The 104972-nt window shown below is 48.1% G+C and overlaps 1 protein-coding gene across 4 annotated transcripts; it reads left to right on the top strand.

Moving 5' to 3' along the window:
• Window positions 1-13404: 13404 nt before the first annotated feature.
• LOC101945758 (myosin-M heavy chain-like) lies at window positions 13405-104771 on the top strand. Of its 4 annotated transcripts, none has more exons than XM_008167800.4 (8): window positions 13405-13655; window positions 77985-78140; window positions 83332-85138; window positions 92195-92372; window positions 93377-93581; window positions 95168-95790; window positions 101398-101543; window positions 102969-104771. In XM_008167800.4, exons 3-8 carry the CDS (start codon window positions 83517-83519, stop codon window positions 103762-103764), a joined length of 3570 nt encoding a protein of 1189 aa, XP_008166022.2. In that variant the 5' UTR covers window positions 13405-13655; window positions 77985-78140; window positions 83332-83516; the 3' UTR covers window positions 103765-104771. The 4 variants fall into 4 exon arrangements, with proteins under 4 accessions (XP_008166022.2, XP_023960566.2, XP_008166025.2 ...); XM_024104798.3 differs by having other exon boundaries at window positions 13480-13655; window positions 83332-83389; XM_008167803.4 differs by lacking the exon at window positions 13405-13655 and adding an exon at window positions 13815-14300.
• Window positions 104772-104972: the final 201 nt, after the last annotated feature.

Below are 104972 nucleotides of genomic sequence, written 5' to 3'. Positions count from 1 at the left end.
TGAAAAATCATCCCATTTAGAAATTAGCATTGAAATCCCATTTAGAAACAAGGCACATAGATAAGGCTACGTAATAGTAACAGGTATTTTTAGTAAAAGTCATGGACAGGTCACGGGCAGTAAACAAAAATTCATGGCCCATGACCCGTCCATGACTTGTACTATATACCCCTGACTAAATTTTGGGAGTGCCGCAAGTGCTCATGGGGGGGCTGTGAGTGCTGCGGGGGGGATGGCCCAGGGGGCTCTGGGGGTGCCATGGGGGACAAGTGCTCAGGGGGGTGGCCCAGAGGGCACCATGGGTGCTAGGGGGAGCTGCAGGTGCTGAGTGGGCGGTCTGAGGGGCATCGCGAGTGCTCGGGTGGGAGCAGCCCGGGACCCCCACTGGTGCTGGGCAGGGTGGGGGAGTTGGCAGGGCTGGCAGGCTCCCTACCCAGCTTCTCAGAAGTGGCAACATCCCTCCCTAAGCTCCTAGCTCCACACGCTGCCAGCACCGCAGCTCCCGTTGGCTGGGAACCGTGGCCAATGGGAGCTGCGAGGGCAGTGCCTGCGGGCAGAGGCAGCGCACGGAGCTAGGAGCTGAGGGAGGGAGGGACATGTTGCTGCTTCCAGGGAGCCTCCCCCTCAAGTTAAGCACTGCCCAGAGCCCTCACCTCCTCCTCTACCCCAACCCCCAGGCCTGAGCCCCCACACACACCCCCAAACTCCTCCTGCTGCTATTGGGGGGCGAGGGCAGTGGCCTGCGATTGTCCCAGCAGATGCATTGACCGCTGCAAAAATCACAAGAGGTCACAGAAAGTCATGGAATCCATGACCTCTCTGACAGACTCGCAGCTTTACACATAATGCCCTCTCTGCTGTGAAGGCTATGAGAGTTCCTAGGGGAGAGAGTTCATTGCCTCTAGATACTAGGGTGTTGGGAGCTCTAGAAATACCTTCAATAGTGTAACTATACCCAGGTAAAAGACACTCAGAAGGGGAGAAGCATTTCCTGGTCCTGAACCCTTTTAAGGCACTAAACAAACTCTGCAGCCTTGGAGTCAAATACCTGCATCGTCTGTCCCAAGGGACACTCTAGCACCATTAAGTGATTCTTCAACTCCTTCACAGAGCTTGATGCAGTCCGTTTTCTTGAGGCAGGAACCTGTCCTGCATGCACACTAGGCCTTACGTCAAAGATACTTCGAAGCCTAAATCTAACACACAGCATGGGGTGGGCTTTGTAAGTGCTAGCCAGCCAGAGTGTCATGCTAGCAAAGGGGGCTGCTCAGGGCAACTAAAACTCTCCGCTTGTCCCAGAACCCGGGCACAACAATGCTAAAGCCTGCAGAGCTGCTGCAGGGAAGTCACCCCAGTTTAGAGAGAACCTCCGGAGCCATAAAGCAGGTGTAGCAGTTTCTCCCTCTCCCTGCTGCTAGTGGAGGGAGCATGGCTGATGAAGAGAGAGAATGGTCAAGGCTTCCCTGAGCCCCTTGTAGCTGTTGGAAGCTGGCACAAGTTCGAGCAGTCGTCAGGGGATGATCCTGGGATAGCAGCGGGGTTGGAAGTGGGTGAAGAGAGATTGTACGCGGAGGCTGGTGACAATAGAATGAGGGTAGGCAAAACTGCCACAGAGCTAAGCTGATTGACAGCAGGGAGCAGAGATCCTACTGGATCAGCCTCCAGTCAGCACAGGCAAAGGCTAACATGAGCTGCCTTAACCAGCCTCTTGTGCAGATGCAGATTAAAAACCCTTTTAAGTGACTGCTCACAGTTCAGCTCCAGGGCAGGTAAATGGGAGAGAACGCGTGACTTAGGTGTATCAACCCCTGGATGCTACTCTGCTGATCACTTCGGCCTTGTGGGATGGAAGCCCATTAAATTGTGGATGCTGCTTAGCAGAGCTCAGTCTGCCTTTTGACACTTCAAAGCCCTTTGCAATGCTGAAGAACAAGCTATATATTGAAAAAAAGTTGCATTTATGGAAAGCAGATTTTAAACAACAAACCCCAGACGTACGGCTCCTAATAAAGGCAACAAATCCTATTCACTCTAATGGGAGCAGGAATGTGCCCTTTTTATGAGCAAGGGAAAGGATCTTTAAAAAGTTTTGGATCAAATGTTACTTTAAAAGAAAAAAAAGATTAGTCTTATCCCATCCAGTATGAGGCAGCATTACACAGTAGGTACCAGTCAAAAAAACAATTCCATGGGAAACAACATCAATTCAGCATGGTCCCCCCCCACACACACACACACAATTCAGAAGGTTCTCATTAAGTTTTAATGTTGGTAGAAATGAGCAGAAACAAAATGGTGCAGAAACCCAAGACACAATCCAGTTAGCGATGCAAAAATCGCCAGCAGCACACTAATATTCATTCTTAGCCAATACTCAACTTGAAGCTGGAATTGATTTTTAACAATAATTCTGGTTTGGAGGCCAATAAGCGGGCTGGTTTAGTCCCATCCTTACTAGATGCAATCTATTAAAACATTCACCAATGCACTGATTCATTCCTCTTGAATAACATTAGTTCTGAACAGCATTGTTATTACTTTAACGTAGTGCCTACAGCGTGCTGGGTGATCTCGAAACAGCCATAAGGAAAAGAGAGAAATCAGCAGTAGCTCCCAGAATGGGAAATCCACTCACAGCTACTGTTCCTCCCACCCCCAGCCATGCTTCCCCAGACCTACAGAGCTCTGAGAGAGGGGGTGTCCCTGTGGTCTGGAGTTGAAATGCAGTGGACCAGCTGTTTTCTCCCCCCAAAATAGAAATTTAGAGGCTTCCTGAGTACGTTGTTGAACCTTCTGCACTGTGCAGCCCGTGACCCAAGGCGTAGTGAGTTGCTGCTGCAGTGCAGTAATTTCTGCTGTATGTTTAACTCCTCCTAATTATCCTCATTATAACAGCCCTTTATCACAGATATGGGCAGGAAGGTGCTCCATCTAATGTATTTTATGTACAGAGATGAGCTCCCTGGCCAGTGTTAAACACCAAGTGAATTATAGAGCTGTCTCACCAAAAAGCCATTTATTGTAATGCTAATGGTCTCTGCCACTCACTGCCATTGAAGTGGATCATGCGGCCCTCCTTTGGAATATGCAATTTGCTGGATAATGGATTTTTTTCAGAGTGTTTAGTGCCTGGGGGAAGGTGCTGCATTGTCAGAGGAATTCAGCCTGCGGGGTTATATAGCAACAGGCCCCGTACAGCAATGCAAACCTCCCCACCCCACCAGTGCAATAAGTAACGTTAAAACCTAATGCTTATTATCTCAAAGCACTTTACAAAGGAAGGTTGGTGTCATTATTCCTGATTTACAGATAGGCAAACTGAGGCATAGAGAGCTGAAACAACTTGCCCAAGGTCTCCCACCAAGCCAATGACAGAACCAGGAACGGAACCCAAGTCTTCTAAATCCCAGTGCAGTGGTCTATCCGCTGGCCACATTGCCTTCCAGCATAATGTAATCTCCAAGGCCTATTCAGCCTCTTCACAGAGACAGCCAACCAGGAGCCCAGGTGGCAGTAACCATTACAATGTTTTGGAAGGTATCATAGACTATCAGGGTTGGAAGGCACCTCAGGAGGTCATCTAGTCCAACCCCCTGCTCAAAGCAGGACCAATCCCCAACTACATCATCCCAGCCAGGGCTTTGTCAAGCCGGGCCTTAAAAACCTCTAAGGAAGGAGATTCCACCACCTCCCTAGGTAACCCATTCCAGTGCTTCACCACCCTCCTAGAGAAAAAGTTTTTCCTAATATCCAACCTAAACCTCCCCCACTGCAACTTGAGACCAACTTGAGGAGAGGTATGGACACTTGTCTACTAGTTACTAGACTAACACCAACAATTCATTTTCCATACAACACTGACCAGCTGCTAAGTGTTAACTGCTGGCTACTACTGGCCTGAACTAGCTTTGACCCTGTGACCTAGAGGGGAAAAGCCACCTAGCCCCAGTATTAGTATGGGGAGCAACCTAGCCCTATTCCCCCAGTGCTGGCTGGAATGGCTTTGGAAGCTCCTGGCTCAATCTCATTTCTTTCAGGGTCTCCTGCTGCCTGCACCATGTTTTGATAAAAGCAAGACTAAGTCAGAATGAAACTCAGCAGAAAGCAACCAGGAAAATCCAGTCCAACCAACAGCTAGAGACTTTTGGGGGTTGCAACAGCCAAGATATGGGCTGGAAACTAGAACTGGTTTCACTCCAAGCCTCCGGATGCCTCAGGGCTGAATTTAGGCAAGTACCTGCAGCTCACACGGACTTCAAATCATTGTGGGTGCTCAGCCGTCCTCAAAAACCAACCCAAAGTGTCTCAAGTGAGCCCCTAAACGGAGTCGCCATTTTGAAAACCAGAGGAGTAAGTCACTTAGAAACAGCCAAGTTGCCCAACTATTTGGACCTATAGTAGATTCTGCGCGTTGCTGAGCTGTCTTCTGGACTGTTTGGAGAGGGAGGAATTCTAATGGCAGTATTACATTTACAGTTTTTAGAATACATTTGTACAAGGCCTGTTGGCTCTTACTTTATGGGGTTTCTTGGTCACGACTCTGGCAAGGGTTGAGGAGAGGAAAGAAAAGAGGGGGACACAGGTCATCTGAATGCTGCATGGATTCTAGACACTAGTTCGGTGGCTTTTGGGAAACTGGAGCTGAGGTGAAGTGATGTGCCCACCTACCTCTTGAGCATGACTAAGGAGTTAACATTTGTAACACACTTTAAGGATGTAACAGGCAGTGTATGCAACAGGCAAGGCATGTTATGAGGTAAGAAAGGGAGAGGACGCTGTGAAGGAGTCAGAGATCTGGTCATCATTAAATATTGACGTGGGCTAAGCTGGCCTGTGGGGGCATTTTAGCTGACTTGCAGGTTTCCGTTGCTGTGATAAATTGGAACAATTCGTCATGTGGGTTTGTTTTCCTCCTATTAAGTAAAGCATTATGGGTGCATTATTGTTACGGCTTAGACAGCAACAAAAATACTTTACCTCTGAAGAATACAAATTAGTGGGATAATAAACAGTGCCCATTCATCTGCGGAAGGTGCCTCAGGTGAGCAACAGAGCAGGGATATAGTCACAAAAGTAGACAGAGATGCACATGGATCTCTTCACCAGCCAAGGCAAAGAGACACACGCCACGGGCTCCTGTAATGGAGAAGGATCACTGTTTACACAAACAGCTGAATTCTTGTTTGGCTGCAGCTTGTGCTATAATTGAACTTTGCAAACAACAGGAGGCTTGGCTCCAAGGGAGACATGGGCAATGGCTCAAGGTGTTTCCATTCAGTCGAGCGGAGTCTCCTGGCCTTTTCAGTCCTGCTGTAATTGGAGCACGGTACTGATAAAGGGCTCCCAAGAGAGGAGGTAACCAATGTACTCAGCTATTTTGCCTCTTTGTGGTTTGATCCTTCTCATGCCGATTTCTGTAAGAGTAGGATCTGGCTCAAATATCCAATCTTGGCTCACACAGTATCAAATACACCAGCCTCAAGGAGGAAGAAATGTTTGTTCCAGATAGCGGAATCAGGGTTATTTATAAATAATCATGAATGAGACAGAGAGGCAATCCAGTAGTTAAAGAACATGACAGTTCTCTGTACTGAGAACTGTTTAGACCAGGGTGCTGAAAGGACATTTGTAATAGCTTTTCGAGTTCTCTTACAATTATTATTAATACCACAATATCTCTGGGTCAACCAGGCATAATTATGAGTACAATAGAACACTCTTAATGAAGAATTTTAGTGGGTATCAGAGCAGGGCTGTATAGCAACTTCCAGTGAAGGATCTCAAAGCGCTCTACCAACACTAATGAATTGTCATAGATCTGCACAACTTCATTCTAAGAGAGGGAGGATGGTCTTCTGGTTAAAGATCTAGGGGAAGGGAGTCAGGACCCTTGGGTTCTTTCCCTAGCTCTGCTAGAGAATTTATATATCAAGTCACTTAACCTTTCTCTGCCTCAGTTTCCTCATCTATAAAATGGGACTAATACCGCGTATCTCACAGGAGGTTATGAAAAGTGACGGTATCTCCCAAACATCACCCCATTTGTGGCACCAGAATGCGACTCCATAAATTGTGTAGGTCTGTGACAATTCATTAGTGTGTTTGTAAAGTGTTTTGAGATCCTTCATTGGAAGTTGTATACAGGCCTGATCCCAGTCCCATTGAAAAAATCACTGGCAGTCTTTCCATTGACTTCAAATAAGAGTTGGACAGACCATTAAGAGCAAAGAATTACTAAAATCAGATTTGCAATGCACTGAAACAACTCAAGACTGTCACTACATACTGTAAGTGCAGCTTTGCTGTACTGGAGTTCCACTTTATTCAGTTAACTCTATAGACAGATGTAGTTTCTTTACAGGTCCTTGATGGTTTAAAACCCATAAGAGAAAGCAACTCTGATTAGGGAAACTGGACTTCATTTCTGGGACCACACATGGAGCTTGCATTTTCATACCAGGATGGACATATGGTAAGACTGGGTCTAAATGGATATCAAAGTTTTAGAGCCAGTGAATTGCATCACTCTATCCTAGAAACAACTGAAGTAATAATTAAACTCTCCAAATGCTTGGTGTCTAATTGGAGAATCTCATTCTGGCAATATTAGCCCTAAAATTAGTCGTGATTTCTTAACAAACCCAGTGGGGGACAAATACCAAGTGCTGCTCAGATGATATCTCCAGGGACAGGATGAGATTCAGGAAGAACATTCAGAATCTTAGTTTCGATCATGTAAAGACAACCTACACGTATGTGTAAGTCTTTGCAGGATCAGGACTTTAGACAGTAAGGTACTTATTGGCATTAATCACCAGAGCCATTCTTGGACCAGTTAACAACCATGCTGTGATCAAATAAAATTAAGATGTAAAGAACTTCAAACCTACTGTAGAGAACCTGCTTCAGCACGGAAATAAACCCCCCCTCAAACTGCAACCCCCTAGTTGTCACCTACCATCCCACATTATGACCCGCATCGGGTATCATTAAGTAATTACAACCCATGCTCAATGGGGATCACATACTGAAAGAAATCTGTTCTGAACCCCTTCTTCAGGCCTTCAAACAACAACCACCCCAACCTCTCCAAGCTCATCATCAGAAGTAAGCTCCTCACAGACCAGGGCACACCAACCCAAAGCTGCACCAGACCTTGCCAGATCAGCAGATGCAAAAACTGCAGACATATCTCCACTGCTATGATGATCAACACCCCACAACACATCTTTCAAGATCCATGGGCCCTACACATGCCTGTCACAATGTGTGGTGTACATCCAGTGAGTCAAATGCCTCAACAACAGCTATGTGGGTGAAACCAGACAATCACTACACTGAACTCACAAAGGAAAATGATAAAAAGACAAAAACATCCTGTCACCTGTGGGTGAACACTTTTCACAAAGCGATCATTCCCTGTCTGACCTCTCAGTCCTCATCCTCAAAGGAAACCTGCACAACACCTTCAAAAGACAAACCTGGGAGCTTAAATTCATAACTTTGCTAGACTCTAAAAATCATGGACTGAATAGAGACATTGGATTGATGGCTTATTACAGCCATCTGTAACCCACTAACAGGCCACTTCACCTCAAATGACCCTTTGAAATAGGGGTTAATTACTTATGCTAAACAAACTGTTCTTTATATATAAACAATCTTATATTTAGCTGTGGCATTCTGAGTGTATTTCCCAGACCTGAAGAAGCATTCTATGTAAGCTCATAAGCTTGTCTCTTTCACCAACAGAAGCTGGTCCAATAAAAGATATTACCTTGCCAAACTTGTCTCTCTAATATCCTGGGACAAAGACAGCTACAATAACACTGCGTGCTACCTAATAAAGACACCTCAGAAAGGATCACCATTGAAGGATCCCATCAATTGAGAGAGAAAAGTGAGGACTACCCAACAACGTTGGCTCTCTTATTTAATGTTACAGATTTTCCAAAGATCAGGGGTTGGATTGGGATCTGGGAAAGGTGGTGGTCAGTCTACTTAAATTGACAAAATGAGACACTCTGTCCATAGTGTATTGCACAGAAATTCAAAGCGTGATCATGCGGCCCGATGAGCTCTACTTGGCTCCCCTTCATTGGGTCTTGACTGCCCATGGGCTCTGCTAGGCTCCTGGGGCTTGTCTCCTTCTTGACTGGGGTGAGAGCGGTGGTGCATCCTCAGATGCCACCCATTTGTAGCACAAGAATGACGTTCATTCCAGCAATGCAAGTAAGTTGGTACGGTCAGGTGTGCTGTAACGGAAAGACATTTTCAAGAATGAATTGTAGAGTCCTGTGCGGATTGTATACCCACGGATGTGGATACCCGCGGATAGAAATCAGTATCCGCTGAACCGCAGGGCTCTCCTGGGAACCGCAGTGGCGAAAGGCGCAGAACATGGGGCCACTGCTCCCAGGAGCCAGTGCCCTGCGCTGTCAGCTCCTCCAGCACTGCTGTACCACTCTCAGCCCTTCCATGCAGCTGTGTCTCCTGTCTGGGATCTGTACAGCCCCGACGGAGGACAGAGTTGGGAGCGATACAGCCACACCGGAGGAGCTGCCTGGGAGCGGCAGCCCCACATCCTGCTCCTTTCGCCGCTGTGGTTCCCAGGAGAGCCCTGTGGTTCAGCAGATACTGATTTCTATCCGCGGGTATCCACATCCGTGGGTATACATTTGTATCCGCACAGGGCTCTAGTCACAGAACATTTTTTGTGAGAGGAGGCAGGGTCAGGGGGTCGATACCGTACTGGTAAGACTTAAAATCTACTTGCACCACTGGTTCACTCACAGTAAATGGTGTAGATCTGTGATGACCCTCCCTCTATTTCCGAGCACGAGGAAGGAAGTAGTTAACAATGTTGACATTCAAATGATCTTTCCTGGGCATTTGGGGTCGCACCTCCCTGAAGTGACTGAGTCAGTTCCTTCCCACTTGGAGCTATTGGTCCAGGCTCTTTGTAGATCCAGGGAAACATAAGACCACATGAACAGCCAAAATGGGTCAGACCAATGGGTTCATCTAGCCTAGTATCCTTTCTTCTGACAGTTGGTCACATGCTTCAGAGGGAACGTAAAGAACAGGGCAATTCTAGACACTCATTTGGTGGTTTTGGGGAAAGTGGAGCTCAGATGAAGTGATGTGCCCATCTAGTTCTCAAGAGTGACTAAGGATTTAATGTTCATACTACAAGGTGGGTGCATAACTGGTTGTAAAACTGTTCCCAAACAGTAGTTATCAGTGGTTCACATCAAGCTGGAAGGGCATATCGAGTTGAGTCCCACAGAGATTGGTCCAGGTCTGGTTTTGTTCAATAATCTTCATACATGATTTGAATAATGGCATAGAGAGCACACTTATAAAGTTTGAGGACAATACCAAGCTGGGAGGGGTTGCAAGTGCTTTGGAGGATAGGATTAAAATTCACAGTGATCTGGACACACTGGAGAAATAGCCTGAAGTAAACAGGATGAAATTCAATAAGGACACATGCAAAATACTCCACTTAGGAAGGAAAAATTAATTGCACACATAGAAAATGGGAAATGACTGCCTAGGGAGGAGTACTGCAGAAAGGGATCTGGTGGTCATAGTGGATCATAAGCCAAACATGAATCAGTGTTACACTGTTGCAAAAAAAAAAAAAAGCAAACATCAAGAGTTGTAAGCAAGACACAAGAAGTAATTCTTCCATTCTACTCCACACTAATAAGGCCTGAGCTGGAGTATTGTGTCCTGTTATAGGCACCGCATTTCAGAAAAGATGTGGACACATTGGAGAAAGACCAGAGGAGGGCAAACAAAAATGATTAAAAGGTCTAGAAAACATGACCTATGAGAGAAGATTGAAAAAATTGGGTTTGTTTAGTTTGGAGAAGAGAAGACTGAAGGGGGGCATGATAACAGTTTTCAAATACATAAAAGGCTGTTACAAGGAGGAGAATAAAAATTGTTCTCCTTAACCTCTGACTCAGGATAGGACAAGAAGCAATGGGCTTAAATTGCAGCCAGGGAAGTTTAGGTTGGACATTAGGAAAAACTTCCTAACTGTCAGGGTGGTTAAGCACTGGAACAAATTGCCTAGAGAGGTTCTGGAATCTTCATCCTTGGAGATTTTTAAGAACAGGTTAGATAAACACCCATCAGGGATGGTCTAGTTATTACATAATCCTGCCTTCAGGGGACTGGGCTAGATTAACTCTGGAGGTCCCTTCCAGTCCTACAATTCTATGATTATCTGCAGCAAAGACCAGTGCAAAGAATTTATCTAGCTTTTCAGAAACAGCCTTGTCTTCCTTGAGTGTTTGGCAAATTTCCGGCTTCAAATGTACTTAAAAACTAACAGCAATTTTGTTGTTGTGTCTATTGCTAATCGGTCTTCAAATTCTTTTTTGGCCTGCCTAATTGTACTTTTACACTTGACTTGCCAGAGTTTATATTCCTATTTTCCTCAGTAGGACTTGACTTCCAATTTTTTTAAAAGATGTCTTTTTGTCTCCAACTACCTCTTTTACTCTATTGTTTAGCCATGGTGGCATATTTTTGGTCCTCTTCCTGTTTTTTATTAATTAATTTTTATTATTATTTGGGGTATACATAGAGTTTGAGCCTCCACTATGTGTTTTTTTAAAGTTTCCATGCAGTTTGCAGGCATTTCACTCTTGTGACTGTTCCTTTTAATTTCCACTTAACTAGCTTCCTCATTTTTGTGTAGTTCCTCTTTTTGAAGTTAAATGCTACTATGGTGTGTTTCTTGGGTATTTTCCCTCCTATAAGGAAGAGTTAGCATATCCTGACACTCAAAATAAATGAGGTTGGGAATTGTCCTGCAGTTCTGGGAGTATGAAACAGACCTATGAAAATTGGGAGTTGCCTGGCAAATGTGGAGTGAGTGTCCACATTACCCAATATATTGGGACTGGGGAGTTCTGTGGTGTTTTTCTCGCTAAGGAAAGGAGAACTTGAATTATTCAACAATTAATTTCTTCTGTTCACACATACATAACTCTAGCAAAAGAAACCAGGGCTGCCTGTTCTACCCTGCAGTCCAAAACCCTGACTTCTAGTATGGAGGGTAGAACAGGCATGAGAGTGTGACAAGAATGAAATCACTTGGTTACTCGGTAACATGGGAGGGAAGGAACCCCCCTGCTGTGTTTTTCCGTACCATTAATAGGCTTCTGAATGAAAGGAGAGTAGCTGAGGGGTAGTTTTACTCCTTTACATAATGACCTTTACTGGGGCTCAGACTGTGTCACAAGAGAACAGCATCTCTCTCGAGGAGCTATGTTCTTCTCCACGATCTCTGCTTTCATTTAAAAACAAAAAAAATCTTTCTAGCCATTATGGTTGGAAGTGGGAGGGGACACTACAAATGTGAACTGAGCATAACAATTACAGAGATGTCTACAAAGTGATGGGGTCTAAATGAGATGTTACCACTCAAGAAAGAGATTTTGGAGTCATCATGGACAGCTCCCTGAAAACATCTGCGCAGCGTGCAGCAGCAGTAAAAAATGCTAACAGAATGTTAGGCACCATTAGACAAAGGAGAGATAAGAAGACAGAAAATAGCATAATGTCACTATATAAAATCCATGGTATGCCCATCTCTTGAATACTGTGTGCAGTTCTGGTTGCCCCATCTCAAAAAAAGATGTATTAGAATTGGAAAATGTACAAGAAGGGTAATAAAAATGATTTTGGGCATGCCACGGCTTCCATCTGAGGAGAGATTAAAAAGACTGGCACTTCTCAGCTAAGAAAAGAGACAACTAACGGAGGATGCGATGGAGTCTACAAAAGCATGAATGGTGTGGAGAAAAAGTGTTATTTACCCCATCACATAACACAAGAATCAGGAGTCAACCAATGAAATTAATAGGCAGCAGGTTTAGAAGAAACAAGTACTTCTTCACGAAATGCACAGTCAACCTGTGGAACTGGTTGCCATGGGAAGTTGTGAAGGCCAAATGTATAACTGGGTTTAAAAAAGATGTGTGCTAGAATGGCCACGTTATATTCTTAACATTGCATCACCTTCTATTGAAGACAATGCCATGACATGAAAATGTACATGGGTAGGAGTGGATTTGGGAGCAAGTACCGAGCTTAACTTCAAAGTCTCCTTCCACTCAAATAACTCAACATGATTCAAGAGTATCTCGGTTAGGATGTAATGTCCTGGCTTTGTGTGGATGAGCATGTGATATTGTCCTCTTGTGGCTGGATACACAAAGAACATATGGGACCGGCTGCTAAAGGACCAGGGTTCTAATTAGAGTTTCCAGTGTACATGCGCTTATGGCAATAACTGTAGCTTGTGTGCAGCCCATTACTTCATTACAAAGACATAAGAAATCCTTGTCCATTTTTATATTCATGTGATCTGCTCAGTCTACTTATCCCAGGCCCCAAATTTCCCTGCTCCAGCCAATACAACCCCATTTCCTCTCTTAATGCCCCACCACCAAAGAACCTGCAAGTTCCTTGTTGAGATGTTAGCTTGCAAATGCATCTGGCCAATTGCTAGTCTGGGAATTGTATGCTTATCCCATTATGATACACCCAGGGTGACCAGATGTCCCGGTTTTATAGGGACAGTCCCGATTTGGGGGTCTTTTTCTTATATAGGCTCCTATTACACCACACCCCCATCCCGATTTTTCACACTTGCTGTCTGGTCACCCTAGATACACCCAACTGTTGCCAAGGAAATGCCCAGCATTTGATACATAAGTCAACTAGATAAACCTCAGGGAAACCACATGCTCCAAACAGCCAACCCCACCTTTGTTGTCTCCTTCCCTTTCTGAGGACGCATGCAGGAGACTCCCGTGGCATCAGGATTAAGCTTCTTATCACTTTCCTGGCCCTCCACAGCTCTGCTCCTCTTATCTGCCCATCCCTCTTACCTCACCTGCCACCCTGCCTGTGCTGCCAGCCTCAATGTCCCATTCCCCCACAGCCATCTCCTGTCCATCCCCTCCATGTGGAGCCTGGCTGGGGGTCACAACCCTTTCCACCATCAAATCCTGCCCTCACTCAGCTCTGCCATAGTCCTATAAGGGGGCATCTAGGTAACGCCAGGCAGAAAGCAGTGGGCGACAGGTCCACACACACACACACAAGCCATGGCACGGATAAGCCACATGCCTCGCATCCCCCGGGTCACTTGCCCCCATCCCGGCCCTTTAGGCTGCAAGCTCTGTGCCTCCGCCTGGGGGCTACGGGGACATAGGCAGCAGCAAAGCTTTAACTCTGCCCGGTATCTCCGCGGGAACCGGCCTCCCATCGGCTCGCGGAGCGGCTGCCTGGCCCAGCGGTACCCCGCGCCGTGCTGCAGCCGGAGGCCGCTCCGCTCTGCCCATGAAAGGGCCGCCCCCCCTCCCCCCCCAGCCTGACAGAGGCTCCTGCTACCCAATCAGCTCCGCACGCGCCGCTCTCGCGCCCCCCTTCCCCGGGGTTGCCGTGGAGACGCACTAAACCAGGGGCTGACAACCGCTTGCAAAAGCCCAGTGGGGGTGGGGGATGCATCAGGCTTATTCTCCAGGCCAGGCAAGGTGCCGCTGCTGCTGCTGCTGGAGCCGGGGCAGAGCGCGCACAACAAAGGCACAAGGCGAAGCATCCCAGGGAGACACTGCAGCCGCCAGGTAAATAAAGCCCGCGCGCCGCAGGAGGGGAGGGGACCAAAGCCGCATGTACAAAGGAGGGAGGAAAAGCGGATTTGCAAAAGCTGACGGGGTCTTGCAGGGGTTGCAGGCGGTGGAGGGGGGTGTCACTCCGGTTTCCTTTCTGTGTTCAGTGAGAAAAGCAGCTGCTTTGTGCGCCAGCCACGCCAGTGATGTATCCCCCACCCCGGCTCCCGCCCGACCTGCCGATTGTGCGGTAGCCGCCCCCTGAGCCGGGCTGGGGGCCGGGAGCGTGCAGAGAAGCGATCAAAGGCACAAAGTTGGGATTTGAGTTTCTCCCGAGCGTGGCGGGGAAAGGGGAGAAGGGGGCTGGGTTGGAAGGAAAAGCGCAGCTGGGCTGTTTGGGAGTGAAAATGCCCCAGAGGCTGAACGCCTCTCCTGGGTTTCCCCGAAATTGGCTGGGGGGCTTTGCCAAGGCGGAAGGACTGGATGTGCCTTTCCCGGACTCCTTGATTACGAAGTTGCGATGCTAGTTTCCGTTAAATGCGTGAGCTCATCAAGCTATAAGCGAGGGGAGAAAACTGACAGCTGCCCACAGCAATTAGTGACCAAGCCATGAATCTACTTGCAAGTCTGTCACTTGCAAGTCTCTTTCCTCCCTGCTGGGTAAGTCCTCCTCCTCCCACGGTATTTTCTCCTTGCCTGCCTGACAGGACTTGCAGGGGGTTCTGGGGGCGGATGGGTTAATGCCTTGTAACCTCCCTTCCTTTTCTGGGGTCTCTTCTCCTCAACCCCAGTGGGGCTGATCTAGAAAGGATTGTTAAAAAGAGCCTCTAGATTTGTACAGATTCTGGTTTAAAATGGTCTGATTTTGAAAGACACCCAGCATTTCATAGACAATCCATCTTCCCCATTCAGTGCTGTTTTATTGACCATGCCCTGCTTGATGGTTGAGGCAGAAAAATGCACCTTGCTAGGAGAAGATCTGCAACAAAGGCGAATGGCTGCATGGGGGTGATATAGAGAGCTACAAGACAGGAGCATCCTTCACTGCCCTAGTCATTTGTCTGGCTTGAAATAGCAAATGGTAGGAGAGGTGGTGGCTTTTTTTTTAATTAATTTACATTTCTGCTTTCCATTGCCACTAGCTGTGCTTCCCCCTCCTCCGTTTTGGTCTCTCTCAGTTGCTCTTGGGTGAAATAGCCATTACCAGCTACTTCTGCATCCAGCTCCTGGATTGTTTCACTGGGGGGGGGGGGGCGGGTACCTCTTCCAAAACACATTCACCTCTTTGCTGGCAAGCATCTGATGCGCCAATAGCTGTCTCCTACCTGGGGAACCTGCATGCCAATTATGTACTTACTAGCTCTTTGTGACTGACAGTTAATATCCGTTCCCATTGATGAATTCAAATGCATTGGTCTGGGAAGACTTTTCTCACGCCACTCCTTTTCTGAAAGCTGATGCTGCATAACGATTTAAATGAACCCTCATCACCGTTTTCTGATTGTATTGGTTGTTTAATAGCAATAGTGGAGACAACTTTAAGAATTCACACATCAGCGGGGTAGAGAACACGTCCAATTATAGAGGAATTGGTTCTGTATGGACTAGATTATTTCTGCCATATATGTGTAGTAGTTTTATTGTTAAAAAAGAAGGCTGAATAGCTGCCATCTAGCTCTTTAAATCTGCAGGATGCAAGTGAGTCATTTTTAATTAAATTTGCCATTCTGATTCATAATAGCCTCATCTTCAGAATGCTTTATTTCTGTGTAATGATGTCATACCCAAGCACCATTGACAAGGTTGTGCGTTTGAGTCCATTCAGGTTGAAGTTCCAGTGGATTATTGAAAAATGTCAGGTGCAACAAAATTCCCAAGAGGTTCTGTCAACAAAACAGGCAAAACCAGTCCTCCCACTGTTAGTTACACTGCAGCAATTCACAGCTCTTCCTGAGGACTTGCTCCATTTCTCAGTTATACTTTCTCCCAAAAGCGTTACAAATAACAGCACAAAATATTCTTTAGTTGTATTAGAATAGTGTCTGCAGGCCCGTATAGTGATTTCTTCCACTGAATGCTTTCAGCCTGCTTTACAAACACTAAAGCTCAGAGTACCCATGTGCACCAGGAAAGTATTATTGTTCCCATTCTACAGATAGAAAAACTGAAGTACAGGCAGCTTAAATGACTTGCAGAGAAAGAGGCAGACCAGAAATAGAGCCCAGAGGGCTAGGCTCCCTAATTCGGTGGTTTAGCCACTTGCCCCACTCCCTGCCATTGCTTCCTAAAGTAACTAGCCACAGTGATATCGGTGGTTGCTATCAGTGCTGTATGCTTGGAGCATTTTGGGGAAATGTTGCCACACACGTAGAGGACAGGGTTTTTTTTTTGTTTTAGTGTGATAAGTGAGAAGGGTGGTTTTGCAATTAAGACAGGACTGGGGCTCAAGAGATTAGTATTGAGGTGGGAGCTAGGAAGGAGCCCCCCTCATGGAAGAGGCACTGTACAGCCACCAAATAAATCAGGGGTCCCTGCACTGGAGGCTTAACAGCGCAGGTAGCAATAAGGTGGGTCCCAAACCCAGCTCTACCCCAAACTTCCTGGGTGACATGAATTGCCAAAGGTGCTCAGCTCCCATTTTAAAAGGCTAGATTTTGCCAAGTGCTCGGCCCCCAATAACTCCTACCGCGACACTTGCGGCTAGCTACTCTCAAGAGCGTCCCCCACCGCCTCTTGGGAACTTTCAAGAGTCCGACCCTTTGTTTTGCAGCTCAAGTGGGAGCTTAGCTTGTTTGAAAAATCTGGTCCCGGATTGCAGGTGCTGAACTTCTTTTATATATGTCCCCAAGTTACTCTGCGACTCAGTGCCCTCTCCGTAAAAATAAGGATGCAGAACTGCTTCTTTTCTCTGGTGGGGTGTTTATCTTGTCCACTTAGACTCAAATGAGTCTATTTGATCAGCATTCCTTCCACCATTTGTCTTGCACACACTCCTTCCTCTCCCCCTCCCCCTTGTATTCAGCTGTCATTGTCTCATCATGAGAAACACTCTTTGGGCCAGCCCTGGCTTTTAGTGTGTGCGTACAGCACCGAGCACCATGGAGTCCTGCTCCCTCATTAGGGCTTGTAGGCAGTAGCATAATATAAAATAAAGTATTCTTGCTCTGTGAACATAGAGTGCCGAGCACCATGAGGTGCCAATTGAGATCACAGCCTCTAGATTCTTCTGTTATACGGCAATAACTTCTAACAAGTGATACGTTTCATCTTATCTCTCTTATTTAGAGCATAGGAGCCTGGCCCAGCTCGCACTCACGCTGGTGTAAAACTGGAGTAGGCATAGGTCTACTCTATGCTGCAATCAGGGGGTAGGTGCAACAGGCGGTATATCTGAGCTAGCTTTCCTAGAACTAGTTCAGGTACCAATCACAATGAAATCACAGCAGCACACGCTTCAGCATGAACTGTACAAGCCCATCTGGAGCCCTGGGTACTCAGCATAGGCCCAGGGTAAAGTCTGTGCCGCTTCACTGCTAAGGGCACCTGTGCTAGCTAGATTTACAGCTAGCTCAGGTATGTATGTCCACATGTGCTGCAATCACACCTCTCATTGTGATGTAGACATACCCTAAGTCAGGGGTAATCAATTATTTTTTGCCAAGGTCCAGATTTCTTCATCAAGGAATAGTCAAGGTCCAGATGCCAGAGAAAATACAAACAATAACAACAACACTAATAATAAGTAAATAAAAAAGATGTTGTGGTTTGTTCAAATGTAATTAGCAGTCTGGATTTGGCCCTTGGACCACCTATTGACTACGCCTGCCCTAAGTCATCTGAAGTCAATGGAATTGCACTGGAGTAAGACTGGTGTAAAATGGGGGGTGGGTGGGAGGGAAATCAAGCCCCAGACCTAGAAGACAAAGTTTCTAGGTTCTGCGCTGGCTCGGTCACCAACTTGTTGTCTGATCTTGGACAAGGCTCTAAACTTCTTGGCGTCAGTTTCCCCAGCTCTAAAACGGTGATAGCAAATCTCCACTTGCCTGTGTAGCCTGCTTGGAGATCAATGGTTACGTGCAAATGAGCACGATACACGTGTTTGCCGGCAGTGGAATGCTATTTTATTAGTAGCAGTATCGCAGTAGCACCCGAGTGCCAGTTGTGGGCCACAGCCCCATTGTGCTAGGTGCTGGACAAACAAAACAAGGGGATGTTTGCCCAAAGGGCTTGCAGTCCAGAAGACAAGAAACAACAGGTGGAGACAGATGAGGGAGCCCAACAAAGAAATGAGACAGAATTGGTCAGGCAGTATTGGAACACGGACCAAATTCTCTCCTTGACTTAGGGAGAAAATCCAGAGTAACTTCATTGACTACAGCTGAATTGCACCACTATAACTGAGGAGAGAATTGGCCCCTACCTGAGATGAAAGGAATGTGTTCCCTTGCTTCCCTTCCCTAGGAAGTACTGTACGACATTTGGCACTTAGGGAAAGGTTTCCTGCTCACTAGTCTCTCTGCATGATCAGGCTGGTGCTTTCCCTTACGAGTCTCGTTTTCCTAATAGGTGGAGGGGCTCTGCAGCTAGTTTGACAGAAAGTTCATATTTTGCAGCTAACTGGAACAACCCACTGTCCCCTGCATGACTAATGGGGCCCCAGTTCTGCCACGTGACCCTCCCAAGCTTCTGCACAAAGAGAAAACAAGGGGCTGACCACACAGTCTTACACCAGCAGAGCACCATTGAGGACCTGACTTAGCTGGGTGAGGATAAGATTGCTATGAGCTGCTAAAGTGTAACTTGGGAGAAAAATGTTTGGCAGTCCTGTGATCATGTGTTGCCTGAGCTAGCGGGCAAGCAGGGGGGAGAGAGAGTGGGTTGGCCAATGGTGGGTGTATTGGGAAAACTGACCACTGTACAGAGAGCGGCATAAAGTACCACTTCAGTAGTGTATAGCTCTTGTTCCAAACCTTTGCATGGGGAGTGAGGGGTGAATTTCACCCATTTTGCATTAAACCAGCATAAGTGACCCCTGACAGATGCACCAGCATCTCTCACTTTGTCAAACACTCCACTGTTAGCAGGATAACTATGTAACACTAGGGAGATACCACTGAGCTAGAGATCACCGGGATCCTGCAGGAGTACTAGCAAGAGTGGTGTGTACCGCAAGCAGCTTTTAAGAGGATAGTTTAGAGATGCCCAACACATAGAAGGGACGGACATGTGGTTTAATCAATTTACATTTGGAAAATTACACCTTGTGAATTACAGTATGTGGTAGGATCAGGAATAAGTCTATTGTTTTAATTTCTGCATCATTGCACAAGTCATGAGATTGTGTCCCTGCTTTGGAGTATGGGTTAGTTGCCAAGTGGCTTGGGGCTACCCAGAATTCACATGTTATCTCACGCTACTCTTCCATGCAGTAGTCTCTTACACACACACACACACACACTCTCTCTCTCTTTTCTAGGCTGTATCATTTTCACATCTGCAACACAACATTGAACTATTGGGTCAGCATCGAGTCCAGGAGAATAGAAACAGGTCATTTTCCATAAAACCTTTAGCAGTCCCCTGTGAAGGGGGTTGGCACCAAAGATTAGTTATACAGGTACTAGGTGGAAAGCAATGAAACTAAAGGAAAGTTGAGGTGGAATCTGTCAAAGCTTCCTGAAAGCGCAGTGTGTATCTGGCTACAGAAGTCCATCCAGGACCGTGGTGGAACACCATAGCTTAGTGTTTTCAAAGTTAGACTGAACAAAGAGTGAGAAGTGTAGGGTAGGGTAGGATCCTGCCCTTGCAGGAGGGTTTTATAAGTTACTTCTCGCTCCTATGAATCCAAGGAGCATGTGTCCTAAAAATGAGCTGCTGGGCCCTAGGAGTTCAAAGCATCCGTCATTGCTATCTTTTCTCAGCTCAAGCCATCTTCTCCACAGTGCTGAAAGCGGTCCTGGAACCGTACAGAGCAAGCTTAGCTGTAGGGCTTCTATCATTGAGCATTAGCCAATTGCTGTCAGATCGGATTAGTTCAGTGTCACATTAGCACTCATTTATGTTAATGCAAATGCAGCATGACTGCCCCCTAACACTGATTGAATGATTGTGTTTACAGCCCCATCCTCGGGATAATTAAAAGGGAGGTTCTGATTATGAAACCATGGACTTCCCCAAGGTGACTCCTCTTGCTCTGGTTGCTGCTGCTGAAGAGTCTAACTGGGAATTTTTTGTCCATTTGGGGTTTGGGCAGCAGGGGAAGAAAGATGGAGGGGGTTTGGTTTCAGTACAGTTATATGTAGTTAGCACTGATGTAGCTATGTGATTGTCCTCTATTGCACCACAGAGCGTGTACAGTATGGGTAGCAACAGTGCAAGCTTCCCACACTTTGCCCCTCCCAATTCACCCCAACCCCGGCCAGAATAGCTCTCTCCATAGAGAGTTCTTGGCCTCTGAGGAGACTTCACACAAGGGTATCATTTCCGGGGACCCTGGTCCAGTAGGGAGCTGGACTGAGACTCACCCAACCCATTCCACAGATACAGGGGAGGTTAAAAAAAAAATTATGCAGAGAATCTTATATACACATGGCCCAGTGTGTGACATGAGCGTATTGATGACACTAAGATGGCATGATGCAGCCCGAAATGCTTATGCAAGCTAACACACACAAGTTCTGTTCAACAGCTCCATGCTGCCTGTTTTTCCTTAGGGTATCTGCAGATTTGAAGAGGAAAGTGTCTGTGCCCAGGATTCAAAAGTTACATTGGTCCACGGGCTGTGATGTGTTAGAACAGGTCTTTGCTTAGGGTCAAGACAGCTCTGCTGCTCAGAGGAATCAGCGACTGTGGCAAGGTCTGATGGTTCATGAGCCAGCAATGGAAAGCTAGGAACCTCAGAAGTTGTGTGTAGCGGACATTCAGCACCCTTGACAAGTTAGGCAACAGCCATGCTTTAGTGATCCATACTCAGTGAGCGGTCACTGCGGGAGTCACTTTGACAGAACAGAGCTACACTTTCAAGGCCAGGAAAGGTTTCTGTCCCTAAGCTTGGAGCGGTGATCAGAAACAAGCAGCTTTTAGGCCAAGTGCATCCATACCAAGCTTAACTTTAAAAGGGGGGTGGGGGGGCGGAGAAAGGAGGGAGGTCTTTTCTCATGACTAACTCAAGTCATGGCTGGAGCATTAATTGGCTATTTGATGAATGTAACAAATTAGAGATAGAAGAGACCAACTGGCTAGAAGACCTCATTGGGGGGACAGTATATTTAGTCCAGTCCAGGTTTGATTCCACTATAGAGCTTTATTCCAATAAACTACTAAAATTGCTTCTCTTTCCCCAAAGGTAACTCAACAAAGCCTTTTAGTCGCATGTTGTGTATTTACATTTTGCAAATGAATCTTTCCGGGATTGAAAATGTGTCTAGCACCTAGATTTCCAAGCTCCCTGCATGCTTACGGAGCTGTCTGCCCTTCAGGAGACACGTGCAACTGCAGCAGATGCTAGTGGGAGTTCCACATATGTATTGAGGGAAGAACCTGACCCTTTGGAACTGCCTTTTGAAGTGAATAGCAGTGGTGCCAATATGCAGAACACATGGTTAGAGCCATGCCAGGGAATGACACACTCATCTCTTGGCTTTTCAAGGATCCATGAGCAATTTTGGCTGAGCATCACATCAGGAGCCATTTGTTCACCAAACATTGACAAAGTGGAGTCGCTTCGTAATATAAAGACATTTAGCAATCCAAATAGTCAATCGTTAGGCAAAAGCTGATGATAGTTTTGACTGCAAGCGAATCATGTGATCATCAAGGCCGAACTCTTGCTGAGCTCACTTCCATTCAGGGTGCCAGGTTCTTCCTTCGGGGAGAGAGGATGTTTGGGAGAAGGTTATTTGTGGAACTTAGTGTCTTTGAGCTAATGTATCAATCACTCAGTAGAGATGATTTCAGTGAGCCAACATAGCAGAAGATCCTCTGGCATAGCTCCCGTTTCCTAGACACTGGTTGTATGTTTGCAGTGTTGTTGGACCCAGGACATGAGAGACAAGGTGGTGAGGTAATGCAGAGCTCTGTGTAAGCTCGAAAGCTTGTCTCTTTCATCAACAGAAGTTGGTCCAATAAAAGGGATTACTTCACTCATTGTCTCATTAGTTGAGAGTGTCATATCCAGTCAGTAGATCTGTTGTGACAGATTTAGTCACAGAATTCATAGTCTGATTTATTAAAGACAAGGTGGGTGAGGTAATATCTTTTATTGGACCAATTTCTGTTGATGAAACAATCTCTCTCTCTCTCACCAACAGAAGTTGGTCCAATAAAAGATATTGCCTCACCCACCTTGTCTCTCTAATAGCCTAGGACCAGTACAGCTACAGCTACACTGAATAGCCTGATTTATGAAAAACCAACAGCCAGAACTTGGTGGGGGAGGTCTTCAATCTCCCCACATTACAGCATGGCTTTGTAGAGAGGTGTGCCTGAGAAATGGCCCATGAGTAAGATGGCTGGGATTAGAAATGTGACAAAAGTACTGATTGAGGAATATTTTCAACCAGACTTGTGCAGATGGCCCAGAGCAGAGCTAGCCCCATCCCAGATGGGGAAGGCAGACTCATAGGAGTTATATATAGTACATGGAACAGCTGGATTTTGTAGCAAGATTAAGGCTGGGTCCTTGAAATTCAGATAGCAGTGAATCAGTGACCAGACATCACAGCATACGGCTGATTGATAGCGTTCCCCTCATACTTGGCTTAGGCACTGCCCCGAAGAGGTCTCCTCCTCCTCTCCCCACTGGCACTTGGTAGAATGTTGATCTTGACCCTCAAAATACTTTATGTTCTTGCTTTGATGGTGCCAGAGTTACGTCAGGGGGCAAAGGAGGAGTACAAATACTTTTCCAACAGAAAACAAGCAAGCAAATATTTTACACACACCACTTGAATCACTAATTACATCTGGTGGTTAATCAGGGTGTGGGAAGAACACAGCAGCGGCAGATTTGTTCTCAAATTGTACGTCTCTAGACAGAAATTTTCACAGGCACCAAGTATGTGTGCTGTACAAAGATCAGCACCTGCAAAGCAAGGTGTAGCCCAGTGAAGAGTGCCCTGGCTTATTCCCTTTGCTTCTGCAAATGGAGGGGACTGAGATCTGGCAGACTGCCCTTGGGGAACAGGGAGTGGAGTAGAACCTAGGCTCTGTAGCATCATCTCCTTCCCTCCTCCTAGGAGCCTGCAGAAATCCCTCCACTTGAGCTCTGAACGAAGCAAAGTGACTCCACAGAGCGTGAGGGAGGCTGGAGCCATGGACCATCCATTCTCTGCAGCATCATTCTCTGCTCAACTCCCAGATTAGACTGTGCTACTCTGGCTCCAAGGAAAGAGGCCACAGAATGGTGCAGAGTGGCTGAGCTTTCCTTACAGACACCCCCATGATTCTTTGGCTTTTCCCTACCAATCTGCAACACTGGGAGGCCTCACCCCCAGCTCACCCACCTGAGGGGACTCTATCAGGTGAGAATTGTTAGGCTCTGTTCCAGCAGATTATCCTTCCTAAATCCCTCTGTCACTCAGAGCTCTGCCGCATACAGACCTCCTGCTATTTCCCTGTTCCATCAACTCAAGGAGAAAGCAGCAGCCTTCTGATGCAGAGTTCAAACCTCCTGCACACAAGTGCAGGGTGCTGCCTGCGACAGGGAGATTTTTCCATTGCTAGGGCACTGCTTGTAATTAGCAATGCTATTAGCAGATAGTTGTCAATATCGTAGTACCATTGGGGCCGTGTTTGTCTTTGCCCCAGGAAACAATCTGAACGCTTGGCATGTCAAGATACCAAAAAAAAAAAAGTAATGTATCTCCACTGTTATTTTTGCTGTTGTAGTTTTAACCTTAATTGGCATGGCCATGAATTGAATAATAATAATATAATATAAGGAGATATTCCTATCTCATAGAACTGGAAGGGACCCTGAAAGGTCATCGAGTACAGCCCCCTGCGTTCACTAGCTGGGCCAAGTACTGATTTTTGCCCCAGATCCCTATGTGTCCCCCTCAAGGATCAAACTCACAACCCTGGGTTTAGCAGGCCAATGCTCAAACCACTGACCTATCCCTTGATTGTAAACAAATCTGGAAGATAGCCTTTAGCTTTCCATACTGCTCCCGGAGATCCACAGTGGAATCTTCATTGCTCATTTTGCATGAATCTGCCCTGGTTATACCCACAATCCTGTTCAGTTGTACACTGCTAGAGTGCGGTCAAGGATTTGTGGGTCTTTTTTGATAGAGCAGTACTAGTCATAGAAGCTGTGTACTAGAACGCAGCATTGCTTGTGGAAGCCGTTTAAGGCTGGACCATATTTTTGGAAATAGTTGCTTTATGCTCTGAGGAATCAGATGCCCTCACAGCTTACTTTATGTCTGAAAGATTAGGAAAGTGTCTTTAGGCAGACTGATGCATGTAAGCAAAAATACAGGGAGGCAGGGATGCTGGAACCATTTGTATAGTGAGGGTGCTGAGAGCCACTGAACCAAACTGTAAACCCCGTATATAATGGAAACCACTTCAAGCCAGGGGGTGCAGCAGCTCCCCCAGAACTCCTACTTCAATCCCAGGCGTGTCAGCCAAGATGGTCACTGTCACACCCCCCAAAAGAAAGGTTAACATCCAGCACCCGACCTTTTGCCTAGGGTTGGTAAAACACAGAGTCCTTCAGGATGACTTTCTAAAGCCAACTTCATCTTTGCCAGAGGTCCACTGAGCCATATTCAGAAGTATGAGTAGCAGCTTGAGGGCACTCCAGGTTTATACAGGTGTAACAGCAATGGCTCACCAGTAGCCAATGGAGTCCCTCCAGATTTACAGCAGTGTAACAGAGCAGAAGGTAGCTCGTGACTTTATGACAGTTATAAGGGAGGAATTTAGGTCCCCGGAGTTCATTTGGGTGTTCCTGGGAAGAGAAGAGCCCAGGGAAGGCTTGTTCAGCAATCAGCTCCTTATTACACTCCTTGGGATGGGATGGGGGAGGGAAAGCTCTTACTCAAGACAGTTTAGTAAGGAGGATGAAGTCCACTATGAGCACATGCAGGTTGTGAACAAGGATGCCAAGTGGCAGGTGCTAGAGAAAGCTTGTGTATTAAGAGGGTCTCTTTGGCAGGACAGCAGGAAGGGGACAGGAAGGTTTCAGCACCTCTGTATAGATGTCTGGGCAAAACACAGGCTATTTCCTTGGGGCAGAGGGGAGGGGAAGAGAGGGACACCTAAAGCCTTGGTGCAAGACATCAACCAGGGCTGGTTTTAACTGGTGAGGGGCAGGTAGGATTTTTGTGAGGAAGCTGTTCTCAAAGTTACTGATTATGTACCTGTCTGAGACAAGGCCGTATTGCATAAAAGAAAATAAAGACACCCTAACCCTCATTATACCCACAGCAGCCTGCACAGGTAAATAATCCCACACCTTTGTGTTGTTACCATCTGCCAATTTGTTTCCAGAGCTTTCAGTGGGAGAATCCTGCTCGCTCAACATTGTCAAACAGCCTCCTCATTGACTGCCATGAGTTTGGCCTCTCAGATGCAGTTGGCCAGGTTCAATCTTACTCTTAGGAAGTCATTTGGACACCTGGATATCAAAGCTGGCTATGTAACACCTCTCCTAGAGGATGGGAGAGCAGCGTACAGCATTAGGGCTTGTCTTCAGTGCAGCACCCATTGCTAGTTAGCACCGAGCTAGCCTAGTGCGAGTGAGTACTTGCATCAGCACCCCTCCCCCTGGGCCAGCTAGCTCAAGTTTAAAGCACCACATAACTCCAGCTGGAGATTGCATGCGGCTAACAGTCAGGTTAGGGGAAACACTCCCATAAACACAGCAGCAAAGACAAGCGCTATCAAATAATAACTCACTGTAGCACTTTCATCTGTAGATCCCAAAATGCTGCAGAAAGGAGGACAAAGTATATGCAAAATAACACAATGCTGTACACAGATAGTGTCCCCACCCTGCTCTGAGCACACACACACAGAACATATTGCTAAACTTACCCCCTTCCTAGGATGCAGATTTATCAGCTACTAAAACAACAATCACACCCAGTTGGCTATTTCTAGAGCGTCCCACAGCCCTGCCTTCATATTTGTTCTCCAAGCCCTTCTGATTCTCTCGTTGGTGCTAAGTGAATACACCTGCTTGTATAAGTGAGCAGCAGTTTACCTTGCACCTTCATGTGGAGTTCAAGTAGCTGGTAAAGGGGTTTCACAGCAGACTCCTGCCTCTCTCTGCAGAGACACAATCTGCTGCCCTGTGATATCTGCACACAGGGGTTAGCTCTTGGTGTGCTGGAGGATGGGCCTAGCTGGTACCACCAGACTCAGAGACCTCCTGGTCTATGATCAGAGGGACTGGGTAAACCCCACAGGGCTCAGCCAGAGCATGGGGCTGCCTGCCCTGCACGTCCCCGTTGTGTGCTCCAGGCAGTAAGGGCAGCCTTCCCTCCTGCTTCTCTTGCTGTCCTCAAGTGGGTCCTGCAGGAGGATGCACCCCACCCATCCCTCAACCCTGGCCCTCCAGTCACTGGACCCCTGTCCCCCGAGCCTCCCTGGCTACCCCTGTCATGCCACCTGAGCCTGCGCCACAACCATGCCCACCTCAGAACCATGCCCTCAGAACATCTGTACGCGCTTGTGTTTCATATCATCCACTTCTTCACCCTCGCGTCCTGCCCCGAGACCAAGTGGTAGGACCTGTGACCACCTGAGGAGGGCAAGGAACCCCAGTGGGCCAGCCTGTACTCCACTCTGGTTCCAAGGCTGGCTGTGGATATTAGCTGGTGGCTCCTGTGCAGAGCCGAGTACAGGTGTGTACCTAGTGCAGTTCACGAACCCTTGTAAACACCAGGTTGCAGCCCCTCTTCCCGCTTCTCTAGAACCTCTTACTGAGGGTCTGGCTGCACATCTCCCTGCACCTCCTGATTTATGCACACCCCATTCATGGCCCACAAAGTCACAGGACCTCCTCGTCAACCTCCTCTTGGCGCTGGCCAAGATGGCCGTCTATCACTCCAGGAGGAAGAAGCTGGAACGGCGGATGGGTGTGTGTGTGCTCTGCAGCTGTGGGCCTATTTCTGGTCCCTTGTCCACTCACGTCTCCAGGCAAAGTTCCTTATGGCAGTGTCCGCTTACTTCTTAGATGCCTCTGAGGAGGCATAGATGCTGTCTGGGGTTCTCTGCTCAGTGTCCCTCTCGGGTTCCCTCATTTTTAATCTTTGACTTCACTCCCAATCCTATTTTCTCTTTTGTTGTCCCAAGTATTCACTTGTGTCCTGGACTTAGTGGGTCCATTAGTTGAGGGAGTGGGCCTTTTGTTATGGGTGGGCCTAGACCTGCCTGTCCCCGTACTTGCAAATAGTACGAAGGGGTCAACGTTCCAAGTGCATCGCCCCCATAATGGGTTAGAGTATCAAAAGAGCTCAGCTGCCATCGAAACAGGGCCCAGGTTTCCAAAGCCCCAAACACACTGAGCTGTTTTGAAAATCCTGGCCTCTTATTTTGGTGTTGAAATAGGAGCAGAGCTTTTCTGAAAATGTGGCCCCAGTTGTGGGTGCTGAGCCCTTTTGAGAATCTGGCTCATGGAGCTATTTGGTGGAGGATCTCAAAGTGCTTTCCAGAGGTATTATTAGACCTTGTTCTATCAAGAGAAACTGAGGCACAGTGAAGTCAAGTAACTGCCAAATGCTACAGAGCACGACAGGGGCAGAACCGGAACCCATGTCTGCTGACTCCCAGTCCTAGGACTGGACTCTATTTCCTCTCATATGTAATTATGCAGTAAAAATAACATAGATAATCTTCATTAGATTATCTACATATGAAAACATATACATTGTGTTATAAATTATGCTAATGTGTAAAAATTCCCAGTAACAAAGTACATCCATGCACTGGCGTTTGCCACATACAAAATTTAACAGCTGTCTAATTCCATTGACGTCAGTAGGAGTGCCACAGATGGAAGAAGTGCAGAATGTGTAATAAGAGATGCACAGGGCGGATTAGAGAGAATTGAGTACAGAGAATGGCTGGAACCTAAATTCATCCTTAAAATAGAAGACCTCTTATTTTACCCATGTGCAATTTACAGATGTCCAGCAATTCTGACCTACGTAAAAACAGCCAGTTATAACCTGAAAGTTGAGAAAAGGAGGGGTCCTAAAAGACTGGGCACTTAAAGGGCTGCTGTCACCACAGTATTGGAGCACGTCAGACTCTTTAACATGTCTTCCCCACAGCCCTGGGAGTTAGGGCTATGCTACTATCTCCATTTTATAGATGGGAAACTGAGGCACAGAGAGACTTGCCCAAGGTCATATGGAAATCTGTAGTAGAGCAGGGATTTGAACCCACATCTCCCCAATCCTAGGCTAGTCACATAATCACTGGACTGGATTGTCCTTCCACTTGTTGATGGGGGGGGAGATGCATCCCTACCTGGCTTTTTGTGGGGAGGGTTGGGCAATATAATCACCCAGGGGAGGTGGGACTCCCCAGCACTGCCACATTCTCGCTTTGCAACACATCGTACTCCCGCTGAAGTCTCTGGCCAGACTTGCTTCGATTTCCCGGAAGGCTGGATCAGACCCTATATTACTATAGTAAGACACAGCACCTCCCAGTGCCTCCGTTTACCCCTCTGTAAGCAACACTGGAAATCCCCCCTGAAGCTGCCACGGGGTGGGGATTACAGGCTAGGGGGCCCACCCCCAACTAGACAACTGCAGGGAGGGGAGGGGGCCTTCATGGGTACTGGTGGCTCAGCGGCATCCTTCTTGAGGCCAGTTAGTCCCATTAAGATCATGTAAAATCACCCAGGGTGCACATGCATTTCCCACCTCTCCCACTGCTGAGGCGGCTCCCAGTCTTCACAGTACTGGCCCAGGCAGGAACATGGAGCTGGTGGCAGCTCAAGGTTGGGGTGGGAACGAGAGGTGAGCGCCCAAGTCCTGCCTGCTGATATGGCTCCAGGTGGAGGCATCTGAAATAGAAAACTTGCCCTTCACCTCCCAGAGCCATTTGTTTGTATCAGGCCTTCTACACACACCCACACACCCCTCAGTGCCGTAGTGGGCCCTGGAGGCCCCGCTGCATCCTCCCTGCTGTTTAATGGTGGAAGGAGGCAGCTCCTCCATCTCACTTGCCCCGTCTTATCTGCAGTGCTGTCCTGCCCTCTTCCCCTCTCCCCGTCTGCTGTACCCCTCGCCTTCAGCCCAGGCCTCTACATTCCTCTCACCAGAAGCGACTTGTGGGGAGGCATGTGGGGTCATGTGACCCTCCCGCCCCCCGATTTCTGCCTTCCATTTAGCACAGAGGTTTTCAAACTGTGGGGCGCACCCCCCTAGTTTGAAAACCATCGCCTCCTGCCAGGAGCTGGCGGATCAGAAGCTGGGTGGAGCCGTCCGGCCCAGTCGGGGCCCTGGCTCTCCGTGCTGTGGGAGCTGGAGCACTGCCTGGCTGCCCAGCAGCCCTCCCTGCCCTGCTCCCCAAGCCAGGCCACCTCTGCACAGCTGGGCGCTCCCCGGGCAGGGCAGGCAGCACTGCTCCGAGCTGCACCCCGATGCGCTCTTGCCTTTCCCCTGAAGGAGCGCAGTGCCGGCTGGCGATGCCCCCGCAGCCAGCCCCTGCCCGCCGAGCCCAGCTGCCATGAGATGCTCCCTGAGGTGCTCGCTCGCCGCTGCCCTGGCGCTCCTGGCTCTGCTGCTGTTCCTCAGCCCAGAGGCGACACGTAGGGCAGTCACGTGCCCTGCTTTAAATTGTGCCCCCCCCCACCATCAAGAGTTACGCGTCATCTCTGCCTCTCACCTCCTCTCTGTGCCTGTGTTCGCTCATTAATCACCTCCCCAGGTACCCGTCCTGCGGCTACGCTCTCATCCCATGTCGGCGTGGCTGATTAGCTGGACACGGGGCCACCCGCAGTGAAGAAGGATGTGCTGTCTGTGCTTGACACAGCACTTCCTCTGTCTGATTGGAGGGCACCTCTGAGCCCAGCTGAGCTGCTTCAGAGCGCGGTGTTGGCACCTCAGAGGAAGGCCTGGCACGGAGGCAGGTGTTTCTGAGTAATGACTGTTCCTGAAAGAGGTGCCCAAGTCCAGCCCTACTGTGAGTCAGGTATCACACCTAAACAGCCAGACCCATGCGAGGTTACTCTCCAGGAGCGTCTGTGGGCAGCAGTGGAGACTAACCCTTACCCACCCATTGTGTTTTTGGCAGGCGCTGGTCTTTTCGTGGCCTGTTCCCTTGCGGGTGTGTAGCAGGGTCTGGGGGCAGGTGCGTTTGTAGGAGCAGAGCAGAGAGCACGCTGAAGGGGCGGGTGTGTAGCACAGAGGGGAAGGTAGTGTACAGCAGAGGTGAGTGAGAGGTGCGTTGTGGGGTTTATAGCAGAGGGGGAGGCTGGCAGAGGTTCCGCAGCCCCAAAGAACTGGTGATGGCAAGAGCGTGTGCTTTGCTCAGAAAGGGCAAATGGATTCCACAAGTGCTCCCGGGTGACCAGCGGAGGGGCCCTGCATATAAATGCCGGGAGCTTTTGAGACTGGCACAGGGAGCACAAAAGCAGCAGGCCAGCGGCACCATTGCGTGTGACAAAGAGTCAGGAAGAAAAAGCCTCACCCCTAAATAGATTTTTCCCCTCTTTGTTGTGGCTGCGGCTATTCGTTGCCATGGCACCACAATTATTAGAAGGGGCCAATGGGTTTAACTGCCCTGGCTTCAGTGGAGTTATGCCAGGGTTGAATTTGGCCCATAGATTTTAATTACCATCCACTAAGGACAAGATCCGATGGGACTGCACTGATTTTATTTTCTCTTCATTTATTACAGTGCTCTGGGTGCAGACTAACTTTTCCGGCTCAATGTTTATTATTGATTCACTTTGCCTTGCAACAGGAAGAGCGAGCGCCATGATAAACAGACTGCGGGGGCGGCAGGTGTCAGTGCAGCTGGCGTCCTACGCCGGCACGTTGGGTCTGATTCTCCTCTCGCTCACGCTAGGGTGACTTCATTGACTTCAGCAGTTATTTACACCCGGGGAAGTGAGAGGAGAATCCCGGCCCAGTGTGCTGCAGCTGCTTACGGAAGCCTCCCACTGTTATCCTTAGACGCCTTGCAGCAGCAGCAGTACACGCTGCCTTTCCTCCCTCTCCATTATCCCTGGGCGCAACGCTGTGAAGAGTGCAGGCAAGACAGAGGCTCGTGCGGCCAGGATTCCAGCAGCTCCTGAACCAGATGTGGAGCCTTAGCAATAAAAGGAACCAGAGGGTTTGGTGAGTATCCCATCTGTCGTGGGATATTTGCCATGCAGCCTTCAGTTCCTGCGTGTTGCTTTGGGCCGTTATACAGGGCAACAGGCCAGCTGTCAGGTCTGGATCTGCACACCCACAAGGCCTGGGCATGCTCCGATCTGGAGGCTTTGGCCCCACCTCTAATTCATACACTTACTTGGATCCAGGGGCCTCCTTCACCTTCTTACATCTGCAGCAGGAATTCTATTGGCCCATGGGACTGGCTTTTAGCCAGCTGAGTGGGGTGGCCACTTGATGATCGTACTTGCCTTGTCCCCTGCCCAGCCCCAGCCTTGGTTTGCTAGAGCATAGGCGGCTAGGAAAGCAATTTATTTTCAGTTGTTACCTTAAGCCAGCTCTGAGCCAGAGCAGCCATGACCCTTGGCCTAGCCCTTTTAATTACAGGCATGGGAGCTAAGGAGACTAAGAAAGATGAGATGGAGCATCCCAGCAGAACTGCAGGGCAGTTCTGCACAAGGACCATTAATGAAACGTCTTTGTTGCTGTGTCATGCTCTGTTATGGGTCCATAAAACTCAAGAGAATCTGTTGCTATGTTTCTGTGCCACTCACACGGATCAGGTGCTGGTGTCATATCAGTTTACAGTGGCTGTTGGTGCATCACTGTTAAATCAATGGGCTCTCCACCAGCAGAGCCATGGGCCTCTCTGCTTCTCTTGCCAGTCATATGCCAAACTAGGACGCCTCAGCAGCGGGGGAGAGAGAGAGATGACAACCATAAACTCTTCTGACAGACAAAGGGTCACCTTTACTCCAGGTGCAAAAGGGTAACACTCCATTGAAATCAATATCAGTGTCCATTTGCCTCAGTAGAGAATTTGGCCCCAAAAGCGCATGCTCTGTTGGTAATGGTAATGCAAGAACTCTTCTAAGAGCCAGGACGCCCAATAAAAGGCTTGCAGGGCAGAGAATTGCACTGTAGCGCTAGCAGCAATGTGCAGAGCACATTTCATCATGAAAAATCACAGAATGGATCATTCCCCCAGCGCCGAAAAGTGGCTGCCTCCGTGGAATAGGAACAGGCACCAGCAGAGAACTGGAGATGATAGAGCTGAGTTCTCATTATTTGGGACTGCAAATAATCCCCCCTCACATTCTCCCCCATTTCCTTCTTTCAAATAGGCCCTAGACTGCAAAGAGGCCTTTCGTATCTTTCACCAATACCATTTCATAGGCCCCCTCCTCTTGAAGGCCAAGGAAGATTGGATGGAAGACCAACCGACTGAATTGGAGACCATCAATGCTGTCCCTTTAGGGTCTAGAGAGGTCGCTGTTTCATGACCCAGCACATTCTACTCCATCCACTCCACTCCTGCATATCAAGGCAGAGCTTTCACAGCCCCTGGGCCAGCCCTTTCATCGTATGACGCATGGGTTACTTTCGTAACCGAGGTGGGTTCCTTCTAACTAATGTGATTACAGCAGAATGTAGTTTGTGGGGAAATGGAGGAGGTGACAGCCCTCTTGCCGAGCAGAAGTGTTTCCACGGTTGCCTGTCCTCATCATTGCAGGGCTTGCTGTCTTAGGAACCCAGCCAGGAGAAACCAGGGAGTGCAGGTCACTGGACCTCTCTGGGTCTCTCAATCAATTGCTATAAAATGGGGATAACAGGGCTTTCCCACCCTTGTGAGGTGCCTTGAGATTCTTGAATGAACATTGCTGTAGTATGCAAAGTAGCACGGTGGGGGGGGGGGGGGTCCCAGCTGGGTCTAACTGCTTTGTTAGGGAGGGAAGTGATGAATTGTAATAAGGGAGAGCATTGCTACATTACTCCTCTCTCTTAGAGGGCTCTGGAGTGCTGTGATGTTGCTCCAGCTGGGCCAGTGGCAGACTCTGGCTGTGAAAACCCTTTTTCGCTTCCTTGAACTCTGACTGCGAGTGGTCCTTTTGTTTGTTTGGGATTTGGGCTCTGGAAGCTTTGGGGTTCAACCCAGACCAATAAGGGGCTGCGTCACTGCCTGCCCTGCAACTCTCAATGCCTTAAATGCTGTGCTGCTGTGCATCACAGCCCTGACACCAATGGCCACCATGCAAACATGCAGGTGACACCTGGCTTCCACTGCCCAGTTACTCTTTGCAGGGGTCGCCCAACACCGCACCATCCTGAATTTCCCCCAAACTGCCTGTCCTGTAGTGTCCAGCCCTCTCACTGAACACTTACAGAAGTTATTAAGGTCCCTCCGTCTTTAAAGAGACAGTACCCACCAGCTTACTACCTTCACTGGGGTTAACAAACCCTCTGTTTTAATCAAAGCACTGAATTGGTTTATAGTAAAAGTCAAACAAGTTTAGTAAACAAGAAGTTGTAGGTATAAGTAATACCAAGTATAAGGAATAAAGAGAGAAGGGGTTGCAAGCAAAGAAAAGTAAGACTAAAACCTGATTTAACAAACTAGAGTCTCTTGTTCAAAGGGGTATTTCTCACCAAGTCTCTTTTCCAGCATGGCTGACCAGACTCTCTGCCTTCACAGATCCTAAAGTGCTCGGTTCCTTTGTCTCCTCAAGTGAAGAAAGCCAAAATGGTTTTTTCTCTCTCCTTATGTCTTTCTAAGTTGATTGCTCCTGCTTCAAGAGGCAGGAAGGCTTCCTGGGGTACTGTCTCCATCCCCCATCGAGATGGTTAAGTGATCACCTTTCCCCACTTGCTCTCCTGACGGCTTTGTTTACCTGGCATGTTTGTTTTTGGGCACGCGTTGCATAATTTACATCGGAGACACACGCAAGCTGGGGGAACCACGTTCCTTTGTCTGGAACAGGCCTTACTTACGCACTGCTTGCCAAATACATTTTAAGAATATATTTCTAGCATGTATCTATGAAGTCCTTTGTACATACATCACACACGAATATTAATGCTCGGTGAGTTTTCCAGTGATATATTACATGCCACCTTTTGGGTACATACCGCGACAACAGTGTGCCAGGCAGCATTGGGGTGCTCTTATACTCACAACAGCCCTCTGGTCCTACATTCGTGGGCTATTCCTCATTTGCTTGGCTCTACCCAGGCTCAAATTCCCATTTTTTCGGTACATTTTATTACTTTGCTGAAAGCTGTTGCTGAATATATCCGAGTGATCACTGCAAGCTTACATGGCTGGCTATCTCTGAAAAAAGACTCTTTTCTAAATGGTGAGACGCGAGAAGTGACGAGTCCATTGCAACCGTCTGGCTAGCAAAGGTGCCGGCACTTCATACCTCATTGACTGGGAAATCTTTCTTTGACACCAGGGTTGTAAACAAAGAGACAGGGAGGAGACCGAATCTACAGGGTTTGCAGGGAGAAACATACAGGAGTAAATCACAGCAGCCTGTAGGACTCTCAGAGCTCCAAATGACTGAGGATTAGGGAGGGGCCGATCCAGAGCCTACTGAAATCAGTGGAAAGACTCGGGTTCACTTCAGTGGGGTTTGGATCACGTCCTGAAAGAAGCAGCTGCAGCCACCTGTGCAGTGATAAAGGAAACCAAACAAAGAGAAGAAAAAGGAGAAATACTAGCAAAGCCCTTAAAATGGATTGAGTTTCTGAGCATGGAAGGAGGCGGGGACGCGGGGAATTAATCCCAAAGGCAGCTCAGCTCGAACCTACTCATTTGAATCTCAGGTCTTTGAAGAAGATAAAAGATTTGCAGTTGAGGTTTATGCAGCGGAGATAATGCTGGAATTCAGACACTATAATCAGTTCTATATCAAAACCCAGCATATTGAATTATACCTTTCGGGTAGCCTAATATTTCCATCCCACAAGATCCTGCCTTATAAGACGTGTCAGTTCAGCAAACTTGTTCTGCACAGGTTCCTTCTGAACATTAGCTAAACACCCACAGCGACTTTGTAACGAAGCGGTTTGTTGCTGAGTCCCCTTGCCTGGAGCTAGGGCAGCCCATACCAGCGCTGTCACATGCCAGCTGGCTGCCAGCCTCAGACCTCTGTTTCAGCCGGCGTGCGGGATGGCTGGGGAAACGCTTCCCAGCCTGGATTCAGTGAACCATTCCTGTTTGACGCAGCCCTTAAGCACGTGCTTAAAGCTAAGCACATCTGCCTACATGCTGTGCTGAATTGGTGCCTCTGTGCTGAAGGCCAAACTGTGCCCGTCCTCCCTTGGTGCAGCACAGCTCCCGTTGACACCCACTGAATTTGTGCACACCGATCGGGGGACGGGTGTGTGTGGCAGTTTAAGGCTAGTGAAGGAATATACCTGGCTTGACAGACAGCCTTAAAGACTGAAGGCCTCTAACCACAAAACGCAGACAGGATGAGCAGTGGTAACAGAATTTTCCCCTCAATGCCATGCCAGTGGGCCTGATTCACCGTTCCAGATTTACTCCATGGCTTCATTAGCGTTACTCCTGATTTACACCAGTGCAAAAACATTGATGATGTCATAGCTACTAGATAGTCATATAATTTGCATTCTCCTAGCAAAAGCCCTTCCCAAACATTAGCTTCTCCTCCCTTTACCCCTCAGAGGTCAGGAAGTGTGATTATCCCCACCAGAGGAGCAGGCAGAGGGGAAGGTTTGCCAAAGGCCACCGAAGGAGTCAGTGACAGAGCTGGGATTAGATCTCAGGAGTTCTTGACTTGCACTTTTGTGCTGCAAACTCCTTAGCAAAAGGCTGTTTGACCTGTCACAGCCGCCTGTCGCCTCCCCGCAGCCAGCCGGAGCAGGAGAGGATGGAAGCAGTAGTTGCTTCCTTTTGTTAATAAACTGTCTAGTCAATTGCTTGACCACACTCTGGTTCATTATGAAATATATTCAAGAGACCAACTAATCAATGTCAGGGCAGGTTTATTGCTATAAGTTAATAATACATAGTATTATACTATGCATAGTACATACATAGTATAGGAAAGGGGTTCTGTATCAGTGATACTCAGATCTCAGTGGTTCAGGAGCCAAATTAGCAATCAGCATTACTCCACAAGGCCACAGGAGTCTGAATTCAATGTTTCATGACTGTAGTACTATATAGTCATATGTAAACGGTATGACGGGAAATAGTTTTCATATATAGATTTATTATTCTCACTGCAAAATGACTGGCCAAGTATTATTATTTTATCAACTACAATTGGTTAATAACATAGTCAAAGCCTCCTGATTGGTTAATAACTTAGATCGGTTAGTAATTAAATCACACAGTGTTTTAATGTGCTGCAAAGAGCCGCAGGAGAAACATGAAAGAGCCTCTTGTGGCTCGTGAGTCTGAGTATCACTGGTCTATATGGTAGTAGTTTCTGGGAAGCCATCTCCTGCAGCATTGTTACATTCACCTTACACAGAAGGTGAGTTCCCCAAAGTTATGCCCCTAAAGCCATCTTTTTAAACCCTCATCTGAAACTAGGTTTAGCCAATCAGCTTTCTACCTTGTTTTTCTAGTACCATGGGGTACCTCTTATTTCTTGGTTCTGCATTTCAGGTACCAAAGGGCATGAAGACACCACCTAGGTTGGTACTAGGGTAGAACGATCATACGTGTTGTCCTCTTCCTATGGGCCGTTCCAGTACAGGCCCTTTCTCTTGCTATGATAAAGCACTCATCTGTCCTGATCTTGACAGCTTCCCTATTTGCTCAAACTTACTTCAGTGAATGCAGGAGGTTATGGGATACTTAGCATAAGTGAGCAGGGTTATATAAAAATCATAGGCCAATGTAGGCTATATAACTGCTATAATATTTGTGCTTAATGCAGATTAATATATCTATTGTGGGGATAATACATATTATTAATATGATATGTATATATACTAGCCAGCATATATTAGCACTTTTCCGTGATGGGAGCCTGTACCTGTCCCTTCCTCACAATCCTAGCAGGGGAGCAGCGATCTCAGAGGTGCAATGGGCCAGCAAGCTCCATCCATTCACATACAAGAAGGGCTGCAAGATTTCCTGGTAGCGTGTGGGAGCACCAGATTTATTTCTAGCAAGTGCCCCCTCTCTCCTGGCACTGATGAGCTGGGGTTGGTGGTGTATTGGTGGGGGGAAGGGCTTGGAGCCAGCCAGCGTGGGGCTGACCGCCCTCAAACCTCCTGTGATAATCTATAGCAAGAGGAGACAGATGATGCCCTTCCCTGAGGCATGGTTGCTCCCACTGGATCTCTGCACAACAGCACAGGGCAGAGTCAAGACAGAGGCTTCTTCGACAAAAAGACTGAGATTAGATTCTGCTTTTGCTAAACCGTCTGAGTCGGAACCTAAGGGCCAGATCCTCAGTGGGAGTTAGGCACCAAAGTACCTTTGAGGGTCTGAGCTTAAATGCTTCTGCTGAGAGCAAAGCAAGCTCCTGCCTTGACTTCATTTGTGCGGATGGCACTTATGAGTATCAGTAACGACGAGGTCATTAACAATATGCCTTGGGATCAGGCAGTGTAATCTGGCAATCGTGACATTTACTAAATTATACTTCACTGTAAACCTCCAAAATGAACCCGCGAGGCGGTGGCCTGTGCTTTCATAAAATACCAGTGGAACTGCAGCGTTCCAGCTGCATCTTTTGTAGCTATCCCATCATTTAAGAACTGCCAGACTGGATCAGAACAATGGTCCAGTGCCCGGTCACTGATAGTGGCCAGAACCAGATGCTGCAGAGAAAGGGGTAAGAACCCCACAGGAGGCAAATGTGGGAGAATTTGCCTCTAACCTAGCTCTCATCCTGCTCTCTTGTAGTTAGAGATTGGCTCAAGCCCCAAAACTCAAGGTTTAATATCCCATCTGAAGTGTCTCTCGTTATTAATGGTGATAACTCTGGCTGCTCTTGACAGCCATATAACTATCCAGTCCCTTTTTGAATCTTGATTGGAAACTGCCCTTAACACAAGCCCCATTGGGGTCACTCGGTCTGAAAGTTGCCTCGATTTTCAGTCACCTCAGAAATGTCAGGTTGGCTCACCACCTCCCGGGAGCTGGGCTGCAGTATTGCCATGGGTTGTGGAAACAGAAGATGGAAATGCTTCATAAAACACAGATGAGGCATCGGCTGCCCTACATAGCTGAGTGATGTAAGTATCACACAGCTGCCCACTGGGGTGTCTGAGTTCCTTTATTATAATGATTTTTAACCCCACAGCCTCAGTGATTACTATCCAGTTACTGCTCTTGGTCACTGATGCCTTGGAGGCAGAGACAGTCATTGGATCAGAGGATAAAGTGAATCAGTAGCCGCCTCTCTTCACTTTACTTCGCAAAGGGCCAGAGCTGTTATTTAAAACTTAAAATATTGCTTATGGCACACAAGCTCAATAGACAAATCTGACATGTGCGGACACCAGGTACGTCATGTCACAAAAATGTTGGGGTGTACAAAGCTGTCTCAGCATGTAGAACATTATACCTGATCATATTATATCCTGCAAAGTCAGGGGGTGGGGGGAGTGGAAAACGTAAAGACCTATGAAAAGTCAGATGTAAACCAAGTCTGGCGGGGGTGGTAACTATCCCCCTTGCCCCACAGCAAAACAGGCCCCTGGCAGACATGGTCAATATGTTCCTGAGCTGGCTGAGATAAAGGAGGTGAAGTGTAAATATTATTGGCTTCTCGTGTTTAGCTTGTTGACTCCATTGCACAATTGACTTTAGGGCTCAGAGTTCTTTATCTAATTAAAGCAGCCGTGGCAATTACTGAGTTTAAAATCAAAACAGTTGGGCCAGATCTTCAGCTTGGCATAGGTACACAGACTTCAGTGAAGCTAAGCAGATTCACACCAACTGAGGTTCTGGCCCAGTTATGTTCAGGTCCTTCTCATCCTTTGTCTTTCAAGTTCTTGTTACCAAGCCCAGGAGCCACTTTTATTTCTTTAACTTAAGCGGCTATTTTGCTAAGAGAGTTAGCCATTTACGGGTCTGATTATCCTCTGACTTAGCAGTATCTATATAGCTATAAGATTGGTTTCATTCATCTATTTCCAATTTAGGAATCGTAAAACCAACCAGTGGCTTTTTCAAACGTTCTAAAGCCAGGCTTTGGTGCAGAATTTGCTCGAGTGTATTTCAGAGCTTCGCAATCCCCCCGAGAATCCTTTCAGGGTGGCCTGGATAAAATCACCACCTCAGTTCTGTACTTCAAGAAGGGCTCGGCTTTAATTTTTAAAACACTGGAGCAAGTGATTGATGAAGCGCTATTTTTGGAAAGGAGCAGAACAAGAGGAAATTGACTTACTCCTCATGACCTAGCTCAAATGCCCCTTGAGGCAAATTGCCTGCGTCAGTATATCTTGCCGATCCTTTTCTAACAGACCCTTTCAGCCTGGCTTGCCTTTGAAGCAGGTTCAAAAAAGGCTGCTCTGTGTGAAATCAGGATTGGATCTGAAAATAAAGTTAAAGTTTGGAGGCAAGCTGGGGGGAGGGGGAATCCTGCTCCCTAGTCAGGTCATTGAACTGACGCCCACCCGGTTTGTGTAATGTTGCCTGATCTATTAACTGGGTATTCTTTAGGGTTTCCAATTTAACATGCCATGATCTGGCGGGGTTCAGCTGCCTCTCGATCAGCCACAAAATTATTAGAATTGTTATTAGGATGAGGACCTTGGTGTATACGGGAGAGGCACTCCTGGAAAAACCCTTTGAATCTGTAATATTGTCATTAGCTCAGTTAGCAATGTCACAAACACTACAAATCAGCAAAGTAGACTGAGATCATACAAAACAACCAGCATTATATGCATACTCACATCATCCTTTACAGGGACCCAAACCCGTGAGACAGGGGATCAACAAGTAGTCCTATTTCTGGTACGCCAGGAATGGCCCAACAGCATAAGACTACGTCATTCCCTTTATACCTACAGCTGGGCTGCCAGGCATATTCATGAGGGTGTATGGCCCTCTATCCATACTTAAATTTCCTTGCCCTAACAATGTTGGGGTGTCCTTCTCTAATAGGCTCCCTACCATCTTATCTCATCTACATTAGCAGATACATCAACTGTTTTTTGCGGTTGAACGTCCGCTGGGGTTCCTATCCTAAAATATCCAAAACTAGCATAAGCTGGCGTTTTGCAGTTACCTATCAGCTGTTTAGCCTTGCTTATTTATTACACCATTCTGTCATGTGACATCTTGTGATAGTGGGTCACTCCTGGTCAACTGCTCGTGCTAAGTTCTTTAGGCCTTAGGCCTCAGATAGTTTGGCTAAGGGCTAAGCTATAATCGTGTAGGCTTTGAGGCCTGTAGGTTTCTTGCATTACTGCCTTAATTCATTCCTGGGTCTTACCAAGCATGTACTTATAGACTACAGTAATTGGTGTACAACCTGCTGCTGCTGTATGAGCAGGGCTTGAAAAAATTACCAGCCGCTTTATTAGCCAGGGGACTAAGGCTACTAGCTAGAGGGTGATAATAAATAAAGATGGAGTTGCGGGGGAGGCTACCAGCAAGGTCCAGGGGCAATGCCCTGACAAGAAGCCAACCACTGGCCCCAGCAGCTGAAGGAGGGAGGTTCCTGACCTGGGATTCTTACCAGCATGCTATCCCTGGACCCCATTTGAGGTTTTAGCAGCATCTGGTAAGCAGGTGTCTGATTAAATTTAAAAACACCACACCGGCATCTAGGAGAGAAGGAGCTTGCTGTGTGTGTCTGTCTTTCTCCCTCCTCTGCAGTCGAGAGCTTTCTGAAAAGGAATGGGGAAGATGGGCTGAAGGAGATCTCTGCTTCTCTGACCCTCCCCAGCCTGTGTTTTGTGTGCCATCCTGCCTGTGAATGACCTGTGCCTGCTTCTGCTGCTGCTCATGTGACCTGATCCTGCACTGCTGAGGTCATATCAGAACTTTACCATTGATTTAAATGGAGCTGAATCCGGCCCCTTAGTTTTGTCAGGCAGCAGCAGCGTGAAACGGACATGATTTTTGTCTGTTGTGGCTACTGACATGGTTCTGAATAGCAGCAGTGACACTGACCAGACCTTTGGTAATTTGTCTCTTCTGCTGCTGCTACCAGACAAATTTATGAGCAGCTATAGAGACTCTGGAGCTGCCTGTCTGCAGACTCAGGAAGACAATGTTGCTTCTGTTTACATCCACGTGGTTTTCTTTTCAACCACAATGGCTAGAAAAACTTACGCCAAACATTCAGAGGTAGGTGCCTAAAATTAGGCCGCTAAATCCCTATTTGATCCCAGAGGGACTTCTAAGAGCTCAGGTCATTCCACTTTGCAGATAGTGATGTCTTATTAGGGAAGGATTCCCCCTCAACAGTGGATTTTTCATGCCCTGATGTTATCCTCTAATACGAACTGAACAACTGACATTTGAAAAATCACAGGGAAAAAAGAGGATTTCAGTTTCTTCACCGATGGGACCTGGATGACTCCAGTAATGGGACACAGAGGGCTTGTCTACACTTGAAACGCTACAACAGCATAGCTGCCATGCTGCGGCTGCGTTGCTGTAGCACTTCAGCGTAGACACCAATGGAAGGAGTTCTCCCTTTGGTGTCGTTAATCCACCTCCACAAGAGGCGTTCACTAGGCCGATGGAAGAATTCTTCTGTTGACCTAACACTGTCTACACGGGGATTTAGGTCAGCTTAACTACGTTGCTCAGGGATGTGCCGTAACTGGGTCAATCAAATGTTCTAGTATAGACCAGCCCTGAGTCTCTCGCCTCAAAAGTGCCAGCTCAGATACTGGAATGGGTCACAAGAGACCTGAAAGTTGCTACTGTCTCCAGTCTGTCATAGAATCATAGAATCTCAGGGTTGGAAGGGACCTCAGGAGGTCATCTAGTCCAACCCCCTGCTCAAAGCAGGACCAATCCCCAACTAAATCTCTGTCCTGTTTCAGAGTGGTAGCCGTGTTAGACTGTATCAGCAAAAACCACAAGGCGTCCTTGTGGCACCTTAGAGACTAACACATTTATTTGGGCATAAGCTTCCGTGGGCTAGAACCCACTTCATGAGATGCATGGAGTGGAAAATACAGTAGCAGGTATAAGTACACAGCACATGAAAAGATGGGAGTTGCCTTATCAAGTGGGAGGTCAGTCTATCCTATTGTTAATTGAATTGTCTCGTTAGACTGACCTCCCACTTGGTAAGGCAACTCCTATCCTTTCATGTGCTGTGTATTTATACCTGCTACTGTATTTTCCACTCCATGCATCTGATGAAGTGGGTTCTAGCCCACGGAAGCTTATGCCCAAATAAATGTGTTAGTCTCTAAGGTGCCACAAGGACTCCTCCTTGTTTTAGTCTGTCCTGTGTGTGTGTGGGGGGGGTGTGCCGCCAGGCAGAGCTGTGTCACAGTTAGGGCTTGTTTGCACAGCCACTGCTATGCTCTACCTGTCCTCTGGCTAACCAGAGAGCCTCCATCTCCACGGTTGCTAATCTAGCACCACGTTCTCCTACTTTAAACTATTCAGATAAATTCTTACCAAAGCTGTATGGGCCTAGAGACAGCAAGAGCATGTTGTGTAGCCACTGGGCCAAACCCTGAACTAGTGTAAATGGGCATAGACACTCCATTGAGGATCCATTATTACCATGCCCAGTGACCACACAGAACACACCCACCACAAAGTGTTTCAGGATCTAGCCAGCATCGTTCTTAGTTCTGTTTAAAGATCTATAGACTTAGTGCAACACTGAATCATGTCTTGACGTGATGTCTTGCTGAGCTCTTATTACCTCAGCAGCAGCTGATAGGCAATGAATTATTTAGGAACAGCCAGCTCCTTCATTAATTTTAATAAACCTAGTGTTTTCCATAGCGGCCTCTTAGACAGGGCAGTGCCACTTGCTGAAGTATAAGGTGGGCCTGTTATTTGATGGGTCTTCTAGGTGGTTTTTGCGCTTTTCTTTTGGATTCAGTTTTAGCCATGTAATTGGAGCTCAGGTCAGTGAGGACAGTCATTATTGGATCAGTTCTTCACACAGATTAACAAACAGTGTTCTTTGAGATTGGTAATAAACAAGACTTCGGGCCAGGACCTCAGCTGGTGTAAATCGATGTAGCTCTGTTGAAGCCACTGGAACAATATGGATTTACACTAGATGAGACTCGAGCCCTTTCCCTTTATTTTAGGCCTTTCCTCCCAAAGGATCCCAAAGCACTGTATGAATTGTGAGTCACATTCTGCCGTCTCACTGATGTAAGGCAGGAGTAAGTAGCTCCATTGGCATTAGTGTACCCAGATGTGAGGTCAGAATCAGGCTCTGCACATACAGGAATTGCTTCATTCACTACAAAACATAGGTTCTGCAGGACAGAGGGAGGACCCCAGCAGCCAATCCGCACATCACACACTCCACAGCAGCTGCGGTAGGGAACCCTCAGCCATTGACACGCACCTTCTCTTACGCAAACTGCTATTGGATCTTTAATACCCACCCAGAGCAGTGGGGACTGTGGCATTTAAGATCCCACCCCCCTGTGCTGCATATATGTTGGGTGATATATACACACACCTTTTCATGTAGTATTGCTAATGCATATGTGTGCCAATGCTGCACATACATTCTACCCAATCATCCTCTTTACATCATGATGGTAAACTTCTTCATACTGTACAGAAGCTCACACCATAACCTGAAAGTTGATACACATTTACAATCCTCTGGAGCAGTTTTTGGTCAAACTCAGTGATGGAGAGTATTTTCTGACCCCAGAGCAATATGAGCCATTTCTAAGATTTGAGAATACACTGAGAATCCATAATCTATAAATTAATTCCCTTTAACAGCATCAGAATCACTCGGTGCTGATTTCTAGTTCCCTGCTTCAGCCATATTTGCCATGTTACAAATGATTCCATAATATAGCCAAATGGCCTCTTCTGTATGTTTCCCCTAATTTTATCATATTGTGCCAGCCAATATAGATCATATTCATTTCTCTGTGCCTCTTTCCCCTCTCACCCTATTTAGATTGTAAGCTCTTCAGGGCAGGGACTGTTTCTCCCATAGGGTTTGGACAGTGTCAGAGCCTAATCTTGGTTACTACCTGCTATTTATTACCACTACTAATAATGCTAAAACCTAGCTCTCATATAGCATTCTTCCTAAGTAGATCTCAAAGAGCTTTACAAAAGGTCAGTATTCTTATCCCCATTTTACCAGTTGGGAAACTGAGGCACCAACTGTGATGGAAGTGACCTGACCAAGCTCACCCAGCAGGTCAATGACAGAACCAGGAATAGAACCCACTTCTTGTAAGTCCCAGGCCACTGCTCTATCCACTAGACTACACAAAATACCTACCATGCCTACACTTAAGTTATTCAGATAGACCACGGCCATGGTATAGTCACACTAGTAAGCACAAATCTTCTAGTAGAGGATAATAATTTGCAACATTTTCCATAAGTATTGGGGTGCAGAAATGAACTACTGCTGGGGTTCAGGGAATAGAGACTCTGGATGTAAAACATTTAGGGAGATTTAAGCCCTATTAATAGAAGCGTTCAAATCCAATCTGCAAATTTCCATATGAATATTTAACCCGCAGACGTGTAAGTGGTGTGGGGCCTAATGAATATGTCATCAATAAGCTCCCCAAAGCAGAGCAGCTCATCCGTAGATCTGCCACTGAGAGTCTCTTTGATTGATAGATCAAAGACAGACTTTGCTAAAGGGAATTCTGGCCTCAGGGCTTTCTCTCAGAGCACCTAACGGAGAGAAATAGCAGTCTCCTGTAGTCAATTAAGTATATATAAAGAAATAGGAAGAGCCACAGATTATAAAGCCAGAAGGGACCATTTTGCACACCTAGTACGACGTCCTGCATAGCACAGGTCTTAGAAGTTCACTGAATTAATTCCTGTTTGAACTAGAGCAGATCTTTCAGAAAAACATTCAATCAATTAAAAAATTTCCAGTGCTGGATAATCCATCACAACCCTTGGTAAGTTGTTCCAGTGTTTAATTACCCTCAGTTACAAGTTTGGGTATCATTTAGGTTTGTCTACATTTAAAACGCTACAGCAGCGCAACTGCAGCACTTCAATGTAGCCACTCACTACAGCGACCAAGAGGTGGTAGGTAGGTTGACGGAAAAATTCTTTCAGCGACCTAGCACTATCTACACCAGGGATTAGGTCGTCTTAACTACGTCGCTAAGGGGTATGGATTCTTAGCTGGGTTGACTCCGTTTTTTAGTATAGACCTAGACTTAGAGAGTCTACCTTCAGCTTCTAATCATTGGGTCTTGCTAGACCTTTGTCTGCTAGATTGAAGAGCCCTCTTCTGTTTCCCATGTAGGTACATATAGATTGTGATCATTTCACCCCTTAACTTTCTCTTTTCTAAATTAAATAGATTGAGCTCTTTGAGTCGATCACTCTAAGGCATGTTTTCTAATCCTTTAATCATTTTCATGGCTCTTCTCTGAACCCTCTTCAATTTAATCAACTTCCTTCTTGAATTGTGAACACCAGACCTGGACACAGTATTCTAGCAGTGGTCATACCCATGCCAAATACAGAGGTAAAATAACTTCTCTACTCTTACTCAAGATGCCCCTGTTTGTACATCCAAGCATGGCACTGGGAACTTGTGTTGAGCTGATAATCTACCATGACTCTTAAGTCTTTTCAGAGGCACTGGGCCCCAGGATGGGGTCCCTTATCCTGTAAATATGGCCTACATTCTTTGTTCTTAGATGTATGACTTTACATTTAGCTTGTATCAAAACAAATATTGCACCCAGTTTACCAAACAATCCAGATTTCTCTGTGACAGCAACCCATCCTCTTCATTATTTACCACTCCCACAATCTTTGTCATCTGCAAACTTTATCAGTGATGATTTTATGTTCTCTTCCAGGTCATTAATAAAAATGTTAAATATCATAGGGCCAAGAACCAATGTCTGCAGGACCCCAGCAGAACCACACCTGCTTGATGATGATATCCATTTGCCAGTTTTTAAACCGTTTAATGTGTGTCATGTTGATTTTGTATCATTCTAGTTCGTTAATTAAAATATTGTGTGGTACCAAGTCAAATGCTTTATAGATGTCTATTACATCAAAAATGCAGTTGAACATCAGAGTTATGAACTGACCAGTCAACCACACATTGCATACTTCTGGTTCCAAATGAAATCAGGCAACAGTAGAGACACACCCACAAAAAAGCAAATACAGTACAGGACTGTGTTAAACATATACAGCTAAAAAAAATAAAGGGAAAGCAGCATTTTTCTTCTGCATAATAAAGTTTCAAAGCTGTATTAAGTCAATGTTCAGTTGTAAACTTTTGTAAGAACAAGAATAACGTTTTGTTCAGAGTTACGAACATTTCAGAGTTAAGAACAACCTCCATTCTGAAGATGTTTGTAACTGAGGTTCTACTGTAGTTCTAAATGAGTGCTCATTAGTTGCTCCTTTTATCCCTCCCTTCTTGTTATTAGTTTAACATCCTCCTGACTACTCTAGCCAGCCTGTCCCCTAGAAGATTGCTTTCCCTTCAGCTGAGATGGCCATCCAAACTTTACACACACACCCTGCCACCACAGAAGGTGGACCGATGTTCCACCAAACCAAAACCCTCTACTTTACATCCCTTACCTAACCAATAGTTCATTCCAGAATCTTCTACCTTCTATTTTCCTTTGTTCGCGGGACAGGAATGCCCCCTGAGAAGATCACTTGGACATTCCTTCAGCGCCCTTCCGAGTTCCGTGAAGTTATCAATAATATGTGAGGTATCCTGTGAAGCAGTGTCTCAGTGTCCAATCATAGAGTGACATCTCATGTCTTGGCTCCAGGAACACAGCCCTGTTTTCCACCTGTCCTTTACAGAATGTTCTTTCCATTCTTCTTGGTATGGAATCCCCAACAAGGACTGTCTGTCTTCACTGGATATTTGAAGTTCGCTTTGTGGGCACACTTGATTGTCTTGTGGGGTGGGCTGAGCAGCCATCCACAGGCACATGCCATATAGCTTTGTGTTTCACCCGGCCTACTGGCTCTTCAGACAGGGGTGAGGGAGTCTTTCTAAAAGTGGGGGGGGGGGGCATGAGGCCTCGCCCCCTCTGAGGCCCCGGCCCTGACCCATCTCTTCCCCTAAGGCCCTGGCCCCAGCCAAGCTGGAAGCTGGAGCCAGGCTGGGGAGCCACAGACCCTCCACCTGCCAGGGGGCAGGGGGGCCGAGCAGCCGCCACTGCTTGTCCTTGCCCCCCCGGCCCTCTGCCCAGGGCAGGTGGAGGGTCCGTGGCTCCCTCAGCTGCCTGTGCGGCACTTATCACGACCCAGATCCATCCTGGCCTGGGGGCGGGGACAAGGGGGCCAAGGAACCACAGCTGGGTCATGGTAAGAGCTGCCAAGGCAGCTGTAAAGAATCGTGACCCTCCATCTGCCCCGGGGTGGGGGCCTGGGAGATGGGGTCACAGGCCTGGGACTGTTCTCGGGGCCCCCCACTCCAGGTAGGTGGAGGGTCCGTGGCTGCCTGGGCCAGCCTCCAGCTTCTGGCCTGGCCAGGGAGTGGGATCTTGGGGGTAAGAGGAGGAGCAGGGGCTGGGCCTTTGGCGAAAAGGGGACAGGACAGGCCCATCCACTTTCAAAAATGGGAGGGCCATGGCCCTTGCCGACCCTGTTCCAGCGCCCCGTCTTCAGAGCTATTTTCTGTAGTTTCCATAATAAAAACATGCTAACGACTGAAAACTTCTAGCTGTGTGGAATTCTTCCTAGTCCTCTTCTCTCTGGTAGTTACAGCCTGTCCATCCTCTTCTGCCTCCAGCCATGTAGAATGCCTTCTGGTCCTCTTGTCTCTCATGGTTATGAACTGCCAAGCCTCGGTTCTAGTAATTGGGACTGCAAATTTATCCTGGTTGTAAGCCTAACTGGGATAGTGGATAAAAGTCAATTAAATGTCACAATAACCTGTAACAATAAATGTTGATGGGAAAAGGTTCAAAAAGGAGACAGGAAGACTAAATTAGTCTAAAGAAAAAAGCCTCCTGATATAACTAGAGAACTGTGTTAAAGTCATGCCCGGTAAACGAGAAAAGTGTGGGACTGGAAATCAATGAACCAGTTGGTTTGTTGGAAATGAGGCCTAATTGGTGGACAAAATAATGAGAGGATGGGTTATTCCACCCAGCACTCCCTCCAGGGGGCCTCAAAAAGAGGCTTTGTGGGGGAAATTAGCATATGCAAATGCAACGATGGCTGGCTGAGAGAAGGGGAAGGAATGAGCTCCACTATCGTGGCTGTCACCCCCACAGTCTCTGGGGACACCAGGAGCCACTGTAACACCATTGGGCCTTCATTATCCTAATTGTGAAGGATGTCCTGACCAGACCAGGCCAGAGAGAGGGAGCCAGATGACATCACTGTCTCCAATGGCCCCAGCTGAATTCCAAACACCAGTTGGGATGTGAGACTTGGTTACCCTCCTCTTGTGTGTCCTTTTCCTTCCCCCCCATTGCTTCTCTTTCCTATCGCTCTCTTTTTACCTTCTTTTAATAAGAGTCTGGCTTAGCTGACCAAGATTATATTTTGCAACACTGCTGAGAGCTAAAAGCAACCCCCCTAAATAGGCCCACCCTCATACAAGCTTGCAGGTCTCAGAGCAGCTGACAGGGTCGTGTGTTCCTCTAGCAGTGAGGTTGCAAGTCTAAGAAACAGGATCGGATGTAAGCAACAGCAACAACAGCAGGTTCAGCCCATCTTAGCGAACCTTTTCTCTTCCCCCCTACAAAAGGACAGTTATTACTCTGAGGGTTCTCGGGGTACCCAAGATTGTGAGTCACCATTGTTATTCCCCTGCTTCAAGTGAGGGTGAGTCTTTCTTGCGGTAACTAACTGTCATCTCCTTGGCACTGCCAGCTCTCAGCCAGTCAAGCACTCTCCTTAGGCCAGCCCTTCCTGCACCTGGCAGGTGAACAGTAGATTCACCCCAATCTCTGAATCCTTTTGAATCATACCTTTCTGATATCCAGCCTCAGACACCAGCTACTCACAGAAATTCCAGCTCCTCTCCACCCAAAGGTGCAGTGTACCCCAGTTTACCAGTTTTATCTTAAACCACCGCTCCTGTAAACCGCACAACACTGTGAGCACTTATAATAAAACAAAAGAAGGCTTATTTAAGAAAGAATGAAGATTTAACTAGAAACAAGAGAGAGTGTAAAGCAAAATCATAAAATGCAAACCGGGTCTATGCTTATCAATAGTTACCTTTCCTAGCTAATAAAGTAGATCCCCCCACCCCCGCAAAGTTCAGACTGTTGCAGAGCTGACTGGTTCCTCAGGAATCAGGATCCAAACGTTCATGAAAGCACCCCCACTCTGCCAGGGGTTCCCCTCAGGGAATGGCTCCAGAGTGCCTTTCCTGACTCTCTGGAAGCAGTCTTGTTTCTATTCACAGGCAGGGCGAACCCTGACCTTCTTGCAGACTTTCTTTTCTACCTTTAAGTGGTTTTGATCGTTTACCGTTGTCTCTGATGGTTTTCCATTGACTGTGGCAAGGGTAGACGTCAGAGCCTTGCATTACCTTGCTGGCCGACTAGAAAGGCCCTCTTGCTTGAACGGGTCCTCATTGAGACACATCACGTTCTGGTGACTAATTTCTACTCCAAGTCCATAAAGCATACTTTTAATATACATATATTATTTCTTTAATATTACCCATTCATACATCTCACAATGATTATGAGTCTTGGCAAGTTATGAACTTTCCGAAGATATCTTACATGTTACTCTGTATGTATAAATACCCTGTAAGACATGTGTTTGGTGTAATAAGTTTGTTGGGTCTCAGGTGTGAGCTGTTTGCAAAGAACAGGGGGCCCTTTGCCATGGAGTCTCTGTGTCACAATTCCTATCTTCTAAAAACAACTGTTAAACAGAAGGTTTCCTTCAAAAAAACTCTCTCTGGCTGAGGGGAGAGGGGGAAAAGGGATGTTGTTGAAATGAAAGCCTTACTGAATACCTTACATTTCAAATGCTTTAACTGTTTTTCTGTCTCTTTAATGGAGGATTTAAAGGATTTTTTAATTATATGTGTGCCATGATGCCTGTCTGCCCTAGAACACCTTCTACTGGTCAAGTGAGGCACTGCCAGCACCCCCTGCCTCAGTTTCCTTCCCCAACATTGGTCTCCTTGGCTCTCCGCACACCAGTCTGTGCTGGAAATGTGGCTTAGCCCTCTGGCCAAGTCACAAACAAATCTAATCCCTTCCAGGGTAGTGAACACATTAACTAAAAAGTCCCAACAAACAAAAAGGTTCTTCTGCCCTTCGGGGGTTTTCTCTTCAACCCACCCTCGGAACTCTTTCTGGGCTACCTGTGTAAGTCTTTCTGGCTCTGAGGTAAAGCACTTAGCCTCATAAACTGGCTTACCTGAAGTACCATTCTCAGCCCCTTCTGGGCGTTATTCCTTGCCTCCTTCCCTGCTCCAGTATAGATCACTGGTTCCCCTGGAGTACCCAACCACCTGCAGACCCTGGCTCAGGGCCTTATACAGGGGGCTACCCACTTCTTGTAGTTCCAGTCCTCAGACTGGTGTCTCCCAACCCTTTTATAAGGTCCAGGTGTCCATTAAGCAATGACTTAGCCTCCTTAGGTCCCATCCCCTCCGGCTAAGGAGGTAATTAATTATGGCACAGGTGTGGCTGGCCCCATCTCCCCTTAAAGGGGCCAGTCATCCTGTGACGGTTGGACAGTGATGGGGTCATGTTAATACCTTTGTTGTGCCCATTTATTCCATTGCAATTAATACATCTCCTCCTCTCTGGTTTCCAGTCGCTCTGGTTCCTTGTCACCAGCTCCTTTCTTTCTTCAATCGGGGTGGTGCTGCTTCCCAAACCTGGTTGTCCCAAAGCTCTTCAGTCTCTCTGATGCACCATAGAGTCTGTACTTACCCTTCTAGACCACAAATCTTGTCTATCAGCACAGCCACTGGCTTGCTGATGGGCAAGAAGGGAACCTTCTGAGTTTGGGCAGGAACAAAAACATGACACATCCATTGCAGATCACAACCACCTTTCCATCACTGGCCACCACACCAGTGACTAGAACGACAACCTCACAAATTCCCTTTCCGAACTCTCTCTGAAACTCCCCTCTTTGTTGAAAGAAGCCAGAGAAATATCATTACATAAATGCTAGTACTTGTGAATATTGAGACGTGACATATGGGAACTAGTAAGTGATTAGTTATTGTGGTTCAGGTTACATAAGGAAGTTTAGTGGAGCCAGGTGCTTTAGTGAATTAGTGAATGAGCGTCACGCATCTGGAGCCATGGGTTCAAATTATGACTGGGCTGCTAATGCCTGTACTTAGGTACTGTGGTGATGAGTGCTTTATTAACACCACTGGGCAGATGTGAAAAGGAGCCTGGCAGTTTCAGCCTTACCCTTAGTACAAAACAGCCTAAGAAAATGTGACATGGTTGGTGTTGTTGTGTTGCTGGAGGCTGGGCAATCAGACCACCCCACGGAAGCTGCTGGGCATGAGAGTCGCCTTTCAGTCATGCTAAGTGATGGAACGACAGGATGCCTGTTTGCTAGTGATAGCTGAAACAATGGAAAACCACCACCCAAGGTCTAGACTGTATTCAAGCCTGGGCATTACTGGGCCATACGGTCCAAGGCATTTCCCTGGCGTCTGATAAGACACAGATTGTGTGTATAAGTGGGTGGAAATTGATTTGATTGCAGCCATGTTTCTGTGTGGGTGAGAGAAAGGAAGAAGCAGGAGAAACACCACAGAAGCAGCCAGAGAAGGCAGCAAGAAAGCTCCCGAGACAGCCAGAGTCGTACTTGTAGCATGATCTGACAAAAAACGGAGAGAGATTTTGGGTAGAGTGCTGGCTGGGAATCAGCTTAGAATGGTGAGCAAAGAAACTGCCTCCTGCTGTTTGGTTCCTCCAGTGTTCAGGGAAACAAAACTTTATGTACATCCTTTGTAAACAACCAGGACTCCGTCAAAGAAACACTTGACTCCATCATCACTTTATCCTAATGGAAAACAACCCACAGGACCCCCAAATCAGCTAACCTCTTGGGTAACAGTGTTCTGTTCTTGAGAGGCCCAGGACTGAATTAGCAATAGGGGTTGCAATTCAGATCTGAGAGGAAACCAGCTGTGATCTTGTCTGATCTCAGCCTTAAGGGATGTTAGGTCTGGTCAGTGATGAACAGGAAGCCTCCAAGGAGAAACCAGAAAGCTGTTGATGATTCAGCAGGTGGCATCTTCCGTCAGACTCAGTACTGAAGCAGTGCCCCAGACATGTTGCTGGGAGCCACTGTGCTGCTGGAGGGGCCATCTTTAGGCTGCAAACCCAGGCCTGACCAATGGTAATCATGAAACTATTTTCATTCTCCAGTTTTCACAGAAGAAGGGGTGTTTGTCCCTGTGCGCTGGTCAAATTCCAATTTACCTGCTTAAAAATCCCCCTGCAGCTGCAATTGGATATGGTATTCTTCCTCACCTCTCATCCTAAACTGTTGCAGTGTTGCTGTGTACCCCTCCAGAGGTGGCTGCATTGATATGATATCTAAGATATGATGTCTAATGTTTATATAGGGCCAAACCAGTGGGGGGATGCAGATGCTTAGCACCTCTTGGGGCTTGGCCCGTGATGCATAAAGTGCTCTGAGATCTTTCAGCAGTGTAGACACGTAAATGGCTGGTAGAGTTGTGGTTGAGAGACTACAATGCCTGCTCACGCAATATGTCAGATTCCCCGTATTGTCTGAAGTCTTGCCAATTGCTTGACGACACTTGCGATTAGATATTAAAAACATTCAAGAGACCAAATACCTAAGCTTAGCCAATGTATTGTCTAAGCAGTACAGTACGCAAAGGAGGCACATGTACCAATCTGTACGGGCAGTGCTTCTCGCACCGTGCAGTCCACCTTACACAGATGTGCTCCCAAGTAGGCGTTCACATTAGCCATATTTCTTGTGTGACCATTTACAAGCAGGGCCAGCTCCAGGGTTTTGGCCGCCCCAAGCAGCCAAACAAACAAACAAACAAAAAGGCCGCGATCGCAATCGCGATCTGCGGCGACAATTTGGCGGGAGGTCCTTCGCTCCAAGCAGGAGTGAGGGACTGTCCGCTGAATTGCCGCCGAACAGCTGGACGTACCGCCCCTCTCCGAAATGGCCGCCCCGAGCACCTTCTTGGTAAGCTGGTGCCTGGAGCCAGCCCTGTTTACAAGCTAAAAGTTCTTGCTATATCACCCATAGAACCCACTAATCAGCTTTTTACTTTGTTCTCCTGTATCAACTTGTTCCATCTTTGTTTGCTTGGGACACCATATTCCAAGTGGTAAGGCCAGGAAGACAGTCCTTACCTGTACCAAGACACAGCACACATGCACCTTGCCTTTGACAGGTTTCATATTTGCCAGTGTCAAAGCTGACTTCAGCTTTGCAGAGTGTTGTGGGATACTTGGCATAGGTGGACAGCATTATGGGAAGAACATGCTACAAGTCAGTTAGCATAACTACCCAACTTTCATATTTAACCTAATATATACAATATTAGTACCATGCGCATAATACCTGTTAATATGGTGTGTGTGTGCATATACCATATATGGGTTGGCTAGCTCCCTCTAGTGGCTATTACACAGTGAATAGCAACCTACTACTGCTAGCAACTAATAGCATGTCTCTTTCAAGTCAAGATCTGCGCTGTGGCGCAGAAGGTCCTGGGCTCAAACCCTGCTGATGATAGCTGTGGGGAGTTGGTACAATATTGGCATTTGAATAGGGACTTTAATAGCTAGAGAGTTCAGCCACTCATAGAGAGCTTCCTCTGTCAGGGACAGTATGTACAGCACCTTGTCACTTCTTACTCTAGTGGCTGGTTCTGGTGGAGGCAGAGCAGTCAGCTACCACCTCAGAGTTATTCCTTTAGCTCAAGTGATAGATATTTGTGCTCTGTCCCTGAAGACCTGTATTCCATCCCTTGCATGGGTTTACATCTGCACAGAACCTGGTCATATTAAACATTCTCTCACTTAAATGAACTTTATTATTATTTTTAAGACATTAGGGAATTTAATCTTAAAAGCCTAGAAGATGGGAGAAACTCAAGAGACAGGCATGGAGATTGGAATCTTACACACAACTGAAAACGATGCATCTCATTTGGTGGCAATACACTAATTTCATCCGCACCGATTAAAAGGTCAACTTGATTTAAAGCAACAGAGGGTCCTGTGGCACCTTTGAGACTAACAGAAGTACTGGGAGCATAAGCTTTCGTGGGTAAGAACGTCACTTCGAAGTGAGGTTCTTACCCACGAAAGCTTATGCTCCCAGTACTTCTGTTAGTCTCAAAGGTGCCACAGGACCCTCTGTTGCTTTTTACAGATTCAGACTAACACGGCTACCCCTCTGATACTTGATTTAAAGTATTTACACATGAAGGTAAAACAGACAGCGGCTTGACAGATTTTCCTAACCGCCCAGGGATCGGTTGCCAGCAAACCCATTGTGGTCATTACTTTCCTTACTTCTTTAACACACGCCTCTTGTTTACAGCTGCAACATTAAATTGCGGCCATAAAGCATTTCACTATGGGCCCTGACAGCTGATGTGCCAATTTAAAAGCATGCGGACTGCCTTGCATACATTTCTGTCTGCATAGGGAAGTAGGGGGTTTTGAATGTCACCCAGCCCTACAGAGGGAAAGCGGGAAGATGGATTATGCTGGCAGCAATCCAGCCATCTGTTCATCTGCCAGAACTAATGTTTAGTTTCTCAGCCTCCCACTTGTCTTAAATAATGCTGACCTACAGGATACAGGATGAGAAAGGTCACACAGCTCATTCTTCCCGCCATTCCTCAAGCTGAAATTAAGCTCTCCGAGGTGTTATAACTACATGTAGTTAGCGGTGACGGGCAATATTTACAAACTCTAGGCAGAATCTTTCCCTGATATGCAAGAAGATGCTCTGGGGGGAAACTTCTTTCCTCCCCACAAGCAGCAGCAGCACAATCTCTCTGCAGCATCACGTGTGCTACCAGTGATGGAGCACCCCATCCCCAACAGGGTCTGAAGCATGTGGCCAGTTAGTACACGTGTTGCCATCAGCAGTGAGCCTTAGCTAGGAGCAACATGCTGCTCTCATCCAGAGAAACAGCAAACGTCACCCCCACAGCACTTCTAGCAAGGAGGCACAGGGTAAGATCTCTGCTTCCCGCCAATGTGCTCAGTGAGGGCAGGGTATTCCTTCCCTTGTTAGGTTTGGGAAAGCTCAACCAGTGGATAAGGTGGTTGGTTGGGTTTCTCCATGTGGAGCTCTATTGCTGTGCCATATTCCTTTTCGGGGCAGAGGACAGGTATATAGCAAGTCCAAGTGCATTGAGGCAGCGCCTGGTGACAAAGTCTGCAGACTTTCAGGGCTCTGCCGAAGCTCCAGTAGGGTTATTAGAAGAAGGGTGGCCGTTGTGTGTGAAGCACAGACCTGGGAGCCAGGTGAGCTGGCTTCTATTCCCAGCGCTGCCTCCAGTTTGACTAAGTCAGTTCCCTTAATTTCTGTGCTTCAGTTTCCACATTTGTGAAAGAGGGTTACCAATAACACTTAGCTCCTGTTAGGAGCTCAAACCACTTTACAAAAGGGGATAAGTAACGTTGTCCCTATTTTACTGTTAGCACTTGGGGAGGGGGTGTTAAGTGACTCACCCAAGGCCATGCAGCAAGTTCGTGTCAGAGGCAGAAACAATATGGGTCTCCTGAGTCCCATTCCAGTGGCATATCCAGGGAATCCCTCTGCTTCACTCAGAGCTAACACTTCCTTAGCTCACAGAGAGATTCTGAGGCTTAATTAATGTCCAGGAAGTGCTGGGAAATCCTTGGACAGAAGGAGCTATAGAAATGCTGGGTTTTATTATTTCTTTTCATTAATTCAGTGGCTGTATTAGTCCCAGTCTGCACTGGAGCCCCAGGAAGGCGGCCGTTACAGTTTGCCTGTATGAGTCATCATTTGTATTTGAGCAAACAAGTCTTCCAGTTGCAACCAACCCCAGCTACAAGAACCGATCATAAGAACATAAGAATGGCCGTACTGGTCAGACCAAAGGTCCATCTAGCTTAGTATCCTGTCTACCAACAGTGGCCAATGCCAGGTGCCTCGGAGGGAGTGAACCTAACAGGCAATGATCAAGTGATCTCTCTCCTGCCATCCATCTCCTCCCTCTGACAAACAGAGGCTAGGGACACCATTCCTTACCCATACTGGCTAATAGCCATGAATGGACTTAACCTCCATGAATTTATCCAGTTCTCTTTTAAATGCTGTTATAGTCCTAGCCTTCACAACCTCCTCAGGTAAGGAGTTCCACAGGTTGACTGTGCGCTGTGTGAAGAAGAACTTCCTTTTATTTGTTTTAAACCTGCTGCCTATTAATTTCATTTGGTGACCCCTAGTTCTTGTATTACGGGAATAAATAAATAACTTTTCCTTATCCACTTTCTCCACATCACATCCTATGATCTGAACCTCTAGTGGTGCATACTGGGAGCTGTCCAATCACAAAAAACGGCTTGGTGCTAGCTCAGTCTCCCTGCAATATTTATATGCTGAAATATTCAGGCTATGGAGATGAGCATCCCTGGGGCCTGTTCTCTGCAATTAGCTAATTGAGTGCTTTGACAAGAGTCATCTTTGCTGTTTTCTGGATCTCCTTTTTAATAATCTAATTTTACATTAACATCAAATTGTGGGGGAGGGAGGAACGGGGAGTTTAATCAGAGATGTTCCTGTTTGGCCCGGGTCATGCAGCGGATTTGCCTTTTGGCTCCCCAGGCATGCCATGTGGCCTTCTTAGGGGCCAATGCCCAGCCACAGTTCAGAGGCAGTTCAGGGAGGCACTCCCAGCCCTGGACACTGGAGTTTACTTAGGCTCGGTACCTTGACAGAAGGGAGCTGCCCTCGGGAGGGCGACACAAGGCGGGACAGGATCTGTGGTGACCAGTTCAGGGCAGTGAGCTCCGGGGAAGTCGCCCTTTGTGGTTCCTGCTCTTTGTTCGGCATTTTAGGGCTTGCTGTATGTATGGAACGTGCAGCTAGAGACATTACATTCGCCAAAAAGGTGCCAGTCTGGACATATGCAGAATCCCTGCCACAGAAGTCAACCCAGAGAGGGCACCTTGTGTTAAGCCCTGAGTCCCTGGTGAGCCTCTTGCTGGCCCCGGGGCATCTCCATGTTAGATTTCAGTCTCCTGTGACAGAGCTGCTGGCTGACAAAAATAGCTAGCTAGGGCCTCCTCCTCACCCGAAAGAAGAGCACGTCTTCTTTGATGGAAATGAAGCAGCACGTGGGGGCTTCCAGCAAACAGCTGGTGTAGTAGTGGCTTGGGTTGGCTTAGCTCTCCAGCATGTAGTTTTCCTCTTCTGGGCTGGATAGTTGAGCCCACATCCCATTGCCTGCTAATTCCCCACTTTCCAGGGGGAAGTCCAAAGTCTTCTCCCATCAGTGCAGGGCTCACCCCTTTGTCCAGGGGCTCACAAGGCTTTTTCCTCAGTCCTTTAGCAGAAACCCACATGCAGCTCCAGGTCTTCCCCTCCAGTGACTGGCTTTCTAGAGCAAAACACCACCATCTCCCTGGGATACTTTCCCCAGCCTTTTGGCTGACTCTTCAGACTTCTTCCCAGGCACTTCCAAAGCCCCTTCTGAACTGTTTGCCTGGAGAGTCTCAGCAGCAGGCCCCGTTCCCTTCCAATAAAGGAACCCACAATAGATCTTATGTCTTCCATACATGGATGGTCACTCTCTTACAGGGAAAAAGAAGCTATTTTATCTCTCTTCCAGCATGCATTTCAGCCAGCCTAGACCTCCCAAATCCCTCTGGACTACAAGTCACAGAAGGCTTTGGTTCTGGGCTGAACTGGGAACAGGACTAGAGCTGGACCTTGAACCCCTCTTACCCGCTCACCCTTTAACAGATGGGAGAAGAAATATCCTGCTTCTCCTACCCCCACTTCAGGAAGGAGAGAGACAAATCCTGGTCCCAGCTGCTAATCCATGCAAGAGTAACCATGCTCGTTAAGATTTTACGCTGGACTAAAAATAGCCCAGTTTTAAACTTCCACTTTGTGAACTCTGGAACTGCAGGAAAATCATAGAATCATAGAATATCAGGGTTGGAAGGGACCTCAGGAGGTCATTTAGTTCAACCCCCTGCTCAAAGCAGGACCAATCCCCAACTAAATCATCCCAGCCAGGGCTTTGTCAAGCCTGACCTTAAAAACCTCTAAGGATGGAGATTCCAGCACCTCCCTGGGTAACCCATTCCAGTGCTTCACCACCCTCCTAGTGAATTTTTTCCCCCTAATGTCCAACCTAAACCTCCCCCATTGCAACTTGAGACCATTACTCCTTGTTCTGTCATCTGGTACCACTGAGAACAGTCTAGATCAGTGGTTCTCAAAGCCGGTCCGCCGCTTGTTCAGGGAACTCTGCCATAATCAGTGGAGTGGCTCCTGCTAACACCAGGCCAACAGTGTCCATTCTGTGAAATGCAGCGAAGAGGGAACACGTGGTAAATTGACAGTGGACCATTTTGCCCCCATCTTTAATTATCAGGAAAATTGTAGCCAGGGCAATCATTCCCCGCTGCAGATCATGGCAGAAAGCAACAGTGGCCTGGTATGGTAGGGAAAGGGCCTCTGGCCTTTCTATTCCATTCAATATACGTTCTTATTCCGCGCTCATCACTATCGTACCTGAATGCCTTCCAGGAGTGCAAAGTGACTAACATCTGTAACATTTGCCTGAGCAGGTACCAGGAGAATAGTCTTGGGGTGACTTTCTCCCAGTCACAGACCCTGCAGAAAGATCCCTTCATGGCCTAACATGCTGTACAGAACAATTGGCTACTGTCTCTGGCTCTGAGAAATAACCAAATGGATATTCTCCTCATTCTGTATTGACCAGGAGGTTGGCGGGCTGCTTGCTGGGGCGATGCAACCAGACACCAAGGGTACGTCTACACAGCAATTAAACATCTATGGCTAACCCGGGTCAGCAGATTCAGGCTGTAAAATTGGGGTCTAGGAGTTCAGGCTCAGGATGAAGCTTGGGCTCTGGGACCCCCGCAAGTGGAGAGGGTCCCAGAGCCCAGGCTCCAGACCAAGCCTGAACGTCTACACTGCAATTTACAGCCCCTGCCGCCCGAGCCCCTCGAGCCCGAGCCAGCTGACCTGGTCCCGCCATGGCTGTTCAGTTGCTGTGTAGACGTACCCAAAGATCACTGGGAAACTGGCTGAGGTGCTGCTAAAGAGAGGCGGGAGTTGGGAACCACTTCATTTTCTGCCCCTATTTGACTTTCCTCCACACCATCATGGCAGCCCTGGGTCATGGCCACTCCCCTCCAGCCACCCATTCTGCTTTTCAAAGGGTCTCATCAAGTAAGGGCTGCAAACAGGCCCCTCCTGAGCCCAGGTCACCAGGGGCCAAAATTCCCTGTGCTCTTCGCCTGTTTTCCCTAACAGCGGTGTCCTCCCTTCCCTTCTTCACTGCCACCTCTGTTCACCGGGGGTGGTGGCTCACTTCACATCTGGAGAAGAGCTAGGAGCAAAGGGATGATATTACGCAAAGTAAAATTTAGGCTGCAAGAAACCAGTGAGCCCTACTGCCAGTGAGACCTCTGAGGCTGGGGGGTTGTCCCTGGCCCAGGAAAGCGGTGGAAGCACTGAACTGTGGGACTTTGAACCCAGACTGGACAAAACACTGGAGAACATACTGGAAGGAGTGTCCTGCACTGGCAGGGGGATGGACGGGGTCCCTAGCAGGTCTCTTCCATCTCTTAACTTCAGTATCCAACCACGCTGGATAGTCTTGCTGAAATAAGCACTGAAATAGTTAGCCGTGTTCAGATTTAAATAGTTGTTCAGCTTCAGGGTTAACACCCAATGAGGTGAATGAGGATAGCTCACACGCCTCCTCGCACTATTGCTTCAGGCTGTGTGTCTGCAGACTCACTCAAGAGCACCGCATCTCTTCCACCTTTGCATGGGTTCCTTCACAGATAAGGACTGAAAACTCAAGTTGTACAGAAAGCCAGGGGGCTGCTGGAGAAGTGCCAGAACCTGGCCTATTCCTCCTTGCATGGAGTCCTGACCATCACTCAGAACAGTAGCTGTCCTCCCGCTCAGCCCAAGCCCGCATGGCCTAATGTCCATGAAAGAGGAGGACAGAGCTGCCTAATAGTTCAAAGGACTTCCATCCAACTCTCTCATCCTGAGCCTTGTCTCACTTTGGCCCAGGTCTTTTTGGGTTCCGTTAGCCTGGTGAGCAGGGAATGCTCAGGAAGGAGAATATGCCTGACAGGCGGTGGTGACAGCAGATTGAAACAGGAGGGGGCATTCTCCTGCTTTTAGCAGAGGAGAGGGAGCTATGCTTCCCCTTACTGTAATCCTTGCAGCTATGAGGGAATTGATAAGGGCCAGGCTTCCAGCGCCTTGGATAGTCAAGCAGTTGCCCTGGCAAGAGGCAGGACAGTCAAGTGGTTAGGGCTCTAACCTAGGATTTAGAAGAGCTGGGTTCAACTTGCTGCTCTGCCACAGACTTTCTGTGTGACCTTGGGAAGGCATGTAGCTGCTCCATGCCTCAATTTCCCATCTGTAAAATGGGGATAATAGCACTGCCCAACCTCCCATGGGTGGTAGGAGAGCAAAGACATTAAAGATTGCGAAGGGCCATCTAAGCCCCATGTATTGATAGTCCGGAGTGGTGGCATGGCAAATGCCTTCTAAAATTCCCTCTCCGTCTGTATATCCCCAAGGCTGATTTGTACATTTGCTCTCTAGGGTTTGTGTGGAATGTGAGCTTTGTCCTACTGGCCTCTGCCTTACAAATCCTCTTCATTTTGAGCTAGAGTCCACACCTCCAAAGACAATGAGAGTTTTGCCATTGACTTCCGCTGGTGTAGAATTGGGCTCTTTCTGTCCACAGAGCAGCTGCCCCATTGATTATCATCTTAACCAGACAGCGTGGGAGCAATGGCTTGGCTTGACCATCCCTTTGACTGGAATAGAAGTGGAGGGAGCTCAGCACCATGTTTTCCCCTCCCAATCATAGGACGTAGCCTTACCTTAACCTTACATGCCTAGGGTAGTCTGTGGTGAGGGATGACTGACCACTTGGCCTCAACAAAATGTAACAACGTCTGGTTACATTTCATCTATGTATTTGTTACATTCTGTAGCATCTATTACTATGGCAGCTAGGCACTGATTGGCTGGTTCGTGACTTAATGAGATACACACGTCTACACACATGCAGGGCCGGCTCCAGGGTTTTGACCGCCCCCAGCAGCTAAAAAAAAAAAAAAAAGCTGCGATCGCGATCTGCAGCAGCAATTCGGCGGGAGGTCCTTCGCTCCGAGTGGGAGTGAGGGACCGTCCGCCGAATAGCTGGACCTGCCGCCCCTCTCCGGAGTGGCCGCTCCAAGCACCTGCTTGCCAAGCTGGTGCTGGCCCTGCACACACGTCCTGGCTCCTTCTACCCCCATGCACCAGCCCCTCTCTCCAACCACACTGATATGGACTCCATCCACCAGCACCTAGCGCAGCCCAGAAGTTTACGCAAACAACACCATTCTCTCCCCCTGGCTCTAAGGAGAGCTCTGCCTCTGGGAAGGCTCCACTCCCCTCCTCTCTTCCCCGAGGGGCCAGCAGTCAAATCCAGACACTTTCCCGCACAGGATACTCATTTGACGTGTTCATTTTATACTGTATGAAACATGCCCCATTGCAGTCTGGGGCCACCCCACAGAGACAGTGGGGAAAGGTCAAACCTAGTCAGTGTGATTAAAGAGTGGGATCCCGAGCCCTAGGGCTGCATTTCTCCCCATCACAGACCCATGCCTTGAAACTACCCCAATTCACGTTCTGAGTTGACACTGCTTTTTCCCGGCCTCTTGGGGATTTGATGCAAGAGGAGAGTGTGTGGCCAATTTAAATGGCTTTGCCTCCCATTTCTGCTCCTCGGGCTATTTTCCACGCTGGCTGAGTTTATAGCTTTCTGAGTCTTTATTTCTCTCTCTCCGAGGCTGTCCCTGACTCCACAGCCTTTGTTCTTGACTTAAAAGAGAATTAAGATTTCCTTGCTGCGGGTGAGAGCTTATAGATAAAAAAGAGGAGGCTATTTAAGACCTATATTAAGGAATGGGATTTGAAACACAATACCTGCCCCGTGTGCTCCTGTTAGCCACTGGGAACACTCCACCTTTCTGGGGAGGACCATGCAGACTCAGTACGTGCACAAAATAAACCCTTTGAACCCCAAAGATAAACGCCCCTCAGGATTGTAAGGGATGGGAGTTCAGAGAGGAAAGAGGCAGATCCCAAGTTATCAGACTTTGTGTCTGACTTTTCACTCTGATGGCATCAGCTTCAGGAAGAAATCCTAGCCCTAGTGAAATCAATGGCAAAACTTGCATTGACTTCAGACGGGCCAAGCTTTCACCCTTAGGGTGCTTCTGGGGCCCGATCCTGCAAAGTTCTGAGCAAACTCTTACTATTTAATAATAAGACAGCACCTAAGGGGTCCTGAACCCACTGGGGACTCCATTGCAATGTACAAACATAGAATAGAGACACGATCCTGGTCCTGAAGGTCTTGCAATCTAACGACACAGCCAGATGGAGGGCAGGGAATGGGGTTAGAGCATACGAGGAAGTGGCCCTGTGAAAAAATGGGCCTGGTTTGGTTAATGATATAGTTGTAGGGTTTTTTAAGTGGCATTAGAAGTAGGGAGGGGGGACAAAAAACAGTCAGAGCTCATCACCTGTCTGGCCATAACCAGCAAGCTGGGAGTTGTAGGGCTCCTGAGAGGTGAGTCTTAAGAAGGGATTGGATGGGCAGGAAGAGAAGGTAGTGGCTGTTTGGTTTTTCTCAGGGAGTTTTTCCAGGAAGCAGGAGCAGCAGGAGAGAAAGCTCTTCTCCCACTGATTTTAGGATCTTGTAGCTCTAGCTTAAGGCTACAATGTTGTCATGGAGGTCACAAAAGTCACAGAATCTGTGACTTCCAAAGACCTCTGTGACTTCAGCCCCAGGGGCTGGGAGCCGCAGGGTCCCGCTGCCTCACGCAGTGGCAGGGAAGTGTGAGGTACCCCCGCCACCTGAGGCAGTGGGCCTCCAAGCTCCGGGCTGCCATGGGCAGCGGGGGTACCCCACAGCTCCCGGCCGCTGCGGGTGACAGGGGGACCCCAGCAGCTCCCCGCCTCCGGGGAAGGGGGACCCCGGCAGCTCTCACCATCGCCGCAGCACGGGGTATCCCGGCAGCTCCACACCTCCGGGGAGGGGGCAGGGGGACCCTGGAGCTTCCTGCCACCATGGGGGGCAGGGGGACCCTGGAGCTCTGAGCCCACATGTGTGGTGGGGGCCCTGGAGCTCCCAGCCACTCCACAGCTGCCCAGCCCCTTCCCATTTTATCATGGATATTTTTAGTAAAAGTCAGGGACAGGTCACGGGCTTCGGTGAATTTTTCTTTATTGCCTGTGACCTGTCGGTGGCTTTTACTAAAAATATCCATGACAAAAATCTTAGCCTTACTCATGGTTAGTAAAGCGACTGTAAAACATTGCACCTTCCGATTGTGCAGATCAGCTCCCTGATTGTAGTCAGAGTCACATCTGCTGACTTCGGTCGTTCGATCTACATTGTTACTTCTTTTATGCCCACTTGCCCTGCCGAGTCAGCACAGCTAATGAATCTAGTCCGGAACTGAATTCTAGTCTGGCTCACATATCAATGCAACTGTCAAATAAATGTGAACTGCAAAATCTTTCTGACTGGTGAAGATGCTTCTGCCCAGCATGACTTTCAGATCCCTGAGAATTTGCAGGGCTGGCAGTAAAAACCCATCTTTTTACTTATAAAGGGATCAACTTTGATGTTGGGTATGTCTATACTGCGGTCAGGACAGTAAGAGCTCGTTTTGATTGAGCTAACTCACTAAAACCAGCAGCCTCGCTGCACAGACATGAGCGGCAGCTGGACTAGCCACCTGAGTACGTACGTAGGGCCCAGGGTGGGATTGTACTCGGGCGTCTAGCCTGTGCTGCCGTGGCAACGTTGCTATTTTTAAAGGAGCTAGCTTGACCAGCCTTACATGACCATGGAGGTCTGCCTACGTGTACTGCAGTCATGCCTCTTGACTGCTGAATGGATACACCCTTCTCAGAGAGACGAGGAAAAACAAAAGCCCACAGGTAGAGGAGGATGCAAGTTATTCTAAAATTGTTTTTGTCCCATGATTTTTTGCACCGTTAATTATAAGCTGTAAAACCTTTTCTCCTGCTAATTATGGCAGTTCCACCTAGCAAACGCCATTTCTGTTCCCCTGTCTGAGCCCTGTGTTTTGAACAGGACTCCAACGCTCATAGAGGGTTTTTTAGAGCAACTTCAACTTACACTGCACCTTCGCTCAAACCCTTTCCCCTTGCGAGCCAGCACCAGCCTGCGTCTGCAGAGCGAAATCTGCCAGTGAACTGATGCTCTGGGACCCTTGTCTGTGTAGTTTGGGAGCTTGTCTGTGCTCCTTTTTAACAGGCGGGAATGTCATCACACACATTAAATCCTCACCCCAAGCGCACAGACCCAGCAAGCACTTTGAGCATAGCCAGGAACAGGCCCGAACTGCACACCAGACCAAAACCCTGCCATATGTTGGGGAACCCCGCACCTGGTCTGAATCCCAGGGCTCAGGCCCGTCTCTAAGGTGGAGCGGAGTCAGAATAGCTCACCCCAGCCCCCACTTTAGCTTTGGGGCTGTTTGGCTCCAGAGCTGAGCTCAGCCGCCCAGCCCCATTCCCCAGCATGACATTTCTGTAAACGTGGGACTATCGTCCTCCCCGTGCACACATCAGCTGCGTTCCCAGGCTGGACAGTAAAACAGCCTCTGCACTAATAACAACAAATGGCCAAGGAATAGATACGAGCAGATTTATTAGTCCCTTAGGGTGGCAATAAAGGGCTAGATTGTCACTTCAGGCACAGCCCTGAGCAAACTACAACAGACCTAGACACAACTCCTCCCCTGCTTCCCCTTGGCCTGTACTACCAATAAAGGACTACTTCCCCATCCCCTGTGCTTGGTTAGCTATGCAGGCTAGCACGTAGGGGTTTGGGCAACCAAAGCGTTCCGGCTCCCTGCCCCTTCTCACCTGCACCCTGCCCACCTGCTCCAGGACAAAAGCAAATAATCCAGCTTATGCTGACAAACCTGGATCACAGAATGTAGCCCCTGTGCCAGTGTCTAGCCCTTTGCAAACACACCATCCCAGTGAGTGGGAGAGATCAGAGAGCTGGTAAATTGTTTTAACTGGATAAAAATCCAGGTCAGAGGTTCCTGTTTTCCTCCGCTGCTCCAGTGGGAAATCTATGCTGTGTGTTGGTAAATCTCTAGCACGGGGGCTAAGTGGATAGCGGGTTACTGTACTTGCTCTTCTGGAGAAAGCGACATGGGGTCTGATTCTGATCTCGCCAGTGGGGGGGGGCGGGGGAGGAAACCCATGCATCTCCATTCATTTCAATTAAGTGACTTTGCATTAGGGAATCTGATCTACTGCCCACTGAAGCCAACGGGAGAATCTCTGGTGACATTAGTGGTGTTGGATCAGGCCCTAAGTGAGACGGAGGCTGGGCCCACGGGGGGAGTCTCAGGTCACAGGGTGAGTGAGTGGACGATTTCATCCCAAGTCCCATTTGTTCACATCACAAAGCCATCACACACATTGGCATATTGATCATGCTGTTCTTGGCCCAACAGTAGCAGTGCTACAGGTCAGGAGGGAAGTGCCTGGGCTGAGGCGTGCAGGGGAAGGAGTGAACTGCAACCGTGTGCTCTGTGTCCCTGATTCTCATGAGCACCAAAGTCACTTAACGATGCTTTTAAAGAAAACTTGCTACAATGTTATATGTAAATTGTATTACATCTACGTAGCTGATTTATCAAAATGTGCAACCCCAAAGAACCTGATAACGGCGGCATCTTTTGGGTCTCTAGTCGCTTGCCAATGGCAGTAGAAGGAAAATCCTGATATATACAAATGTGCTCCCACTTCCTTTGTCTTGGCCCTAAATACATGATAAATCCCAAGCCCTGTGTCCATGATTAATACCACACAGGTTTTTTCAGTCATGTGGAACAATATCAGAAACAACAGTACGAGAGTGGCTAGGTCATCCTATCCAACCCTCCTCCTAATGCAGGATCGATTCCCCGCGCTGGGGAACAGCCAGAGTGTGCTAGCTTTATATGACTCAAGCGATGGGAATTTCCACCACGTCCCTGGGGAGAGAATACGTCATGGTCAAATTGAGGTTAGGAAATTTTTCTTGCTGTTAAGCCTAAAATTTCCTTTGCTCCATTTCCTCTCCGTTCCCCCTCGTTAAGCCCTCAACGGCCACTCTAAATAGCTCTCCTCCCCTCCTGATCCATTTACCTTTCCAGTGCTTACCCTTTGGGCCTGATCCTCAGCCTGGTGTCAATCGGTGTAGCTCCATGGAGGTCGATTTACACCGGCTGAGGATTTGCCCATGGTCCTATCCCCCTCAGATGTCATTTAGCCCAGTTACACATAGCTAGTTCTCGGCAGTTAGCCCCGCTTCCTCTCTCCGCCCTCTCAGCCCTGAATGATTTCTGTTGCTCTGCTCTGAATCCCCTCCAGTTTGATGGATAAATCAGTTATTTACAATTTGACAGGTCTCTTGGTGTCAGGCCCCAGTGTAAAAAAAACATGTTGGTGGAACATTCTAACCTTTATTCCCTCTGAGGAACAAATACTGCCCTGGCTATTGCTAACGACATCCCCTCATTAGCACGCACACTCCTGTGTTACACATGCTTGCCTTGCTTGGGGGGTTTCTTTATTACTGCTGAGTGATGCAGGGTCGTGGGGCCTGATCCTGCTGAGGTTCTGAGCCTGCTCCGCTTTCCCTGAAGCCAGTCAGAGTGGAAGGCGCTCAGCATTTTGCAGGATGTACTGAGCATCTCACAGGATCTGGCTCTCAGTGGGCAAAAGCCCATTAAATGACTCCTTGTTGCCATGACAATATTGACTGAGGGCCCCTGGAGTTGTGGGAATTCAAGGGAAGCCAGCAAAAATAAAATCAGGACAGCAGATCCCTTGGGGAAGGGTGAGTTTGTCCATAAGTGGGCAGTGTGTGACATTCTGAATGCCTCTGATGGCACTTGGAACTTTCCAACCCATTATCCCTTCAAAGGAGGACTACAGTATTCTCCAGGAATGGCCCAAACACTTCATCTGACAGTGGGGGGAGTTCAGAGGCATGGGATGGTTACTAGGTTCTCTTTCTAGAATGGATTTACTTCTTTTTGTGGATTCACTCTGACAATTCTTTTCACATGGAGGGTGAGATCCTGGCCCCTAGGAAGTCACTAGAAGTTTTGGCATTGACTTCAAGAGGGCCAGGATTTCACCCATGCTCTCCAGCTGCTTGTGTTGAAAATGGCCACTAATGTGTCAGCTGGAAAGTCCCTGCCGTCCCAGATCCACTTCAAGACCGGAGAAGCTGCTGTTATATATAATCTGTCACTTCAGTTTCCAGAGACTTTGATTTTTTAGTACGGGTGAAAACTACAAACTGCCTTGTCTTCGTGAGGATTTTACTTCATGGTAGTTAACATGAGTTAAGAACTCACCTTTTTTCATAGCAAAGATGCACCCTTTGTTCATCCTTGTGGGTGTGCATGGGTGTCGGGGGGAGGTGTCAGTGTGGGTAGGGTCTTATTTACCTGGGGAAATCTACCAGCAGAACTATACCGATATAGTTATACTGCTGTTCCTGAATAAGAAATTCTGCTTGGGGAGTTATACAATACAACTCTAGCACTATAATTATACCGATACAGTTCTGCCAGTAAATTTCCCTGTGTAGACAAGCCCTAGCTGATGTGTTTGCTTTACTATCACTATATATTTTCAGACCGTTCTGTACTACATGGACATAGACACAGGGAGTTTTTGTCTCCAGTTCCTATCTTATACGGATCTGGCAGCCAGAGATAAATGTGTCCTTAATGTACTATTGAGTCTGAAAGCACTGTACATCAAGGGCAAATCCCAGGAGCAAAATTAGTCCGTTTCTGCTGCATTACATGTGGTTATTAATCAAATGTATTGTGTAATCAATGTCCAGAGTCCAAAAGGTGAGTATTCTCCCTCAGATGTGGAAGAGACTGCCTTGCTCATTGCACCCTTTCCAACACATGGTCAGTGTTTCATCTCTTTGCTCTAGTTTAAAACCCTGGACCACTCAAGTTAGTTACTTTTCCTAGTTGACCACAATCTGAGGAGACTGCTCTTCTAATCCAGAGGATTTGCATTCTCTTCCTGCATCTCTATCCCAATTGGCCATAAGGTTGGTTTTTCCTTCATAGCTGCTGTAATCAGGACCTCATGGATAGTTTAAAGTGGTCCTTTGCTGTGCGGGAAGTCTATTAGTTGCTTTCTTTTTGGCAGCCTGTAAGGCGTAATGTCTAATTTGTAGGTATTGATAAAATGGGAATGTTGGATACTTAAATTTAATTTTAGCCGCTAGCGTGTCATGGAGTCAGCTGCTTTTATAACCTGAAACCTGGATAATCTAAACACACCCTCCCTGGGTGCCCTTAACAGGTTGAACTTCCCCACTCACAAGCACTCCAGGACTGTATACAAACAAGGACAAAGGGAACACAGTCATGAACCTGGGAAAACCCACCAACAGAACAGATATGCATATAAAGAGTCAAATACACTTTCCTGTAACTTTGGCAACAGTGCATCCAACTGTCTGCCCACCCACTGGTGAGAATGTCCCACAGTCCCTTGGCTACACCACCTACATCCACTACACCCCACTCATTGTTACGATCAGCAAGTACTAGTCATGCAAGTGTCTCTTTGCAGGTCTGTCTCCAGTCCCAGGGGAGCTGCTTGCCTGGTCCTGCCTGGAGAGACCACCACCTAACCCAGTCTAATGAAGTAGCTCATTAAAGTGCTAGATAAGCAGAACTCTGGGTCATTTTTCACAACAAAGTCCCCACAGGAAAGGAGACAAGAATGCTTAGGACCTTTCAGCAGGATTCTGATATCTTAGAAACAAACTCTTTAAATTGATTTAGGCGCCAACTACCCCCAAAATCCAAGTTCATGTCTAGTTATGGTGACTCCTCAAGTGTCACAAGAGGAATTGTGGGTGGGTAGTCTATGCAAAGGAAGACCTCTGTGGCAGCACTTTTTCCTTTTCACCAGTAGAGGCAGTAGAGAGCTTCCCTCTGGAGCTTCTGGCCTACATTGGTTGTATCTTTCCAGCCTTGGACTCTAGGAAGCAATGGCAATAGGAGGGGAAGGATTGTAGCTCTGCTCTGGAATGTGTTCCTGTTACCACCTGACACCACAACTGGATAATTGAGCTGCATATGGAAAGATAGTATCAGAGGGGTAGCCGTGTTAGTCTGGATCTGTAAAAAGCAACGAAGAGTCCTGTGTAGGGTTACCATTCGTCCGGATTTACCCGGACATGTCCTCCTTTTGTGTGCTAAAAATAGCGTCCGGGGGGAATTTGTAAAGCACTCACAATGTCCGGGATTTCCCCCTCCCCGGGCAGAGCAGAGCGAGCGGCTGGGAGGGCTGCAGGAAAGTCCCGGGCTGGACTCCGGAGCAGCTTCCTCCTCCCACCCCCCCCTCCCTGCATTCTGAGCCGGCCGGCAGCTCCTCCTCCTGCAGCCCGCTCCGGCAACCCTGTGCAGGGCCAGGGACCGGGTTTTGTGTTGTGCAGGGGAGCTCAGCCATGTGTCCGGCTGGCACAGAGCCCAACACCCTGTTCTGAGCAGCAGGGTAAGGGGGGGCAGGAGAAGGGACAGGGAGGTTCTGGAGGGGGCAGTCAAGAAACGGGGGGGGGGGGCTTTTGGAGGGGAGTGGAGAAAGTTTTGGGCAGTCAGGGTACAGGTAGGGGGTAGGGTCCTGGGGGGCAGTTGGGGGGGGGTCTTAGGAGGGGGCAGTTAGGGGACAAGGAACAGGGAGTCTTAGGTAGGGGGTGGGGTTCTGGAGGGCAGTTAGGAGCAGGGGTCCCAGGAGGGGGCAGTCAGGGGACAAGGAGCGGGGGGTAGGGGGCTGGGAGTTCTGGGGGGGAGCTGTCAGGGGGCAGGAGTGGGGAGAGGGATCGGAGCAGTCAGGGGACAGGGAGCAGAGGGGTTTAGATGGGTTGGGAGTTCTGGGGGGGCTGTCAGGGGGCAGGAGTGTGGAGAGGGATCGGAGCAGTCAGGGGACAGGGAGCAGAGGGGTTTAGATGGGTTGGGAGTTCTGGGGGGGGCTGTCAGGGGGTGGGGAGTGGTTGGATGGGGCGTGGGAGTCCCAGGGGTCTGTCTGGGGGTGGGGGTGTGGATAAGGGTTGGGGCAGTCAGGGGACAAGAGGCAAGGAGGCTTAGATAGGGAGTGGAGTCCCGGGGGGCAGTTAGGGGCAGGGGTCCCAGGAGGGGGCAGTCAGGGGACAAGGAACGGGGGGAGGGTTGGGGGTTCTGGGGGGGCGGGAAGTGGGAGGGGCAGGGGCGGGGCTAGGGCGGGGCTCCTCCCGTCCTCTTTTTTGCTTGTTGAAATATGGTAACCCTAGTCCTGTGGCACCTTATAGACTAACAGACGTATTGGAGCATGAGCTTTTGTGGGTGAATACCCACTTCGTCAGATGCATGCGAAGTGGGTATTCACCCATGAAAGCTTATGCTCCACTACGTCTGTTAGTCTATAAGGTGCCACAGGACTCTTTGTTGCTTTATATGGAAAGATAGTGAAGGGGAGAGAGGGAGGAATGAAGAAAGGAAAGGGATGGAGAGAGAGATGGAAAAGGAGACAAACAGAGACAGACAAGGAGAAGTAGCTAGGAAAGCAACTTGTTTCTGGATTTGGGGAGCGTACTTGGGGACATTTCTGTGGAGTCTAGTACCTAATGTTCACTGTCTCTCTGAGCTCCTGGATGCTGTCAAAGTGAGTTAACTAGCTTGGGGACATCAGCATCAAAGGGGAATGCATGCAAGGAGAGGCAGAAGGGTCTCTGGAGAGGAGGTGCGAGAGCCAGTGGATGGGAGCACCAGCAAATGAAAAGAGCGAGGGAAGCTCAGCTGGAAGTTTTGCTGTGTTGCCTGTGCCTCCAGACAGGACCCTCCTGGTCACAGATGCACAAAGCTTAAAGCAGACATAATTCTAGGGGCAGCTGAGGATGAGCTGCTGCTGCTGCTGGCAAAGGCTACATTTTCCCATCGGCTCCGTGGCACAAATCTCAGATAAACAGCTTAAGGGGAAACCGCAGTGGTTGGTACAATATATAATAACGTGCCCACTGATGTACAAAGTCTCCTGGTAATTTTCAGAAATACCTGTCACCGTTTCACTATCTCCACTAGGACGAATGGTCTGTGTGGATGCGGCCTAGCAAGAGCTGCATGCTGATGGCATACAGTAAGATGCAGAGACCCCAGGTCTCATTGGAACACATGGGAAATCAGGGCCTTCCACTGCTGTTGTAAGATTTTTTATTTCTTTTGAGTGCTTAATTTCACTTTGGTCAACCTCTATGAAAATGAACTTTAAAAGCAGTAGCTGTTCTGAAGCAACTCTAAACGTCCCCCATTTCTCATGTATCCACGTGGCTGGATGCTTTCCCCGATTCCTACTCTAGTGTACATCATCAGACTGTAAAAGGGATGGGTGAATAGATTTTGTGCTTGGACTGGCTTATGTAGGGAGACGTTTACTTGCAGCATATTATTCACCCACTAGTGCTGCATAAGGTTCCAGAGAGGGTGTCTCCCACGGTAAACCAGGGAGACAAAGTTGGAATGCAAGCTGTGTGAAAGCCTGTTTGTGTCTGTTGCTGTAGTTATTTTCTCTGATAAGTGCATGCTATTTAAGAAGATCCATAATTCTATATAGCATGACATTTTATTTAGTGCCGTGTGTATACATGGCACCATATAGACTATTAAGAGGATGAGGCCCCTGCTCTAATGTAGAGAGGTGGTGCACCAAAATATTGACCAGGGACTATGGTGGGTATGGTTTTCTCTGCATTGTCTGATTTAGAGATCAATTTAGTAACCTTTCTACATATATAAGCAATCCTTATTCATGAGAATGGTCCCATTGAAGCAGGAGTTTGGAGAAGTGAAAGGATTGCTCATGTGTGCAAGCGTTACCCAGATGAGTTAAGGGTTGCAGGATTAGGCTCATCAATGGTAATGTATTTGTGGCAGGGACTTGCTCTGCTTGTACGGCTGTAAAAGCCCCTAATACCACACTCTGCTGTGATAATAAATAACCACAGCAATAAAGTACAGTAGAAACAATAAATTCACAATTACTGTCTGTTACCCACAAAGCCTGAAAGTCAATGAAGCTTTTATAAAATACAAACAAGTCCGGGATACACATCTTAACACACTCTAAACCACCTTCACTAAACAAGGACACTCCACCAGAGAAGTAGATCACCTCATGGAATTGGGCCATTCACATATCCCAAGAGAACCGGAACCCACTGACTGCACACCACTAGCTGTCACCTACCACCCCACACTACAACCCCTACCAGCTATGAAACAATTACAAGCCATACTTGACGGGCATCTGTTAGAACCTACAGGGCTGGGGTTCTGGGCTGCTGACACCTCTGTATCACCACAGGAGGTGTAGGCTAAGCACCTATGGGAGGAGCCTATGAAGCTGAGCTCGGCAGGAAGTACTGCCCAGCAGGACCCAAGTGGCAGCCCCTTACTGCCCGTGATTGGTCTATACCAGCACTTACCTCAGGAACAGGGCCGGCTCCAGGCACCAGCGTAGCAAGCAGGTGCCCGGGGCGGCCAATGAAGAAGAGGGTGGCACGTCCGGCCGTTTAGCAGCAATTCGGCGGAGGGGCCGTCACTCCCTCTCGGAGTGAAGGACCTGCCGTCGAATTGCCGCCGATCGCGAGGTTTTTTTTGTTGCTTTTTGCTGCTTGGGGCGGCAAAAACGCTAGAGTCGGCCCTGCTCAGGCAGCCATATAGGGGAGCTGTCTGAGTAACAGCACAGACTGCTTTCCCCGTCTCTGCTCCAGACCCTGCTTGCAATAGACCCTAGACTCTGGCTTCCAATTCTGGTTTGTCCTCAATGTCGCTATTCGATCGCTGTCTGTAACCTGGTACCCGATCCCGGTCTCCTGGTAACCTGACCCTGCCTGCCTCCTAACGCCTGACTCTCGGTTCGCCCTCTGGCCTGCCTTGGACTCTGAGCTTGCAGTATCTGACTTGGCCTGACTCCCAACTCCTGTTCCGACCTCTAGGTCTGACTGCCCTCATCCCGGTCATGACAGGACCCCATCCTGAAAGTAATCTTTCCCAAACCCCCTCTTATGGCCTTCAGACAACCCCCAACCTCTCCAAGCTCATCAGCAGAAGCAAGCTCCCCATAGGCTAGGACACACCAACTCAAAGCGGCACCAGATCCTGCCAGAACAACAGATGCAAAACCTGCAGACATATCTCCACTGCTACCATGATCAATACCCCCCACAACAACCTTTCAAGAGCCATGGGTCCCATACATACCTGTATTAACATGTGGTGTACCTCACCCAGTGCACTAAATGCCCCAATAACAACTACGTGGGTGAAACCAGATAATCCCTAAGCTCTCAAATGGACTCACACAGGAAAATGATAAAAGACAAAAACACCACATCACCCATGGGTGAATCCATTTCATAAAATGGCCACTCCATATCTGACCTCTCAGTCCTCGTCCTCAAAGGAAACCCATGTGACACCTTCAAACGATGAGCCTGGGAGCTTAAATTGATAACTCTGCTAGACACCAAAAATCATGGACTCAATAGAGCTTCATTACCTGAATCTGTAACTCGCTAACTCTCCTTTGTCCTATGACTGCAGAGGTATTAATTGCCCACATCATTTTGAATGGTTTCTTGCAACATGTGTTACTTCCATATATTTAACAATCGGTTCCACTTTGTATTCAGCTGTGACACTGATTATCTTTCCCAGACCTGAAGAAGAGCACTGTGGATCTTGAAAGCTTGTCTCTTTCACCAACAGAAGTTGGTCCAATAAAAGATATTACTTCCTCCACCTTGTCTCTCTCATAAAATAAATCTACCTTTTAAAAATTGGTTGCTTTAGTTGTGCTGATTTTGAAGCTTGTTAATATACGAGGCTTCTGTTGCCTGTTTGCATTTCAGAATTAGATTGCTCTGTGTGTTTGTTTCATGCAGATCTTTTTTGATGAAGAGTACATACACATTTTCAAAAACTAATGGAAACCTTTGAAAGTACAAAGTGACACAGAGCAGGCACCAGCGACAGTGTTGACAGTATAAACTCAGAAACTTTCACCTCATCAATTTCCTCTAAGAACAAAAAGAAACCCATAGAACAGTGCTGGATTAGCTGCAGCAGCTAACCCTCATCTTCCATAATTAAAAAAACACCAGTGAGGCCCTACTGCTCTTTCAGTTATCTTAGGAGGAAAATCCACCAGAAATCTGACAATAAGTACAAGAAATATATCCGCAGCTACCTATCCCTACTCCGGTATCAAACTAGCTCTCACAGCTCGGCTCTGGCTAAGCAAATACAGTCAAGGCATCTCTATTTTTTGTTTACCTTTAACATGAAAAATAGAGATGCATGACATTTCCTCCCTGATATCTCTGGTTATTAACTAAGCAACCAAAACATACTTGACAGAAGAAGATTTCAGATGCACAAGAGCAATCCATGTTGACAGTGGAACGACAGATAGTGCTGTCGATAAAGGTATGTGTTGTCTCAGTTGCCACGGAACTCACTGTGACATAGCAGCTTGCTAAAATCCAATGTGCAGGTTTTTTTTTAAAAATGTGCTTTCCCTTTTATGCTAGCTGGTTAGATCTCTAGAAGGGATTGGGGAGCATCTGCAGGATGCGCCTGGTGATGCCACAAGACACTCAATTTTCTGCAGAGCTTCTCAGTGATAGAAATTTGAGACAGGAAAGACCCATTAGCTCATTTCATCCTTCCTCCGGGGCTAGGGGAAGATGGCTCCTTGCAGTTTGTGCTCCAGCTCTTCCCTGCTGCCAGAACTTTCCACCACAGGTCAGTTTGGCTTTATGGCATGAGTCACGAGTTATTTTCTTCTTGGCTAATGGAGATGTATCAATCCCAAATGGAGAGCAGAAGATGTGCTCTGGAAGAGATGTTCCTTCCTCCTTCTGCACCGCAGGGGCAAGGGCCACTGAAGTAGGATCTCTCCGTTCAGAATAGCAGAGAGGTCTGTCATCCAAGGACATTCAAAAGCAGCTCTCCACAGGCTCATGGAACAAGCTTCCCCCCATGACAGGTCTATTAATCAAATCTCTTGAGGAGCCAACACCACTGATTCTCTTCCCCACTGGAGTGGAGCTAACCCCCCTGCTCTTCTTTGTCATGATTTGTTGCATCTTTTATTGACACCTCATAATGCGTACTTCCTCCCAGTCTCCACATCCCAGGAGCTCTTGGGCCTGCATTACTACATTACTGAGGCTACCCATGATGTTTTTCACCAGTGTCCAAATGTTTATTCCTGTGCTTGTTGTTTTATCTTCTTGCCATTTTCTCTAATGCTCCTCTGGGAGGGTCAACTAGGCAGGATGGCTCTTATGTGTTTGGGAAGAAATAATTCATCCTTCAAGCCTTAATCCTCTAGAAATACATCATATGCTTCGGGAGGATTTTGCAGGAAAATGAAGGTTAACAGTGGGTCTCCGAGGTGACACATAACAGAATTTCATTGAAATAAAAGTTGATAAACTGACTTGGATGATGCATAAAATGAGCCACGGCATCAGAATATGCCTTTAGTCTGATGGCCGGGTCCTATTACTCACGTATGGGCCTGAGGCTATTAATGACCAGGAGCTTTTTAATCCCTGAGGCCGGAAACTAGTGAACGTTGTGCAGACAACATGATCAAAGAGCAAAGATGTACTTAGTGTCACTCTGAGGCTCCCGCAGTCACCCTGACTGATCCAGTTCAGATGGAAGCGCTAAACTCTGTCATCGCTGGGGTGAAGCATTACAGAACTGCAGGCAGCCTAAAGCAAAGAGCTAGGGTGGGGGTGCCGCAGAGAGGCATATGGTACACTCTGGAAGTGCACAAGTCACGCAGTTAAAGGTTGTGCTTCTGTGATCAAGCCACTGAGCACAAGGACTGAGGCCAGGTCTACACTCAGGACCGGCTCCAGGATTTTTGCCGCCCCAAGCAGCGGAAAAAAAAAAAAAGAAAGAAAGAAAGAAAAAAAAGCCGCAATCGCAATTGCGATTGGCAGCACCCCCGCGGCAACCCCACCGCGCCGCTTTCTTCTTCGGCGGGAATTTGGCGGCAGGTGCTTCCCTCCGAGAGGGACCCGCTGCCGAATTGCCGTGGAACAGCCCGACATGCCGCCCCTTCCCCTTGGCTGGCCCAAGCACCTGCTTGCTGGGCTGGTGCCTGGAGCCGGCCCTGTCTACACTCCACACTTACTTCTGTATAACTACGTCGCTCGGGAGGGGGGGGGTGTGAAAAACCCACACCCTTGAGCGGCGCAGTTATACCGATCGTAATCCCCCTCCCCTCCCCCGTGTAGACAGTGAGCTTCCCCTGCCAACGTAGCTACCGCCTCTCAGGGAGGTGGAGTAACGAAGCCAATGGGAGAGCTCTCTCCTGGTCGGCTTAGAGTGTCTTCATCAAAGCGCTACAGCGGCAAGGCTGTATCAGTGCAGCTGTGCCAATGCAGCGTTTGTGAGCAGAAGACTCCTGAGTCCAACTCCCAGCTCTGGCGAGAAGAATCAGAAAGAGCTGGGAGGCACCAGTAAGGAATCTTTTGTCTCAGGCTATCAGCCACATGCTAAGAGAAGCGAAAGCAGAGTAATCAAAGAAACGTTTCCATTCCCCTTTAAATACTTTCCTGTGTAACAGAGAATTTGACAAAAGGGGAAATCAAAGAAATGGCAAGTCAGTGCTTGATTAAACAGGGAGAGAACAGGATGCATTGACAAATGGGCTCACTTAGGGAAGCACCTGCAATATGCTTGTTGGAGAGGACGTAGTTATGACACTGGACTGGGACTCAGGAGATCTGGGTTGAGTTCCCAACTCTGGCATCGACTCCCTTGGTCTATTTAGGTTGTAAGTAGCTCTTCCGTGCAGGGACTGTCTACTATTCTGTGTGTTTGCACAGTGCCTGGCACAATGGGGCCTCGATCTTAGGTGGACCTTAGGCACTACAGTAATAAATATAACAATCTTGGTGTTCATGAAATTAAAAAAACAGTGAATAAGAAAAGAATAAGCACACAGCAATGTGGTCTTCCCAACCCCCGCCTCTAGGGCGCCTCTCCAAATTCCCACAGTCCCTTATGAGGGAACGTCTCCAAAAACACAATCTTCTACAAAAAATCTCTACAATAAACATTATTGATAATATTAAGCACACAGACAGCTTCTGAGGGCACACTGAAAGACACAAAGGTATATTCTTTGGAGCAATCCTGCTTATTTACAGAGAAAGGACAAAGTCCTGTTCTCCCGAACACAACAGAAACAAACACCAGCAGGCCGTTTCCTTATTCACAATATCCACATCTATCCCTCCAGTCAGTTCTGTGCCCCAGGGAGCTCTGTTTCTGCTCCATCTCCGGGCCATGCTCACAACTCCATCTCTCCCTGTCTGCTGGCTTTCTCCCACACACTCAGTTTGCCAAACAATCCCCTTGCCCCTGATCAGCAGTGCCATGCAAACCACTGTCCTGGGCCTTGGCTTCTGTTGTTTCTAGTTATCACTACATAAAGGAGTATAATTGCTCCTTCCATTGAGCCAGAAAGAAGGGCAGTTAGCATACCCACGGGCTTTAAGCATGTCTATGATTGTCTGTAGGGCAAGAATCCATTGCCTGGAGCCATTAACATCTTCCAGCATAACAGTACTTTCTCACAATACCTTGTGAGTCCTTTATCTCTGCTATTTCAAGATGAGGAGGCCTGTTCCCTACATGGCACTTATGTTGTGTTTTTCTCTCTCTTTCCTGGCAGAACAAATGACTATATAACCGTTGATCACAGAACACTCTGATCATCCTATTTCTCTGTTATTACCTGCGGGCTTCCCAAGAGAGAAACGTGGAGGAGGGACACCTGAAGAAAACAAGGAATTACAGCACTGAGATGAGGAGACAGGGGGAGGATGGGGTGAGTGGACATGCTGGTTACTGGGGAAGCAGAGACACATTGTGAACGGTTTATGTAGTGGTTAGCATTCAGCATTGTATTGCACATTAATACACTTAGTAAACAGGGTGGCTGCAATGATATTCTACATCCAGTAATGATCAGGTCATAACCCACCTGAATAACAGGTCCCAATTCTGCCCTCACTTACCGGGATATCTGATAGGAATAATTCCATTCAGGTCAGTGGAGCTGCACTAGCTTGTACCAGGATAAGTGACAGGAGAATCAGCCCACAGATTTTAGAAACCAACTGACAGCAGCCCTACTGCTCCCGCCCACTTCAGTGGGGGTGTAGCAGAGACTTCTCCAGTCTGGTTTCACAACAGTTCACTGCCTCGGTTTCTCTCTCAGCTGGAAAACCACCAATGGCTCCCAGCATGATGGAGTCACTGAGGTGACTTAGCCCTGCTAGGTGCCAATCAATCCCTTCACGCACCCTTGGTGGCTGGGATGGCTGTGTCACTTCACGAGTGGCAGCATAGAGGGAACCCAGGCCCACTCTCTACTACAGCCCTGGGACCTTAATCAATTGAACTGACTGCTCTGTACCTTAAACTGCCCTGTCTTTCCTTCCTAGGACACTCCCTATGCGCTCAGCCTGGCTCTTCCCTGGCTGTCCTGCTGCTCTTTAATGGAACCCCTCCCCCACTCTCTTGGAGTCTCTCCCCGTACTGAGCAGGCCCCATAATTCCTAACAGGTCTAGTTCCTCCCTCTTGCCATGGGACCCCTATACTCATTGTCCCAGATCCTCAAAGGTATTTCGGTGCCTAACTCCCAGTCACTCTGTGACTTCAATAGAGGTTAAGTGCCGAAATACCTTTGAGGATCATAGAATCATAGAATATCAGGGTTGGAAGGGACCTCAGGAGGTCATCTAGTCCAACTCCCTGCTCAAAGCAGGACCTAATCCCCAACTAAATCATCCCAGCAAGGGCTTTGTCAAGCCTGACCTTAAAAACCTCTAAGGAAGGAGATTCCACCACCTTCCTAGGTAACCCATTCCAGTGCTTCACCACCCTCCTAGTGAAAAAGTTTCTCCTAATATCCAACCTAAACCTCCCCCACTGCAACTTGAGACCATTACTCCTTGTTCTATCATCTGCTACCACTGAGAACAGTCTAGATCCATCCTCTTTGGAACCGCCTTTCAGGTAGTTGAAGGCTGCTATCAAATCCCCCCTCATTCTTCTCTTCTGCAGACTAAACAATCCCAGTTCCCTCAGCCTCTCCTCATAAGTCATGTGCTCCAGCCCCCTAATCATTTTTGTTGCCCTCTGCTGGACTCTTTCCAATTTTTCCACATCCTTCTTGTAGTGTGGGGCCCAAAACTGGACACAGTACTCCAGATGAGGCCTCACCAATGCCGAATAGAGGGGAATGATCATGTCCCTCGATCTGCTGGCAATGCTCCTACTTATACAGCCCAAAATGCTGTTAGCCTTCTTGGCAACAAGGGCACACTGTCGACTCATATCCAGCTTCTCGTCCACCGTAACCCCTAGGTCCTTTTCTGCAAAAAGGATCTGTACATTCCCTGTACCAGGGAGGCAGCTAAACCTGGTGCCAGTGAGGCTGAGGCCTAACCCCCTTATAGGGCCAGCCCGCCTGTAACGAGCTGGAAGGGAGCATGGGAAGAGCGCCTCCACTGCCTGCTCCCTTGGAGCGCCTCCTCCCTCACACCATGGGGAGAAGGGAGTGGGATGGGGCAGGGGAGCAGCCCCTTAGGGCTCCCCCAGTCTCCAGGCAGATATCTGCACAGAACATTGATTCCTGCTTTACACCTGCAGCTCCCCGGGGGAGGGGGCTGCTTTGACAGAGGAGCTCATGGCAGCCCATAGCCGTCCTAAAGGGATGGGAAGAGGAGGCAGACCCCCACCCCAGGGCTAACGCTTCCTCTCCTCTTGGCTCTGCTCCCTCAAACCTGTGGTCCCTGCGAGGAGCATTAACCAGACACACTGGGAGGTTCCTTGCACACTTTCCTGGCTCCTGCCTCCCCTGGCCGTGGAGGTTGCTACAGTCTGGCTCAAGGCAGTATGGTGCAGAGAGAGGGAGGGCGGGCACGTGGGCGAAGCGCTGAGCTGCCACTGGCACCTGTGTGACCACGGGCAAGTCACTGGGGCCCAGGTTTCTCAAGGTGTTTAGGTGTAGCTCTGCACCACGTTGCAGGGGCTAGGCGGACTGGATGGCTGAATCCCTCTCACTGAGGCTTAGGCTCCTAAGTCACTTTTGAAAATGGGACTTAGCTGTCTAAATCACATAGGCCTTGCAATGCTGGGCGGCGTAATGCCTGAATACCTTTAAAAATATGGTCCTCTCTATGCCTCAGCTCCCATATGTACAACAGGGATAACAGCACTGCCCTGCCTCAGGGGGGCTGAAAGGATAAATCCAGGAATGACTGTGAGGTGCTCAGATGCTACCATGAGGCAGGTCATAGAACCCAGACAGGTAGGCCCAGATCCTCAATGGGAGTTAGGCGCCTGAATCCCTTGGAGGATCTGACCCGTAGAGTTTGATTTCTGATCACTAGGACACACCCATCCCCACAGTGGGTCAATCAGAGCCTTAAGGAACCACACTAGCATGAGCTGCCTCATTTATACGTCTCTCTCAGGTACAAAAAATGAAACCAAACAACCTTCTTCGTTCCCCTCTATACCTGTGCATGGACCTTCTAAGAGACTGGAGAATCATATTGGCCATTCCCTTAGCCAGTACCTCCCGCTGTGGGCATTGCCTCCACTTGTTCTGGCCAATAAACCATTTGGGACAGGGAATTTCTATGTTGTAAAACACCAAACTCATCTATGATTAGGGCTTCTGATTTGTTGTTTTAACCCATAAACACTGATAAAACAGCCTGCGACAGAAGTTGAAATCAGTCTTCTTCCAATAAACACTGGAAAACATTGGAAATGTCATCTACACAGAGCAGTAATGTGGTTATGGGTGTGTGATTCTAAAGCACACTAGCATGTTGCTCGTTAATTGGTCCATGCAGACCCTGCTGGTGCGTGCTAAAGGTTCCCTAGGGAGCTTTAATGTAGTATGTTAACGTGCACTAGGGAACATTACAAAGAGATTACTTGTTACAGTATATACAAAGAGAAAGCACACACACACACCGCAATCACCGATTTTTGAACATCTACATAGAATTCACAAATTGCTAAAAATAACCCCCCCATAATCATAGAATCATTGAACTGGAGGGACCTCGACAGGTCCTCTAGTCCAGTCCCCTGCACTCATGGCAGGACTAAATATTATCTAGACCATTCCTGACAGGTGTTTGTCTAACCTGCTCATAAAAATCTCCAATGATGGAGATTCCACAACTTCCCTAGGCAATTTATTCCAGAGCTTAACCACCTGGACAGTTGGGGAGTTTTTCCTAATGTCCAACCTAAACCTCCCTTGCTGCAATTTAAGCCCATTACTTCTTATCCTATCCTCAGAGGTTAAGAAAAACAATTTTTCTTTCTCTCCTTGCAACAACCTTTTACATACTTGAAAACTGTTATGTCCCCTCTCAGTCTTCTCTTTTCGAGACTAAACAAACCCAATTTTTTCAATCTTCCCTCATGTTTTCTAGACCTTTAATCATTTTTGTTGCTCTTCTCTGGACTCTCTTCAATTTGTCTACATCCTTCCTGAAATGTGGCACCCAGAACTGGACACAATAGTCCAGTTGAGGCTTAATCAGAGCAGAGTAGAGCGGAAGAATTACTTCTCGTGTCTTGCTTACAACACTCCTGCTAATTCATCCGAGAATGATGTTTGCTTTTTGTGCAACAGTGTTACACTGTTGACTCATATTTAGCTTGTGGTCCACTATGACCCCCAGATCCCTTTCTGTAGTACTCCTTCCTAGGCAGTCATTTCCCATTTTGTATGTGTGCAACTCATTGTTCCATCCTAAATGGAGTACTTTGTATTTGTCCTTATTGAATTTCATCCTATTTACTTCAGACCATTTCTCCAGTTTGTCCAGATCATTTTGAATTTTAATCCTATCCTCCAAAGCACTTGCAACCCCTCCCAGCTTGGTATTGTCCTCAAACTTTATAAGTGTACTCTCTATACCATTATCTAAATCATGTATGAAGATATTGAACAGAACCGGACCCAGAACTGATCCCTGTGGGACCCCACTCGTTATGCCCTTCCAGCCTGACTGAACCACTGATAACTACTCTCTGGGAATGGTTTTCCAACCAGTTTTGCAGCCACCTTATAGTAGCTCCATCTAGGTTGCATTTCGGGGGGAGAGCTAGCTCAGTGGTTTGAGCATTGGCCTGCTAAACCCAGGGTTGTGAGTTCAATCCTTGAGGGGGCCATTTAGGGATCTGGGGCAAAAATCTGTCTGGGGATTAGTCCTGCTCTGAGCAGGGGGTTGGACTAGATGGCCTCCTGAGGTCCCTTCCAACCCTGATATTCTATGATTCCCTAGTTTGTTTATGAGAAGGTAATGCGTGACAGTATCAAAAGCTTTACTAAAAAGTCAAGATATACCACGTCTACCGCTTCCCCCCATCCACAAGGCTTGTTACCCTGTCAAAGAAAGCTATCAGGTTGGTTTGATACCATTTGTTTTTGACAAATCCATGCTGACTGTCACTTATCACCTTATTATCTTCTAGATGTTTGAAAATTGATTGCTTTATTATTTGCTCCATTATCTTTCTGGGTACAGAAGTTAAGCTGACTTGTCTGTAATTTCCTGGGTTGTCCTTATTGCCCTTTTTATAGATGGGCACTATATTTGCCGTTTTCCGGGGCAATGAAATTAATAATAATGCAATTATTGAACTCCAAAAAACAGAACCCTATCTATGATCTACAGTAACAGCAGGTATTTCTAAGGTGTCTGTTGCCATGATATCTAAGCAACACTATTGCGAGCACCCGCCATTGGATTCAGCAGGAAGGTGAAATAAACCTCTCCCAAACGCTCTAGTTGCAGCAGTCAGTGGACTAGCTAGAGATGGCATAGACCAATTAGACTATTCAGTCCACCTCCCAGGGACACAGCTGTCTCCCTTCTGGGGTTTGTGACCTCTGGATGCCCTGGAGGTATAGCTGCTATTGCACTGTCAGTATCAGCACTGAGCCACTTCAGTAACTCGTCTCTCCTTATGTTAACAGGTTTCCCTCTGTGCCTGGGCATACAATGGCGATTCTACCAATGTGAGAGCTCTCTAATGTGAGTACCCAGCAGCAGGCTTCTGCTGTCTGTGGTCTGGACTTTGACTATCATCAAAGTGATCTGCCAGCTCCCCCCTCATCTCCCTGTAAAGGCCAATGTGTTAAACCATCCATGTACATTTGCTATGACATACATCAGTGTTGATGAGAGACAGCAACACTGCCGGGTGATTTTGAGCTGCCAGAATAATCAGCTGTATGCACAACATGGCCTAAAGGATTTTTCAATTAGCAGCATGCATCCACTAAAGAACTTAGACACTCAGATTCTTGCTGGGGACTTCAGCCCTGTAGACTCATGTCGCATAGACAAGACAACCTTCGCCAGTGCTGCAGAAACCCGGCTGTATCGGAGCGTGGAGAATCTACACTGGGCGACAGTTGCAGACTCCAGTCTGTATTCTCACTGCCGGAGCATGGACAATGAGCTCCTTTTCCACTATAAAGGTGCCAGTTACTGGTCCGAAGGCTCTGCAGAGAGAGCCCCAGCACAGAGCACTGCAGACGCTTGCGGGCACCTGGCCCTCCACCCCAAGCAAACGTCACCATCTGCGCGAAACGTTCCCCTTCCTCCTTTTGCCAAAGTGCCTCAGTGGCTTTTCCCTTCCACGGAGGAGAGAGCCCTACACGGGGATGCCAAAAAAGAACTGAAGGAGAAGCTGAGGATTCACAGCGCCAAGGCGGTGGCGGAACCCTGCAAGCCCGTGCGTCCCCAAGCGCCTTTGACTGACCGGGTGGCGAGGGAGTTCTCAGAATGCCGGACGTGCCAGCAGTACAAAAACGGGTGCGCTGTACACTGCTGTGCGGTGTTTGTGGAACACACTCCCCTCAGTCATGGCCCCGTAGCAACGCCGGGGAGACAGAGGCCATGTTTTGCGTGCAGGATAACCAGTCCGGAAGACATCAAGCAGGAAGCTCGGAGGAGGTTGCAGCTGAGAAGACAGAACAGCTCTCCCAGCCTGACTCTCCATCATGCCAGGGAAAGCCAAGAGATCGTCAAATCCAGAACCACTGGATCCCTGAAGGGTTGTGATGGGGAGACTGATGCCAAAGGGCCGGCAGAGCTGAGCAGAAAAGAACGCTGTAAGGGGAGGCTCTACATCCCTACCTTTGAGGAGTTCAAGCGAATGAGAAGCAAGGAGATGCGTTTATCTGCAGGTACCAATGGGCCAACAAAGTGCCTGAGTGAGGGGTCTCTGGCAAGCCAGACTCTGGAAAGGGAAAGCAATAAGAACATCTGCTCAGCTGTGCCACGAGAAGCCCTGGAGGCGAAACTCCCCAGCGATTCCACAGCAACAGCGGACGACTACGATGATGTGTTTCATGAAAACCATATCGCTGCTGGCTCTGGCCATTATCGAGACATTCCAGCTGCGTGGGGCAGCTTCAGTTTGGTCAGCACAGCTGGGGCTAACCAGTGCCTGCTGAAAGACAGTATCTACCAGCTGTCAAGTGCAGATAGGTCCCCGGTCCCTATTTGCTCTAGCCCGATTCCAAGATCGCCTTTGCAGGCAATAGCAATCCACGGGGAGGGGGAGGAGGTCTGCAGTGATGAGCAGCAGGGATTAGACTCAAGACAACTGAGTGGAGTCCTTCACTTTGCTGGGCAGGCACTGGCTTCTGAAGACCATTCTTCTTGCTGTCCATCGCTGCTGTTAGAAGCCACAGACCTTTCCAGCTATGGAGCTAAGCTACAAAAAATGAAGGATGAATTCATAGGCTCAGCACTGGATCTTATTAAGAAAAGGTAACATACTCTATTGGGACACTGAAAGCAGCCCTGGTTTGAGGGGTCTACGTCTTCCTCCCAATATGTACGTGTAACTCCCATTGGCATCGGTACTCTACAGTTATACAGAGCCTTTCAGCTTAGGAGCTCAGAGTTACAAAACCTAACCAATAGAAATGGCTATTTATTAGTTGTATTATCCCAGCACCTAGGAACCCTAGTCATGGATCGGACCCCCATGTTTCCACTATTTTTTTAATTCTAATGGAAGCAGGTGTTTGACACACACATTCCCCTTTAGCGTTTGCAACCCAAACATTGCACCATCCTGTTAGTACCTGAGAACCTGGAGAGGAAATTGACTAGAAACTGGACTTGTCTATTTTGATCCTTCAAGCTGGCTGAATGAAGCCCAGAAAGCACAAAGAATGAATAGTAGATTGGAATTTTAAAAATATAAGGTGTTAACAAAACAAAGAGGAACTTATATTTAAAAAAAAACCTGAGTTTTAAAGTGACGGGGATTCTTTTACTGGGATTTCTCCTGGGGAACCAACCTAGCCAAATACTACCAAGTAATAGTAGTAATGAATGGTAAAGGCTGTTGCTTAATCTGGCTAGTGTTAGAAACATTTCCCTTTGGCTAGAACCAAGGAGTGCTGTTTAACTCCAATTTACAGCTTTGAGTGGAAATCACCAAAGTCCATATGATTTCCACTCAAATTGGCCTAAGATTTGTTACTAATTCAGCCCAAACTTCGCTCCAGAGCCTTGTGACTCTGTAGGAATCTAGCTGGAGTTTCAGGCTTATAACAATACCCAAACTCACCACCATGGGCGGTGGGTGAAGCTTCCCCTGGGGGAGGCTAGCTCCCCGCCCCGCCTCTTCTGCCTGCGGCCCCACCCACACTCCAGCCTCGCTCCACCCCAGGGCCCACCCCTGCTCCACCCCCAGCCCTGCCCCCTTGCCACCGCTCGCAGCATCCCTCCTCTCTCCCCCACCTGATGCAAGACGGGGCGGGAAGAGGTGGGGGCCCCACAGCCCAGGTGTCTGGCAGCGGGGTGGCGGCGGCATACCTGCTACCCATGCTCACCACTTTTATTTCCTCATCACCTACGATGACACAACAGATACACTTGGGACATGCTATTGCTCCCATTGAAGAGAGCGAGGCCCAGATGGCATTTAGGCTCCTAACATCCATTGAAATCAAAGTTAGGAGCTTAAATACCTCTGTGGATTTGGACTGTCCTTGGCTCCAACGGGAGCAGGAGTGGGCCTTTAATAAAGTTGTGCTGATGAACACATTGGTGAGAACTGTGTATCTCCTGGCTTTGTTAACTGCCCACAGTTACAGTTCTACCAAGCAATTTTGTTTTGTACCATTAATTCCCTCCCTGGTAACCCACAATTATTTACTTTATTTGATTTGTGACTTTGGGATGATGGAATCCTTTAAGTGCCTCATGAATCATTTAATCAATTTGGCTCACATAAGAGTCCCTGTTGGGAAGAGACACACTGGTCTACCAGCAGAAATCCAACATAGGCTTTTAAACATAAATTGCAGTTTCTGAGCTGTCTCAACGATGTGGGATCACTGTCCAGGACAAGGACACGTAAGGAACCGGGGACTCTCATACTGTTCAGCTTTGAATTTGGGAGGATGAGAAGGAAATGAGGACATCTGTGTAATGAAATAGGAACAGATTGGACAGGCAAGGGCTTGTGGGGCAAGTGCTACTAGGGGAGATGGTTAAGGAGAAAGACACTCCAAGAGAAAAGGTTTTCTGGATGACATAAGGATGGTAGATGAAAGAGCTGTTGTCAAGGGCAAAGAAAACCAAGGCCAATAAGATTAGGGGAAGTGTGAAAAGATGAAAAGCAGGCAGAAAAGCCCATCCAGCTAGAAGAAGAGAGGAAGGGACATGGATGGCACACAGGAGCTCGTACGAACCACACCCGTGTTGGGAAGGTGAATGGAGAAGACTCCGGGATCAAGAAAAGGATGGAAAGGACTGAGCTGCTGAGGAGGATACAGCTATGATGGTTTTGCAGAGGACTGAAGGAAGGCACTGCGCACAGATGCAGTCCTGGCTGTAGAGAGCCAGATGGGGTGGGACTAGAGCATCTCTTTCTAGAAGATTCAGGGAGAAGAGATGGCTCCACAGGTTCAGAGGAAAACAGCACACTCACATGGAACTGCTCACTCCCCTGCATAGTTCCCTGCCGGCCTGAAAACTTGGCGTGAAGGAGAAGCAATGCGTAACAAAAATCAACCCACCAAAACACCTCACACAATAAATAGCCCAAGAGATTTTACCCTGCAGGTGGAGGAGTGCCAGAGACGCCATTAAGTCCACTACTGCTATCAATTTGATGTGAAAGATGCTCAGACACTAGGGTGATGGATGACAGGATAAAACCCTATGACTAAGAGACAGGCAGCTTCGTTGGGCCCTAGTATATTTCTTCCCAGCTGAATTCTCTTGTGCTCTGGCCTGCAATGGAGTGTGGGAACTTCAAATCCCAAACCACCCAAGGCCAGGATGGGGAGAACTCCGGGCTCCAAGACTCACAACAGCTCAGCTAGGAAGTGTTGTACTGGAGTCCAGAACAGAGGCAGCCGGGTCCTAAGCTTGGTAATATGGTAGAAAGTGGGTGGTGCTGGGGAAAGGGCTCAGAACATGTTGTCCAGTGTGGCACATACTGGATCCACCACAAACTGCACAGTCTTGCCTACAGTTCACCGGCAGGCCATGACTAACAGAGAGCATAGGCTATCTTAGAGAATACAGTGAACACCTGGCAGGAACAGTACTGAGGGAATACAGCTAGTGTATGGCTAGAGGAAGGAAAGTTGGATGGGGTTAGTATAAATGGGAAGATCTAATGGAGAAAGCTGAGCGGGAAGATGAATAACCCAGAAGAAAAGCAAAAGGGAATGAAGTCCTGAGGCCTGAAGAAGAGAAAATATACTAGGCATTGTGCTTTGTCTATGTGCCGAGCATGACAGAACTGATTTATACCTGTTACCCTAAGTTAAGGGGCTGGCAGAGAGCTTGGTGTCCTGGCAAGAGGGTCTTCAGAAGAGGAAACGAACATCGCTCGGGACCCGGGTGAGAGCTAGAACGATGGAGGGAACTCTGGAATAACTGAAAGCACATTCAGTGAAAGGGAGCAGGAAGGTCAGTGGAGTTGGTGGAGGGAAGAGTTCCACTATCGAGGAGATGTTGTGGCAGACTCCATGGTCTCTGGCCATGGTTAGGGTAGAGTCTGAATGAGGCAAGTGTGCGAGGAAGCCAGATTTTTAGATTCTGTGGGGAAGACCTGGTGAGAGAGGAAGGGAGGGCCCAGTGGAAGTGGTGGCAGGTGGGGCGAATGGGGAGAAAGATCACCTCAGAAGCATTGGCTAGAGATGGGCAGGGGCAAAACCCTCAAAATAATATTCACCTGTATTAGTATTAAAATGAACACACATAGACACTGATCTTCACCCCTAAGGAGCCCACGGCAGTTTACAAACTTCCTCTCTTTACAGAGGGAATCACTTCCCCCACCACTGAAATGCAATCACCTCTGGTGTGAACAGGGCGGTCCTGTAACAGTCCACAGTGACACTGCACAGCAAATTAGAGCAAGAAGTGCAGAGCACTGCATGGAGTTGAGATTCCAGGGGGGCATTTTTAAAGAGGCGGCATGAATTAAGAGCAGGATCAGGTGACCACATCCCACCAGGGCAGACTGATCCCGAAGCCTACAAGAGCTGTCCTGGTATGGAGCTCACAAAGGAACATGATTTAGACAAAGACAAGATACTGTGGGTCCTTTTAGCGGATTTGAAGACAAACAGCGGAGCCAGTCTGCACCACTTATGGTGTCAATTACATTATCCATCAGCTTCCCAGCCACAGCCTTATTTCAAACAATAATTGCTTTTAAGATGAAAAAAAATTAAGGATGTCTATGCCATGGAAACATCACAGAGGTCAAATGTAAAGAGGCAAGAGGCCAGGCCCTGGGATGCCACTGCACAGCAACGAGGGCTGTACAGGCATGTGAGAGAGAGCAAAAATACCTTCCCCTTTGCACTCCCCTGATCCTGCTGCAGCGTGTGCAAAGCTGGCTCGCCCTGCACAGGTTAGAGCCAAGGGGCCAAAATCTCAGCCAAGGAGGAATCCCAGCAGAGAGAGAGGGAATGGCATGAGAGCTCCTACTTCAGCTCTACGCTGCTGAACGATCATCCTTGCACTGGGAAGAGCCTCCTTGGGCTGGTTAAACCAGCCAGATGACATCAGTGGTGCAGGACAAAGCGGTCGCAGTGGGGAAATCTGCATTAACTGTGGCATGTTGCACAGCCAGTATATTTTGTGATATAGATCTAACCCAAAACCAATAATCCAGGCTTTCTCAAACTAGGGTCTGTGGACCCCTGGGGGTCCATGAGTCTTGTCTGGGACAACCGGCCCTGTTGATCAACTCCTCCCCCTCCCTCCCAGTGCCTCCTGCATGCTGTGGATCAGCTGTTCAGCAGCATGCAGAAGGCGCTGGGGGGGGGAGGAGCGGGGATGGGGCGCACTCAGGGAGGGGGCGGACAGAGGCGGGGAAGTGGAGGGGCGGGGGTGAGAAGAGGAGGGGCAGGGTGGGACTTTGGGGGAAAGGGTGGAGTGGGGGCAGGGCCTGGGGCTGAGCAGGGGGTCCATGAAAATGTTTAAATCAAAATGGAGGTCCTCGGATTGCTAAAGTTTGAGAACCACTGCAATAATCTATTTAGCACGTGAAGCAGGTCTAAAGAAAGCTCCATTCATACAGCCTGGACACTGCTGTAGGAATCCCAGCTGTTGCCTTCCTTACCTGTAACTGACCAACCCTAGTGCAGATTTAATTGCTTGACTCTAAAATACTCTATTTTTTCCACTCTTTCCTTTTCAAAACCACCTGGACACCGCTGGCTCCCATTTCCCAGGGAGGGTTGCCTTTGGAAAAGTTTAGAAGTGTCAACAAAATATATAAAAGCCACAAAAACTAACACTGTGAGTGAGCTCCCCAGACATCATTCCCAGAGAAGTGCTTCCACATCTTCACTTTGAGTAATAACTCTCTGCTCTTAGAGAGATAGCACATGTCATGAGAAAAGCTCAAAGCACTAGACAAACATAAACGCATGATCACTTCCTTGCAAATTAGGTCTGTACGGTCTTGAGCCTAAGGCACTGCATGGGAAATCAGCAGACGTGGGTTCTATTCCTGGTTCTGCTGCTGTGTGCCCTTGGCCAAGTCACTTCACCACCTTGGGCCTCAGTTTCCCCTCCCACTCTTTGTATATTTAGATTGAGGCAGGGACAATCTCTTACTTCATGTTTATGGAGTTCCTAGCACAGTAGGTCCCTGGTCTCAGTAGTGGATTCTAGATGTCACTGTAACATAAACAGCACTCATAATTTTGTTATTCCCATTCTACAGAGGAGACAATAGAGGCATAAAGAGTGAAGTGGCATAACAAGCCCCACATAGCAGGGCACTGGAAGAGCCAGAAATAGAACCCAGGGGGTCCTGATTCCCCGCTTCTGCTAGCATTGCACGGTGACACTGGCATTGTCAATCAGACTCTACTTGTGCAAATCCTCTGCTAGTCCCAGCTGGGATCTAGAAGCACAGAAGTGTGTGAAAATGAAAATATTCATTTGAAAAATTAACCAACTTTTTCAGGCCTAATAACAGATTCAGTCTGAGTTTGGGAGGAAGATTTGGGTCTGTTTTCACGTTATTCAGTTTGGGGTCTGTGCTCATTCACTTTAGCTGAGCCAGTTCACCCACCCCTAGTTATAAAGGGGGTATCTATATACCTCGATATGTGACAGTACTGGGTGCGACAGTTTAACAGCTGTCAGGCATCAGTGGTAGCCTAGGAGTAAAAAGCTATGTAAAGAAGAAGCAGTCATTATAATAGGTATTGGTTAGTCAGAAACTCTGATTATATTCCAGTCCCCTGTGTCTCTCTGGTCAGTTACACCAAGGTCGTCTGTATACAGTCCTGACAGCCCTTCTTAAAGGAATTTGAACCAAGGGAAATGAAACTTTCTCTTAACAGAGTGCCTTGTGATATAAACCCAAAGCAGAAGGCGAGTCAGTATCCTCATGATCATTTCTCTCTTATTCTTCACCCATTGATTGGCTAATCTATCAATATTGCACCAAATCCTGTTCCCATCTTCCCCGGAAATAACTTGTTTTATTAGCGACGCGGGCCATTTAAATTGAGTATGCTTTTTAAAAACTAGTTCAAAGCAGTGCCAGACACTCCAGTATCTCTCTGGGCCAGTTTTTATGGCTTTATAGCCACTTTTCTCTATTTTAAAAGTCCCTTTTGGCTGAGTGATTCCTACAAAGAGGGGGGAACTGACTACAGTGAAACGGATCATTCCCCAAATGTGACAGGCACAGAATGAAAACGGTGGTCTATGGGGATTCTTTAAATGCTCTCAAAGGGCCTGATCCAAAGTCCACTGCCATCAGTGGAAGTCTTTCCAATGACTTCACCGGGTTTTGGATCAGGCCCGTATTAAACAAGCTGAAAAAAAAATAAGAGTAAAATATTTTCCTCTCATCTGTTTAATTTATAGCAATTTTAGGGGTAGCTCGTCCTAATCGAAGGTAACATTTTTCAGGTTCAGACTATGATTTCTATGTTGATAGTCTCTTTGAGTAACAGCTACTTAAAAAGAGGTTTTCTGGTCTGCATTGGGGATATTTTGTAATTTATACACAAAAAATGTACCAAGAGCATACGAGACTTGAATAGTTACTCTGCATTTGCACTGCTGTAACTGAGATCACCAGGTCTGAGCTGATTTTAGATTCCTTAAACCACACACAAGGGTATTATTGAAACAAGGAATGGACCAAAACCTTCCAGTCTGGATCCTTCTCTGAACGGCTGGGTGCTGCTCAGACCTGGGGACCCTGCCCAAACCCATCTCTGTCAAGAATTTCAGGTTACCTCCTAACTCCTAGTGATGGCTGCACCTTTGCACATAAATGATGTTGATTGGCTTCTGCTCCTTCACTTGCAGCTGCAGTGCCGAGACTGCCGCGGAGTCCACGTCCATGGGATCATGTGACCCTAGGAACGCTGATCTCTCTTCTCCAGAGGAGGACAGTGATCAATGTACAGCCATTCCCATGGCAACGCGGACCTGGAAGAACAAGACAAATAATGAGACACCTAGTGACACTCAACCTGCAGGAAACGTAAGGAAAAATTCCCATTTCACCCCAGGCAGGTGGCTTTTGCCAAGCACTAGCCACCATCAGCGATTAATTAGTTAAAGTGTTTGGAAAGATCAGGGGGATACAAATGAGGCTGATTTTTGACCCCGGAAATGGATGTAGAAAGGAAATCTGTGAATCAATTCAGTTTTGTTAAATGAAGTTTTTCTGTTGCATTATTTTTAATTCAATGGGTTTTTTCCTGGAAAGTTTTAGTGTAATAGGGGCTAGTTCTTCCCTCACCCCTGTACAGGCCACCCCTGGCTTGCTGGAATTGGAGCACCACTTGGTGTGTGTGTAACCTCCAAAATAACCCCCAAGAACCCCATAAGGACTTCACTCCACCCACCCCTACCCAGACAGCAAATGTGAAAAATCGGGACAGGAGGTGGGGGGTAATAGGAGCCTATATAAGAAAAAGACCCAAAATTGGGACTGTCCCTATAAAATCGGGACATCTGGTCTCCCTACCTACCCAGCACAGACACTCGCTGATCGTATATTCGCGCTCTTTTCAACAGTTAGGTTTCGTTTTTAAAAAAGTGGCTGAAACTACAACATTGAACTGTGACTGGTGATGCTGATCCCTCTGAGACTGGAAGAGACAATGGGCTCAGTCTTACTTCTCTTGATGCCGTTTTACAGTAGTGCCTAGATCAGGACCCCATTGTACAAACCCAGAGAAAGAGATAGCCCCTGCCCTAGAGAGCAGAAGAGGAACAGAGGTGAAGTGATCTGCCCGCGACCCCACAACAGAGCTGGGTTTAGAACCCAGGACTCCTGACTCCCATGCAGTTGCCCTAGCCCCAGAGCACACCGCCTGCCCCCGGGAGTGGGAGTTTTGCCATTGACTTCAGTGGCAGCAGGATCGGACTCTGTCATTGCACCCACCAGAGCCCCGGCTGGCTCCATCGCTGCTTTCAGTTCTGACAGAGCTTTTAAATACCTCCTGGCCCCCACTCTAACACCACTTGCCTTTGTTGCAGAATTCCAGCCCGAGCTGCCGCAGATCCAGCTCTGACATCGCCCAGGAGACTGCGGACTGTGTCAAGGCCCAGCGGGAGTGCCGTCTGCGGCCTCATTTCAGTGACCCGATGCCAACAGACGCTGTGAAGAGAAAACAGCTGGAGCTGAAGATAGCGGCAGCAGCCCGGCAACACGCGCAGAAGCGACGGCAGGAGAGAGACCCTGGTACCTGCACCGATTCCTGCATGGGCCTGGATGGACTGGCCGTGTCCTTCCTTAGTTTAATTGTAACCGGAGCTTCTGCTCCCTCGACAAGGGCAGTTTAGAATTCAGAGTGGCGATGAACCAGATCCTGATCTCAGTTAGACTGGTGGAAATCTAGAGTAACACCACTGACTTCAGAGGAGTTGTTCTGGGCTTACACTGGTGTAAAGGAATTCAGAATCGGGTCCAGGGGCTTGTATCAATGTAGTTTGATTGGTTACACTGGTGTAATCTGGGCTAACCCCAGAGCGGTGGGAGGAGGCCCTAGCAACCATGGGAACTGACAGCCATTTCTGCACCACCCCCACAGGATCCCCTCATGCAGGGGGCATGCTGGGAGTACTCCTAGGGGGAGGGGGACATGGATAAGATGAGCTAATTGGTGTGTAGCCGCACGCCCTCCTGCCTGCCCATTTATGCCAGGGCACAGTAGTGGCTCTGCCTCTGCTCCCCTCCTAGGCTTCTGCTGCTCCCTCCAGCACCTTCCAGGCTGAGGTGACTCAGCCCTCCCCGGCTAGGCCCCTACCAGTTCTGGGCCCCCGAACTCCGCAATAAACACAAAGAAATGAACTCTTCTCTTCCCTTCCCTCGGGGAGGCCCTGACAGGGGCTGTCCCCAGCCATCCTACCCGCCCACAGCAAGAGCCCCAGGTCTGTGAGCTGGGCTCTCCCATTTTAGCCCCTCCCACAAAGCCTGACACCTGCTTCCCGTGTCACAAGGTAGGGTGGATTGGGCCCCCAGCAGCCCATTAACCCTTCCCTGCCTCCTGTGGGGTTTACACTCCTCCTCACAAGATGTTTTCTGTCATTCATAACAGATAGAGGAGTTCCTGCACTCAAAGGTTCGTCTGGCAACTGGCTCCCTCTAGGTCTATGGTCTAAATAACCCCATCCCCCACCACTGCCGGGTTTATTTTTTAGCCATACCAGACTATGGCCTTGAAACATCAATCCCTGGGGGCAGAAGGATGTATTATTTGCCTGGCACGAGGCTTCATACTGAGCACTGCAGAATAAATGGTAGGGAGAGAGAACAAGCCATTTCACATAACACCACAAAGTGCAGCAATGTCTGTGCTCCAGTTTCCAGGTCGAATCCCTGGGGGAGAGATGATTTTTTTCAAGGTCCATCGTAAGGGTCAGATCCCCAGCTGGTGTACATGGGAGTGGCTGCATCGACTGCTGAGTTGCACCCGCTGAGGATCTGGTCCGAGTTCGGGAAGTTGCAGAGTCTGAAGTCGGAGCTGACTTGCGCACAAGGCAAGCGAGCGGTGGGTCGGGGCTGTGTGTTTTCAGAGTCCACTGACACGGGCACTCACAGGCTGGCTCAAGCCCCCTTAGCAGTGGGACTGGTGGAGGGGCTCCCCCCTGGCTTCTCCATCCAGCAGCAGAAGAAGGGTGGGAGACAACGTGCAGTCCTGTTTTCCCCTAGTCCTTTCCCTTAGGCTCCTAGCTCCCAAGGCTGCCCCAGCTCAGAGGCTGTTGAGTGAGCTCTTCCCAGTCAGCAGTGCACGTCCTGAGCTTCGTTCATGTCTGTGCTTTGCTCAGGTCCGGTGGTGGCTAAAGCCAACATCTCCCACGGCTGCAGCTTTGACGAGAACACGCGTTCCCTGCGCAGCTCCCTGCAATCCAGGCACCGCTGGAGCAACGTCAGCAGCCTGAGTGCGGACAGCGGCATTGTCGGCGTAACCGACGAGAGGGACGATGCCGAGGCCGGCGGCGCGACCAGAACCAGATCGGCGGAGGTGGAGAGGGCGGACAGCGGCATCGGCCAAGCATTGGCCAGGAAGTGGAAAAACAGGGCCTCTGAAACGCTGACTTCCTTGCAGGCCTGGGAGGCGCACCGGCCCTGCACGGACTGCGGTGAGAGAGATTTCCCAGTGGAGACAGACGCACAGAACCAGAACAAGAGAAGAGCCAACCTGTGTGCGAAGTGCCAGAAGCGCAGGACGGAGCGAAAGGAGTCGATCCTGGAGTTCGTCAACACGGAAGCCAGCTACGGCGAGGACCTGCGGATCATCAAGGAGGAGTTCTACCTCCCGATGCAGGCGGCCGGGCTGCTGGCGCAGGAACAGCTGCTGGTGGTGTTCAGCAATATCCAGGAGCTGATTGACCTCAATGAAAATTTTCTGGAGTATCTCCAAGAAGAAATTGACCAGGCCTTTGATCAGGTACGGTCCCTGCACTCAGCTTCGCTTTCTGCCCATAGCAGCAGTGGCTGGGTCAGTCACAGGGCCACATCATAGCACTCATTGAGAGGCAGCATTGTCTAGTGGTTAGGGCAGGGGGGCTGAGAATAGGGCTCCTGGGTTCTGTTCCCCAGTTCTCAGCCTCTTACCAGTCAGCACTCTGTCCAAAAGTCTCTCTCCCTTAGCTTTTTCTCAGGGTCATGCTACGAGTGCTTCTCTGGCTGTCTCTGGGGCTTCCTTGATGCCGCCTCTGGCTGCTTCTGTGGTGTTTCTCCTGCTTCTCTCGCGCACGCACACGGCTCCATCAGAAGATACCAAACCTCCTGCTTTTGCATCCAGCCCCCAGTCAAACCCCTCCATCCACATAGCTCAGATTCCTGACCAGCCTTGTACGTGGCCTGTCTTTTGGGTGGTGGCTCCTACTTTTTCAATTGTCTGTTCCATCAAGGAGCTGAATTGCTTCTTACATTTACCCTGAATGAAGGGCAGCTGATACACCAACCAGCTTCAGTGAGGTTTCACCTAACCACCCGCATAACATTCCCTTGTAAACAGGCAGCAACCTCAGATGGTGAGAACAGTCACATTGGAAGTAGCATGCAATACAAAAATTATATTAGAGAATGGGGCCACCAGGAGTGTAGCCAGATGTGGGAGGATCACCCGAGCATAGGAGGACCCTCCAGAGCTGGCATAACGTGCGTAGGTCCCACAATGTCCAACTCCAATCAAACCACTCACTCCCACTATGGTATGAAGCCCCAACATGTAGAAAGCTGGCAATAATCCATGAGCATAGAAGTCTGCTGGAGCCCAGGACCAGTGTTCAGGGGGTCAGGTACGTGCCGTGTTTTCAATATGTCACGTGCTTTGGCAAGGTGTCTCAAATGAAAACTATTAAACCTTTGCAAAACCACATCGTGTTTGAAAACCAACACAACTTCCTGACCAACTAAAGGCTGGCTCCAGCGGGGTTCTGCAGCCAGTGTCACTTTATCAGCCGAATTCAAGATGGGGCAGGGCCGTATAAATGAGTCTGGGATCAGAAAGGAGAAAAGGGGCATGTGAAAATGTGGTTCTGCGCTCAAAGGGGACCGTAAAACTGACATCATGGGGCACCATCTTCATTGTCTCTTGATCACAGGTGCTCAGTTTACACGTAAAAAGATGTTCCGTGTAAATTGTCAGCTCTGCAAACTAAGGGCAGGTCCACACTAACCCCCCAGTTCGAACTAAGATACGCAACTTCAGCTACGTGAATAACGTAGCTGAAGTCGAAGTACCTTAGTTCGAACTACAAGGTACTTACCGCGGGTCCACACGCGGCAGGCAGGCTCCCCCGTCGACTCCGCGTACTCATCTCGCGGAGCAGGAGTCAACGGCGAGCACTTCCGGGATCGATTTATCGCGTCTAGACAAGACGCGATAAATCGAGCCCAGAAGATCGATTGCTTACCGCCGAACCCGGAGGTAAGTATAGACGTACCCTCAGCCTTGGATCAGGGAGTCAAAGTGGGATTTTTCCTTCTCCTAGACCATCACCAATCAAGATTCTTCAAACCAGATTATACTCTTATCTATGCATGTGCGACCCCATTAGTAGAGCTGGTGGAAAACAGAATTGCTGTCCTGCGGAAAAATACTCCATTTCAATTCCAATCATTTGACATTTTTTCCACTGAAAATGTCCTGCAAAACATTTTGACATCTACAAAACACCCTTTTCCAGTGGAAAACTGTCCATGACAAATGTTTTGACCAGCTCTATCCATTAGCCGCACAGAGAAACTGATCAGAATTTGGTACACAGAGTTGTTGATGCACCAGAAGGAACAGACTCCAGCTGATTCGCCCTTAGCCATGTTGGCCCTGCCGGGCTAACAGTAAAAAAACACTAAAAAAAAATTGCAGATATGACACCGAAATCCCAGGAGAAGATCTGTTAAGTCAGAAGGTGCCATTTTTACATATCAGGGGGTAGCCGTGTTAGTCTGTTTCTACAAAAACAACAAGGAGTCTGGTAGCACTTTAAAGACTAACAGATTTATTTGGGCATAAGGTTTCATGGGTAAAAACCTCACTTTTTTTTTCAGTAGAGAATCCCACTTGAAACCAACCAGGCCAGATTCTGATCAGTTATGCAACTGCAAATCTGGAATACCAAAAGATGTGGGATTAAGTAACCCCAGATTTACATCAGTGTATCTGAGAATCAAAGCTGGCCCCATGATGTGCCGAGTTCCCCTTTTAGCCTGGCTGCGGGGGCTTTCAGCAAACATTGCTTACAGCTTTGTTTGTAAAAACAATTTGCCGGTCACCTTTAATGTGCAGCATTGTATGACAACCACCTCATCTGACTATGACCCACAGCATTGCACAATGCAATCACGACCACATGGCTGCAGGGGTACTTTCCCAAGATACCCATCCCACTGATACAGAGATTCTGTGCCAGGGCAAAACATAAGCCTAGGCCAGCAGGGGTATACGGGTGAGAAGCTCAGACTTCCCACTTTCTTCGAAGGGAACACAATCCATTAGCTGCAATATCAGTTCAAGCCAGAAGTTTTTGTACTTTGGACACACCCCACCAGACCATGCCACATGCATGTCTTTGATTGCAATGACCTTGACAACATAGCAGCCCTGGCATCAGCGTCCTAGTGTCTTGCACAGGCAGGACAGACATGTGCCAAGGTCAGAATTGCCCTTCAACAATTTCTCGAGCAGATGAACACTGAAAGCAGCTGTTGTTTGTTTTGCCGGTCCCTCTCCCTCCGACTGCCTCTGTCTTCAACCCTCTTTGCAACCACAATGTATTCCTGCATTAAAAGGCACCAGAGCACTAACTCCAGGCTGCTTGTTACGCAAACCCCTAAGCAAAGCCAGTGGCCTTACCTGGCACCGTATTCTTATTTTATTTTATTACACGCATGGAAAGAAAACAGGAATTTACCATGACATTTATTTTTACAAAGCATCCCAGAGTCCTGTCTAGCCCAAAGGAGAGCCATTAAAGGCACCTTGGCGCACCAGCCAGCACCGATAGCTCAGAACAGAGACAAGGCAATCCCTAATCTGTAGCTGAGTTGAACTTCACCCCCACCCATTTTTCTCAAACGCTGCCTGGGTCATTTATGAGCCCTGGTGTCAGGACTCCCTGGCAATTCTTTGTGGCAGACCGGCTGGAAATAACAACTCTGGATCACTCCGCTGGGGAGAACGCTCAGAGCCGAGCTTTTGCGGTCTAGGCCAGTGGTGGTAGTGCAGTGCCACCAGCCCGTGGCAGGAGGAGAGGGTGCTTTGCATGGCTCCACAGTAACCTCTGTTGCATTGATAGCCCTACATGCTGAAGACTCCTGTTTGTCCACAGACCGGTGCAGTCATGCATGCTTGCCTTCACCATCCCCACACTCCGCCTCACCCTAACCTGCAGGGGTGTAATCCACATTGGCCAGCCAATTCCACCATTGGTCTCCACTGGCGCTGATCTGTTTAAGTGATACCCTGGGGAGGAGACCAAGATCAGCTCTTCATTTCCTATAGGTCACCTAGCTGCTTTCAGATGGGGACTGCTTTCACTTGAGCTGCATTCGAGCCAACCACCTAGAGGGGGAAAGTTCCATGACAGAACAGGGAGCAATGGTCTCAAGTTGCAGTGGGGGAGGTCTAGGCTGGATATTAGGAAACACTATTTCACTAGGAGGGTGGTGAAACACTGGAATGGGTTACCTAGGGAGGTGGTGGAATCTCCATCCTGAGAGGTTTTTAAAGCCCAGCTTGACAAAGCCCTGGCCGGGATGATTTAGTTGGGGTTGGCCCTGCTTTGAGCAGGGGGTTGGACTAGAACCTCCTGGGGTCTCTTCCAACCCTGATATTCTATGATTCTATGTTCCACTGCCAGCCCCTGGAAGCAGACAGGTCGCCCTAAGACAGGGATGGGGATGGGCTCTAGAAGGAGCCCTGAATGGAGACTCTTCAGCCAGAAAAGGATAACCGTGGCACAGAGCATAAAGGGGGATAGAGTGGGGGGAATCCCGTCACAAGAAGAGAGGATTGGGCAAGTTTCCAAGAAATATGGGGATGAGTTCTCTTGCAGGTAGATTCGGACCTCCAGCGAGTTCATGAACGGGTTTCAGGGGTCATGACCCGCCTGCCCTTCGGAGGGGGGGATCCAAGCTAGATGGGAGGGAGCTCCTGATGGGCCACTGCCCTGGCAAAAAAAAGGCCATTAAGTTGACAAATTCTGGCAAATCCAAAGAACCTAACAAACAGTCCGGCAGCTCTGCAGGCTGCTCTCTATCGCCTACGTTGAAGATGCTGTCAGCCGTAATTGGAGGAAAGCAGTTCAGCCCAGGGATCAGCACCAGAGGAGATCGGAGTGCCTTTCTCAGCTCTAAACCAACAAGGAGTCCGGTGGCACCCTAAAGACTAACAGCTTTATTTGGGCATAAGCTTTCATGGGTAAAAAACCTCACTTCTTCAGATGCATGGAGTGAAAGTTACAGCTGCAGGCATTATATAATGACGAGAGGTGGGAGTTACCTCACAAGTGGAGAACCAGTGTTGACAGGGCCAATTCGATCAGGGTGGATGTAGTCCACTCCCAATAATAGATGAGGAGGTGTCAATTCCAGGAGAGGCAAAGCTGCTTCTGTAATGAGCCAGCCACTCCCAGTCCCTATTCAAGCCCAAATTAATGGTGTTAAATTGCCAATGAATTTTAGTTCTGTTTCTTTTTGAAGTCTGTTTCTGAAGTTTTTTTGTTCAAGAATAGCTACTTTTAAATCTGTTATAGAATGTCCAGGGAGATTGAAATGTTCACCTACTGGCTTTTGTATGTTACCATTCCTGATGTCCGATTTGTGTCAATTTATTATTTTACGTAGGGACATGCCACTGACATGCTGTGTGACCTTGGGTGAGCCACTTAGGCCCAGATCAGCAAAGGTAGTTTGGCACCTAACTCCCATTCACATCAGTGAGAGTTAAAAGTCTAAATGCCTTTGAGGATCTGGACCTTAGCCTTTGCAGCTCAGTTCCCCTACCTCTGAAAACGGGGACATTAATACCCATTTGTAAAGTGCATTGAGTCCTTGAATGAAAAAGTGGGAACGATGGTTTGGATTACATTAGCTCTGGGTGCTCCTTGCTGGCTTGAACAATGCAACTTCGCCCCCTTTCGTTCATAGGGCCAAGCCCTGTGGTCAGGCAGAACTCCCATGAAGGCAATGGAGTCCTGTCATTGAGTTCAGCGAGTGCAGATCAGGCTGGATTTGGGCCCAAGTGCATAGATGTGAAGTTGGGGCAGGGTGTGTGTGTCCTGAGGTTTCTTTTCCTGCTTGGGGTGCTGTGTAGTTGACAGTAGTGGGGCTAGGTTTTCAAGCTCCCAACACCCAATGGGGTAGGTTCAACCTCCGGTGAGCTGAGCTCCTTTGAAAGTCTGGTCCACAGACACTTTTCAGGCAGACACTACCAGGCCTGAACACAGTGGGATTGCTTAGCGTAGCAAGTGCTCTGCCCAGCAGGAAACATTGGTTTGGGATCTCCTTGACTGACTGTAGTGGCTACCGGGTTGTGTGTTTGCAGGACGACGAGGACCTGATGACTGTGTGCATTGGCGAGATCTTTTTGGAGTTTGTCAATATGCTGCCGGCCTTTCAGACCTACTGTCTTCAGCAGTCCTCTTCAGTGAACATGCTCAATGCCCTGGAGAAGGAGAAAGAGCTACTCAGGTAAGATGGGCTGAGTGTGTCTGTCGTGGGCTACGGGGACCGGAGAGATCCAGAAAAGCACCAGCCCTGGAGCCTAGAAACTGAAGCCATGTATGTGGGAAAAGGGCAGTTCAGGCTTCCCAGGGTGTGTCTATCCTGGCCTGATGGGACCCCCTCTACAAGTGAGAGGGTAATTCACCCTCCTTAGCCCATTAGGTCTTTGGCCTTTCTGCTGGGGTAGCCCACAGGGATTTTATGATACCAATGCTTGTCCACTTGGAACTGGACTGAGACCCACCAAACTCATTTCATACGGGTCATCAAACAGTCCACAGATGAGAACAGCTCTCAGTCACTACTGACCTGTGCCAGATTTTCCACTGGAAGGGCGGACTCCTCAGTGGGAGGCAGTGTGGCCTTGTATGTAGATCACAGGCGTGGGACTCAGGAGCCCTGGGTTCTATTCCCAGGTCTGCTGCTGGGTGACCTTGAGTAAATCACTTCACTGCTCTGTGCCTCAGTTTCCCCATCTGTAAAATGGGATAATGATACTGCCCTCGTTTGCAAAGCGCTTTGCGATCTACTGATGAACAGCACTGTATAAGAGCTAGGTAGTAGTAGTAGTAGAGGGTCCTGTCTACCTAATCCTGCCTTGGCAATGCAGGGTGATGGTCTGGATGATCTCTTGAGGTCCTTTCCAGCCCTGCATTTCTGTAATTATTATCTGATGTAAATCGGTGTCGCTGTATGGAAGCCAGTGAGGCTAGACCAGTTCACTCCAGCTGAGGATCTAGCCCTAAATGCTTTAAAATCCCTTGGTGGAGAACTGTAATAAAGTGGTGTGATCCGTCCCATAATGTGGTGCATTCCTCAGGTGCTGGTAACAAGCCTGATCTTAGGAAATGCCGAGCACCTGAAGCCTGTGAAAGCCAATGGGAATCACAGGTGTTCAGTTCCTCTCAGCATCACGCCTTTGTAATGCCCAGTGGGCTAGGGGCAGTCCAGAGCAGTTATCTGTATTGGCGGCAGCCTAGGGCAAAGGTCAGAGTTCTTGCAGGGGTCAGTAGCTGGAAGATCCGATGCAAGGGGCTGGATCAATGGGTTGAGGAAGGGCGAGGTGGCAAGGCAGGGTTGGGCGAGGCAGTGGTCTGTTGCTCAGAAAGCTTCCTCTTCCTCTTGGGGCCTTTGTGCAGTCAAAGTACCCAATGAGGGTGCTGCCTGATCATTCAATCAGGGGCCTGGACGTGCTGCTGTGGGCTTGTAGGCCTTTAGCACTTTGGCCATCAGACTAGGCTGGTGGTTCGCAGTGGCACATTGGTTAAGGATGCTGCCTAAGGAGCTGGGTTCAACACCAGCATCCTGAAAGCCCTTCATTTGCATTTTATTTTCATTGTCTGCTAGCAGAATAACCAACCCGGAGTTTATTCCCTTTTTAAATCCCCGCAGAATATTCCTCAACGTTTCCCAGAACGACAACACGGTGCTTCGGCGCATGAATCTAAGATCCTTCCTGATGGCCCCCTTGCAGAGAGTCACCAAGTACCCACTTCTACTCAGCAGGATCATCAAAGCCACCATTGAGTACCACCCAGATCATGGCAGCCTGCGGGAAGCCAAGAGCCGCATCGAGTCCCACCTGGAGCACATCAACATGAAAACCAAGCAGGAGGGGAATTCGTGGACGCTGCGCTCCTTCCGCCAAGACAGCAAGAAGAACAGGGAAGTTATCAACATTGAGATGAGGGAAACCGCCATCAAAACTGTGGGCTGGCTGCGGGAGGAGACACGCTTTGTGATGGAAGGGCTCCTGCAGCTCGCCCAGCCGCCCGATGGCCAGTGGGTGAAGAAGGGCAGCAAGACCTTGAAATTTCAGAACATGCAGGTGCTGCTCATGGTCAACATAAAGCGAGTGTCTGAGTCTAGCCTCGAGGCTGCTGAGCCAGGACCCGTGAAAGATGCAGTCCTGGTGTTGATCAGGGACAAAAACAATGGGAAGTTCAGTTTGCTCAGGGAGCCCCTGAGGCTGAGTAACTGCGTCGTCTCCGCAGACCCCGACTGCAGTGATACTTTTGAACTCATGGAGATCAGGCGGGAGGCGTTCGTGTTCCGGGACGGCGACAGGGCACGGACTCACCACTGGTTCCGGCAGATCAGGAGGTACTCGAGGGAGCTGGGCTCTTGGAAGAAGCGGCGGAACGCTCTGCCCAACATCATGATAAGCACATCCCATAACAGGTCTTGAAATCTAGGGAGAGGATCATGTTGGAAAAGACTGGGCTAAGCCAGTGAGACCAGCACAGAACCATCACTCGACTCAATGGGTTGAATTCACCACTGGCGTAACTCCATCAACAACTGTGCAGTTACACCAGGAATGAGTCTGGCCCAATGAGGGTGATAATTTACTGGCAGCGTTGCAACCAGCTGTTGCAGCCTCACTTTGGATTTCAGCAGGAAGGACTTACATCCTATTTGTGACTCACTTACCTATGATGATTAGGCTTCTTATGAGGAGCAGGTCTCTGGAAAGAAAATAATGAGCTTCAGTTGTTAATATTGCACTGAGGGCTAATGGTGTCAGGCTCAATATTACACGGCTGTGATGAAGAGCTGATCTTGATTGTGAGTGAGGTGTCATGGTTGCACATATTGCATCAGCGTTAAGTAAAGCCAAGGTCAAAGCTAGGTGCAGTATTACCAAATGAAGGAGGAAGTTTGGACAGGATAAGTCTCTAGTTTGACTGGTTTCCATCCTCTCTCCCAAGAAATATATTTCATTATCTGATTCCTGATAAGTTCAATGAAATATGTTGTTGGGGATCGGGGGGAATCAATCTTTCACCTTTAAACCAAACAAAGTAGATGCAGATTTGCTCAGATTTAATCAGCGTTGTATGCATGTAACAAACCCAAAAAGCAGAAGAAATGTACACAGCATTCTCTCTCTCTCTCTCCCCAAAATACCTGTAGAACACTGTGGAAGAGCAATATCCCCTACATTTAAAATCATCAGGTTTTTAACCGGCTTAAAGATATGCCAGAAGACTGGAAAATAATGATACATCTGAAATATTTCAGAACTGTGGGTCTGTAAATAAGGGTCTGTTACCACTTCTAGTGAACTTTAAAGTTTGTGATTATTTAAAGATGTAATCTAGTGTATTTCAAAAGTTTAAAAAAGAAACAGTTTACATTGTACTGTAGTTTAACAACATAAAATGTTTTAATAATTATGTTTCAATGACTCTAGATGGGTGTTTTGTTTATTTTTGGGTCCACTTGTTTTCTAGGGTTAGAATTTCATTGATTGCAGATAGCATGAAAGTGAACAGGGAAGCACACAACGCTGTTGTTTGTGCTCACTGAACAAAATTTAGAGGCGAGTCCAAGTGGGTTTATGGGAAATGTAGTTGGTGTATGTAACACACAACTTCTTCTGGGCTCAGTAGC

The sequence above is a fragment of the Chrysemys picta genome, chromosome 11, assembly GCF_011386835.1.
Source record: "Chrysemys picta bellii isolate R12L10 chromosome 11, ASM1138683v2, whole genome shotgun sequence".
NCBI lineage: Eukaryota > Metazoa > Chordata > Testudines > Emydidae > Chrysemys > Chrysemys picta.
This window is presented reverse-complemented; position numbering and strand designations above follow the sequence as displayed.

Excerpts from the sequence above, each read along its gene's own strand:
- LOC101945758 (XM_008167800.4), top strand. The coding sequence starts at position 83,517 with ATGACATACATCAGTGTTGATGAGAGACAGCAACACTGCCGGGTGATT. Across the intron at positions 95,791-101,397 it reads TTGACCAGGCCTTTGATCAG|GACGACGAGGACCTGATGAC; the intron begins GTACGGTCCCTG and ends GTGTGTTTGCAG. Across the intron at positions 101,544-102,968 it reads AAGGAGAAAGAGCTACTCAG|AATATTCCTCAACGTTTCCC; the intron begins GTAAGATGGGCT and ends AAATCCCCGCAG.